Source organism: Anas platyrhynchos, chromosome 2, assembly GCF_047663525.1.
Source record: "Anas platyrhynchos isolate ZD024472 breed Pekin duck chromosome 2, IASCAAS_PekinDuck_T2T, whole genome shotgun sequence".
Taxonomy (NCBI): Eukaryota; Metazoa; Chordata; class Aves; order Anseriformes; family Anatidae; genus Anas; species Anas platyrhynchos.
In genome coordinates, this window is record NC_092588.1 from 87674450 (window position 1) to 87818628 (window position 144179).

The window sequence follows — 144179 nt, forward strand, 5'->3', positions numbered from 1 at the left end:
TTACTGGCCATCGTAATATTCTTTTTTTTTTTAGTACTTGAAATAAAAGAGAAAAGAAGCAAAACTGTTCTTTCATTTTCTACTAAGTCAGTGACACAATCAGCTTACTAAAATATGGTAAGGGCATAAATCATATTTTGGTTTTGTCTAGCTCCTTTTCATAGATTTGTGGAAAGCTGGGGGTGGGTTGAATTTTTGTGAAGATTTCTTTACTTATCAAATGGCAAACTCTTCCATAAATAATCTCCAGTGATCTTTTGCTGATAAAAATGACACTCAGATCAGGACAAATAAATGAGAATCAGATTGTTTAATTCCCTGTTCAAAAGAAGAGACTGGATTAATGCAGTGATGACATTGAAAACAATTGTGAGTGGATAAAAATTTCTGTTTAACTACATGGACAGTATTCAAGCCTAAAAGTTCTGTATTTGTAAGGTGCATTCATTCCTTCAGAGTGCTTTATAAATGTTAGAAATCAGATCCTAAAAGGCTCTGAAATCCTTAATTTCCTACTAGGAGTGATTCAAATCAGAAAGACTTTTTGTAAACAGACTATACATTCTCAGACTTCTAAGAATTAGGTTGTGTATGAAGAGGAAGTGAACAGAAAAGCTAGCACTGGATCTCCAAAGCTCTAGCCTCCTGCCTGCTCAGGTTCATCAGGGGGATTGGAAAAAGATGATCTTTAAGGCCCCTTCCAACCCAAACTGTTCTATGATTCAGATCAAACTAAACCATCTTTTCTCATCTGGCCTTTTTTTTTTTTTTTTTTTTTCCAGTGATAACAGTTCTTAATATGGAGTTTCTTAATAAAACAGTTCTTAATAACTGTGAGTTTCCACCATTCACTCAGTCTAGTTGTTAAGACATCCTATATTCAGCATTCAAAGGCAACAGCCTTTATCACGACCACTGCCATCATAATTTATTACAAAGTGCTCTAACAGTACCTAGATACCCATGGTCCACATTAGTACCCAATGTGCTAAGGATCAGCCAATTGCTTAGCAGTGCAATTTACTCCTAATGAATAGATCTGCTGGAGATAGGCAAAGTCATAATGAATAAGTCCTCCCCATTTATAGAATCATTAGAGTTGGAAAAGACCATCAAGATCACCTGGTCCAACCATCCCCCTACCACCAATGTCACCCACTAAACCATGTCCCTAGTACCAGGTCCAACCTTTCCTTAAATACCCCCAAGGCCAGTGACTCCACCACCTCCCTGAGCAACACATTTCAATGCCCGACTGCTCTTTCTGGGAAGGAATGTCTCCTCATTTCCAACCTAAACCTTCCCGGCACATCTTGAGGCCATTCTCTCCAGTCCTATCACTAGTTACCTGCAAGAAGAGGCTGACCCCCTGCTCCCCACAACTTCCTTTCAGATAGTTGTTTCAGTAAGACCTTGCAATCTGCCCACATTTAAAGAAGCCAAGAGATAAACCATTGGTGGTTGAATCACTTGCAGTTGAGCCTGGAGGCAGTTCTGAGCAACTGAGACTGTGAGTTTTGATTGAAAAATGTTTACACACCAGACACTGTTATCCAGAAAACATTTCAGAAACAGATTCAAAGTACTTAGGTCACAGGCTGCAGGCCATACCATAAACCTCAAAGATTACTAAGTAGCTGAAAAATCTACTCAAATTCATTGTGAGATTCACAACCTTTGTTAAGCATCATGTATACACTTAGAGCAGCCCTCAAGCTAGATAGCTCTAAAGTTATCTTGAAAAGGCCTTTATTAACCACAATGATTAACTACAATATTGGTACATCCTTAAATTGCAAAATTTTTCAGGAAAGATAATACACATTTGTCAACACACTGAGTAACTCTGAGTAACTCTCTGCACTGTCAAGTACAATGGCACTCCAACCTCCAGCTCAAATTTTAATAACAAATATGAAGTAGGAAGTAAAAATTACTAAAAATAGGTGTTAAACATATAAAAATACTGTGTCAAACAGATGATTTTTTGACTATGCTCAGTAAAATAAACAGGGTTACTTGGCTTAGGTTAAGTTTTGTTTTCAGTCATTTCAGCATTAAAGCAAACAGTTCTCAAGAGATGTGAGAGTACACATTACAGATAAAACTCTCACAAAACAAAAGTGCAAGGTCTCACAGAAATCTACATATATGCTATATATGCTATACCTAATTTGTCACTTCTGTTCTTATTGTTTCTTCCTTTTTTTTTTTTTTGACTTTTACTCTTGAAGTAGGTTTTCCTTCCCACACATTCTCTGTCCATCATTCACCACCTACCATCCTATAACAATAATAATAAAGGGATTTAGTCTGATTTGATGAAATCACTGTATTCATTTAAAAATAAAATAAATAAATAAATAAATAAACAAACAGAAAGGTGATTTTTACTTATTTTTTACTAATATTTTTTGTTTTCTTCCTCAATTCACGTATAATGTATTTGTTGTCACAGCTTCTGGACCTGTGATGGCCCCTTTAAGAAATATATTTTCTAAATAAGTTAAAATTAAGCTATACAGGAATTGATATGAGGCAATGAAGTATTGCATTTAGTTCTGGGGCCCCCAGAACAAGAAGGACATGGACCTGTTGGACCAAGTCCAAAGAAGGGCCACAAGGATGATGAGAGGACTGGAAAACCTATGAAGACAGGCTGAGGGAGTTAGGGTTGTTCAGCCTTGGAGAAGACAAGTTCTCTGGGGAGACCTTACAGCGGCCTTCCTGTACATGGGGCCTACATGAAAGCTGGGGAGCGACTCTTTGTCAGGGAGTGGAGTGACAAGACATGAAGTAACAGCTTTAAACTAAGAGAGGGTATATTTAGATTAGACACAAGGAAGAAATTATTTACTCAGAGGGTGGTGAGGCCCTGGCACAGGTTGCACAGAGAAGCTGTGGATGCTCCATCCCTGGAAGTGTTCAAGGCTGGGTTGGATGGGGCTTTGAGAAACCTGGTCTGTTGGGAGGTGTCCCTGCCCAGGGCAGGGGGGTGGAATTATATTATTTTTGAGGTCCCTTCTAGCCCAAACCATTCTATGATTCTATGATAATTCTGTGAATGAATCACATCTTCCATAGGTATAAATCTGAAAATGTTCTTTCATAGCAATTGATTTAATTGATTTGCACTGATTTACTTCTGCTGGGGGGGGGGGGGGGGAGCTTTTTCCAACTCTTTCCCACTCCCATTACTACCCTATCCTCTTATCACTTCTTATCATCAGAAATATTTTCAGTAAGTTTTCATAATGATGATGCTGATGAGACTTCAAATGCAGTAGAAGGGGCAGAGAGAGGGAAATTAACTAAGTAGAAGAATTATCTCACAAAGCAATTATCTACAGTAACACAAAACTTAGCAGATTGGTGCCTAGTAAGAATATACGACTAATGCTGTGGGACTGTATCAAGAAGACCAGTTTCCCACTAGAGATCCTAACACATTGCTGTATAAGAAGTAATTCCATTTCAAGCTTGCAGCTGCCCTCAACATTTTTTTTTGAATTTTCTTCTTCCTTTTTTCCATAATTATTTTTGACAACTCTGTTCCTCCTACTCAGCCTAGTGCAATGCAATGCAGTGGAAAAAGCATTGCACTTACACCAAGAAAATGTGCACTTGCATTATTTACTTGTCCTTCTAAGCCTCTCCCTCCTCCTTAGGAAGCCCCAGACCTGAGATACAACAGAGAACAAAAGTGGAGCATGCACTCTTATAGAAATGAGAAAGAAAACCTTTATGCACTCCAATGTGAAAAGTATCTGTCCTGGTATTAAAGAATTGCTTGCCTCCTACCCGCACCCACAGTTTCTCCCCAGTACAACTTGACCACCTCAGACTGATCTATTTAGTAGCTCCTCCTTATCGGTTTCTTAGGACTGTAAGATGGGCTAAAAGCAATGTTACTTAGCAAGTGATCCAACACAAGCCGTATCCATGCCTGGTTTCCAATGGTACTAATCTCTACATGATGGCTTCTAGGCTTCAGTGCTATTTGACATTGTAGTAACACTGAAAAATTGCTACAGACCTTAAGAATTTGCCCTTGCAGGTTTCCTGAAGGCTGCAACACTGTTCCTTGGGTAGGAAGATGGATGGCAAGTGAACCTCTGCCAGGCTTCAACTCAGAGGCAACCCAAACACGACAGTAAGTTAAATATCAGCCTCCTCCTCAAAGAACCACCTTACCTGTGTCTGAAGTCACACATTTTCTATCAGCTTCATATTACCTTCCTGGAAGACAGTCTTGGAAGACAGATCCATGCCTTTGTATCTGTCTAAGGCTGGAAGAAGTAATACAACCTATCTTCTTCCTCTTCTCTTTCAGTAATACTATCAAGCATATTCAATACTCCAGTTCTAGTAGATGAAAGCCTGGAGGTGTTCAAGTTCAGGTTGCATACAGCCTTGGGCTACCTGATCTAGTGGGTAGCATCCCTATCCAGAGCAGGGGCATTGGAACTGAATGAGCTTTAAGGTCCCTTCCAACTCGAGCCAATATGTGGTTCTATAATGCCACTTAAGGCAAACGTTTAGCTACTGTTTATTCAGTTTCTCTCTCACACAGCTGGTAGGTTTCCCACATACTTAATTGCATGAAATTAAAAATTGCATGGAAAAAAAAAAGTAGTACAGGAAAACTGCTGCGGAAATCTGACACATATTAAGGGAGTAAAGGAATTGATAAACAATACAAAAAATAAAGATCAATTGCTTTAAGAACAATTGATGAGATCATTCACTTACAAAATAGCAGGCTTGACAGCAAGGATCAGGTGTCCTGAACTAGCTCCTGAGGTGTAACCATACCATGCAATTAGTATCAGTCATCAGAGAGGCCAACATCAAGTCTCTTTTCCTTCTGCTATCAGTGAGTTTTCCTGCAGGCTTGAGGCACAGTGGAGCAGACCAGGGAGTGCAGTGCTGTTACCATACAGGCTGCATTGTCTGCAGAAGCACACTGCTAGTTGGTAGTGGAAAAGGCAACAAAGAAATTGCTGGAGGGTCACTTGGAAATTAAAAAATAAGAAAATAAAAATGCCAGAGCTGTAGCAGTGCATATATGCTAGCTATTATAACTTGGCTTGGGAAACAGAAAACTTTCCAGGGTCATTTCCAGCCTTTGCAGGAGACCATGCACCCTGGAACACAGAGCAGCCCAGGCTGAGAATGTTTGTCAGGCCTGGTCACACTGTTCATGTCAGTCTTTCCTGGTTTATTCTCTTCTGTTCTGAAGGGCAGGGCAAAAAGAACTGTCCCAAACAACTCTTCCAAAATAGAGAAAATGCCAACCAAAACCAGCAAAAGTAATTAAAACCTAAGGCCAGTTTAAAAAAAAAAAAACAACGTTGGAAGTCATACAGCTGCAGTCTTCAAAGGCTTGTTTTTTTCTGGAGCGGGGTGGAGAAAAGAGCTTTGATTTAAACACCACCACCACAATAGATCATTTGATCTTTTGGTTCCTCCTGTTTTATTTTAATTAATGTTTCTAAGTACTGATTGAAAGTCAATCCAGCTTTATTAAAGGTTCATTGCAGGATTAACAGAGATTTGAAACCAAGCCCAACACAGTCAGCAGAGGCAAGTTCAAGATGGCCACTCAGCTAATAAAAAGCGTATCATGCTGGTAGTGTTTTGAGCAATCATGCAGTAAAATCAGGCAGCATTTCTAAACACCGTTTTTTTTTTTTTTCCATTCCAATGAAAATCTTTTAAATTCCTAGTTAACAGGCTTTTATGCCACTTGTGAAACATTCCTTTTTCCTTTTTTTAAGAGATCTTCTATTCTCTTAAGATTGGTGCTAAACAGGATCTTATGCGTATATCAAGTACACAGTCATTACGCTACCTAAATGCAATAACATATTAGCAAAATCATATCATTTGATTTCACTCTTCTGCCAGTTCTGCAGGTTCTAAACCAGTAAGATTTCCTAGTTGAAATGTGTGCTAAAGCTCTAACGTAATACAGACATTTGTTTCTACAAGTAGTATGCATAGGACACAGAAGGACTAAGGCTTATGAAGACATGGATATTTTAAATCTCTCATAAGCAGTAGCCTTTCTAGATTTTCCAGATAAGTTGCATCCAGTTGAAAGCCCTTCTGGGTGGTATCAGAGTTGTGTCTAGGAATATGTTAGTGTCTAATATGGATTAGGCACCAACATATTTATTTCATGCTTGATTAGAAGAACTGAAAATCTGAGATCCATTATGAAAAATGTTGTTTTTCTTGCCTAATTCCCACATCAAATGAGAGTGTATGTCCCAGGTATCAAAAACATCCCTTCCAGAGGGAATTTTCTCCTAGCCATATACACTGTACTCTTCAGTCCATATCTATATTACTACCTTCTGTTGCAGGGGAGAGGCACAGTAAAATTTCACATGACATATGACATTTTGGAAAGCCCCATTTTCTCTTACATAAAACTTTCCATAGCTTCTACAGGGGGCTCACCTGTGAAAGATCTAGATCTGGCCATGAAGGAGACAGGGTATTAGCAGGAAAAAATGGGTAGCAGGACCATGTGGGCATTGGGCCAGGATCAAGCAGAATGGCTCATCTTTCCTCTGCTTCATTTGGCACAGCCGGTCCCCTCTTGTTCAAATGGAGAACAGTTCACAGCTGTGGATATATTACCTCAATTCACTCTCTCCCCTGTGACTGTGTCTACAGAGGGTATCAGGAGCTTCCACTGCATTAGTGCTGCTACTAAAGCAAAGCAGTACTTACAGAAATGCATTTCAATTCTGAGGCCTGCAGACATGCTTTGGTTACTTCATCCACTTAATGAGGAAATAATGTCAGGCTCAGCTGGTGTAAGTCAGCACAGGAGGAATAAGCCTAAGGAAACTATGCCAATTTACCTCAGTGAGGATCTGGCCCAAGGGATTCATAATGGATGGAGATGTCGAGTCAAGGAGAGGTTAGAACAGCTCAAAATGTCTGCATTTATCCCCCACTTGCACAATTTAGACAGCTTCTGCCAAATGGTATGAGCAGCTGGACATCTCTTTCAAATCCATATTTAATTCCCTAAAGGGGCATTGAAATTAAGAATTCTGCCCACAGAAAAGATCAATATATTGTACTGCTTCAACTTAAAATTGAAAAGAACAAGGAAGATGCTGCTCTAGGTTAAGAAGAAGACAAACAACCACATATAGAATTTCCAGACTAAGGATGCCTAGAAAATAAGCGTTTTAAAACATTTTGTTACAGTTTATTGTTGGTGATGTGAAAAAAAATCATCCCTAATTATGATACCTTTTTCATTCAATACAGGGGTGTGTAGTGGGAAAAAAAAAATCACACTCAAAGAATTTAAAGAATTTGTAAACTAAATGAGAAATGTATGAGTTGTCATTTAGGATACTGCTATCAATATGCAGAGGTACTTTGAGTATGTCAAAATACTTGAAACTAGATCGTATTAGTATTAGTCTTTCTACCAGAGTTTTCTCTTTCAACACAGAAATACACAAATTTCAAATCAGTGAAGTACCATTACTATGGATGGAAGACAGAGCTCTTTTAAATTCTGATTTAACTTTGTTTCTTCACTTAATCAACACAGTTTGATGCTAAAAAATCAAACAAATATACCTAACATACATCTAAGAATAGGGAATGGAATACAGGAAGGGATAACACTGTCAGGTAGTTTTAATGATTTTGTTAGAACTTTTTAAATTGTGTGAGAGTACATTAGGTTATTAAATTGGACAGAATTTACATAAATGTAGTATCTGGGATTACACTCATAATCCTGTTTTAAGAATCTGTTTTGAGGTTTCTCAAATTGAAATTTCACTCTTGTTAAAGATAGCACTGTAAGGCATGCCCCACTGGATTTTGTCTACTGCCTTGATCAAAAGCAACACAAAGTCCTCAGGTTTCACAAGACTAGATAAAAGAAGTCTGGTTTAGAATGTAGATATTTCTAAACATTTCTAATTTTTTTTTTTGCTGATCTTTCCTAATGTGCCACACTTTAAAATGTGCATCTCCCTTACTTTTTAATTCCCCTTAACAGATTAAAGCAGAATAAGGAACTTGGTACCTTAACCACGGAGATGCAAGCTTCCATATAGTCACCTGAGACTATAAAACACATTCTGGATTATTTTATGGATAGATCTTACCCTAAAAATCCAGAGAACACAGCAGCTCCAAAATAAGATTATGGGAATCTCACTTTCTCTCTTTGTCCCTTTTAAATCTTTAAAAGAATATCTCTTCTCTTAAAATTAAGCAGAAAAAATTTCTAGAAATAAACATGGGAAAATGCATTTTCAGAGAAAGAGGCTGAGTTTGTCAATCAGATGTGACTACACTGATATTTTCAGTAAGGCAATAACTGTCATTTTGAAACTATATCAGTAAATAAACTGCAGATGTTTTCTACTAAGAAAGACCTCTTACTAAAAATTAAATTATATTATATATTAAATATATATGGTACATATGCCTTATATAGGGTATGCATAAGATCAAAATATGTTTATGTCTTACAGAACTTAGTAGTACATATACTACATCATTTGTAATATAGGGGATTCCCAGGCCTGCCTGAATTGGATAACCACCAAGGAATGAGAAGCCAGATTACCTGTTTGACAAAGCTTCAAGGACGACACGCATGATCTGTTCCAAATTAAACTTCAAAAGAATCCCATAATTAAACAAACTGAATTTAAGAGCAAAAGGACAAGGAGAGAAAAACAAAATGTTGCTTTGCAGGGACTGATAGGAATAAATAAATAAATAAATAAATAAATAAATAAATAAAATAAAGGAATGGGAAATAATACTGACAACCCTCATGGGAAAAATAATGTAAATTGATAAATGGAAAAAAAAAAAAGAGAGAGAGAGAGAGAATGGATCCAAGTGTATTAGAACAAGGTAAAGTACAGTGGGTTTCATTTTTTTTTGAATTAATTGCATAAACAAAAATGTTAGACTGACCAACCAGCTGTCCCTCTGAAGTCTTCCTGCACAGTTTAGAAAATTATTGCATGATAAATTACTGATCCTACTTACCAAAGTCAGAACAATATATATCTACCATTACAAGTTTCTTGTTGCTAGAAAGGCCTTTTTGCAACAGTTCTTATTTTATTTATTCAGCCTAGATATTCAACTAACAAGAGTCCAGATCCTAGTCCTACTCTGTACAGTAGTACTAATTCCACAGGATACAAGCTCCAGTGATATATTAATACTGAATCAATAGATTGTATTGCATAGTCAACATAAACGTGATGTTGAGAGTTCTAGTTTAGCAGATAGGCAGAGATCTGACAATGTAAGACAGGAACTACAATGCATGCTATAAAAGGGAGAAGAGGACAAGTAGTGTGGCACAACAGAGAAGGAAGGGCAACTGGAGGGGAAGGAAATAATACTTTTGCCTGCCTCTGGCCTGGTACTGTTGACCAAATGCACACTGGCACAGAAGGCTCTTAGAGCACATCTTCCAGTTTAAATTCCTTCCAAAAGGAATTTAGTCGGTACAGGCCAAACAGATCTGCACAGCAATATCTGTAGTAAGAGGAGATGCATGGGACAGTCACTTGAAAAGTGCATTCCTGATCCAAACTAAACCATCAGCATGGATGCATCTTTCTGAATGAAAACAACAGAGCAAGCAGGGAAGGAGCAAAAGGGTTTGGAAGCTGGGAGAAATCAGGCAGAGCTATGCACCACCAGAGTGGTGCACAGTCCTCTTCTGAGCTGAGAGTGAAGAGTACTGCAACCCAGAAACTGCAAGTCATGCAGATCTACCCTCTCTGGTGACTGTTCAAAGAAAGGAAACATACTGCTTCTCTAGTCATGAAAGATTGGTGTTCTCACTGGAGAGGATCCAGCCTTGTTTGGTAAGGATGGTTCCATGTAGGAGAACTCTCACAAAATAAAAAAAGGGCTAGAAAAACACCTTCAGAGCAACTACATGCAAAAACTATTTTGTATGCCACTTGATGAGATCAAACTGTATTTGGAGGAGTGATGAGTGTTCCCTGTGTATATCAGAGGTCAGTAGGAGCATTGCTAAACCCATTAGTCTTTCAAACCTAAGCATCTGTCTAACCAGAGAAAACACTAAGTGTGTAAAGACTACACCTTCAAAAGGAGGATGTGTGGGTGGGAGGTCAAGTGTCTTTGATTCTGGCCAAATAAAGTACACGAACGTACAATATCCTGTTTCCTTCATCACCAGAAAAATCCAAACCTTCCAGCCAATAAGCACTCCACCAAGGTTTTCCTCTTTTATGGAACTGCTCAAGTTGCTGTTCATGCCTAGCCATCTCTGTGCCTGCCTCTCCCCACCCCACCCCACCCCCACCCGTTTTTTTTTCCCCTTGCTTTTGTTGTTGTTTTCTCTCTCTCCAACCCCATATTCCACCCAAACAGAAATAACAGTGGAGCCTGTCCCTTACCACACAGATCAAAGTCCTAAAGACATCTTTAGCTTGGAGACCAGTGCCATGCCAGAAGGCAATTTAAGTATTTGCACTAAGGGTGGTATTTGTGTTCACACAGCTTTGTGTACCTAAGCCTTGATGCTGATGAGGGTATAGAGGGTGTTGAACAAACACTTGCACAGGCTTTTCCCATGTCACGGTCCATACTGCCCAGGTTGCATGGCACTAAGGAAGCATCAGTCTTTCTTCATAGGAGAGGTGCTCCAGCCCTCTGATCATCCTCGTGGCCAACCTCTGGACCTTCTCTAACAGATCCAAATCCCTCTTGTGCTGGGGCCCCAGACCTGGATGCAGCACTCTAGGTGGGGCCTCACAAGGACAGATCAGAGGGGGACAATCCCCTTCCTCCACCTGCTAGTCACCCTTCTGTTGATGCGGCCCAGGATGCAGCTGGCCTTCTGGGCTGCAAGTGATCATTGACAGCTCATGTTGAGCTTTTTGTCCACCAGCAACTGCAAGTCCTTCTCTGTAGGGTTGCTCTCAATGAGTTCTTCTATCAGTCTGCCCTCATGTCTGGGATTGCCCTGACCCAGTTGCATCACGTTGCACTTGGACTTGTTGAACCTCATTAGGTTAACATAGACCCAATGTTCTAGCTTGTCCAGGTCCCTTTGGATGGTAACCCTTCCTTCTGTTGTATCAATTGCACCATTAAGCTTGGTGTCATCTGCAAACTTGCTGAGGGCGCACTCAATATCCCTATCTATGTCATTGATAAAGATACTAAACAGCACCAATCCCACCAGTTCCCTCAGACCACCAGAGAACTGCCTCTGCATCCAGTAGAGGTCTTTCGGACAAATTCCAACTGCAATCAAACCAGCCACGCAGATTGCCTGGATACACTCAGATGCTCATATACAACCTTAAGCATTCTGTGTCTTAATACTCCGCCTGTAAAATGGCAGTAATATACCTCAACCTCCCAAAGGCCATGGGACAGTAACTTAAATAATATTTGTCAAGTACACAGAAATGTTATTATCAGCAGTGGAGCCCACACAGAAATTAATAATTATTTACTCAGAACAGGCTTGGCTCTGAATGTACAGCAAACAGAGTGCATGGAACACTGAAGGCTAATGATAAGGGTGGGGAAAAAAATGACCATTTCTTCACCACCTTGTGCACTGAGGCAGAAATCAGAGTAGGGAAAATATAAAGTTGTTATTAATGCAAGCTCACTTCATAATGCTTATATGCAGGAATTGAGTTTCGATTAAGTAAAAGCTTAGTTCTTAAATTTTCAAACTTCCTGGTTAGTTTTATTTTGCATACATGCAATAAAAATACACTTATATTGTATCCATGCAATAAAAATAATACTTTCAAACTACATTTTGTGAATTCAAGGAACTACTAATGTAATATGATGTACCTCATATCCAAGTTGTCAATTAATAGTTCAAAACCTGAGGACACTTTTTTTCAGAAAAGTCCTGCAAGTGCCAGATAGCCATATTCCATTTTCATGCAATCATGTATTTGCATAATTAATACTGATTGCAACCAACCATTTGGTAATCTCAGGGACAAAACAAGAGCTCAACAAAGATTAGAAACAGTAGGAAAATGTCAATGTTTGAAGGAGAAAGTAGGGAAAAACATTTGAGTGTAGAGGGAATACAAAGCAAGTAAGCAAACCAGAAATTCAATTATTTTCAATTATTTTCCATTTTTCTTTGCCAGTTGCATGGTAGCTCTAAAGAAAAGAGCAGCTAAGTAGCCCTGCTAGCCCTCCAGGTTGGAGATGGATATGTTAACAAGGAATGTGAGGAACTACTGCCGCTCCTACATCTGTTTTAAGAAGTACATCAGTCTCCCTTCAGGGCTAACTAATCAAGCAACTTTTGCAACTGTTAACAGGATACATTTGCCATTTAATGAACTCAAGGTGCTGGGAAGAATCAGAACCAAATCCATTAAGTCTAACAGCCTGATTGCTATTATTTTATCCCTTAAGGTTTTGTTGTCCATACTTCTCAGTAATGCTTGCTTTTTTTGTAAATTAAGTCCAGGCCATTAAGGAGAATAGAAAACAACAACTTTGAGCACAATCTCATAGCCATTTTATTCCAAAATGCTAAAATAAAAATTAAATACCTATTGCTTTTATTAAAAAAAAAAATAAAAAAGAGAGAGAGAGAAAGAGAGAGAGGGAGGGAGGGAGGGAGAGGGTATAAAAGCTGGGAAATTAATGCCTGCAATTGTGGGTCCCCAGCTCAGGATGTCTGTCAGTAGTGCATATGCCACTACAAAGAAATCAGCAAACATTGTCCAAACTGGAAATTCCTCCTGTCGTGCTCCAATGAAGCCAGAAATGACTGTTAATGCTGCTTGTACAGACAGACAGCATCAGCTTCTTTGTCATGCTTCACAAGTTGGCTACATTTGGTAACTGTGGCCTACAGAGCCTGAGCAGCAGTATTTGACAGCTCAGCATAGGCCAGTTTCATTTCGTTTCTGAGGTGGAAATATTAAAGGATTTATGTCACTGCTTGAGGATTTGAGGCAGCCAGGGGGTGGGGGAAGAAATAATTTCTTTGAAGTTCAAAAGACTGAATGCAAAGGACAGTAAGGAAATGACCATTTTTACTATCATTTTTCCCCACCAGTTGTTCATGTTTTACCCAGTGCTTTGTAGAGGTAGAATGCTGCCTCTCTGCACAACAATTCTACAGAATCCAAATCTGTACATTTGTGTGAACAAACATAATTGATAAAACTAAAATATTGGACTTTCTCCTTATAATGTAATTAGGCATCAGGCGCAATAAGTGTGTTGTTAACCAAAATTTATTGCCTTTCAGCATGGTTTCTGCAAGTAAAAGCATTCAATTCTTATTTTATGTGACTGTATAAAGTACAAATTCAAGCTTTGTGTTTTGTACAGAATGCACAGAAGTTTAAATAAAATTTAAACTGATGAGAAGAAACTCACATTGCAACACTTTATCCACTGTATGGTTCAGTGTCAGGCCATAATCTGGACAAGAAATTTCAAAGATTTTTCCTTGACCTAATTAGAAAGAAGATTTTTTTTTTTCCAGACAACAAAGTTTCAACCAAAATGTATCTCAAACAGAATCAAGGGAAAAGCTGATTGCAAATAAATAAATAAATAAATAAATAAATAAATAAAAACTGAAGAGACTACCGAAGAGACTACCACACTGGAGTCTACTCTGTAAGAAGCTCAGAAGACACGTCATAAATAAAGAACCACAGAAGAAGTTGCAATGGAACAGAACAAAATAAGCAGCAAAAACAATTACCAGGATTAAAATGATATTCACTCTAAAATGAAAAAGGAACTCAAATAGCAGAAGGAAAAAAAAAAAATGTGGCTTGTAATCACTTTTTTATTAGCCCTTGCATCTGAGGACAAGAAGGTAGCAAACAGGACTTCAGGTTTTTTAAAGAGGTTTCACAAGGGAATGACAGGCCATATCTGTGCTAAGCAAGTAAAAAGGTAAAGTAATTGTAAAAACTAAAAAAAAAAAAAAGTAAAGTAACTGTAATAAAGAACAGAGTTAGTGTATATGTGGATAAAGATGACATATTTGGGGAAAAAATGACAGGACTTTTTACACGATCCTGCCTGGCAAGCTTGTGGAAGTTTTCCACAGAGTCAACAAGTATATCCAGCTGATAAAAGTTACTCATCTTTCCAAAGATTTTTGTTGGTTTGTTGTTGTATTTTTTTTATTTTGTTTTGCTTTGTTTTGTTTTTTTTTTGTGGTTGTTGTTTGCTTGTTTGTTTAAAGCCTTTTTACAGTACTTTTTCAAGAAACTAACTAATCGTGACATTGCATGACACCTTCTTGGTTAGAAGTCATGAAACAAAGTAGCATGAAAACAGAACAGATCAATATCATCAGGATCTAGAAAAACCTGTGTTGGGACCATGTGCTTCTCAATACAGTGATCAACCTGGACAGGACATACACAGTGAACTGAGAATACCTCCTGACAGTACACACTGATACTGAGTATGAAGAGTGAAGAACGCTGATGAAAAACTGTAGACATGCTTTGCAGAGTGCATAATGAAAATGCATGTGGAATTCAGTATAGATTAATGTAAAGCAATACACAAGAGGAAGAACAATTTTAACTTAATATACAACAAAAAAGGCTCTGAGCTGACCGTTAACACTCAGGAGAAAGACCATGGGGCTGCAATGTATGAAGTGTTAATGATCATTGGGAGTGAAACTGAGAACAAAACTGAGAATATCCTCATGCCACCATAATCAGGGTTACCCTACACAACAAGGTGGTAATTCTGGCTCCCCATTTGGAAGAACTGGAATAAGATTGTGAAAAGGATAATTAGTAGTATGGACAAGCTTCAGTAGAGGTAATCACTAAGCGGAGTAGCACTCTTATCCAGCTCAGGGGGAATCTCAGAGAATTAAAAGAAGGGTCTATAAAATTATAGGTAGCACAAATAAGGCACAGAGATCAACCATTCACCTCTTTTACTGTAAGAATAAAATGCCATTGAAAAGTCTTGAAGGAGCAGACTTCAAAACAGAGGTAATCTATCACCTAAGTGTCGTTAACTGGCGGAATTCCTTACCAGATAGATTTGTACATTCAAAGTCTCCCTGGTTTGAAGAGAGCAGCAGTCAAATTCATGCAAGAGAAATCCCTCAAGTGTTACAGCCTAACTAGAAACCACATCTAGCTCATGTCTTTTTCAGGATATTCAAGGATTGAGAGTCACATCCCCCTACTTCCGTCAGCCAACCTGGAATTGATAACATATCAATTTTTGGGAGAAGCCTCTCCAGAGAGAAGCACCAGTCAAAAGAGTATCTTTGGTGCACAGCAGAAAAGTTAGAAAATTTTGGCATACACAGCTTTAGGACTAAAATTAAACATCTGGATTTGAGATAAAGTAAGTTGAAAAAATGAATGAACTCTAGGGATACTAAAGTCTTCTAGGAGCTTGAGAGGATACCAGACAAGTCCCTGGAGAAGCACCACTATATGCAGGTACTGTCCCTATATTCTTCGCAGTAAGTATCTACTACTGGGAGCTAGTGGGAACTTTGTTCTGACTTACTACCAGTACTTTGTTTGATCTGACCTCTGTTTTTATGGCATCATGCAAACAGTGTCCTGGCCAAACATGCATCCCCCTGTTCCTGGGGATTTGGCTGCCTGGGCTCAGGGCCAGCTTAGGGAAAATACAGCTGCTGCTTTGAAAGCTGTTGTGAAGAAAACTAGAAGCCTAAGCAGGGGCAGGTCCTCCTACCTTTGGGAGGTGCTCTTAACTATGGCTGTCACCCTTGGCCTCTGCCTGAGCTATGCTGCAGCTGTGTTATAACCATGCCTTTGTCTGGCCATTGACTGGGACCCCTGATCCACAGCCCAATTGCTCAGAACACCCCAGGAATGGTCTTGTCACCGCAGCCTCACCTGGTGATCACCAGCCCACAGCTGTCCCTGGTCCTAAGCCACTGCCCTGCTCCGCTCCTGATGTTGGGGTGCGGTGGGACTGCACCCAGCCAGGGAGGACACAGCCCTGCCAGCCTGTGGACACCCACTGCTCCACAATCTGTCAGCATCCTATGCCCCCTGACACAAGATAGCAATGCAAAAGTTTGATCGGTACCTTCTTCTAATATCCACCCTGGATCTGAAGAATGCACCAGTAAAACATGAGGAATCTGAGCAATCAGGATGCCTGCAACGGCATCTCCTGTCTTTAAATATATCCTAATGCATCATCATAATTTAGAAGAGCTTCATTTGTATAGAGATTTCCACTGTGAAATTCTTTTGATTGCATAATACACTTCCTTTTAGCATTGGCAGCTAAAACATTTAAAGTCCTTTACTACAGGAGACTTCTGTCCAAAGTTAGTATACCGGAAAAGTGGAAAAGAAGGCTAGATGCAAGCTGTTCTCTTCTTCTCTGTGTTTTTAGCACAATGTTCCTCATTCCTGTCTCTGCAAGAAATACTGTAAGAAATAACTGAAATTGTCTGCTCCAGCAGAATAATGAAATTGCAAAGCTGTCTCTCAGCACAAGTATAAAATTACACTGAAAGCCAAAGGAAAAGGAACCAAAGAAAAATAAATTATATGTTCTTTACTGTTTGGTTCATTGCAGTAGATATTCCCCTAAATAATATATAGCAATAAATTTTAAAGTACTACAGATTTTGAAACGTTTGATCTTGTGTTCTGGTCTGTATACCTCTGGAATTCATTTATTTGATTCTTTTCACAGTTGTGAAGATTAGAATTTTCCTTTCTGGTGTTAACTTGAGAATCTTAACTCATTTCATTAGCTGATTCCAGGAACTCATGCATTAACAGTAGAACAATAAACACTGAAAAATTAGCAACGAAAATGAAAATTGGCAACAGTAACCATTGAAGGACTTTTCTTTTTAACTCTTAAGTTTTAGAGTTCTAAATCAATATAGTTTGATGATAGAAACAGTAAAAGTTTTCTAATATCACCTCACAAATCCTCTTGTTTAAAACCAGAACTGCCCTGGAATAAGACAAAACAGCAAAAAAAGGATACGGCTTTTATACAGGACACTAGTTCCATATGCACTTCACTCCTGATCACACACTTCACCTGTCTTACTTTCATCTTCCATTTTGATCATTTCCTTGATTGTCTGCTACCACACATAATGAATATAGCTCTGTCCAGAATGTAATGATATTTTTAATGGTCTAGAGTAACAGGCTCACTGATGTACTGATGTTAATTCAGGTTTTGCTGATGACTTATTGATTTCAGCATCTGAAAAAAAACTAAGCCCCTTTTCTCCTTCAGTTAACTATTTTGTTAACATTGAGTCGATGAGTCTAGAGTTCAAGCAGGTGTTTCCCTTACAGATAATTTAAAATATTAATTCTATGAAGTCAGATCTACATATATTATAAAAACAAAAAGTTAAAAATAGTACATGAATGTTTTCTACTTCACTCAAATATGTTTTTTCCATTCTAGGAAAGGAAGAGTGACTATTCAGAAGTAAACTGGAGAAAAAGACAAAATCTGGGACAGGCTGAGTTTACACTAGAATGAACTTCATCTGAATTCTATCAAAACCAGAATGAAATTTCGGGAAAAACTTTGTGAATCAAGCATGTGTCTCTAATTATAATAGATTCCACAAAAAGAAAACCAGAGTTTGTACCAGTAGCCTTTATTCTCCTTCATGCATTATTGCAGACCAGAACTGAGACATGTCTGGACTCGGGAAAAGCTGCAGATGATAACCCAGATCAGGTAAACATCTTTCTTTCCGGCTACGTTTAGATGCTGGTTTACATGCATTTTCAAATTCTGGAGCAGGTAAGCTTTCTGTCTCATGTTACCGTGTGAAATTTGGCTCTTCCCATTATCCTGCTGCTCTAGTTGAAATGAGAAAGATGGGCTCAACCTCTCATGAGCATACCTGTGAAAGGTATTTAGCAACTAAGCTTACCTTGTCATCTGCCTGCAAAAAGAAATTCAGATACTTGACTTCCTATTTACAATGCCAAAACCTAAAGATTATGCCCTGCAATATTCTCTCTCTGTCTGCTAAACCATGTAGACTGAACAAGACTACCAACAAGACTGAAGACTTTGTAAAGAAACCCTGGAGCACGTTGGCTGATTTCCATGGGGGCTGATTTCTTCACATGTAACAGAAATACCACAGTAATCAATCCACTAAGTGAGAAAAATTAAACATTCCCCCAACTACTCAACTTCTAAAGAATTCCAGCAGTTTCTGGATTTAATTACCTACAAGTTTAGATATGCTGGGAGATTCCAGGACTGTTTTTATACACTTTCCCTTGAACCTCTCTTGCCAGACTTTCTCACAGTTCTTCATAAATGAAGGCTCTGATTGTTTAGATTATGTTGGAACGCTGTGTTTATGACCATAGAGTGTAATAATGAACATAAACAACGTCATAATACTCTTGGTATGAGAAGACAGATCCTTAATTTAACTCTGGTGTATCACAGAGCAAGTGATTTCTCTTAAAATCCAGAAGAAGTTTTATTTAAATCCAAACAAATTATTGCAATGTAAAAGAAATTGAGTGCAGAACATAGAGGTTTATGCTCAGTAAGGCCAGCAAGCACTGATTCTTTTCACAGAGTATTCAGATGACTAATTGTGGTACAAATAAGATCAGTACTAGCCCAGAAGTCAAGCTCCCTACTCAGGCTTGACTGAACATGGGAAAGAATGGTGAACAAACTTGCACTAAGTTAGCTATATCAGTTCATAATTTTTCCACTCTTTCAGTTGGGAAATGTTTGTGTGTACACAGGACCTTTGAATCTGAAATCAGAGTTTCCAGCTGCAAAGAGCTGGTGGAGGGGCTGTTTCCATTTTATTGCAACCTTTCTCAGCAGCTTCTGGCTTTTGAGCTCTGTAGCCTGAAGTCAAAACTAAACATTCAAAGAAAAAGTAGCTGCACATTCATGTTCATCTACAAAGGTCACATGCTTGGGATGCAGAGATCCAAGACAAAGGCTGAACAAGAGGTTGGTGGTTAGAAGCAAAGTTATTGAAAATATAAAATATTTTCCTTCAACTTCATGTCAGAATATCGTTAATAATAATAATAATAATAATAATAATAACAACAACAACTTACCTGTTCTTGTGATTAAAAACACTTCTTACTGAAAAACTTGAAGTTTCTAAAAATTGGTAAGATTATTAAAAACTTCTCTTTCACACACTGTTGGAACATTTTCCCCACTGTCTTTACAGATAAGTCACCTTTTTTTCTTTCCTTTTGATTTAAGTAAAAAATGTTGACCAGAAGAAGATTACAATTAGACAGTCAATTTAAAAAAAAATAAAAATTAAGAATGACTTCCTGATCCCTCCTCCTGCAACTGTGATCCAGGCACCACGAGTAATGGCATTTGTGATCACACTTTGGTCTTATATTTTAGAATTTGATAGTCCAAGAAGTTGCAATGGCACTTAGGAAAGCCACGTGTTTATCTTAGATACTTACTAATTTATCCTGACAGGTTAATAAATTGTCAGCAATTGCATTATCGCCTGGGAGATATTGAAAATACCAGGAATAAGTGTAAACATTCACGCAACTTAAATGTAGGAGGACTTAAGGATGTTACCGTTTGCTGATGCCTGTAATGACTTTTTCATTGTAATGGACAAAAGCTCTAAATGGATGTCTTTCAGCATCACATAATGTGGGTTGAACCAAGCTTTAATTAAACAGGCCGTTTAACTTTCAAGAATCACTGAAGCATGCAGACACACATCTCAAAAGAAACCAAAACTTGTGAAAGTGTTTTGGGGCATTTTTACAACATGTATTACGTAGCTGCTATGTGGTTAAAGGAAAACAAACAGCAGCTAGATCAAAGAGGATCATTTGCTGCAAGAGTAGTGCTAGCATCATTTGCACTATCTCAATTCTGATGAAGTCACAAGCACTTGATTCACTGCTGCACCTCTACAGACCTACATTTTCAGTCTATGACACTGATGTTTAACCTTGATCCACAAATGAGACCTATGAATCTCTCTGGAAGCATTCTCGTGCATGTGTAAGCATGCTTTGGATTTAATGAGCAATGAAACTTTGTCAAAAAGACAAAGTTTCCGCACAGTTTATAAATTTGTATTTGGGGAATGTACATGCACTGTGGAGGTAGTTTGATACTATTATTTGAAACAGAAGTAAACAGATACCAGTATGTACTTCCCCACATAAAAATACCTCATTTGACAGACTTAATGTTGTGCAAAACCCCCATATTTAGGAAATAACATGCAGCAGAGAACTACTCTTGCAAAGGCGGCTATTCTCAGAACCTAAATTAAGATGCAGAAGGCAAGTCTTCCAGCTACAGTCCACCTTGTCCCAGAACTCATTCTCCATTTTGACTAGAAATTGAAATTGTTTAGTTTCCAGTTATTTTGTTAAGCTGAACTGCCTTCATCAATAAAGACGTAAGAAGAAGACTAAAATTGAATTATGTATGAAACCTCAGTTTCACCAGTCACTGCTTTCCATCTGGATCCTCAGTTAGAACCTCAGGTGATATGCTTAAGTTTTGAACACCTTTAAAATTCAATGTAAGATGCAAACTCTCTTCACTGTTTTGTATTGATGAAGAAAAAATAAAATAAATAAAATAAAATAAAATAAAATAAAATAAAATAAAATAAAATAAAATAAAATAAAATAAAATAAAATAAAATAAAATAAAATAAAATAAAATAAAATAAAATAAATAAAACCTTCTCTCTCTCTCAGCTATAAGTTCCTTAGCTACGTTTGGGATTACCTATTAAAAAGGGCCCCATCATGTTGAGGATAGGACCAGACCAGAAGATAAAGTATCATAGCTTGAAGTTAATTCTGTATAGACTAGATTTAAGTTTAGGGGAAATGAAGTTGATACAACTGACAGAGGTGGAAGGAGACAGAGTAAAGGAGGAAAAGGCCATCTGTTTGGGTTAAGAATTGGGGAACAGGAGGGAAGAGAACTACCCAGATGAAAAAATGTACAATTAAATGAAGAGGTTAACAAAAGGATTGGAAACGTGGAACTGGGAAATAATTTCCTACTGGGGATAGCAATAATAAGGGAGGATTTTAGGGAGGATTTTATTTTATTTCAGAGAAATGCAGTCATTTCTTTTTTTCCTTTTTTTTTTTTTTTTTAATCCCAGCAATAAAAAGAAGCACTAGACATTTACATATGTTTTTTCAGTAAATACATATGTATTTACTCATATGTAAACATAGAAAAAAACAAATGAAAATATGGGAACCAACAAGTATGTGCTACAGAGGTAATCCAAATTACCACAGCTACATTGCTCATTATTCACAGGAAAGAACAACTAAGGTAGAATTGTTTGCTTTAAACAGAAGAGTTTGGAACACAGCAGAACCCCGGTTTCAAATCATTACTAGGAGAACTGATCCTAATGTTATAACACTAACTGCAGTATCTACTGAAGGACTGCTATAGAAGAAGAAATAGACAAAAACTGGGCAGAATCCAGCCTAAAAAATAGCACAATGGGGCTTTATTCTAAAAACTCTACATTCAAGGGAACAGCAATATAAAGTAATACAAGTGTTGGTTGAAAGTGAGGTGGGACTCAGTACTAGGCACGTACTACAGGAGATCTCAGCTAAAGAAATGGGAATGGGTATTTCTAAAGAATACAGAAAGAGAGATGTTTGTACACACATAATCAGAAGGCTTCCTTGTACACAACAAAAACATGGAACAGAGACAGGAAGGAACTCACAGGGAACAGTTTGAGTAAGAGCCAAAATACAGTTTTAGATCTGTGTAAATGTCAAGGTAGGGGACAGAATGGGAGAAGAGCTCAAATGTAGTGTTAAAAATCAATTTTCCAAATAAAATAATGTGAGGAAAATGAAAAGGGAAAGTGGCAACCACTTTGAATGAGAATGTTACTCCTAAGAGATATACTTTCCACCTGTAAAAATAAGACAGAGCACTAGCAATGCCAGTAGGTATGACTAACAAACTGCAAACATTAGCTGAAAGAGGGTAAGTATGACAAAGAAAGCACGAGCTACAGGAATAAGAGTATGTAGAGGAAGAAGTAGTCAGGTTGAGAACAGACTCCCAGACAAAAATTTAGTAATCTTTTCATCTTTCAGTTCCCAGATGAAAGTGGATGACCAAAAGTTAAAACAGAAAAGGAGGAAGAAACGCTAGCAAATAATAATTCTGGCATTTTCACCTAAGGTATTGAAGACTAAAGGAAAGTAAATGATTGCCAAAGGCAGAAATTAATGCAAGCAAGAAAATTATTTATAAAGGAACATAAATAATATTAGAAGCAAGCAGACTGTGTGAAGCTTCACAGGTGTCAGAGAGTGCAGCAGAGTCATGAATTTCTTGGCTTCTTTCTTATCCATGGTTATTTTAAAGCTTTGCTGACTAACTATTCCCATGCTGTAACTCCTCTGTATACAGAATTTGTTAGATACCAGAAAAAAAGATTACTCTCAAAAATTATAAAACCATCCCTCACAGGAAACTTGTGTTGTTTCTATGGTCATAACAATGATGCCTTATTGCAAGCTGAGAGAAGGATAACCCAGTAAATGTAAAGCAAACATTTATCACCTGACCTGACTCACATCTATGGTTCTGCCTTCAGGAATAATGAACAAGATGCATAGAAACAGCTGTTTCTACAAGATCATCCTATACATGTTGCACAAGAAACATCACCCAGTGTTTGTGAGGATGTGCTATGCTCAAGGTATCTTTCTCATCCAGTATCTTTGCCCAATATATAGCTGCTGTCATGTGGGAATATAATCTAAACACAAGAAAAGAAGAGATAGAGGGGAAGTACTAGAAATGAAACAAAATTTTAAATGGAAGCAGAAGACCTCTTGTAACAGATCTGCCATTTAGATTGTCTTTCAGTGTTCAGTTTTCTGCCCTAGTGAGAAAGTAAAGGACACTGAAAAACCCTCAGACTAATTCATGTCATAATCAGCAAATATCTGCATGAAAAATAGTATGCCAATACTGGTCATCAGTAACCATAGTTCAGCTATACAACTCTTTGAAGTCTAGCTAATTCATTTGAGGTAAGGATTTTTTGTCAATGAATGTAATGGGGAACATCAGACCACTGACTCAGTATGATTAAGGTTTCTTCCTTGTATAGGAGTATGTATGTTATAGTATTTTTTTCCTAGTTCTCATTTCACTAGGTGATCCAAATGGCTTCCTCTTAGTGATCCATTAGGTGATCCACTAGGTTTCCAAATGGCTAAAATCAAACCAAAAACAGAACAAAAATAAAAATAATAATAAATAAACAAATACATGAATAACAGGATGTCGTGAATGTTTTCACACTTTCTTCAGAACTAATGAAGAAGCAGATTACCAACCTGCTTTTTAAGCATACAATTTTACCAGGAACTAAGAACCTAGAAGATGACTAAATCAAGTTTTGAGCCTTTCAAGAAAAAGGAAAAAAAAAAAAAAAAGAAGAATTTTGAAAATAATCTTAAGTGGAATGTCCCCCTCCCACCCCACACCCCCCAAATGACCAGAGAAGTTTCTAAAGATAAAAATCCCTTTAGTTTTTAAAAGACATTTTGCTTGTATGCTCATTTTTGAAATCTCATACTGAGAGCTCAAGAACTCTGAAAACACTGTAAAGACTGTTACCTTCACTTCTGAAAGAATAAGAGGAAGTTTAAAAAAAATTGCTCTGAAAAGCTAACTGTGAAGCTCAGATGGTATGTGGGCATGTTCAGAAGCTTGGTTGCTTACACTGATTTCCTTAGTGAAGAAATCAGGCTGAGCCTCACCATAGGTTTCCTAGCATGATGCATTTCCATGTTTTGAAAAGGTTGACACCACTGGAAAGCCTGTATTGCAGACATGAGCCATACCCCAATAACAGTTCAGTTCTGTGCCTGTTTAAAGCAAAAGATAAAAGGATACAATCCTTTCCTAGAAATAGGAGTACAAGCTCTATTGTCAATTATTGTGAAAGAATAATCGACTCAAAAGGCTGCAAGTGAGTTATAGAACCACTCACTGCTAAGTTTAATTACAGGCAAAATGAACTGTATGTGATGGAAAAGAGAAGTTTAATTTTCTGCTGTTTTTCTCTTCATACAGGCACCAAAGGATGATATCAGAATATGATGTGGTGGCTTTCTACACTTGCTTTTTTGCCAGTAAGAAGTAACATATAATTATACAAATTGGGAAATAAACACTGGATAGAAATGGGAGGGAAAGGAGGGGAGGGAAAAAGGGGGAGGGGGAAATCAAGATTTTCTACTCTAAACAAACAAAAAAATGCCTCTCAAATCCTTTTCTGCAAGCACATGTTGCTGCTAGTACTGTTCAGGCTGAGTTGTGACTCCTCATAAAACTGCTGTTTGCACACGCCTTACCTCCCACCACTCTTCCTCAGCAAGAGGAATAATGTACCAGACTTTCTCTAGAACCTCTAAGGTAGCACACTGAAATTTAGCTGCAGAAGACTCATGCTGGTTTGTTCTACATGACCCTATTGTCCCAATAAGGGCTTTTCCAGTGCCTAATAACTGTAGTACCTGGGGAATTGTGTTGATGGTTGAAAAAGGGATAAATAATCTTTCCTAAGCCTTATAATAAAATAAATAAATAAATAAATAACACATTATCAATGACTCATCTTTCTCTGAGCATAATTTGATATTATACAAAAACAAAAATGAACTTTGAGGGGACAATTTTTTATTTAATAGCAATTGAGCATCCCCAAGAAAATGCAACCTACTATGGGAAAATAAGGGAAAATAAGGATCACAGGACTTCAGTCTCTTTTTCATCTCTGGCTGACACGTTCCAAGTCATATGGCTTTATAAATTCTTACTGATCTCCATCAACATGTCTCTTTGATGTTTAAAGTCTCAGCTGGAGTCACATTTGTAAGCCAACAACTCCTTTCAAAATATTTATGTCCTTCAACTCAAGGTTCAAAACAGGGTGAGACTCTTTTTTGTCTAATTGCTTAGAGCAAGTACAGTATTTCTCTTACTGCTGTCTGAGGAACAGGGATGAGGTATTTTAAGACACTATAACTTAAGTAACTATTGGTACTGGCATTAAATAACTATAACCTTTTAATATAGGAAAACAATGTGATCAATGCTTCTCTCACATTAAGCCAGTTTTGACTACTGAAATCAGCTTCAGTGATCTGCAAATTCTCCATGAGTAGAATTGTATAAAACAATGTTACAGAAATGGAAATTATGCACTGTCTACTGAAAAAAAAAATAATGTATGGAATGTAATGTGGGATAACATCATTAGGGTTCATCAGACCTTTATTGTATGGAATTTAATAAATAATGGCATCCTTTCTCCAGAAGTTTTGAAGTATTAGGTGCTTTCTCTAGCAGGTGAGGAAATTGAGAATTTCAGTTTATAGAGCTCTGTGTAGAGCTTGGATTTTTATGTATATCACCACAGATTTTGTTTAGCAAGACTTTTAGATTTATGGTTCCAGTGCCCTTCTGCTTCCTGGCAAACTGCTTAAGCCCTTTGCATAATGTCAGTTCTTTGACTAGCTGATCCAGAGAGAGGGTGCGAGACGGATAAGGAGGATGAGTGGTTCCATCACTTCTCACCCATCTGCGTAGCTCATTCTGGAGGGCTCGAGCCAGCTGCTGCAGAAGAGATGTCAATTGCCACATAGAAAGATACACCCCAAACCATTCCATAACCCATATTCCAGATATCCCTGTTCTCAAAGCAAGAGTCAAACAGAGGATTATGTTAAGCATAGATGGTGGTTTCAACTTGTCTGCGGCTGAGCCTGACTGCTGCTGCCTTCTCTCTCTCATTTGCATCCTCCCATCTGTTCTTGCTTCATTTCCTGTCACCCCACACAAATTATTACACTTCTTTCTCAGTCCTCCTCCATCTCTTTCCTCCTCCCATTACAGCTACTGTCACTGTCTTCTCACTTGCCCCTGCCTTTCCCAGGCTGTCACATTGCTTTCTCCTTACCCAGCATCAGGCATCACAAGTCTTACCTCTCCTTGCTCTGCCTTGCATCTGCCCACCAGCAGCTGTGGCAGTGCCAGGATAGTGAGCACGACTGCTAAACTTTCTGAACCTTCTGACTTTATTGCAAATCTGTCTCCTGCACAACTACAGGGTGCGTGTGGCAGTCTATAAGCCTTATGTGACCCTGCATTGCAATTTCACCTCTCATAAACCACATGTGACCTTGAAAATGGTGGCATAAAGGAAAGAACTCTGTTAAACAGGATTTTTTTTTCCTTTGTACTTGATCTAATTATTCTTCTAGGGACAGCACAATGAAAGAAATCTCTGTGCATTCCCTCAGCCCCAGGATTTTTGCAGAAAATTCTGGTGACTTTCTGACTATGCTATTTGAGGAACATGGGAAATAGCCAAGGGAACTCCCATGGAAATTGACTTTCAACCTTTTCAACTTTGTGCCTCTGAGAACAGTGTGCCACACACAACAAAACTCATGGATTATGGTTGCTTCAGAAAATACATATGTCTCCTTGTTATGGACTGATCCATTAAATGGCAGGCAAAACAATGCACATGCACGTTATGATGAACCAGCAGAGAACATCATGACCATTGAGATACCACAGCAGCTCAAAATATACTACAAAGACAACTTTACGTTGAAACCATTTTTTACACTTTTACAAAGGGTTGCTTTAAAAGACTGCCCTGGTGGTTAAGGGATTACATTGCCAAACAAGACAGAGCTTTTCACCACAGAGAAAACTAAGCTACAATGCTGTAGTTTACTTTAGAGCCTAATAAATTTTCTGCATTTTTTGACAAATGATTTGACAAATGTAAATTCCTTAATGCAAAGCACAGGAAACCATATTCCTATCATCAGGTTTTCTCTCTGACTATGCTTGACCAAACAGGGACCACATCTTTTTCAAATAACACCTTCTCCCTTAATGACTACATACTTTGATCCAAATGTAACAATCCACACCAAAAAAATAAAAAAATAAAAATCAGGCCCTTCTTGTACTTTACTTCTGTTGCACTTATGTTCTTAATGTTTCAAAAGGAATGACTTGACACCATCACAAACCCACTGTGAAGCCAATGGGAAATTTCGTTTGTACACTGTCAATAATATATTGTAACGGAAATGAATTTCATGGGGATGTACAAGTATCAATTTACTTATGTATCTGTGTCCTTCTCTAGTGAAGACAAGTCAATTTGGTGATAAAAATAATCTTTAAAAAAGCATTTTTTGTGATGCAGCTTGACCCTGCTTTATTTCAAATGTGCTTCATTACTGTCTTGTAAGGAATGAGAGGAGAGGATCTGGTGGACTGATTGATGCTCTGTGGAAAAGGTTACAAAAATCCAGAGAAGCAGTGGCCCTACTGAAGTTATTTTCCCCTGTTGACTTGTGGTACTATCCCTGGTCTACAGGGGCCTAACAATGATTAAGGAAAGCTAATCAGCTTATGATCCGGAGATCCGCTCCTTACCAGGATTTTTTCCTGCTCACTGATTAAGGTTGAAAATCAGTACCCTAGACCCTTGCCAGTCAGAGATTTTCCTTTCTATGACTGCATTGTGCTAGAACCCCTACATAAGGGGGTTTAACTATGTTTTCAGTAAAGGAAAAAGCAGTAACTTCAAGTGACAGGGAAAGCTTGCATCTCTGTACTGCCCTACATCTATGCATTGCTATTCTTACTAGCATTTAGCATCATCAAACCCTGGCTTCATACAGAACCTAGTAAGAGTGAGCTGGACCCACTTACTGATCTCCAGTGAGTTTGGAGGAATTTCCCACACTGAATCAGGAACTGAAAATACACGTCATGTGTACAGCTGGTTGTATTTATAGGTTATGACTGCTCTGACTGACCCACCAGAGATTTGGGGATTTTTCTGTTATGGAAGCTACTCAACTTTCTGCTTGATGCTAGGTGTCAAGGAGGAAAGTTGCACTCGTAGAAATGTAATAGCATAAGCATCTAGAGTGAAAGCGGAAAACCAGGTCTATTCTCACCCAGTAGAGTTGAATCAGGCCCACAAAAACTAGTTCTCATACTCCAGTGTCTGCAAGTTTTGCTTTGATTTCAAGTGGGGAAGAGGGGACTCACGTGCATGATGTAATTTGACTATGTATGCCCTAAAAACAATGTATTCTGGCTATTTACTTTGTATGCCATCTTGCATAAGATTATTTTTATGTCTGTGATATCTTTATTTGCTGCTGCCTCTTTCTAAAAACAATAAGCCCTTCCTGTGCTTCTGCAGACTATTATAAATACACAACTCTCCTTATGGTTTTAAAATTACTTTTTGGACAAGGAACATTTGTCCTACATAACAGCAAGTAAACTAGAGAGGAGATTAACCAGAAGATACATCTGTGTGTAATATACAAGGTTGTTAATTTCCTACTTGGTGATTTTTCTGCTATTTTATAAGTGTGGGCCAAGAGTCATTCTAGGGCGATCAAGGAGTCAGAACAAGTGCCAGATTTTCCATGAAAATTACAACAGGCCATTAAAGTTTTATGTAGATCTAGAGCCTTCCTACTTCCAGCCCTCTTTTTCCACATTGGTTTACAGCCAGATTTCAAAAAAGCTCTACCACAGCAACAGACTGAAGATCTGATTCAAAACCTTTAAAAATTTTGGAAGTTAATAAATAAATAAATAAATAAATAAATAAATAAATAAAACTTGGTAACTTGGAAATATAATTTATACTTAGTACTTTACCTATTGTTCTGGACTATCTCTTTAAAAAAAGTTTTCAAAATCTATTGTAAAATCTTAAGAAACCTCTTCAAACTGCACAAGTCCTGTCACCTTCAAACATACATTATTGTTAGAATACTCAGAGCAAATCCTAGAAGGATTTTTACCCCAGTAGCTGTTTCTGAAAGATTATTCTTCAGAATATTTTTTTCCTTCCTTCTCTTTTTCGATGCCCCCTTTCTTCCACTTGCATTAATCCTTAAATAAACTACAAGCTGCTCTTCTTTTCCTGCTCGCCTTCCACTTCCTTTACATTCTGTATTCTCTCAGGTGTTGACAGTTCACATTACAGCCTTTAATTACCACCTATCTTTGGAAAGGATTGAAAGGGACAATTCTTCTTAGCTGAATATGATGAGAAATAAAAGTTTGTTCTGCACCTTCCTTTCTCCTGCCTGCCTAAGTGGAAGTGGATGGGCATCCCTGATCCATGCTTTGTGTTTGTTACAAATGTAGTGCCAGTTTTTCTACTCTTAAAACTTTCCCACCCTGTGCTCAATGAGCAGGAAAAGAAGAGACATGAAGGCAGAACGTGATTTAGATGAGAGCCGGAGGGTTATGAGACCTGCAGATAGCAGTTTTGTTGCTGGACAAGGAAAGTCTGTAAGAGGTACAGCCTAGGAGCAAACACAAGGCAGGTGGGAAGCAAGCTCAGAGAGCAGAGAAAGTTGTTGTTTTCCAGAAGCAATTATCAGATTGACTTTGTAAAGCACACAGAGCAAACATAACATGCAAGACTGGTGTCACAGGTAATAGAGAAATCACGCAGTGAGCCTGGATGAGAAGACAAGGTGCTCTCTGGCAAATTCCACAGGCTTGTGCTCAGTGGCTGTCAGCACAGCAGAAGTGACAGTGTAGATACTAGCCTTGGAAACCTGGCCGACCAGCACTGCTGTCAAATCCATGTTTTTCTGCTGACCACTAGGAAGCCGCTTGTGAAAGGTCTGTGCCCTCTCGTTCCTGCCAGCCCAGGCAGGTGGAGAGCACTGGCAACATACCAGCAACTTGTACTGTCTGTGACCTCTCAGCACAAAAACTCAGCTTAAAATATCTGGCACAGCTTTGTTACTATGTACCATATGATGTCTTACCAAGGATTTTTAACAACAATCAGTCACCAGTCGTATTTTCTCAAGAACCTTTTTTGAACCTAATTACTTTGGGGGTGGGGAGGGTGTGCAAGAGAATAATATATTTACATTTTTAAATTTTAGCTGTCTTTACAAATTCATCAACTTTTTGCTTTTTCAAGATTTGTTAGTTCTGTCCCAAAGTGCATCTTCCCTGGTTCAGGTTATCAGACCCTGTGCTGTGATGTCTTGAAGTGTTTGAAAAGAAAAAAAGCCACAAATGCATCCAAGCCCAGAACATTCCATTGAACACTGGAGGAGTAAATGGAATAAATAAATAAATAAATAAATAAAAGTTGAAGTAAGTAGGACATGCACTGTTTAAAAAGCTCCTGGCCTCTTTCCTTTGATAGTTTCAGAAGATCCATCAAAATGCACACAGTTTAACAGCAGAAAAGTAGAAAACCCACATTCATGTCACTACTGAAACACAACAAAATAGCGTCATTTCTAGTATAACTCCATGGAAGCCAGTGTGGCACCAAGAATGCTCCCCTGCCTGGCTTAGTGAGCTGATCTGTTTAGATTGCACCTCTATAGGCAACCAACATGGCTAAGAGCTAAGCCTCTGCCACTGAGATGGCAAGTGGTGCGATGTAACCCACCGTCATATGGCTAAGGTTTTCACTCCCACACGCACATCTGTGTGTCCTCATCCATACTGAGTAGGGTCCTCGGCTCACAGTCCTCCCCTAGAAGCATGCTAGAAGCCATCAGTCAAACAAGAATGTGATCACAATTATGTATTATTGAGAGCGAGTGTCAGAGCTTCATCAGTGTTTACGGGACTAGCACAGACCTGGCCTTGTATTCCTGTTCTAGAAGAGCACCAGGAACCCATCTGAACTGTGACACAAAGGGGAAAAACCAAGAATCAGTAGAAATTGATTCTGCTCAATTTAAAAACTCAGGGGAGATGAGCTGTGAAATGCAGCAATGTTATTTCCATTATTTGCTCCTGTGAAAGTGTTGCTGTCATCATGCTACCATACACGCCTAGTTTGGAAAATCAAAACAAGCCAGGGCCAAATGCACAAATGAGTTTTGGCAATCTGTCACATACTTTACTCTGAGTGCATTTTTCCCACAAAAAAAAAAAAAAAAAAAAAAAAAAAACAAAACAAAATACAAAAAAAAAAAAACACCTCTGCCTGATGCAATAAACCTCTTCCCTCAAAAAGCTTCTGTAGCATTGTCCCTGTCAAATACATTGAAAGTAAGATGGGACAAAAGGGGAAAAACAAACAAATAAAAATAACCCCCCAAAATTTTAAAAACAACCAGAAGTCCACCTTCAGACCATTTATCCTTAAGCCTTCTACAAGGTCCAAATTTAAAGTCTTTATTTGTCATTGAATATCTGCAAGTAGCTTAGGCTATTTGCCTCAAAAAGTATGTTGTGTTTTTTGTTGTTGTTTTGTTATGTTGACAGCATCAAATCCCTAAACAGTTGCTGTTAATATCATCTCATATAAGGGAGTTTGTTTATATCAAAGATCTCAAAGACAGTAAACTATCCTGCAATTCTGGAATTAACTTCTAAAGCCTGAACACTATTTTAAACCTGGATACTCACTATCACAGTAGATTAATTATCTAAGAGGTAAACTGTTCTGTTTTGAAGAACAGTTCAAGGGGAACAGAACAGAGGGAATAGTGCAGAGGACAAGGTTTCAAGATTGTATTTGTTTTAGATAGCACCTTTTATCTGAGATTTCTCAGTCATAGTCAATGCTCAGAAAAAGTTCTCACTATTTCATATAGAGTGCACCTAGTCTCAATTTGTACTCTTTTTAAGGTTTGTGCTGTACTGTCACCAAACAAAATGGTCATCTTAGGACCGAACAGCTTATTGCATTTGGGAAACAGCCTCTGGACCTGGTCTGTAATTATAATGAAGCTACACAAATAAGCACAGAGAACTTAGGAATGGTGGAGGCAGGCTCCGAAACGGAAATCGTCTGACAAGGTACATAGAAATGGTGGTAGGAAGGCATTGAAGACATCATTACACTAAAGGTTAAACACTGAGGTGTTCAAGTTTAATGGTTATCCCTTTAGTGCACAGATTGGAAATAAAAATGGTCAGAATAACATTATATTTAGTAGTAAGTTTTGTTGTTGGTTTTACCCAAAGGTGTCCTGACAGATATCACAAAAGTGCTGTAGTTTTTGTAGCCTTTTGGCCTTTTGCAAATAAGACATAAACTGCTGTAATCTACATCTACACCCAAATACATTTTGAGTTGTTAAGATTTGCAGCTATTAATTACATTGATCTTATCTGGAACAAATTTATGTATCCTAAATAAAGAGATTCAAAACAAAATTATCTTGAAGCTTTTATTCATTCCTTTGATTTGTTTTGGTGATATTACTTTTTTTTTTTTCCTTGCATACTGATTCAGTGGATTTAAGTGAAGCTATTCACCCATGCAACTTCCTTTTCCTCATTTAAACCCCAGCTAAAGAAACAGAGCCTATACATTTCGTATACCCAATAAGCTCATATTTTTATTTAATATGTTTAGTAAAATCAATTGTTATTACAATTATCTTATTAATTGTTCTGCAAGATTTTGCTCTGTTTTATTTTAAAGCTTGATCACTACGTTTTGGCTTTTGATACTGGGTCAACCTGTTTTTTGTTTGTTTGTTTGTTTGCTTGTTGTTGCTTTTTTTTTTTCTGGTGGTCTTCTAAATCTACCTGATTTACTATCAGTCAGGTATTTTTGAAAGACTAGGGGAAATATAAGTTTTTGGTGGATCTTTCTGTTTGTTTTCCTGGTATTGAAACTGGTGATCCAGATGAAAGCTCCATGTTTTGGAGTAGAAACTGCAAATGGGAAAAGTAATGCCCTTAGTATCTGGAAAACACACTTTGCAAATATACATTCAAAACAGTGTGCTGTAAGCCTTGTACTGTTGGGGGAATTGTCCAATTATGCATTAACTAGGGCTCAATGATTAAAACTGTTGTTTTAATATAGCCAGATTTTTGAGGGAGAAAGCAACACCTTCCTTGTCACATTATGGTTGGACTTAAAGATCTTAAGGGTCTTTTCCAAGCAAAACAGTTGTATAATTGTATGATTTTCTGATGAGCTTCCCATCAGGTGTGCTAGATACTAAGTAAGGAACAAGAATCTACCCAACTCCCACACAAAGAAAGAATAAAAGATAGGACCAGCAAATAGATGTAGCAAGAAGTGGTGTCAAAACGAGTACCAAAGAGGACGCTAAAAGCAGTAAACCTGCAAACCACTGAAAAGATGCCCTAAGGGATAGGTGAGACAGATTTGATGAAGCATGTGGACATGGAGCTGACTGTGCAAAGACACCAGGACACAAAAGTGTGAGAGACCAAGAACAGAGCCGGGGGATAAGGAACAAGTGACTAAAGGTCAGACACAGAGTGAAGAGATGAAGGGGACAGAAAGGTGATGCTAACGTTGTCAGAAAAATGTTGTAGAGCTCTTCCCAAACACAAGATGCTCAAAACCTTACTTGGGAAGGATGGAATTAAACATGGATGTGGTCCTGTTCTGAGTATCTTTGCTTGTGTTCATATGCACAATAACAGGATAAAAATTCAATGTGATCTTAGAGCCAACAAAACTCATAAACTAAGGGAAAATATAGCCCAGTGTTTGAGCAGGTGAGCATTTAAAAGGAAAACACAGAGAATTACACAGCCACAGAAAGAAAACAACAGAATGCAATGCGGCTCTAGAAAACAAGAAACAATTGGAGCAGACTTTTGTTACGGGCAAAGGGTGTCTTACACTTCAGTGACATCCTACTATGTCAGCTGCAGACAGAGAGAATTCTTAATGCCCCTGAGTATTTTAATTCATTAAAAAATCCTGTTACATGAAAGGCTGCTTTTTCCACCAGTCAAGAACCTGCAGAACAATGGGTCAGAGCTTTGGCAAATGATACAAAGATGACTGATTCATGCAGTTACCAAACTATACAGGCTGAACTAATTTGTGATAGAATAATGACAGGACAAAAATCCAGGCACTCAAATGAAAATGCTTAGAGAGCCCATTAACTCTACAGAGAGCTAAAGATGTGCATGGCCAGTGAACAAGCTCACATCCAAACACAGTATAAGCAAAAATTAAGTCACAAAAATATTTCAGAAGGCAGGACAAGGAAACCATGAAAATTTACTGAAAATCAGACAAAGGAAGGTATAACAACACAAAGCAGAAGAAGTGAACAAGTCCCAAAGATCTGTGGCTACTGTGAAAATGTATATATATATTAAATAATGAAATGGCTTTTATGTGGGGTTGCATGCAAAAATTCTGACAAGTCATTATGCAAAAGTCTGCAGACAATTAAAAACAAACAAACAAACAAAAAAAACTCCCATATTAAGAAAGTAAGCAGTGACTCAGAGATTTTGCCTGTATGTGACACCAGTGCAGTGCAAAACAGCAAAAAATAAATAGGTTGTGAAGTTGAAACTAGCAGCAGATGCAAAGACAAGGCAGCAGAACACAATAAGAAATGGAATGCAAATGAATAGCAGGCATCAATGTGTGTGAAAGGCTACAAAGACCTCTTCAGAAGTATACGTGAAGAGAAAGGAAAACAGTAGAGCCAAATTTTAAACTCATTGATAACATAAACACAGCACAATAAGGCCAGGTAAATCAAGAATATCAAGTAAAACGTAGATAGCATGAAAATTCATATAGCACAAGCATTAGAGAAACTTTTAGCAAAAAGAAGAAAGGTATTTACCCCAGCACATTAAACCTGAATTACGGATGATTCCTATATGATACACATAAATATAAAACAGGCCCTCTGTGGTTCATGCACTATTGCCTCCATGCAATGAAGGCACATCTAAGGCAAGCCATTAACTAAGATGCTCAGAGACAAAAAAAATGATGAAGCGGACATGCTTAAGTCAATATAATATTGTTAGTATCTTATTTATTTGTTTTCAGTATTGCACATTTACATACATACATCTAAATGCTTCCAATTACAGAACCGTTATCTGATAAACTAGGCAAAGCTGTTCTTAACATGTGATGCTAAAAATCAATAGTTGTTCTCACTCCATAACATGTATCTCAATAATTATGTGCAACAAAACAGGCCATTTTGCAGTTATGAAATGATTAGTGCATATTATGCAGTAAATAGGTTTGTGTTCTTTGATTTAGAAGCTCAAAAAACATCCGGGAATGAGCAAGAAACAGTGAAACAACATAAAGCAAAGAGATTGTACTGCAGCAGGCAACTAAGAGTCCCAGACTCTGCAAGTAAAGGGGTTGAACAATATAAGAAGAGGTCTGGAACATGTACGTGAAAGGGAACCATTGCCTCTAAACCTGGTGGCAGTGGGGAACACATGAAGAAAAACAGTGCAGGAAATACATGTAGGCAGGGGAGCAGATCAAAAAATTATTTTTACTTATAATGATAAAGAGTAAATCATTATTTTTACCATTCTCTCTTACATAATCATCAGCTATGATTACAAACTAACACTTTGAACTCACATTTTCAGTAGAGGGATGTGGAAAAGTTGGTGGTTAGCCAACACCAGGAGACCTCTCTAGAAGCAACGTCACTGTGAGGGTGGCTCTGGCAAACAGCAGCAGGGCTGGTGGAGAGCATGGCTCTGCTCACCTCTCTTCCAGAAGGAGCCCAGGAATAAATCTGAAATGAAATTTAATGAAAGTGAAAAACAAACAACTACAACTCCCCTGCAACAAAGAGATGTAACTCTGATTAGGCTAGTACTAGCACAGAGGCTGTACAGCTGTGTCCATCTTCACAGAAGAGCAGCTCTTCTCAGAAATTAGGGAGACCAGGTACCCTCTTTAAATCCTGTGCCTTAGTGCCACTGAGGCTGCAGCTAGGCTGAGCTCCAGCTCCCCACAGCCTCCACCCAGCTGGGCCCACAGCCCAGCCTGTCCTCAGCCTGGCCCCAGGTACCTGCTAATGCAGAGGCTTTGCACACTAGAAAAATTATAAACAGAGCAAGGACACAGGCTTCAGCCCTGGCACACAATAGCCCAACTGTTTAGCTGCCAGTGCGCCTTCATGACAGCATGCAGTTTCCCTGACAATGCCCAGCAACAGTTTCAGGAACAGCAGAAGCCGGAGGATCAATGGTCCCCACTGACAGCACAGGCAACACCACTTTTGAGGATTGGGAATGGCAGGAAGACAGTTTAGCCATATGAGGTTAAGTTTCTAAGGCCTATTTTATTTACCACTACAGATGTAGCCAGACTAGAGACAAGTGGAAAAGGAATACCTTTCAGTGCCACTCACCTGGGAAAGCTTCAAGCTGTATGGTCAAGGAGAAGGAACATGCTGAAATTAAACACACATCATTACAGATCATTTTTAAGGGCTCCTGCCTGTTACTGAGTCTGCAGTGTAACGTATTTGATGGATGGTGCACAAGACAGGTATGTGTTTACTAAGTTATGCAGAGCAACCTCACTCTATGAAATAAACAGCAGTTAAATCAGAGCATGAGATCTTCAGCCAGCTGGAAGGATGTCTGCCCTTTCTATACAAAGGAAATATAAGACTGGGGCACAGCTGTCCTTTAGCCTCCTGTTTCAGGGCAGGGGTTTGGAAAGAATCCAGAAACGAATCTGTCAAAGCTAAGATGAATTGGTGTTCACATATGTTATTCTGTTGGCTTCAGAGAAACTTCATCTACCTCTCAAAACAGCAGGACTTCACGCAAGCCAAATGTGTAATACGTTGCCTCCTATATTATTATATTACCTTGTAATATTCACACTAATGAAAACAGAAATCTTTGAAGAGATCAGAGCCACTCTGGGGAGAAAAAAAAAAAAAAAAAAAGAAAAAAAAGGAGGCAAGATGGACCATACAGAAGCCTAAAGGTGAATTCATCTCTCCTAACTACAGGCAGACCGGCATGTCATCTAACCTATGTGCTTACTCTGCCCTGAAAGTTAACGGACTGAGATCTCTGGATGAGTTAGCTGTGTTAGAGGTACCTATTTCTCCCTACTGGCTTCAGAGAAAACCTTGGTTTATAGCTAGTTCAGAACAGAACACAGATGGACACACACATGAACTTCACTCCTTGCCGGAAAAAAAAAATAAGGTCACTGCAAACTACTTTGTTATTACAGGCCACTAGAAATTAAATGAACTACCCCAGCAGTCCGCTCAGACAAGACAGCAAGACATTTTAACAGCAATGATATCCCAAAACTACCACTTTAGCTAGTAGCCACCTGCTTACACAACTCACAGGAAAGAAAGAACAAAAGAACAAAATCAAATTTTTCCAATGTCAGTTAAATAATCAAGTTAAATTATTAAAAAGGTGATGTGCTACCAAAAGAAAGGTGAAAGAGTAAAAAAAAAAAAAAAAAAAAAAAAGGGGGGCACAGAATCACAGAATGGCAGAATGGTTGGGTTTGAGAGAGACCTCTGGAGGTCATCTGGTCCAGTCTCCCTGCCCAAGAGCTGGTTGCTCAAGACTGTGTCCAGACATCTTTTAAATATCCCGAAGTGTGAAAGCGGTTTGGGCCACCTGCTCCACTGTTCCATCACCCTCATAGTAAAACAGTGTTTATTTATATTCAGATGAAAAAGTCACATGGTACCATTCCTGAATTCCAAGAGATCATCATTGAAAAAAAAAAAACAAAAAAAAAAAGCCAACTCTTCTTTTGTGAAAAAGCATCTTAAATTCATAATGTGCTTGAGAAAAAGGGGTAATATTTGACCAAGCATCTTTTTTTTTTTCTTCTTTTTTTTACTGCCTACTGCATCAATGTATCATAACTGATCTGTAAGAAATGCTGGAGGCAAGCTGTGGGGTTCACAGGGAGTTCATGCCATAATCATTTTTAAGACTGATTATAAAAGAAATTTTCCACCAAGCAAGAAGAGATTCTGTAAACTAGGAAAAATGTCCTAGTTAAAGACAATTTAAACCTGAAGTCAGACTCTTAAGGTGAGGAGAGGGACTAACATTTACTACACACACTTCATCAGAGAATGAATCTGATAGCAAGTGAGGCTAGACGAACACAACAGGAAAAACTGTATTTATATTTACAAGTTCTCCTAATATGAGACAACCTAGTATTAAATTTGTATTGTCAGGGACAAACAAGACTGCAATATCACTGAGCTGAATAGCAAGAGAAGAGGATACTGGAAGGTAAGTTTTTTGGTGTTGTTGTTTTATTTTATTTTATTTTGTTTCATTTTATTCACTTGCATTCAGAGTTTCACCAATAAGAGAGAACATCTCCAGAAGGTTTTGATTAAGAAAGGGATCCAAATCTGTGAACTATAAAAGGGCCAAAATACCAGCCCCTCAGTAGGACTACTGGTCAATATCCGAACTCACTTTTCAGGAAATATATATCTAAGCAGTCTACCAAGTTCCTAAGAATACTCTTTGCTAACGGAAGATTGATGGAATTCTTTCCTTTAATCTTGTGTAGTAATAAGATGTTCCTTAGTAAGGGCTCACAATACCTGTGTGTTTTTACACACAGGTATTCTTAGCAAATAACTGCTTTGAGTGACACACATACACTCCTGAAGTACATCCCACTAAAGGTCTATTTTGAGGATCTACGACGTAGGATTACATGCTTATATGCTTACTATGAAGTTGCAATGGTCAATTTCAGCAATATTCATGCTATATATCAGATCAGCAGAGTAACTCTTTACCAAACCCTTTGACAAAAAGCACAAAACTGACAGTTGTTTGCTTATAACTCCATTTGTGGAGGAAAAAAAAAAAAAAAAAGTAAAAAAAAAAAAAAAAAGAAAAAAACACACACGGAAACTGAATGTCAAAGAGCTCTAATAACAGTAACATGGGCACCTTTCAGAGAATCCACCACTCTGATATAAATAGAACACAAGCCAAAAAGCAACAGATGCTAAAAATAGATTCAATATATCCCAGGAAGTACAAAGCAGTAGCCAAAGCGTCAAAAGAAACATTGGAAACTTTTCCAACATCTTGATAAATAAGCAAAATAATTAGTACAAAGACAGAAGACATTCCCCAAATAGACTAATAGACTCCTAGTAGAGTTGGTGTTAATTTTTCTGAAACTGATTTTCAAGGAATAAGAGTTCAGTATACACACAAGTTATGATATTCATGTTTCACTTCATTATCTCCCATGAAACTGACAGATGGGAAGCTACATTATGAACCTGCTAGCACTGGTCTGTTTGACATATGTTTACAAGTTAATGCTTAGGAATTTAAAAGCACTTAAAGAAAGTACTAGGTGGTTGTCATAACACAAAGAGCAGAATAAAGCCTGGGTACTGCTTTTTCTTGGTTGCCATTTTACATCAATTGAATGTGAACTGCAAGTAATGGAGACAGGCCTGAGAAAGGAGCTAAGAGACAAAAAGTGTCTGCAACAGGGACAGATTAGATGGAACAGAGCAAAAAGAGTCAAGATAAGAAAGAAGCAGGCAGGAGAGCCTGTCCCCCTAGAGTGCACACTCACAGAAGCTGAGGGAGTCTGAAGGCTGTGGATCTCATCTCTCGTCCTTGGTTATGGAGCCACTAAGAAACCCACTGGATGAGAGACCCTTCTTTTTGCAGCACAGGTGACAACAGAGGGCGACACCCGTTACTGATACCATCACACGCTATAGCAGTCTGAGTGGCAGAGGGTAGCACTCCTAACAGGCTTCAGTTCTGCTGTTGACCTACGTAAAGGTGAATATGGAAGGATACAGTGGAAGGTGGGATATGAATTTTAATCCTCTGTCTTCAGCACACACCTAATATGGTTCAACTAACAGTTGCTTCTACTGCTACAGTGCTCTACTCTTTTTTTGTCTAACTGGGGGTAAAATCCAGAGAACTGAGATGTTTCTGATGACCAAGAGCTAGAAATAGACTGATTGCTCCCAGGGTGAGGAAGAACTGACACCACATATTCTGTGGAGATGCACTGGCTTAAACAAGACTGAACCTGGAAGAGATACATTTTTAACAGAATTCTAATGCAAGAAAGAAGTACATTTTATTCCAATGCTTCCTGAAATCTTCCTAAAGTATTCCAAATGGTGAAGCAAAACCAAAATTAAGTAACAGGTGAATTCAGAAGATATCCATGGACAAGTCTAGCTTTCAGCTGAATGACTAAAGGGGAAGTGATTAATGGATATACTGAGGATTTAGAGGAGAAAAGGAGAAAAAGGAGAAAAAAAAGTACTGGAGACACAAATGTCAACTAAACTGTTTACAGTTACAGCATTTTGCTTCTCTTTGCAGCATGATGGCCCGATATTTGTTCAAACAGCAGGGATAAGCCAATTCCACAGCTTCAGAGAAGCACAAGTGAGCACATTCAAATAACAATACCATAGCAACAACCCTATTATCAACTCGGTGAAAGAAAATTAGATCCCTCTGGATCATCTGTGTGGACACTGAAAATATTGACACTAAAATCCTGAAACCTCATAGAACTATTTTTAACATATTTCTTTCACTTTTTCCTATTATCATTATCTAATTAGAGAAGGGTTAAATGAATTTTCACACACCTATACGCTGTACATTTCCTTCACGCCACCCATCAAAGTAATTCATTCTAACTTACTTTGGTTCTGAGCTATTATTAGTTACATCCTGGTGCAATTCTGTTTTAACTGTGCAACAACTTCATTTACTTTTGCAATTCCAATCAATATTAGCTGTGATGAGAAAAATGAAAAAGTCAAGGTTATTATTTCTGGCAAAAAGTAAAATAAAAAGGAAGCTATATACTCCCAGGATTAGACTAGTTTATGTCTGCTGGAGAGGAAATGAGCAGCATCAGAAATCCAGTGGTCCAAAACTGGATGGAGGTACTCTGTAGGGATAAGTGAAGAGTGAATGGCAAACAGTCACGCATAAATACGTAAAGAGGCCATCCATTTTCTTGGTCATGTACAGAATTTACTAGAATACCTCAAGTAGTATCACAACATCTTCTGTTTCCACCTGCAGAAACCATGATTAGTTTCATCTTAATTGAAGAGTCTGACCAAAAAAAAAAAGTAATAATAATAAAATAATAAAAAAAAGTGGTTGCGGTAGAAGGAGGTGAGGGGAGGTCTAAACAGAAAAGTCAAATGTAGCCAACATGCCATCTCAGATCAGCTGATCGTTTGTGAACACATTCTCATGATGGATCAGGTGCCTCACATACTGAACTAAACAAAACACAAGATCAATGTCAAAACAAAAGAAAACCTGAGATTCACCAAAAGCTGCATTTCATAATCTCTTTCCAAACCCCTTAAGCCATGTGTCTGTCTTCACCAAAGATGATGAAAGTTTCTTTCATTCTCTGCTCAAAACCGAACTGAAATTTTCTTCCCTGCTAAGTGGAATGACTTGATATGCTGAAAGTCTTTAACCTGTGCATCCTATCTGGAAAGGAAACTATTTGCTCATTCTGCACAACCACTTAATTTTAAACAAGACTTATTCTGTTCGTAGGTATGCATATCCTAGTCAGCAAATTTCCTGGCTTGACAAAGGCTTCTCTCTTTATCATTAGAAAAATAAGAAATGTTGCCTCTGCAGTGCAAATCCAAACTTCATATTCACAGCAAGACAAGAATGTTAAAACTTTTGATGCCTAAAGTCCATGTATTTCATGACAATTAGTAAAATTCACCCTTCTCTCTCCAATAGACTAAGGAAAAAAAAAAAATCTTGTTCACACAGAAAATTCAACCAACTGAAGAGGGAGGCAGGGGTTCTCTAAAGCAAACAACATTGTTTTTACTTCCTATCATGACTGCAGTGATATAAAATACTCTTAGAAGCAGGATTTTAAAATTAATCTCTTTTAAATAAATTTGTCTGTGTATAGTGCATAGCTGAGGTTGCCACTAGATAAATGTTCTTTAACCACTAAACATTTTAACTTACAAGCTAGTCAGGAATTAAAAACCTAAGGGTTTTGATAAAAGGCCAAACATTGAACATACTAAAACCATTTTTCTCCTCAGAAATTGGATATACTTTGACTGCTAGTTTTATTTTCTATCATTGGCATTTCTTAAATTGATTTAGGATCAACCTACCAACCTCTATAAACTTACCAACCTCTGTGAAGAAACAGATACAACTGAAAATGGGAAAAAATGGATAAATGTGCTATTTGGATAGTTAGCCACAGTTAACATACCCATCTCTCCACAGAAACTTTAATGTTCTATTGATATTGCAGAGATTTTTTTCACCTTAAAAGTATGAGCAATCCTATGGCTGCTATGCTATGTTAAACAGATATTAATCAATGTAAATTCTGGTAAGGCCAGGAAGATTTCACCTGAGATCTCAGCTCTTTGGAGGAGTGTTCATGTATAATGAAAGCTTAATTTGCTACTGAACTTCCCTCTTTTTTTCCCTTTGTCTTTTCCAAGGCACCCCCAAAGATTCTTATATTTCTTCTACTTCCTTCTTCCAAACACAGAGTCTGATGGAAAGCAGAAAATGAAATTTGAAGAATATGGATCAGTACTGCCTATCAATGACCAGCTGCTCTTTGTATTTTGATCATGTAAACTCATTCCCCCAAAGTATGAAATTCAGACTCTTTTATTTGTTCTCACCATTGTTCTCTACCAGTAAGTTAAGGATATTGTTTCAACTGTTCTTCAGGTCCTGTAGCAAATGTATGTGACTTAAATAAATAGAGCAAAGAATCTTCTACTTGGAGAACTTCTTCCACCTTTTCAGACCTCTGTGTTACCAGGAAACAAAGGCAGTAACAAAATCCAAAATACTAGTAACCCAAATTTGTGTTTAATAAAGGTGAACAAACAAAATTATAAAATTATAATGTTTAGGAATATAAAGGGTTATTAAAATGCAAAAGTATGTCTTTTACCCCCAAAGTTTTCTATTACATAGCGCAAAGCTAGGACCAAACCAAGTGCCAGTTGCTATTTACTCACATTTTTATACCCACAAAGATCACAGAATCACAGAATCACAGAATTGTCTAGGTTGGAAGAGACTTCAAAATCATTGAGTCCAACCTCTGACCTAACACTAACAAGTCCTCCATTAAACCATATCGCTAAGTATCGCTAAGATATTAAGGTTGAGAATAAACCAAGTACAAGCTTACTGGTTATTTATTTATATATATATATGTATATTATTTATATTTATTTCATATTTATATTTTAAAATCGAAGAAATATTGATTTAGAGAAGGACAAAAAGTAATTGAAGTTCAACTAACAGAGCACAGGTAAAATGATTTGGCACTCTGCTTGTGTAACTGAAGACAAATAGAAATATAACTATTCAATTTTGAAAAACAATATTCCACTGGGGAAAGAATGAATAACAATCAATTACCTTCAAGATCTTTGCAAAACAAAATCTGCATCAAGGTTCCACTTACTAGAACTTAATACAGAAATATTAATCCACCTGATTGATCTAATTTTACAATCAAGATAAATAACTTGGAAAACAAAACAAAAATTCTCCAGTAAATTTTTGGAATGAAATCATGGTTTTACTTCAACTACTCGTTTCAAGTATTGTGTTCAGTTTGGTGGTAGATAAAGAATGTTTTTTAGTCAAGAATGTCGCTAATACAGCTTCATTCTGAATGAAAGCTTTCCCTTGAATAAACTAAATTACATGCTTTAGCTATGACCATGCTGTTTATGCTGCTAGATAAATGAAAAACATTAACTTTCCCCTGCTCCCCTACCTATAGGAAAAAAAAAAAAAAAAAAAAAAAGATAATCTGAGGAGCAATAATTTACATTTCATATTGAGTCAAGAATATTACTGCTTTTCTCCTTTTTTCCAGAGCCTCATTCAAAAACTTTGAATACCTCAATAGATTGCTCTATCAGTTCTTACTCTGATGCTCCTTCAAAAGGTTTGTGTTGTTTTCCTTTCTTTTTTCTCTTCCTCATGAACACAAGTAGCGGAGCCAGGGGCTGTGGGCAATCAGAAAGCACTACTCAGATCCTGGGCCATCAATACTCTTCAATAGGTGATTGGCAGTGAGCACTTTCTTCCAGGCCTCATGATGGGAAGGGAGATGAGCGTGCTGCCACCCTGCATGTCCCTGGGAGGTTGCTGAGGGCTCATTGGAGAAGGCAGGAATACCTGCCAGAAGTTCTGATGGGATTCCTGCTGACCTGGCAGAAGCAAAGAGCTGCTGACCCATATAAACTTGGAACAGCTATGTTTCGGTCAGCATTAAAGGAGAGAAGTGTGTGAATAATTTAAACCAATACTGGCACAGAAGACTGTGTTTTTCATCCTAGAACATCATACATAGCAGCAGGTGAAGTTTTCTGGTTCAGCCTGATTAAGAGATCAGAGCACAGTCTTAAGAACCCCTTGAATGTTTTGAAAAGCTTTTAAGATGAGCATCAACCCAAAGACAGATCTTAAAAAAATGAGGTAACTATGAAACTGAGACCTACTTTGAATTCACCTGCAAATACTGGCAAATAAAACAAGACTAGAAAATGTGATTATAGAACAGCATCCCAAAACATAGAGAGTGAAACTTGTTCTGTTTGTTAATATGCTGTAAGAAAACAACAGCAAGAACTGGTGAATAAAGCTGGGGAAAAGAAAGAAAGAAACAAACAAAAACCTTAATGATCTAAAAGATCATTAAAAACCTTAATGATCTAAAGATACTTTGACTATTTCTTCCTTCTCTTTTTCCAAAGCAAAGATGTAAACATTTTTAAGGCTGATAAGGTATTTTAATTTTCCTAGCATTGTTTTCCTGTCAGATAGAGAACATATTGATGAGAACATTTAAAACACAAAATATTCCTAATGCTCTAATGTCCAATTAGAGCTAAAACATTAGCTGACTTCAAAGAAGAAGCCTACTGCAGATGCCAATGTTTTAGAAATTGCTTCATGTTGGAATGCTTAACTGTTAGAAGAGAATGACACTCTTGAGTATCATATTTGACTGTAATCTGTTCTGAGAGATACATTTACTTCATTTAAAAAGATTCTGTTGTTTGTAGACACAGCTAATACAAACGAGTTTCTTTTTGGCAAGACTATTTAATGCAGAACACTACCCCAAACAATCATACCTTGCTAAAGCAATTACTTTAAATATCTATATATGTATGTATCCGCACACATCTCCTTATTTTTTTTCCAAATGCATGTGTTCACATACAAATCTGTGAACTGGTGAGACAGGTAGTTCTCACATCCTGATTTCTTAATGTGCAAGAAAAAAAAGGAGAGAAAGGAGTGAAAGGAGAGAAAGGAGAGACACAGAAGAACTGGTGGAAACCTGTAAATATACTCTGTAGGTTTTACTCTGTAAAGCAAGGACTGGAACATTCTTACTACCCTTTCTGCTGTAAGACTTTTCTGCAATTCCTTGTACATCTTCCAAACATTACCTGTTTACAATGAAGCATTCCTAAACTGCTGCCTACCACAAAATCGTTTTTTCAAAAGTAAATGACCAGTTTCCTCAGAATAAAAGCAATATGCAGGAATGACCATGTTAGAGCACTCCAAGGGTATTCCCTAGGGCTCCTCTGTATTTTTGAGCAGAAGCTTCAGATTTGACAGATGCATAGACCCAGGACTGGATTTTCTCCTGACAAAATGTCCATTCAACTCAAACCAGTTTATAGGCCTCTGAATATTTCAGTCTGTACCTGCCTAGTGGTTTGATAGCGTAATGTTTAGAAAACTCCATCTACCCTGCTATGATCTCCTCAGAGCCTGAGGGATGAACTGGACTTTCCCTGGAACTGCATCTGCCATGCTACAGTGCCTAGTACCCCCCCGTAACAGCAAGCAGCAGAGTGACTCAGTGGCTGCTCTAATGAGGCTCAGGCAGCAGAGAGATGGATAAAGAAGCACAGTGTTCAGGAACACATAACAAGAGCAGAAATTCAGAGGCAAAACCAGTACAGATGCTGGAGGTGTGGAGCACTGTGATAAGAAAGTGAATGAGCGGCCTGAAGTTGTAGAGCTGAAAGATAAAAACAAAGTTCTCCCTCAGCCCTGCATATTTTCTGTGATGCTGAATATATCAGTGAGCCAAACTCTTTCCCACAACAGGTGATCAAAGCCCAGGGAGAGACTTTAAACCATTATTTCCAAAATTGATTTGATTCCCCCCTGCACAGGCTCTGATCTGCAGAGATCTTCAGCACCTTTTTCTAACTGAAGACCATGAGAGCCATGCTCTGAGCAGAGGAGCTGCTCTCAGAAAGAATGTAAAAGTCTAAAGAAAGCCATGGATATCCCAGGCTCCATTCTTTCAAACAAAAAGCACAGTCCCTCTGACCTACGGTTTTACAGGAACTTGGATACATAACTACCACAGGACTGATTTTGCTGGGAACTGAGTCTAAAAATCCTTTTTTTTTTTTTTTTTTTGGTGGGTTTTCTTTTCCTAAAAATAAGAAGTGGGCTTATAAAACACAGTAATAACTTCTCTTAAATGCATAATGTTGTCATGAACAACCAAAAGAACGAGACATAAGTCCCCAGATTACTAATTTCTTTACTGGGAGCAGACTATCAGGAGGCAATAGCACCAGATTTAGAAATTCACATTGAACGGTGAGGACAAAACTAAACATTGCTCCTTCAGGGCAGTGAACCACCCTATGCTCTGACTGAGGAATCAACCTGAAGAAAAAGGGCTGCACTAGGTGATATAATTAATGATGGATGTCCTGTCACATTACAGACAGGACTGATTTAGGATTTTCCTAATTACTTGCCATATTTCATTGAAATATTTTATTTTTTTGTTAGAATTCTTTTGGATTAATGACAGCAATCAGCAGCAGTGGGGCTCAGTTTGGCCCAGACTTTACTCAGAACTGTTCTCCAGGCCTGCCTTCTCCATCTTTTCTAGAAATCTTATTGCCATGTAACTTGCAACCAGCTTTTAGAAAATGTCAAATTACAGCCAGAACAGAGAGGAAGATATTGATCACACAGGATTTTCCTGAACTGACAACAGGATCCTTTGAATACATTGTATATGCTGCCACCCTGAAAGTCCTTAGCTTCACCTTACTGTTGGAATGTGTTGTTTTGCTATTTCACAGCATGGGGGGAACTCCATCTAAATACATCAGCTGTTTTTCTTTGAGAAATGTATGCTGTAATCATGTTATCAGTTTACTCATTTCTATAACAATTTTCTTTTTCATATCCTTTGCAATCTGATGTGACTGGATATGCTGCAAGAAAATCTTCCTCCTCAACTTGTCAGATTTGTTACAACACTTCAGGAAAGAAAAAAAAAATGGGAACCTTGCTCTGACTTGGTACTTCTGTAGACCTTTTTGCGATATGTATTTAGAAAAATAAATAAATAATAATAATAATAATAATAATAAATCACGTAAGGCTTTATCCTGCACCAATAAATTCACTGGAAATTTTCCCTTTGACTTGATCAGTTATAGAAATAGGCCATAGAAGAAAGGGAATGTGATTTGAAGATCTAGTTATGTACATAACTATCACTTCACCAGCTAAAAGTGTAATTCTGGGAGTAAAGAGGAAAAGAATAAATTACTGGATATACATAAACAGTTGGTAGCCTTGAGCTACAGAAATTAGACAGACAACTCTGAATTCCACTATAGGACCTTTGCCCAGAAGCTAAGCCATCCAGGTAGCCCATCTTTGTCCCACACCAGTCTTGTTCTCTGGGCACTTTGGAGCCAGTTGCAAATAGCCATTTGGAGAAGCAGACCTGCAGGCAAGTAGCTAATAAAGAGATGATGAGCCAGGCACTGACTATTTTAGTTCATTCGTACTTGGGTTTTGCTTGTCTTTCAACATATATAAAAAGATCTTTCTAATTACATCACCACAATCAAAAGAATAAAGTAAATTTAATCTCAGGAAACACTATAGCAAAAACCTTTCAAGGCTTTCCCAACCCCTTTCTGAAATGGCACCATTCAATCAATCAAAGCATGACTGTTACCAGCTAAAATAAAAGCCCTCCATTTTTTGCTCTCTGTAACAACAAAATACAGAAGCTTCATTATAAGAAAACTAACAAGCATGTGAGTCAAAAAAGGAAGTTGCTAGCTGAGACCAATACAGTGATTGCAGTGGGCTTCACTGAATAAGATACCACCCTCAGAGTGATCATGTGAGATAATTGGAAATTCTGAACCTGATATCGTAATTGATGGTTTTACACTTCACTCGAGCTATTCCTAATTTAAACCTGGGCAGACGCATACTCCTTAACTTTTCCCTTATCCTGAAACATCTGCTTCTAGCAAGATATTTATTGTCATTAGAATGGAAGTAGCTATATTCTAGCTTCTCATGCAAGCCTAGATATTCCTTTTCCTAGATGTCTACTCTCAGACATCTAAACGGTCTTCTGACATACATTAATCATTCAGGAAAAAGGAGTCAAAAAGGTCTGATTAATCCAGAATCTCAAAGCTGTCACATCAGAGAGACACATCATAATTTAGTAGATCTTTTTCTCGTGATGCTCCCTTGAGCTACATGATTTTCTTTAGAAGAATATGGTCTTATACAGAAATTCCTCTCTATTCCCAAAGTAATAATAATATAAATAATAGTAGCTTCAGATCCACTTCCATATTTCTTTCATGATTATTATAATGTTAATACATGTTTCCATGTGCTTGCCAAGCTGAGAGGCTAGAGTGTGTTATTAGAAGGTTTCACTTAATTGATTTTCCAATACGTAGCTAAATTCTCTGATGGCTCAAAGTAGCACAGCAGCACTGCATTTAACCAGTAAATATACAGGCATTTAGAGGATCAGCAAAGAGTATAGTGGTGAAATTCAGCTTTCAATTGCTATAAATTGAAAGAGATTTAATTGATTTCAGCTAATGTATTCTAGAGTTGCACATGTATGTTTGGGAGCCAAATTTGGGCCAAGGACAGTAAGGACTGCAGTCACAAAACACTTGTGTTAGAGAACTAGCATTTAAACTTGGAGGACTAGAGACAGGTAATAAGCAGACCATGTCAGACCATGGCAACATCAGTCTACGTAACTTACCTGCCAAAAAAAAATAAAAAATATAAATAAAATAAAATAAAATAAAATAAAATAAAATAAAATAAAATAAAATAAAATAAAATAAAATAAAATAAAATAAAATAAAATAAAATAAAGACTACTGTGGGGTAAAAGATTGTTCCCATATGTAACTTGTTGAGCATTAGCTAGCATATATAACTGTTTACAGCACTTTGTGTTGTGACTAAAACATAGGTAAATTATACAACTCTGTAAAAACTGTTGCTTAACCAATTGCCTATTGCTGATAATATTTTTTCAACCTAATTACAAATATTTTTTACCAAAGCTCCATTTCTAGAAGATAGCTAAGTACTTTCCCATGGTGTCATTTACAAGACAGCATGAAAACAACAGCCTCCAGGTGCTATGAATTGCAAGCTGTTCCTTGTGAAAAGTACCATCAAGATTTCTTAATTTAGTTTTGGCAATCCCATATTTACCCATATTGTAAAGTGTGCTGAAAGAAAAATCTAAAAGGGCTTTTCTCAGTTTTCATGTAAGTGTTGCTATAAAGCTTGTGGGGTAATTTTTTTTCATTTATTTTCTTTGAAGTACTACCATTCTTTTACTACCATCTCTTTTCTTGAACATTGATGGTTCCTTGGTTGTGTTAAAACATCACCTGAAAGCAGAGAAGCGCCTTATAACTTTTAAAGGTACACACCAAATCTGTAAAACTTCTAAGACTGAGATATCCTGGCTTGAGGTTTTGAAAAGGTAGTGTAGAATAACTGTAGTGACGAGAGATAATCTTGTACTTGCAAAACATTTAAATGTCATTGTATAGATACAGATTTAGTGTTTAATGTGAAATGAAACCTTCTAAACAGATGTTCAGCTTTTGAGATCATGTCCTGCTCTGGTTTCTGTGTTTTTATGGTTTTTGGTTGGTTGGTTGGTTGTTGTTGTTTTGTTTGTTGGTTGGTTGTTTTTTTCCTTGGGCTACAATGGTGCAAGCAACAGTGAGCCATGCAGAATTACCATAAGCAAAACCATAAAAGTCCCTGTCCCAAGATCCCAATTTTAGGCCCACTCACTTTTGAGGAGACTGAAAGAGGATATTGGCAATCCCAGAAAACCCTGTGAAACCATCTGTCTTTGGGTCAGTACAAAGTGAGACTTTCTGGGAGCAGGGAGCGGAGGACAAGCTTGGAGCTACTGGTGACCCTAACACTGGCCATGCCCTCACCCAGGAGGCACCAGTCTGCAGTGGTGACAGAGAAAAGGTCCCATCAACAGTCCAGTGATCATCTAACAAGGGCAGGGGGATGAGTCAAGTCAGCCAAGGGATCAACCAGGGAAATCCAAACTGTTCAAGGACAGCAGAAAATGGCCACCTGCAACATAAGTTGGAAAAGGTTTGAGCACCCTGAGCTGGACTGAAATGGGGTCCTGAGCCATGGGCAGGGCAGGGGGAGACCCAGGGGAGGCTGGGTGTGAGCTGGAATAACGGTGTCCTCAGAGCCCATACATCAGCAAGAGTTGTGGATGTCTTGGACATGTTAACTATTTGCAACTGTGATTTTGTGAGTATTTTTGTGTTACTTGTGATAAATCCAGACTTTAGTCTTTCATTTCAGGTACAAGTATTATTTTTGCATATATAGCCTAAGCCCTACAAAAGTACCTCTCACAGGTATATATAACATATATTTTAACCTATGGATGGAACAAGGTAGAACAGACCCAGATTTAGTCCCTAAATTAAAAACACATCTCAAGTACACCTTGTAAATGCTCAGCCATCTGTAATGGTGACATCTTTTACATCTTAAATTTAGCATGTGAAATGAAAATGTCTCGATCACAAAAAGTTTGCTTCTAATAAATATAAAACTTTCCAGCGCCTCATGTCTCATAGGGCCATGACACCAGTAAAACCCAGTAAAAGCTTCCTCAAAAAGAGCTGTCAATGAGAGCCTTTTCATTCTTTTTTTCAATAATGTGCCCAGTTGAAACATCATTTCTGAAAAGTGCACTATTAGGAGGTTTGGTAAAGTTTCCAAGTCGCATTTCTGTGGGATGAGGAGGTCCAACATAATGACTATCTGAAGGAGAAAGCATGTCAAATGAGCTATGAATGCTGCTTCCTCTTCTGCTTTTCTTTGACCATTATTCATTTTTTCATTATAGAAAGTACTAGTAACTGCTTTGCTTTCAAAATTTGCTGCTCCATGGACCCAGAGATGAAAATCGCCTTTTTCTTTTCATACAGGGGAGGAAATCTCTTGGTGTCCCTGTTCTGGTGCTTTGTAGTTGTTCTGGAAAGCCCAGCTTCAGCTGAGAGGCTAGTTCAGTGTCCTCAGCCACCATGACCTGAGATGGCAGCTGCCATGCTCTCTCGTGTGCGAAGCACAGAGAAGCGGCTGCTCTAATTATGCCCTAACCACCCCGTGTCACCAATGGACATCTACAAATTAATTTATTTCCAGCACAAAAGTTCTCATACCTCTTGTCCTTAATCTGGTGCTGAACTTCTAATGACAGTATGTGGATTTTTGTGTATGACCTAAGGAGAGAAAAAGGTCTTGGTTATTTATTATTGCTTATACTTTTCTCCCAGGGGGAGCTATTGATATCCTTAGCTTTATTCAGCCTCTTTAAATAAGTATGACAAAAGGGTTCTGAGAGTCAAGCTGTGTTGATTCATCTGTAGCACTGTGGTTTCCCAGAAAAGGAACAGCAGGGGGATTATACATCCCAAGCTTCCCCAGCCTAGTACTGTATGCAAAACTTCCTCAGCAATTTTAACAAATACACAGTACTGTGGTCGAAACTGGTAAAGTCACCATCTAACACACCACCAGTTATGTTACTCTAGCTACCACAAGCAGGAGAAGAGGACAAAATAGAGAGAGCAGAGAGAAAGCATAGGCAGATAAAACTGTTACAGTTCAATTCAGGAGTAAGAAGTAAGATCCTGTACCCTTCCTAAATGAAATCTGAGATAATCAAGTGATTAACAGTCCTTTTTAGGAATCCTTGAGGTAAATAGCTTGGCTTTTTGTTAATAAACTAAACCTTTCCACAAGAACATTCAACTTTGGAAAATGGTTTGAGGTAAGAGCAAACAAGGCAGAAACTGAGCCATGGAGAATGTCTTGATCCCCACAGCATTTTGGCACATTGTTTCCTGAGGGTTAAAGACTCATACCAGGAGTGCACGATGGGCTTGTGAACTGGAAAGTGAAAGAAAGAAAGAAACTAGCAACTTTCATAGAAAGTTTTAATCTTAAAATAGAGTTGGTTTAAGTGAGCAGTATCCTGCAAAGAGTCTGTATGCTCATTTCTGCTCCTGAGACTTCTCTGCTGCCTGCCACTGGGAGATCTGTATGAACACGATTACTACAGGCTGTAATTTAAAACTCAGAACAATGCATTCACAAATCTGATGAATAACACAATGAGCATAAGCCATACTTGAGAGCGGCAGCAAATGCTGGAAAGCTGATGTGGCTACAAAAACTTTGTCTCATGACTGACCCAGATTGCTTTTACATGAGTCAACTGACCCCAGAGCGAGGGCCCGTGGAGGCTGGCCTTTTTGATTACCATTATTAGGGGCTTATTGCTTCTCAGGTTTCTCACTGCTAGGCTGCCATTCCAGAAAATGACCATGCCTCTTACAGAAGCATCCCCCAGGGATGGCCGGTGGTTCATTTTGAGTGCTGTGATAAAATTGTGCAGATGTCTTGCTTAGTAAATAAGCAGGTGCCTACACTTACAAGGCTGTCTAACATGATATTAAGAGAACCTTATATATATTTGTGATAAGGTTTTCACTGCCTATTGAGCATGTCTGCATCAGAACAGCAAGTCAGGTCCACATAACTGAATTGATGCAAAATGGCTGACATCAAAATAGAAGTACATTATACCAACCATAGGGCCTCAATTTATTCAGCGACATAGAAGCAACCCTTGCTACAAGCTAATGAAAAATATCATTTTAGAATACCTCTTCTAGTGCTAAATGCAAGTCCAAATGTACTCAAATACTACAGATCTTCAGACATCGAATTTCAGCCTGTACAATGAGGTTTGAGTTCTGAAACCAGTCTAGATCTGGGTTTGGGATTTAGATTTTAATCTGTCTTGATTTTGCCAACTTCATATCTAATTTTCTTTCCCTCCTCCATCAAGAATATCGTTCCTGTAATGTAAGGAGGAAAGTTTTCTTTGAAATTTTTGATGTTATTTCAGTAGCTCTTGGCTGCTGTGATGTGTAAGGCTGCATTTTAAACTGTTTCAATTTCTATAAGTACCTAAGCAGTTCTCCTACTCTTCTTTTTAAAATAAGTTAAACACAAGCTATTTCTCACTTGCAAAGTAGTATACTGCAGGTGAAGAGTGAGCTGGAAGGAGGGACTGGAATCCAGAAATGAAATGCTTTTTCAGATTTCTTTTCCTCTCCAGAACAGGGACACTATGAAATAAACCTTTAATCTGAGTAATTTGTATGTCAATTTATACCACCTTTGGCTTTGATCTTTCAGTGCTACCACAGTGCAAATTTTCCCTTATATTAAAAATTTGGAAAATCCCCTGGTTATAACATCTGCTCTTTCTCACTTCCCATTGTGCTAGAACCATTTTTTTTTTTTTCTGAAATAGTTGCCTTTTTTGTGGTTCCTTTGAGAAGTGTAGCCCAACATTTCCTATTGAACTTTCATTTCATTGTGTATTTAGACAACTAAATACCACTGTCTCAAGTGTTTTCTTCTTGTTATATTGCAACAAGTCACACTGCAGAGATCTTATGAAGTTCAAAAAATTTGAGTATTCATTCAAAAAATGCAAGGGTGCATGACTTTTAAGTGCCTGCTAAAGTCTCATTAAGTTCATGCCTGAAGTAAAATCCACCTAAATATTTTGCTGAATAGAGTCCCTTTGGGTCTAATCCAACACACATTGAAAGCAGTTACAAAATTCCCATTGACTTCAGTGGGCTCCCAGCCTATTCCTGGGAGGTATTGAGTGTGTAAAGTTCAGTGCTTCTCCTGCCAACCTTCTGTTCTTGCTCTGACATGTGTTCTTTCATTCTTTACACTGTCTCCTCCCACCAAAAAAATATAAAACTTTTAAGGCATCCCCAAAAGTCCAGAAGAGTTTTTCACCGCTGTATTAAATGCACTCTTGTCAAAACTGAGGCATTTCAAAAACATTCATTTCCTCCTACAAGTAACATCAAAACAAATAGTTTGAGGTCTAATATCTAACTGTAGGGATGATATATGTCATTGCAGCTTTATCATTTTGAGGTTTGTGTTTCTATTTTTACACAAATATTTAGAACATTCATTACGAATCTTATATATATATATATAAACACAAAATACACACACACAATTGTACATATTTACAGTCTAAATCTAGTGATTTAAATAGCAAACTTTTTTTGTTTTTCAGAATTACAACTTTCAGAAGTTTTGGTTAAGTGGGAAATTTTAAAATAGAAACACTTTCAATTCAGAGTAAAACTAAGCTTCTAAGTATTCTGTTTTCCATTGAAGAAAGTTCCATTTCTTTCTGTTGACATCTTCTAAAATATTCCAGATTACATAGAGTTTTATACTTATTTCTCCCTTAAGTCTTTTACTAGCAAGTGGGGCAATCCATGCTAGATCAGTCAATACAAACACGCATAGCACTTTCACTCCAGCTTGCCTGTTTGAAGCAACTTAGAAACGTTAATAAATTCCTCCTCAAATAATCTTGCAGTTAAATGAGTGGTATTTCTGGGACTTAATATACAATGTGACAAGTTAAGCTAAATTCTGCAGAGAAGAGCTCTGGTTTCTGTGTTAATTTAGTGACAGCTTCATTACATTCAAAAATTGAGAGTCAAATCTTCAGAAGGTTTAAGACTGCCAAAGCTCTGAAGTCTAATGAGCTATACTGGTTCTATGCAGCTGGGGATGTGTTTGGTTGAATATAAAATTGGATAATAGGAATTGAGTAAGAAGGAACCTGTTTTACCAAGATATAATATTCAATTTATTTTGTGCAGTCCCTGAACTTTCAAAAAGCCTCTTTACTTTTTTTCCTGTCTTCTCACTGAAGCTGTTAGGAGGATGCTTGAGAGTTAGATGATGGAGATGGGGAGTTGGCACCCAGGAAGGCATAGTAGGATAGTCCAATAGTTTGAGTCATAGGATATACCTGTTAGAGAGATCAGGACAAATTTTAATCACAGTTTAAATTTATCACTTAGAGATTTCACAGTTGGCAGACCGTCAAGAGTGCTCACAGCATGCCATATCTTTCATATCCAGGCACAGACTTACCAGAGGGAATAAGGGGCCTGTTGACCCCATCTGCAGAAACTATTGAGGGCAAGCATGAAGCAAGCATGAAGACAGTACTAAAGCTACTGCCCATGGCTGCCATAGCCCTACTGTTCCCAAGCTTATACCAAAAAGCCACATACCTTGAGGGCAGGGTGTTGCTCCTGCTGGATCCATGCCTATAGAAGCCAGTATTAGCCACTAGGGCAGTCCTGGTTTGTCAAAGAGCTTGACATCCAAACACCATTTCTCCTGAAATACCTTGGCTCTCCAGTACACCCTGTTCTTACCCTGCCACTCATACAAGGGAGGGATTCAGATATTTCTTACCAGTTGTTTCTATGAGAAGCCTTCCCCACATATTTACAAGTGCAGCTGTGAATGACTGTTTATTTCAAGTGATCACTGAGTTATGAAATGTTCTCCACACCTGAAATATTGCATGAAGCCCAGTAGCAACAGGGGAAGAGGAAGGGGAAAGGGAAGGGGAAGGGGAAGGGGAAGGGGAAGAAGGGGAAGGGGAAGGGGAAGAAGGGGAAGGGGAAGGGGAAAAAGGGGAAGGGGAAGGGGAAAAAGGGGAAGGGGAAAAAGGGGAAGGGGAAGGGGAAGGGGAAGGGGAAGGGGAAGGGGAAGGGGAAGGGGAAGGGGAAGGGGAAGGGGAAGGGGAAGGGGAAGGGGAAGGGGAAGGGGAAGGGGAAGGGGAAGGGGAAGGGGAAGGGGAAGGGGAAGGGGAAGGGGGGGAAGGGGAAGGGGAAAAAGGGGGAGGGGGAGGGGGAGGGGGAGGGGGAGGGAGAGGGGAAGGGAAGGGAAGGGAAGGGAAGGGAAGGGAAGGGAAGGGAAGGGAAGGGAAGGGAAGGGAAGGGAAGGGAAGGGAAGGGAAGGGAAGGGAAGGGAAGGGAAGGGAAGGGAAGGGAAGGGAAGGGAAGGGAAGGGAAGGGAAGGGAAGGGAAGGGAAGGGAAGGGAAGGGAAGGGAAGGGAAGGGAAGGGAAGGGAAGGGAAGGGAAGGGAAGGGAAGGGAAGGGAAGGGAAGGGAAGGGAAGGGAAGGGAAGGGAAGGGAAGCTGCAGAGGAAAAAAGGAGATGGTAGACTTAGAGCACATCGTCAGCATCCACCAGCAGACGACTATAGAAATCTTACATAACAAGAAGTGCCAAAAATTTCTCAGTCTACAAGTGGGAAGACAATATGGATACGAGAAAGCCAAGAAAGCCTCCAGCCTTCACAATTCTCTGGTCTCTTGGGTTTAGCTAGTGCTTTTATTCCTCTCACTTACTGTTTCCCCAGTGCTTCTCTGTCAACCAAGCCCCCCATAAACTAATTAAACCAATAGGTAGTAATTTATAATACTGCAATTCATACAATCCCTCTTCATCATTTCAGGATAATCCCAAAGATTTTCTCTCTTTGTGGAGCATTAGCTTAAGTTGTACAGCTATCTACATAAAGGCAGCTTACCAAAATACCCAGTTGGAACAGCATTGTACACAGAGGTATAATAAATCCCTATATTTCTGAATAACTTAATAGAGTTAGTACTGTTACACATACATGGAAACATAAGCTTTGAAGCTTTGCATCTCACCGGCATTATTTTTCTCCCTGCTTTATCAGCAGTTCTTCTAATGGTTATGCCAGAGCAACGTCATTGCATTTTTTCTCCCTCAGATGACACTGCCTGGCCAGACTGTGATGCTTGGCTGTAAACCAAGAACTCCCTTGGACTCTTAAAGAGGGGGAAGGAGGGGGAAGAGTAAGGAGCATGTGCCTGGTTTCAGAACAGCAGTTAGTAATGAATAGCACAGATATCTTATCCAGGACAAGACTGTGTTGGTTTCTATTCAGCTTTCCAAAAACAAAGTGAATTAGACTGCCACTCTGTAATAGACTCTGCTTCTTTGTTTGCTGTGGTACTGCTCATGCACTTGAAGCCTGAACTAGGTGCAACTCTTACAAATGAATGTGAAACTTCATTTTAGATTGACAGCTTTTTTAAAACTTCTAGGCCATTTTTCTCTTCATTAAAAGTAGATCATGCATTTAAGACCACCTACAGAAAGAATCAGACTCTAAAAAGTTAAAAACAAAAATGATTTCCTAAAAATAAAATATATTAGTAAAGAAATTACCAAATGTTGAATAATAAGAAATGAATCAAAAATGAAAATACATTTTCTTCCATCCTTTCTACTCCCTTTCCCTTAAGCCCCCAACATCTGTTGGGAGCTGTTCTGATTTTCTGCTTAGGCAATTGCTTTAAATCTAAGCAGACCTAGCATAGTATTTTTAAATAAATAAATAAATAAATAAATAATAATAATAATAATAATAATAATAATAATAATAATAATAATAAGTATTTTGTCTTTGTCCCAGGGGGGTGGGACGATATCTCATTAAACATAAACTGATAAACAGAGTAGTGATATCTGTCATTGTCTGGGTTATCAACCCTAGCAGGAGTGGTTTGACTTATATGGCACCACTGGAATCCAGTTGCCACACGTTATACAAAATGACAGGGCCCATTGTAACAGCTGTATGTAATGGGAGTATGCATACAGCCATTTATCTTTCATAGTGAAATCAACTAATCAAATACAGCCATGTATAGTCCGTGAGTGAAACTTGCCAATGTAGATATTAAATAGTTCCATTCATTTAATTATTTAAAATGATATTGTTTCTGCACAATGAAGGATAATGAATGAGTCCTATGAGCAGTTGCAATCATTGTTATGCCAAATACTTTACGCACAGGAGAAATTTGGAATATTCCCCTACAAACAAATTATAAGAACTGAAGGAAAAAAAAAAATCAAATGAAAAAAAACAAACAAACAACAACAACAACAAACACACGGACTGCCATTTCCACCCTCTAAGATATTTATTAACTGCATTAAGAAGATAAAATGAGTTCTCTTTTTATTACCATGTTTAGGTTTGATACAATGACTCAAGGAACACAGCTGTCCCCTTAGTTATTCAGTAACTTCCGCTGACAGGCCCAATTGTATATTCTGCAAGAAATGTATGTTTCTTATTTGAAAAAGATACTGCTGTTCAATAAAGATTAAGGACTTTGGGGGGGTATTATAGACACTGGCAGGTACTAAAATACTACACACCCTCCTGTATCTGCACAGTGATAAAACATTGGAGAAAATCTACCCATTAGCAGGGTAAGACGTCACTGGTTTCAGATACCAGGTGAGCTGACTCTTGGGTACCACCTCTGCATAAACACTCCAGGTTCTGTGGAAGGGCACGACAGACTCCTGCCATGGGTCTGCTCAAGTGGGCAGCTGAGCTCCACCACAGCTGCTCTCTCACTCCCCCTCCTCAAAGAGGAACGGGGAGAAAATATGATGAAAAGGGATCAAAGGTTGAGATAAGGACAAGAAGATCACACAGTTATTATTGTAACGGGCAAAACAGACTCTGCATAGGGAGATAGTAAGATTTATTGCTTATTACTAACAAGCTAGAGAAGTCAGAAACAAAGGAAAGAAATCAAAAGCACCTTCCCCCACATCCACCCTCTTCCACCTCCTCCCCCCGAGCGGTGCAGGGGAACGGGGGAATGGGGGTTATGGTCAGTCTACAGCGCTTCTTCTCTGCCACTCCTTCTCGGTCACTCTTGTCCCCTGTGCTGTGGGGTCTCACCCATGGGATACAGTCCTTGATGATCTGATCTGGCGTGGGCTTCCCACAGGCAGCAGCTCTTCCAGAACTGCTCCAGATATGGGTCCGTACCACAGGGTTCATCCCTCAGGAGCAAACTGCTCCAACCTGGCTCCCCCACGGGCAGCAGCTCCTGCCAGGTCACCTGTTCCTGCGTGGTCTCCTCTCCACGGGCTACAGGTCCGGCCCAGAATCTGCTCCGGCAGGGGTCTTCCACAGGCGGCAGCCTCCATCGGTGCAGGGCCACCTGCTCCACCGTGGTCTCCTCCACGGGCTGCAGCGTGGAACCCTGCTCCACCGTGGTACTCCATGGGCTGCAGGGGGACAGCCTGCTTCACCATGGTCTTCACCAAAAGCCGCAGAGGATTTCTGCTCTGATGTCTGGAGCACCTCTCCCCCTCCTTCTTCACTGACCTTGGCACCTACAAGGCTGTTCCTCACTCCTCTCACTCTCCCAACTGCTGTATGGCGCAGCGTTTTTTTCCCTGTCTTAAATATGCTCTCACAGAGGCGCAAAACAACATCGCTTATTGGCTCGGCTCGGGTCAACAGTGGGGCCCTTATCAAACATGGGGCAGCTTCTGGATCCTTCTCACAGAAACCACCCCTATGGCCCCCTGCTACCAAAACCTTGTCACATAAACCCACTACAACTTATCAGCAGTTACAGTTTTTATGGAACTGGAAGCTCAAGTATTTTCCCTAGACACAGTTGTTCCAGTTGAATAAATTTTTCATTTTCTTTTTTTCCTTTGTTTTAATAGCTTTAATGATTATTTTAACAGCATAATTAGTCTGGCAAGCTGTACACATAGTCCTGTCCTCCGAGCTTTGGATGAACTTGGCCCAACTAAGACTGGAGGGGTGTGAGAAGCATGGAAACTGTGACAGTTTCCAAGATTTCTGACATAAAACCCAGCAGTTTTTGGAGGTATTTTGCTCTGAGGTTTAGGTGTTAATAGATGCTAGGAGCCAAGACAGAGAACAGAGGAAGATGAACCCATGGAGTTTTCAACTGGAAAGACTTTGAAAGAATCCTCAAAACTGCCAGTTCCTGAGTTTCAAATGGATCTAATTACACTTATGTATAAGACTGAGTCACTTCAGAGCAGTCCCTACTGCTCAGACGTGGCTGGGTGGAAATACACAAGGACTCAAGAAAGTCTGACTGAGCATCAGCCTCTAACCTCATTGCTCCCTCCATTAAAATAAATAAATAAATAAATAAATAAATAAATAAATAAATAAATAAATAAAAAATAAAAATAAATAAAAATAAAAAATAATAATAGAAATAAAAATAAAAATAAATCTCTCTGGGAGAAAAAAGGGAATTTAAAATTTTGTGGTTTTTCCTACACCTATGCCAACTCTGAATTAACCTAGTACTAGTAGAGATGTGCACAGGCCAGCACAAAGGAAAAAGAACAAAACAGCAGTGATTGCTCAGCAGTCAGCACTGTACATGGGGCAGGGATTTTCCTGGTCATTTTTATCCAGTTGATTACCACAATTTGCTGGCCAAATTCTGCCACATCAGCAGATGCACTTCTTAAAAGAAAGCCTCTCCCAGTTTTGCACAGGCAGCACTCTCAGAGTTTGCAGGGTTACTAGCACTTTTCATCAGAGATCCACTGTGAATTGCACTTTTAACCAAAGCCTTCAAAGATTAGAAAATTCTCACCACTGCTGGACATCTGCATATCCCCAAGTCGATTTATAAAAAGGGATGATCTTGTCCAGTTAAAATAGTAATATAATCCTTGCCTATAGCAATCTGAGACACGAACTTAAGTGCTGTGCATAGATATCCTAGGGAAGACAGTGACCAAAACACATGCTATTGTTTCTCATTTGTGGTTTGACTGATGTATGCAGGGAAAAGTAAGCAGCTTGGCCTTTTGATGGTCTGAAAGACAAAAGAATGGCTGTAATGAAATCATGAAACAGAGAGGGGAGGAAAATAAGAAATTAAAGAAAAAATTAGAAAATTTTCATTCTGAGCACTCAGGCAACACTTCAAAACTCTATTTAAAAAGGGAATGCTCAGTATCCCAGAGTAACAGTCTGCAGTGATTGAAATATAGCACCACGGGATTTGTTTAAGACTGAACCATGCTTTGTACTGCACTTAGATCTGCTGAAGGCAATCTAGAATGAATTATTATTCCATGGAAGCAGATATAGTCTAACTCTTACTTATTCAGCTGAAAGAAAACAATTCTCTCTGGGGCAATCTGTGGTCATCACGGAACCATAGAAGATGTGGAAGACTTTCACAGGGTTTCCCATTCTCCCACCTTAAGGGAGCAATACCCCTATCCACATGATTCCTGTGCAGTGTTTCTGCTCCCCTTCCTTCAGATTCTCAGAGCCCTGCTGATGTAGTTGGTCCTGGCATATTAAACCAGGGATGCTAAGTCAGGCATGGCGATGATAAACAGACAGGGGCAGTGCAGTGAAGAGCAGTGCAGAACTGCTTTTCAAATCTCACCCCAAAAGCTGGTCCAACATGTGTGTGAAACAGCTGAACTAGAACATCAAAACTTGTTGTAGGGCAAAATTCAAGCCCAGTATATTTAAGTATAGCCTGATGCACTAGCATTAATTGAACACTTATTAAAAAGTGTATACCACTCCTGAAACCATTTTTTTTCTCAATTCCTTCTTTCTGTGCATATATAGAAATGTGCTGATCCTTATGTTGTCTCACATGTCTCACAGAAGCCCAGTGATATATTCATAAGAACTGACTACCTAGTCTTTGATTAATACTTTAAATATACTGGTTCAGAACTTACATTACATTTCTGATTAGTATTCACACACTGCTTCCATTCAAATCCAAATCTGTCTGTTATCAGGTTAACACTAAGGCTAACAGCTTAATTGTCTCACATCCAACCACGCAACGTTACCTGTTATTACATGACATTATATTGCTAATAGTTTTTCAAATTTGTGTTAAATAACTGCAAATAAAAGATGTTTCATGATGTTCAAAGGACCTTTATTGATTTTGCCAGCTGGTGGGCTGGCATCCCATGTTCCAGATTTTCTCTCCTTATCCTGAGGTGAGTGGCCAAGCTCAACTAGACCAACCATGTAGCTTATCTTCAAAAGTTAAACTATAAAGATTTGCTTTTATGAATGTGTCCTTAAAAAAACTGTTTATCGGGAAACTTTTCTTTAAAAAAGAAAAATGTTGGAAAAAATGTTGGAAAAGATTCCTAAGTAATGTCAGAACCTCTTCTACTGGGAAAGGTTATTCAAGGTTTAATGATTGAAATTTTCCTTTGTAATGTAGTCATTAAGAACTACTGTTGTTTGCCTTTTGAAACAAAAATGCTAGCTTGGAAATACTCCTTTTTATTAAAAATAAAAAATAAAAATGATGTACAGCTGACAAAGTTCAAATAATTGGACAGAGCAGCAGAGCTTAAACCAACAATGCATTTGGCGCACAGACATGATATCTTTTTAAATCTTCATAGGGTCTTTTAGCTTACAGTGAGATATTTCAGAATCCCAGACCACTGCAGAATAAAGGGTTTGCTCTTTCAGGCTTGCACCAATTTCCAGTGATATATATATATCACTGGATATATATATTTTTTTTTTTCCAAATGTTCATTTCTACCAGGTCAGTTCATAGTCTACTTGGTAAAGACATAGTTTCTTTTACAGACCCGGTCTGGAATTCTGCCAAACTGTACCAAAATAAATAAATAAATAAAATTAAAATGAATAAAATAAAAAAGCCAGAAATATACTATTGATGAAGCATCAGTATGGTCTGTCATTAACAGTATTCTGTATTATTAACACATGATAAACCCCAAACTGGTAGAAAGCCAATAAAACGGATAAGGTAAAAGGAGTGCTAAAAATGAAAGCCTCTGGAATAGGTAGACACAAGCCCAGCAGTTGGCTTCCTGCCATACAGGATGTCTCTGGTAGCCTACCTTCTCAGGGGAGCCATGTAGCTTGTGATTAAAACATCACTCAGCTTTAAGTTTTAAAGTACTAACTGCTAAGTTTTAAAGACCTCTAGTTTATGGCTCATACGACTTAATCTAGATGCTATGAGCTTTGCCATGTCTGCCCCATTCCAAAAGTCAAAATACTATCTAGAGAGATAATACTGTGTCACATTGGTTTTGTGAACTGGCTGCAACTGAGTGGAGGGAAAAAAAAATAAAAAAAAAAAATTCTATTACTTCTCCACGTCCTAATGTGAACAGCTCTAATCTGTCCTTGTAGTGAGCCCAGTATGATTTGTTTACATCCCACTTGAGACTGAATGTTGAATTTTCCCAAGTGTTAACTTAATGTTACTGGCCAGCTACACTGGCAATGATGTTTAGCAAGTCACTCATTTTGCAGCAACGTGATGATGTTCCAAATAACAGACTGGTATGCCTTGTGGGAAGGTCTCACATTGTCCTCAACCGAATCATCATGTAAAGCCTTTGAAATTTTTCTTAGTAAGTGGAACAAAGTTGTAGGTCAATCATATTTGCACTTCACTTGACTGAACAATCTCAAAATAAAGTCATCTTGATCAAGCCAAGTCCACAATGAACTTAAGTCATCAAGAAACTCAGTAAGCTTCCTGGTGCACTGAGAGACTCTCAGAAATGTAGGACTTACACTGTGGAGGGAAGACCAGCTAAGGATGGAGGGAATCCATTTAGACATCCACGAGAGAAAGTAGTGGAATTAATATTTATTGTCAACACAAGTAAATATGCTGTAAGAGGGACAAGTGTGCTGACAACAAGAAGTTGAGAGAGAGACTCAGTAACCTTGTAGCAGCCAGTTAAGATATAACAATGGAAACAAAAAGGTTGTGTCACAAACCCTGTGTCCCAATTCCTGTGGCTGTATTTTGACATACCCCCTTCCCCCAAAACAACAACAAATTATTTTTTAAAAAATGCTCTCCTGCTTACCTGACTCTGTGACCAGGAACTAAGCCCACCATGATAAATGCAGCAAGTAAAGCTCTGCCAAGTCCTGAAGTAAAAATCTTTGTGACAGCAGTGAAGGAAAACGCCTGTATGCTGCTGTTCCTCATGCTGTCCTTTTCCCATGACTGGAGAGCCATGATTTCCAAATCTGGCTGCTCAACAGCTGATATGCATTCTTATTGCATGAAATATGGTGTGGAGGTTAAATATACAACAGGATGTTAAAAAAAAAAAAAAAAAAGGCAGAAAGTCAACCAAACCAGACTCAGGATAAATGTGGTGACAGAAGAAGAGCTTGATACAGAAAAAAAAAGTGACCTCCCCCTCAAAAAAAAACACAAGAGAAAACCAAGCCACTAGCATAAAAAATATATATTTTTTTTAAATCCTTGAAGGCTATAAATTCAGTGCAAGGAGACAGCAACAAAAATATAACAGTAAGTGTACTGAAAAATCATGCTGTGAGAAAATGCTTTCTGCAGCACTGGCAACAAATCTGAGGTATTTCTTTGACACACTCCCCAGTTTTGCTAAATAAGTATGGAAAATTTATGGAAATTAAATTTAGTGATAAGCTGTTCCTGAAGCAAGACTGAAGGCTCGATTCCCTCCATCCACTTCAAACTCAGTTCAGTACACTGGAATCAAGCTGGAGTTCAAGCTGACCTGGAGACGGCAACCTCCAGGCGGGATAGAGCCCTGACCCCCTGCAGGTAAGTGCTGGAACATGGGGAGCCCCCGCTGGGAAGCCCATGACTCCCTAGGTACCAGCAGTCCTGTACTTGCACACCCAGACATGCTGTCACACAGGACACTGATGCATCCTGCAATGTTGTATTTACTCTTGCTTCACAGAGGTGTCTGTCCCATATGGATGCATAAATCAATGCACAGAAACCTGCCTAAGGCATATGGTAAGCATTGCTCTGAGGTGGCTATTTTATTATTCAGTATCTTAACATAATTTCAGTTGTTTTTCCATCTCTAAATGTCATTATCAAAATGCCAGTAGGTATATTTCAAATACAGTAAGAAACAAACTAACTAGCATGCCAAAAAGTAAAGGTTAAGTTGCTCTCCGTTTAACATCAACTGCTGTGAAATTGTGAGCGAGGCCAATGGACTGACCTTCCTGTTGTGGAAGGGACAGCAACAAATTCTCGACGGTCTCCAAGGGAAAACAAGGGAGACCTTGCAAACATCTCTCTGCAGGGGCTTTAAACAATTGCAAAGGTTCTTTCCCAGGGCTGAGCTGTATATTCCTTTGGCATACTTTCATGAAAGGGCTGGGTCTTTGAGGTTATCTGCAATGTGCTTAAACTCAAAGCATTAACATGCCTGTTAGCTCAGTACCCTTCACATAGTTTTTCTGTTATTAAGGAGTAATTATAGCTCAGAAAAGGAGGATCTCAGAGATGAGCTACTAGACTGAGGTGAAGAAAAGCAGGTCTCCAGCCTCTTTTCACGCCACTTTAGGCAAGAAACATGCTTCACATTTCTATTAACTCATCATGCTGCTTAATTCATAAGCTCTTTGAACAAAGGTGTTTTCTTTCCTTGTGTATGTAGGTACAGATCAGCAGCACTGTGTAACAATGGTCTAAGCCTCTTCACTAACAGTTACACACAAAGTGTTTTAAATATTGTGACAAGACCTGTGTTGCAATCCCCTATGTGAATAAAAGAATTTAAAACATTATATGGCAACTTTATTTCTACGCTTTTGAGAAGACTGAGCATTTAATTGCATCAGGTTTTGGTCACATTTCCTCTCAGCTTCCCAAACACATGTGCCTACTTCTTTACCTGCTTGCTAGTGATTTCCAGTCACTTGGGATGACATCCCTTTGCACTATTGACAGCATCAGGAAGAAAATTCCACCGATAAGCAGGTTCTGAGAACTGCAGCATGTATGTTAAGATTTTGTTGTCAACCACTGCAAAAAAAATAAAAAAAAGTCTGGGTTTGGAGGCAGCTGTGGAGCTCAGGGATATTTTAAATTGCCTCAGAGAATTAAAGTAAGACTACATTCAAGATCTTTTCACCGAGTCTAAGCATGCCAACTGAAGACATTTCAATAGATGACAAAGTTAATGTTGAATGTCATCTATTTTACTAAAAGAGATTGAGTGCTGCTTTGCAAATTGTATTTAAAGTGGATGGGCGTGGTATCAGCCAAGGTGTGATACTGTTAGTAGGCACATTTGCATACCATCCCCGCAAACAACTTACATACCTCTTCTCCACGGGCAACCCCTTCCAGCCCCAAGGCGGAGTGTTGATACATTGGCGTCAGGTTGGTCCATTATCACACCACCACAAAGTGCCACAGGATCTCTGCACGCCTCCTCTCCATCCTGGACCTCTCTTGTGAAATTCATGGAGGAGTCCTGGACAGAAGTTCTCCCTCTCCAGGACACGTGTACACCGGGGAGTGATGGCAGAGGGCTCTCAAAGGTTTGAAAGTAAGCCACAGACTTGGCCTCACAAGGATGCTGAAGACTGTGACAGCTACATAAGCAAGCACAATGCTTGGTAATCTACAGTGCATGCGCTATCTGGCTAGCCCCAAAGAGCGCTTCAGCTCTTTCACTGGAGAAACCTCCTTTTTTTTTTTTTTTTTAAGTCAGAGTACTGATCTTTGTGCAAAAGAATCCACTACATTTTGACACATTATGCAGGAAATTGGCTCCTTTTCATTAAGGATGCAAAAGCTTGATGGTCATGCCAGATTCGTGCAAGTATTTGGCCTGCTCTGAAACCACCAGAGCTGCCTGTTCCAATAAGCTTTCCACAGATGCACATCAGTATCCCCAGCACAAAATAAGAACCCCAAATTTCTGATCGAAATAAAGGATAAAAACTATGGGAGTCTGTAGAGCGAATCATCCTCACCGCATAGAAGGAGAATATGGGAAATATTTTATATCATTTTTAAACACCACTTCCCGTATTTATTAAATACAAGGCCACTCATCCCTTTGTTTTGTGTACAAGCTGTGTTTCTGTTTTCCGTTGCTCACTTCTCTCAGAACCTCTGCTCAGCTCAAGAGCTTGTTGATGGACAGACTAAATATGCTGCTTTAACCAGTTTTGTGATTCTGGGCTCCACACTGAAATCTTTGTGCATATCCAGCAAGGACACCACTCAGCAGAAACTGCAGTTATCTGTTCTGCAGAATAAAAATGGGACAAACAAGCAAAACTATTGAAGAATGTTGTTTATACTAGGCTAAACTCTGCTCAGCTACAGAAGGGTAACCGTATTTGAAATAAACAGAAATGGCCACTTGTGACAGCTGCATTTCATCTCCTCCACAATGGCAATGGGAAAAAGAACAAAGTGTATCAGTGCTAAGAATATTTTAATAGGACTAGGATTAAACTTAATTGCCTTGTCTTAAGAGATCATTTTATCAAATCCACTGCCTTACTCCCTGCTAAAGCCCAGTCAGCATGCCTCTGGCTCTTTAAAATAGTGAGAGAGCAAGAGAGCATTTTTTCCACATGTTAAGGCAGGCATGAGGCATTTCTACTTTGTCTGGAATAAAACATGTATGAGAGGTGCTGTTTATTTGTTACTTCCAACCTCACCTGTGAATGCTTGTGGCTGCTGAAGCAGGAGTTTATGGCAGCATGTTTCTAGGATCATGAGGCTGATGGCATTTTGTTTACCTCTGCTTTGCTATAAATAGGTGAGTGAGCAACCCCAGATGTAACACTTCTGCTCTGGGTGTAAGGATTTCCTTCGCCGAGTTCCTAAGTGGTGAAAGTGAAGATTTAATCAGTCTTTACACTTTTATATTTTTTAAATTATTTAACTTTTATTACTGTTGCACCATTTATACAATTACATATAATTTCAATGCATCCATTGTACATTTTGTTTTTTCATTTGTTTTCCAATGAGTGTGTGTTGGTGTCTGTGACACAGAATGGAAGAGAAACTGGAACTGCAATGAACGCAGACTTTTTCATTTCCACTGACCAATAAACAGAACTACAGGTGCACCCAACCACAGACATGCATTAACTCGTCATGAGAAATCTAGGTAGGCTAAGTAGGATGAGAATGCTTTTTACTCCCAAAAAATATTTGGAGAGGAAGAATTGGAGGATTGGCATTGAGAAATATGTGGACAGCTAAGTGGGTTTTGTCTGAAAGTTGGCATTCATCCACTGCATAAAAAAAATATCAAAATAAGAAAGGCTGTAAATAAAATTTAAAAAAAAAATAAAATAATAACACAGAAAATACTGCTTTCATAAAGATCTGATTGCCTTGGCACAAACCCAGTGGGCAGAATCAAACACATCACTCCCAAACCCCATTACAGAACAAAAAGAAGATTTTGATACATTGGTGGAATGCATTTACAGCAGTTCAGATACAAAAGATGTGCTGTACTTTCAGACATCCATCTATTTTACTTTTTTTTTTTTTAAATCCAGGACTTGTGTCAAGTTGGCAGAAAGTATATTAGATATTTCCCCACAAAAATACTATTTGGATTCTCCCCCCTCCCTCCCTCCCAGCTTGATGGGACATCCTTTTCATTTTTTTTATCCTTTTCTTTCTGGGCAATACTTATTGTTATTTCAGATCTGAAATGAGTTAGTATAGCTGAAAAAATAAAAAAAAAGACACAGGTTGTTTTAAGTGGTTGTTTCAACAGGCTGTCCAATTTAATCTTGCACTGCTATGGTTTGATCCGAATTAGTTGCTGGGGCTTCAGAAGGTTTCACTTCCTCTGGTGGGGCTGCGGGGTCCGAGGCCTTGGCAGTGGAACTAGGTGCTGCTGTGGCTGCTGCGCTCTCCTTGGAAGAAGATGCAGCCTCGCTGCTGCTAGGTTTTGAGTCTGAAGCTGGGGCCACTTCGCTTTTAGTTTCTTGGGCTGCAGGCGTTGCGGGAGCCTCAGTCTTTTTGGCTTCCCCTTCTTCTTTGCTCTTGTCATCTGCTTTGCTGGGAGCTGTGGCTTCTGAAGGCTGGGAAACTTTTGCATCACTGCTAGGCTCAGAGGTTTTGGGTGCTTCGCTACTGGCAGCAGGAGCAGAGGCTGCAGTTGGCTCCTCTTGCTTGGGTGCCTGTTCATTGTTCTTCTGTGGCTCTACTTTCGCATCGACAACAGCCTCTGACTTCTCTGGTTCTGCTTTCTGGGTTTCTTCCTGGGTCACTGTTTTCTCTTTCTCCCCTTCTTTTTCTTCTGTCTTGTTGGCAGCAACCTGAGAATCCTTCTCGCCCTTCTCCTCCTTGTTGTTCTCCTTCACTTCTGTGGTCTCTGTGGTTTGCTGGGCATCCTCAGCCTCCTTTGGAGTCTCCTCTTCCTCAGCTGCTGCTCCTTCAGCCTTCTTGTCTTTGTCTTTAGCTTTTTCATCATTGACACTGTACCCCTTCTTCTTCTTGCTCAGTTTGCCTCCCATTTTGGAGCTCTGAAATGGCAAAGAGAAAGAGGTGGTTACCCAAAACACAGTGTTTACCACTGAGAGAAACAAAAGCAGATCAGATGAAGTGCAAGAGGGAAATTTCAGTCTCCAGAAAAGGGGGACAATATCCATTTGGTCACACTGAGCCCGCTGAGCACTGCTGCCGCCAAGCCTCCAGCCCTACAAGCCTACAGCACCGCGGTCCCCAGGCCTGGCTCTGCCCCATGCCTTATGGACGGTCGAGAACCCCTCCAACTCTAACTACGCCTAATGGCAGGAGAAGGGAGGCATAAGATGTTGGAGGAATAGCATATACTGCAACCCCTTCCACCCTGACAAAGGGATGCAGGATGAGGAAGCCAGCCCCACATGGCAGAACAGGTATGGATGAGAAACATGGAGCCTGAACTACAGCAAGCCCCCTGCCCCTTGGTAAGGCAGCTAAAGCAACAGGGGCACCCCTAAGCTGTGCACATGATGTGGTATCGCGCAATAAGAAAGACGGGGAGAGACAGGCATGTGCTTTGTGGCCTCTGCCCAAGGTTTTCAAGCACCAGAAGTGACCGGGTATGCATTTCTGCTGCTTAAAAGAAATGATATGGCTGCACACATTGAGCACACTTGTAACCATACCGGCATTTACATATCCTGTGTGTGCAAGTCTCAGCTAAGTATATACAACATCTTTCACAGTACTTCAAAGCAAACTCTGCCAATTAAATCAGGAGACACTTTCAGATACATTGTTTCACTCATGAACTTGAAAATCCCTACAATTGCCTAAAAAATACGTTCCTGATATTAAAACAAGTATATCATTCAGACTCAATAAACAGTTAATAAAAACATAATCTCATGGTTTCACGCCATTTGAAAACAGTGGAGAAGGTAATTTTTTTAAGTACTGCCAAACAAATGTTTATGAGCTTCTCCAAGTGGAGCTCAATCATTCTAATTTTCTGTTTTTCCAATGTACATAGTCTTGTAGGCCCTATATTTTTTCACACACTTGCAAAATTCATGAGTACAGACCAGTAAAAATTCATATGAGTGCTCATAGAAGACTGTATAGTAAATTTCTTTAAATACCACTGAGAACTGGCTACCTCTCAACAGCTACCACTGGTACAAGGCACAGGCACAGCCCAAGAGCAGACCTTCCACATGTCTTGGGCAAAAATAAGAAATTATGATCCGCAGAGAACTGTCTGATTTCAGGTCTCAATGAGAATAATAATTTGCAAATATTGTTGAAGGGTCAGCACATAGCCCTGCAAAATGGTAACCTAATGTTGCTTAAACCCTACTTTGTTGTTGGGGATTTTATGAGTAACACCACTAAAAGGATAAACTTCCACAGAGCTGCACTTGAGCAATCTAATCTCTACCTTCATGGCAGAGATAGCACTTTTTTATGTATTTAGGGGCAGGCTATGGACATTAGTTTGTTTTCTAGACTTCCTGATACTCCACAAAAATTGCTTCAGCTTACTGTTTATGTACAGTTAAAACCAAAAAAAAAAAAAAAATTTTTTTTTGAAAGGGCTTTTGCAAGTCAGCAGGATCAGAGATTTATACTGAAGTCATGTGTGCATCCCAATCTGCAATCCCTAATTGAGCCTGTATTTGTTTCCCAGCAAAACCCAGATACTGCAAGCTTAATTTCATTTGCTGTGTCTTCTGTATTTTTCCAGATTTTGCTATTTTGTGTGTAGTAACTCACCATGATTTATTTCTTTTTCCACAGAAAGCTTTTAATTGCAGATAGAGCTGGCTACAGAATGCATATGCCAAAGGACCTTTAATAAGCAGAGAAGCATGCATATGAGACAAGTGCTCCCAAACTAAGAAAAGAAACGCGCACTGTCTTTGCTCAGAGGTATGCTGTGAAATCGCTGTGTCTCAATTTGCATCGCAGCCAGCTGGCTCCAGACAGCGGAGCAGAAGATAGGGAAGAGGTTCAGAGACTATCATTACGGTCTATTAGTAAATATTTACAGTTGCAAATGGACTGCCACCTTCCAGAGCAGTTTCAGCTACTTTATAACAGAACAGATTTGCTCCTTGTGACACTGAATCCTAAATCTCCCTTTTTAAAAGCCTTCATCACAGCTATGCCAGGCTATCATGTAAAATCGCAGCAATCACCAGGGTTATTAGCCAGCCCTGCAGGTAGCAATGGTTCCTTTCCCCTCTATCTGAACACCAAATCCTTCTCCTCTCCCAGTCCCCAGTAGAATATCCAGGCCCCCTTGTTACATTTTCCAGAAAAAAAAAAAAGAAAAGAAGTGCTCCATTGTGACAAACAGATGCTGGTCTGGTCCCTTTCCCACCTTAATCCTGCCTGAAGGAGAGCTCTGCACTGTCCAGCGCAAGGAGTCATAGGGTGCAGCAGACAGAAAGCAGACCTTAAAAAGCATTTTGAAATTAAAGCCATCTGCACCTGGGAGAAACCTATCACACAGACCAAGCCACGTAACCCTCTCTGTGTCTGTGCTGAGTATTTTTGCAGGGCTAATCCTGCCTTGTGCCATATGAAGGCAGAATGCCAAGTCTTTCCTGAATTTATTCACAAGGAATTATTGTCCTATCTTAAGTGTACTACACCAGTTTTAATCTCTTCATCCAAGTCACTTAGCTTTGCTGGCAATCGGGTCACTTGGTTGTCTGAACAGTGTTGGGTTTCTGAAACCAGGCATTCAGAGTAAAAAAAGGAGAAAGTGAGAGAGATTGAAAAAAAAAATGTAAAAAGAAAGATCAAAGGAGAGAGAAAAAAACAACTGCCACAGTGACATTTTATTTAAAGAAAACACTCCCTGAGAAATGTCTCAGTGAAAAGTCTCACAAGTGAAATAGCAAACTGCTTTAAACCACTAAGGCCTGTATGTATACGGTGTTAAATCCACTCTGCATTACTGCTTACATACTAACATTTGCAAGAGTGAGGACTTTTTTCTTCTTTCTTGACAAAGGGCTACAATCTAACAAAACAGAGAATGACAACATCTTAAAAAAAAAAAAAAAAAAAAAAAAAAAAAGTTGAATCAAAGACCATGAAAAAAATATATAAATAAATTGTCTCCAACTATTCAAAGCCCAGTATACCTTCTACTTATACCTTTTACTACTTACTGCAGTCATGTAGTGGTTCCCAGCTCTAGCAGCTACCAGCTGAGTGCAAAACACTTTGCAATAAGCACATCCAAAAGGGGGATCCTCAAAATTTCTGGTGCTGAGCACCTTTCCTGCAAAATGGCACAGGATTTGATGGCTCTGCCTCTTTACTACTTGACAGGAAATGGTCTGGAGACAGACTAGAAGCAGTCCTGATATAAGTAGTTGCAATATATTGGTTATTTTCAGGCAACTTTGAGAAACCCGCTGGCAGACCAGTACTTCTGAAGAGCACAGTTAAATGCAAAACATCAAAGTTACAAGAGACTTCATCTGCTTTGCAGCATGTTTAATATTCTTCACCTCTTGTGCTCTTCCCAGGGAACAAGAAACAGATCCAGTGAGCACTAAAGAGGACTTCTACAACAGGAACAAGGATTTCTTGAGTTCCTAAGAGCTGCTCAAGTTTCTATTCTACTCCAGAAAGCAGGAAAATAATGGAGAGCTTGCACAGGTTATCTTCGTTATTGTACAGAAGAAATAATCTGACAGTATTTGCATTACAAAATATCACATCTACAGCTCAGCTCAAACATGTTAAGCCCTTTAAAAATTGAACATTTGCGATAATCAGGATTTCCTGGAATAATAGTGTCCAATAAATAAATAAATAAATAAATAAGGACAATGTCCATAAGACCATAAGAATTAGAAGAATTCCATAAGAAGACCAAGAAGAATTCACAGATCATTTCCAATTTTATGGGTGAAGACTAAACTGATAGGATGGCAATGAGTCCCTGGAACACAGGACACATGCATTCGTACAGTTCAGGACAGAAAATATTATTTCCAACTTTTATATTTCAAATTGTGCTTCTATAATGAGTAAGTTCCTAGAATGATCCTCTTTCTTTCTCTCTTCTGTCAGTAATGGTTTGTCTGCTCAGGTAGATTTCTTTAGTGCATGTAATATTCCAAAAATGTCATTTAGCAAACACTTCCATATCCCATGAAAGGGTCTGGCTCTCCCAAGAACAGACAGAGGAGGAGGACAAGCTGTCACCCTCAGTGCAGAAAACAGCACATCAGGAAGGGACCACTGCATGCCTGCCAAAGCTAACCTTCCAAAGCTCATGCTCAACTTCATGTAAAGTGTGGGGAACTCAGTCAACCTCCAAAAAAATACAGTTCATGAAGGCAACGGGTATCTTCTGAAGTTCTGCTGCCTTAGGTGCAATGCAGGTGTGTGAGGCAGGTCTGTCCAAAGTAGCCCTGGTGCAAGCCAGTTCCTGAGCATGAATTGTCTCACATCACCTGCAGACAGGAGCTGTAAAATGCACATCCCTTCCAAGGCAAGATTTCAACAACCTAAACCAAAAGAAATAACAATCCCAGAAAGTGCTCCAGAACCAACTATTCAAAATAAATAAAAATATCTTGAAGAAAGCTTTGCATCTCTGTTACTTCATTGATTTGTTTTACACCTCTGTTTTGAAAAAGCAATGGAAGATTTTATAAAGGGATATTTATATAGGGACTTAGGTAAATAAGGGATTTTCAAGCATAAGTTTCAAAATATTTTTGAAAACTTACTACTTCTTAAGATATGCAGTACAATTTCATGATTCTCCTTATATATACACACACTATCCTAACTCAGCAGCCCCAGACAACCAGTTTACTGGGTTAATTTTAGAAGATGTCTGTAGTAAACCCCCATACAGAATTTGATTCACTAGCCCTGCCTTCAGCCACAAAGCCCTGCTTCTCTGTTCTTTCTCAGTTATCCTCACAAATCTCTTTCCTCTGCTATTACTTGGAATTAACAGAGCAGAAATGTCAGGTCTTATTCAGGTTCAAGCCTCTTCACAGCTCAGTAATAGTGACTTTTCTTTTTCTCCTCTTCTCTCCTGGAGAGTGGGCAGCTGAAGCAATGCCATACCTGCAGGTCTGTGATAGCAGCTTCACGTATCATAACATAACAAGATATCAGCTCATTAGATGCATGCATGACCTGTGGTTTCCACATGTTAATGGTCGTTCCAGGTGAGTCTTTAAAACTTAGTGATTCAGCATGTTTATTGCTGCAAGATGCATGACAGTACACTGGGAACATCTCAGCTTGGTGCTTGGGGAGCGTGTGACCAGTCTGTGCTGTTTTCTTTGCTGACCACTTATAATCTTTTCTCATTTCCTCAGTTTGTGCACAGGCCTGTAACTCCTGTACCTCCTTTTCTTCCTCCAAAGCCTTATTAACCTCAAGATCTTGTAAAGGAGCATGGAGTAAATGAACAGTAAATGCTTAAAACCCAGAAATTGTGCTCACATGATTTTCTAACTTTGATATTTAAAAAAATCCAATGCCAGTTTTGTTACTGTCTTGTTTTCTTCTAATAGACAGCCAGTAGAAGAATCCTAAGAAGTTGTATTGCCAAGTCTAAGGGTGTAATTTTCAGCCAGATTTTAGGCCTGTTTTTCTTTGGTTAGAAGTAGAATATCTCTGTTATATTTTCTTTTTTTTTTTTTTTTTTTATGAAGAACTTTGATTTTTAAGTTCTTTTAAAATTATTTGGGACAGGTATACCACAGAAAAATGGGAAAGACGGTGTACTTTTTAGATATTAGCCACTTATCATTAACATATGTGAATTATGAGCATTTATAAAAGATTGCCATTATGAGGCTTATAATAATTTAAGTACACTGCAGGCTGATATGAAATTGTGTCTGGATATTTAACAACTCATACATGAGTAACTTGTTCACTTGAAAACTATAACAATTTATCAGAGAATTTAATAAACATATGATGATTATTTTGTGAGCAAATTAAAAATTTGTACCCGAGAATTACTAAGATTCATGTGAAATACTTGGGCTCTGGGGTATGTATTAATTCATCAGTTAGGAACCCACTTTTCCAGGAACAGAATAGTAATGAAGATCAGCAGATTCATCACAGGCAAAGGCTTTGCCAAAATTATCAACTCATATTAGCATCAATCTGAAACCTCAAGTACTTCACATGCATAATTCATCTTTGCTAGCTAGCTAGGCAGAATTCCTAAATAAGACAAAATCTATCAATTATTTGATCAAAAAGTGATGAAGATTTCATGGGTTACATTGAAAGCAGCTACCAAAGTCTTTGGACATAGCCCTCCTCACTTGGAGGACTCTACAGCTGAAGACCATAGAGGAGCATAGCCACTGAAGGTCCACTGCCCAGTCTGATTCTGGTCAGACACCAACACTACTTTAGATTTAGGAGCTTCTACAGAAACAAACACATCAAAGTTCTGTATTAGGTAGTCTCTGCATGTGTCACCCTTTATTAAAGCCACTTGTGCAATACTGAGCTGTGCACTGTATGAAGACATGATGCAGAGCTGCTCTGTTGCAGCTGGCTCCCGAATGCAGTATATGTCATTGCTTTAAGCTGTTACACCCTTAGCTTCCCTGGCTACAAAGCCATCTAGAAAACATGAGCAGAACATGGACTTATGTGCCATGCCTTCCCAAGTCCATAAGCAGCATGGAAGAGATGCTCTGCTATGTACAAACACCTACTCACCCCAGGCAAGGCTGTGCTTTGTAGGCTGAGACCCCCATTTTCTATTTTCTATACCCTTTAATGTCTTTATCAGTGATCTGGATGAGGGGATCCAGTGTACCCTCAGTAAGTTTGCCAATGACACCAAGTTGGGAGTGAATCTGTTCACACATAGAAGGGTTCTGCAGAAGGATCTGGATAGACTGGAGCAATGGGCCAACGCCAACTGTATGAAGTTCAACAAGGCTAAGTGCTGGGTCCTGAACTTGGAGCACAGCAACCCCATGCAGTGATACAGGCTTGGGGAAGAGTGGCTGGAAAGTTGCCCATTGGAAAGGGACCTAGGGGTATTGGTCAATAGCCAACTCAATATTAACCAGCAGTGTGCTCAGGTGTCCAAGAAGGCCAACAGCATCCTGGCTTGTATCAGAAACAGTGTGGCCAGCAGGACAATGGAAGTGATTGTCCCTCTGTATTCAGCCCCTCACTACAGGGCATTGAGATGCTGGAACCTGGACAAAGAAGGGCAATTAAGTTGGTGAAGGGTCTAGAGAACACATCTAATGAGGAGTGGCTGAAGGACCTGGGGTTGTTTAGTCTGGAGAAAAGGAGGCTCAGGGGAGACCTTATTGCTCTCTACAACTACCTCAAATGAGGCTGTATTGGTGTGGGGGGGTCAGTCTCTTCTCCCAAGCAACAAGTAATAGGACAAAAGGAAATGGCCTCAAGTTGTGCCAGGGGAGGTTTAGGTTGGATATTAGGAAACATTTCTTCACTGAAAGGGTTGTGAGGCTTTGGAACAGGCTTCCCAGGGAAGTGGTGGAGTCACCACCCCGGAGGTATTTAAAAGACATGTAGATGTGGTGCTTAGAGACACAGTGTAGTAGAATTGGCAGTGCGAGGTTAAAGGTTGGATGTGATGATCTTAGAGGTCTTTTCTAACCTAAATGATCCTGTGATTCTATCTGACCAGCTAATATAGATAGAAATAGCATTAATCCAGTTCTCCTTAGACACTTGTCCCTAGCTGATCTGTTTTAGTATTAACATTATTTGATACTTTCTAATTGCAGGTTTCAAATCAGAACCTCACTGCTTTTGACACATCTGGTTTTTCAGTGATCCAACACAATGATGCACTGCCCAGCAGCATAGATACAATTGCCAGTGCCTCCAGTTTCATCCCTGGCAGTTCCTCCAAGCCTGTTTTGCATTGTTTATACAGAAACATGAGTCATATTAAAAATCAAGCAACACAGAAGAAGCATGAAGTAGATTATTTTAACAGTGTAGTGTATGCATTGCTTAGTTGTGCTTTTGGTTTGTTCAATGCTCCAATTGCTGAAATGAAAAATGCTTCCATCCATTTTTATTTGCCTCATCTGCCCTATTCAATATACCAGCCTTCCTACAGGCTTGAGACCTAGCTCATGTTCAAAGCATTTCTCCCATATTCAGATCACCTGTATACATTCTCTCTGTCAAAAAAAAAAAAAAAAAAAAAAAAAAAAAGACAGTGTACAGACATGCTCGTACAGATATACACATGCAGTCAAAAGTCAGCCTGCCCCAGACCAAGATCATAATCACACTATTGTTAGGCACATAGTTGGAAGAGGGAACTCTGCTGTAAACACCTGTTTTACAGAGACTGAGATTAATTTTACAACACCTCCTGTAGAAAGAGTTTGCAGTCTTCAAAACTAACCTGAAAGAATAAGCCAAAAATAAAAGTCCATGCCTCCTCCTTATCCATTTCAAGTTGCAACGTCACTTTGGTTTTTATGTGTGACTCTCCAAGAAACAGTTTAATACATATGTTACAATAGCAAAAGTTTTCTAATCTGTATCCTAGATTTAAGTTCCTCAATAGGAAATTATGCAAATTTCAGAGGTGCTGATTACCCACACCTGTTTAGGGCCCAAGAGTGCTCACGGCAGAGGGAGAGGTAAGATTCCACACATATTATTCCAATTATGGTGAACCACTTTTTGTTTCCCTCAAATACTTTAGGCACCACCACCACATCTAACTACAAAAACACGCAAAATGATGAAAGCCTAGATAACAGGACAATTTCCTTCCAATTTGCATTTTACTCAAAACGTGTCCCTTTGGCATTATCTCCATCACAGATGTCAGTACAAAAATATATTGCCATGCTTGGCTTATAGACCCCTGAGCCATTTTGGGTGCCTACAAAAGAGACGCTCTAAAACTGTAACAGTCAGATGCTAGTAAGCAATGAAAATATTTGCTTCCTCCACACTACAATCTTGGTGAAAAGCAGGTGTGCTAAAACCTCCATCCTGGAGGGACTGTATGCTGGGAAATCTTTTCTTTTTTTTCAAGTGATAAGCCAATCACTTATATATCTCTAGCCTCATCCTGAACAAAGAACATTCAGCCTTATACTAAACATGCAGTATGAGGCATGTGGCTTTTCAAATTCATGGTTTCTATACCAGAGGTACAGCTACAAGGAAAAAAAAAAAAAAAAAGTTATATATTCCTCATCTGCATGTTTCTTTCAATAACAAAGGATCTCAGCTACTGTTTGCATAAATAGAAAAGTTACCTGCCATTTCCTTAGCAAGGACATGTACAACCACATTCACTTTTTAAAAAAACACCTTAAAGTATTAAACTAGGGAACTGTCAGTGGAGATGATTATTTATGGGGATCTACATTTACATTATATCTGCTAAAGAATCTGCTAAAGATTCCATACTTTAAAAAACTTTATTACTTTAATGCCCATTTAACTGGTCAAACTAGTTTCAATCAAATTTGAGACAGTCCTTAGAATATAAATTACAGTATACAACAATAAATGTATACATTCAGTTTGAAATCCTGGAACTACCAGTTTGATTTTGAAAATGGATTCTCCTATGTGATTGTCAAAGTTTTCTTTCTTTCCCATCTCTAGGCTGCTCACTGGAAACAGTGCTAGGTATATGCCCCAGCTATAAGGAAACATACTACAGCTGGGAATAGGACTCTTAACAGACAATTCAGACCTATAATGGGACACAGCAATCTTCAGGCCATACATTTTCCTTTTTATGTTTGCATGACACCCTCATTACAGGCAGTGAAACCACATTTGTAATTGTGAACCAAATCCAATTGATCATAAATCAACAGCATGACGTGGCAGCCAAAAGGGCCAGCTGTGTCCTGGGGTGTATCAGGCACAACACTGCTAGCTGGTCGAGGGAAGGGATTGTCCACTCTGCTCTGCCTGGTGCGGCCTCACCTCAAGTACTATGTGCAGCTTTGGGCACCACAATATAAGAACAAAATTATTAGAGAGTGTCCAAAGGAGGGCTACAGAGATTGTGAAGGGTCTAGAGGGCAAGACATATGAGGAGTGGCTGAGGTCCCTCAGTTTGTTCAGCCCAGAGCAGAGGAGGCTGAGGGGAGGCCTCATGGCAGCCTGTAGCTCTCTCACGAGGGGAGCAGAGGGGCAGGCGCTGAGCTCTGCTCTCTGGGGACAGTGACAGGACCTGAGGGAACGGCATGGAGCTGGGACAGGGGAGGGTGAGACTGGGTGTTAGGAAAAGGTTCTTCACCCAGAGGGTGGTCAGGCACTTGGACAGGCTCCCCAGGGAAGAGATCACGTCATCAAGCCTTACAGAGTTCAAGAAGCCTCTGGACAATGTTCTCAGACAGAAGGTCTGATTTTTGGGCGGTCCTGTGCAAATCCAGGAGTTGGACTGCATGATTCTTTTGGGTCTCTTCCAACCCAGCATATTCTGTGATTCTATGATTCCCAGTTTTGTTTTCCTTTTTCAAACACAAGCTGCCATTTCTGACTGCAGCAGATAACCCCACAGTCACACTGCGGTGAGGAAGGTAACAGGGAGTCAAGGCCAGCAGCCACCCACCTGGTGCAGCGTTCGCTGCTGCAGGGCGCGTGGCGGTGTTCATGAGGGCACTGCAAGTCCTTCTTTCCAAAACACACAGTGTGTGCTTTACTCAGCAAAATAGAACACTAGCAATTTAAGTGAAGCATTTATTGTTGACTCTTTTATTCCATTACCTAACTATTAAAGAATTATAACATCTACAATCTAGTTGACACATTCCTTATCCTCTTATATCAGTATCAGTGCAGCTCCATGTTATGCTGCACTGCTAGCTTTTCTCCATTTTCTTCAAAAAGAATCAATTGCAGATCCATCTGATAATCCAGCAGATTGGTATTGGGAGAGGTGACTTGATATTAAAAAAGCACTCCCCATTCTGTTCCCTCAAACGTGCATCAGAGAACAGAGAGCTGCTTCAGGTAATGGCGATGCACCCACCTTCCTGCTAACCTTGGCCTTGAACACCTCTGTGGCATTCCTCAGAAATAAAGGTTTGTACAAGAATCGAAGAATCAAGCCAATTTCATCCTCCAGTTAATGTGCAACAGCTAATGACTGTTAAATTTGTCATTGAACCGTTGTTCTGAACATACTTGCAAGTTTAACAGTGCATTAGAAAGCTGAGCACAGTTGCAGCTGTAGGACAGAGCTACACATCAGGCCTCCCTGGTAGAAACTAACCTGCAAGTGGTCAGCACAAAACCTACTTTCCACCTCAGCAGTACTTACAGGGGATTTTTACACTGACTTCCTGAAGTGCTGCTGCATTTCCCCTTGCAATAACCACTTTTGCCTTTACATCTTTCTGTACAGAGTTTCCTTTTAAATGAAAAATTCTGTACTGAAGTCAACGTACACAAGTTCAGTCATGTTTCACATAGCATCAAAACTACCTGTAATTAAGCCCTGCAAGACTTCGGGCTGAAATACAAGTATTCCTCACGCTGTGAAGAAATCCCCCCAACTTGTGAGCACAGTATCAGTGTCAGCACCTTATCAGCTCTCAGCTTCTCACGGCTCTGTCGTAATAATGTCTTGTAGTGAAGACATGTTCAAAAGAAATGGGAGAAATGTGAGTTGGAATGCTCAACATCTTGTAAAACCTTTTGCATTCACGTTCCCAGACACTTTCTTGTGCCTTTTAACATTTGCTACCTCACTGCAGCTTGCCCTATTACATCAGGGTAGTCACTTAGGTCATTCTCACTTCCTGGTTCTCACACTAGTACAATATGCATTTTTGTCAACAACATACATATAACACAAAAGAAAAATCTCATGTTCCAGACTTTCTTTTTTGATCTCATTTAGAATGTATGTTTATACTGGATTTTTTTATTTTTTTTTAAACAAAGCATTGCATTCAAACTACCTGGCTTACCGGTTTCACTCTAGTCACAGGGGGAGGATTATCTAGATAAGTGGCATACAACAGTCACTGGCAAGCAAAGAGCATCAAGCATTTGATTTCTGTTTGTGTCTTGCAAATGTCTTTCTCCACCATTTTTACCACTACTCATTTACATTCCTCTAATGGCTGTTCAAAATACTAGGCTGCCTCAGGCACTCTTTTAATTAAGACTAGCAGTAGCTGCATTTCTTCACTCAGATGAAGAACCATAGGTATGCATCAGCAGACTTTATCATGTGGAGCCTATTACACTCCTTAGGTGTCGCATTTTGAAAGTAAGCTATAGAGTGCCATAGATGACTATGAGGAAAAAGGCAGAGTTTGCTTTTAAGTTTCAGTGGTGCAAGCTGACACAGGGCACGGCAGCATCAAAACAAGCTTTATTAGAGAGCTTTGTCTTCTCTCCCAATATGACAATGGTTTGCTTTCAGAAACCCACTTTGAAAATGTAAAATGTTTCTAAGAAATCCAAAGTAAAAGCTATGCCAGGAAACAAGCTGTACCACGTCATGTGTTGGGCTGTCAGACATGTCAGCCAGGATTCAAGACTCCCAGATCTAGGTTGATTGCCTGGGTTTCCTTCTGACCTCTGTATTTTATTTTATTTTATTTTATTTTTGACTTGGTTTCATTCAGTTTGTATTGGGATAGATGATCAGTTCTATTGGAAGAAAGGCTGCATAAGAATGGAGACTAACAAGTCCATTTGGCAAGATTTAAAGTCAGTAGCTAGTAGTGTATTCCCTGAATTGCATTAAGGGACTTACATTCAAACCAAGTAAGGCAGAAATGCAAGTTAATAATTACTCAGCCAGAACCATTCCAAGTTAGCATCTATAGAAAAAGGGGAAGAACAAACAATACAGAATGTATCAAAATAAAACCAGAAATTAGGAAAAGTGATTGGGTGCATATTTCCTTTAAATAAAATAGCTTGTTTTTCATTTTGCATTTAAGCATCAGCAGGAAATCTGACCATCTTAGAGATATCAGATTTAAACTCATAAAATGAAAGCAAAACAAAAATAACTTTGTAAGCATACTTGTGGAGTTGGATGTAGTCCATTTCTCTCCCTCTCACCTGAGCACTGACTTGCATTTTGTGAAAACATATGTAATTAATAGCTTAATGTGGCCACAATTCAATACCTGCAGTCCAGAATGCATATCATTTGCTTTAGATTATATTACTCTTGATGTAGACCAGCTCTCCAGCAAAGTTGTGTATATGCCAATTTGCAGTTTTAGACAACTCAGAGCACATAACAGAAAAGAGCTTATTTTCAAAAGCTCACATGCTTTGGAAGTATGGGAATCTATTTATAGAGAACTCTTAGAGTTATTCCTTCACTCTAAGGAGCTTTCTGTCTGTGGCTATTTGAAAATTACTTATTCTAACCAAAGAAGGCAGGCAGACATCAGTATAAAGTGTAACAAAGCTATTTCAGGATTCAGATGAGAAAAGTGTTTCAAAGCAATGGAGACATGAGAAGGATGGAAGATTGGTTTGCATTTTTCAAGATAGAACCATAAATACCAACAGAAAGTTTCTGTTAGCTCTTTCATCATTAATACATTTCAGTAGTAGCCCATGATTTAAACCAGTACCAGAACTCATTTTGCTGCCCCCAATACTACTACATACATGGAACCCATCTATGCCCCAGGATGTCTAGGTTTTAAAAGGAGTGAGAGTATATCAATCTGTTTTAATGTTGTGAACAGATCACAGTTGCCAAGACTCCTGACTGTAACTGTTTTTTCCAAAGTTTTTTTGTCATCAGTTCCCCCCGGCTGGTGAGGTAGCAGCAGTCAGACTGAGCAGCCCTTCAATGTGTTTTTGTTTGTTTGTTTTTTCTTTCCCAGACTAGCAGGTTAGGTGGAGGCACAAAGCCCCTGCATTCCCCTATGAAATCTCATCAAGGAATGGGAACCCAGTGAGCCCCTTGGCCCTGCTGCCTGAGCTCTGGCTCCCAGGCTTTTACAATTCATTTGCTTGGGGCAGGATGGCAAAAGCGAGCTGCGCTTCAAGAACTTTCATAATGTTGGCTGTCACAAACTAAGAGGCTTTCAGTTCTGCAGAAACAGGATACACACCACAGTTTTCTGGATAATCCCCTCACATGCACAAGTGAAGCACTAAATTCACACATGCCATGCAAAGGGGATGATTCAAGTGCATAAAAGTCTCATGTCCATATTTAGAAATATTAGTTTCAAAAGTCTCATACTATTTCAGAAAATGGTGAGTGAGATAGTATCAAGAAACACTTATCAAGAAACATGTGACTAGTTTTAACAGTACTTGTAACCCAAAAGTTTTCATTTAAGTCTCTTAACTACCACAATCTCTGACTGGTATTCCTTCTATTTTTAATCATGGGTAACTACTAAGCAACACCATAACTAAGCTTATTCTATGTTTTATACTTAAAACAGAATTTAAACATTTTTGTTGTTGTTGTTGTTGCTTTTTTCTAATTGGCCATTTCACTGCTTACTTTCAGTTCAGCAACACTTCATTACCAAGGGGCAATAGTTCTATTTGATTATTTATTAGCTTTAGCAAAGGAATGATTTAAACTGTCTTGTTTTCATAGTCTAGACTAGCGTTCTCTCAAATTTCTGTGTGAATATATGGGGTTAAAAATAGGGGTCCTTGTACACTGGTTGCTTGTAATTACAAATCTCTCTCATGTTACACACTTTTCCTGAAAAAAAATCTGACGTGAGCCACTTTATTCAAATACAGAAATCAAATACAGACAGAATTATTACCTTTATTCAGGACAATTTAGATAAATTATGCGAAACCACCATCACACCATTACATTTCCTCATAGCTTGCGTTCCTCAGTTGTGATGCCCATCCCAGCTCTGTCTCCTTCTGCGGGACCAAAGAACTAACCTCACCTTCCAGCTGTGATTCCAAAATCACTCATTTGTGGCAGAAGTCATCTTTTCAAGATGAAATGAGCCATCCTAGAGCAGTGAGACAATGTCCCTTCCTGTAAATTCCTGGCATCTGTCATAGTACAAAGCCTACTATGGTAAAAATGAAAGATAGGATTTTACCTTCCAAAGCACAAATACAGACAAGTATTACTGCAATAAAACTGTATTGTAGTCCAAAATCATGAGAATACCTCCCTCTCTGTGTTTTCAGGGATTCATAGCAACCTGGAGGAGGCAAGAGCTCAGAATCCACTTAGCCTCTTCCAGTTGCATTTCAAAGTCCTGCTCATCTGCAATCCAACTTCCTCATTTGCAAAATGGACAATATCATTTTTCTTCCCCAGAAAAGGTCTGGCTGCTGCCAACAGGTTCTATAAAGAACTAAAGAGATTTATCCTTGTTTTAAAACAAAAGCTCCTATCATAGAATTGCTGCACCCCAAATCTCTTTATAAGGGAAGGCTGTCCTTTTACATATCGGCACTGTACTAAATTACTGTCTCTAAAGCTTACAATTATAAAAAAACATGTTAGAATATCATAATGAACAAGTTACTCTTCTAGATTTTATGGTACTGTGCTAATATCGTATGGAGATGTAAAGCATCTCTGAGCATTTTCAGGTATTACTGAAAGCCCCACTTGGAACCAAGCTCCTTTGTAATTGTGCCTTTAGGCTGAGAACATCTGTGCATGGGCATTTTGATTTAGAGTTCCAAATGCACACATTTCAGTCATTTTTTGTTCACTTGATGAGAAGGATTTTTTGCTCAAGCTAAGAAAGCTCAGGTGTATCCAGCTGGATAAAGATGAAGCTGCTGCTTGGCAGCCGTTTTAGAGCGTTATTAAAGACAGATGTAAGAAAACAAAATATTTTTTGCTTAAATAGAACACTGTGAATGCCTGAAAAGCTCCAGCAAACCCCTTTTAATGTGCTTTCATTAGGTTTTCAGGAGCTGAGCTCAGACATCATAGTTAGTGCTATCTTTATGCTATGTTTATTAGTTAAATGCATGTCTTTGTTAAAAGGACCTCCCTTTTAAGAACAATCATTCAAATATGAACAGATGCAAGAGGAAGCTCTAAACTGGTTCACTAACTTTCCAAGACCTTTTTAAAGACTATGAAAGTTAGAAAATTCTGAGTTATATTTGTCACACATTGCAGAAGTTGCCTTTCCTATCTATAGAACTGAGTTGTAGCAGCAATATCATTACAATAATGGAGAGCTGTGACAATTAAAAACATCTTCCTATAACTTGTGATTAAATGTCAGCCAGACACTGCAACACAGTGCTGCTGGAGGTGGTGCTCAACAGAGCAGGAAAGAGAAGGATCTTCTGCAAGGACTAGCAGGAATTAGAATTTGAGGGTGGCAATTTTTGGTAAATTCACCTTAACATCTGTAAGCAGCATTTTCATTCTGGCTTCTCCAACTAGTATGTATTCCGGAGCTTCAGAAGCCTTGGTAAGTAAGGTAATACCAGCAGCACAAACTCAAACTTGGCCAGGTAAATAGTATTAGCGGGAATGAAAAATGCTCCTAGAAGTCTCAGTTCTCAGTACTTGCATTGAGGCAAGCAGCTGCAAAGAGCCACCCACACTCAGCCCGTTGCAGGTTCAAAGATACAAGGTCAGTTTGGGAACCTATAACCTTGTATTCACTAACTTTTATATAAAGCACACTAGTCTCATTTCAATATATTTTCATATTTTTAATATGCAGAGTTTAAGGACACACATTTTATTGTAGAGACTTACATATGAGGCTAGCCATTGTCATGCAGGTTACATGGTGACAATTCTGTAAACACACTTTTGAAAAATCTCAAATTAGTGCCTGTTGAGCAGGATCAGAATCTATTTTATTGTCACTGGCTGACAAATAAATTTCTCTTAAAAATTTCTTGTTAGAAATTAACCTGACAAAGGGCTCCACAGCAAGACCACAGAGAAGAGAGAAGAGTTGTGGAGGGGAGAGAGAAATGCTCCTAATATTTTTTTCCATTTCAAACCTGTATAGAGAATCCAAAATGTTCATAATAATAATAATAATAATAATAATAATAATAATTTTAAAATGAAAAGGTCAAGAATACTTTTGTTTAAATAAGAAAGATCTTCAAAAAGTCTGTTTGGATTTTTCTTAACGTTGAGAAGGTTGTCCACAAACTAGCCACAATGCATCACTGCAAGATGATCAATTCTATCAGCTCTCCATCTACTGAGCTTCTACAATGTTTTCCCACATATCCCTTTGCTCATTTGCACTTAACTGATATTTTGGGTGCTCTGAGTGGTTTTCCAGCTGGAGCACTATAACAATAATTTGATTTTATTTATGTTACTTATAGCATAGAACAAATCCACAAATGAAAACATCAGAATTCAAAATTGGCTGCCTGTTAGGCCATTTCTACTGTTTCGCCTGGGCATTTTTTTCTAACTCATTCCTATTTTTAGTGATTTGCAAATAGCTATCTGCCATGATGCTAGAATAGAACAACAGTAGTTCTAAAATTTGTTCAGAATAATGTGTTGATATTATGTGTTACACCAAGTAATGCAATAATACACCAAGTAAATCACTATGAAACTGCAGTGTTACTGAAGAGACAGGAGTTTCTTCACCCCTTTCTAAGTTCTAAATTTTATTTTCATTAGTTGCATTTTCAAAATTCAGCTATGTGCCCTTGAGAGCTTTTCCTTATGATCTTTCCCTCATAGATAGCTACAGAAAATGGTCTTTACAGAATGCCACCAGCTTTAAGAATAATTTTGCAGTTTCACTCAAAGAACTACATGACAATGCTTAGCAATGCTAAACAAAAGATAATCTGCAATATCTGCCTGCAATTATGTATTTTCAAATGAGTACTAAATTACTAAATTTTATATTTAGAAGAGTGAAATTTATCTGGGATCCTTGACGACATTTACAGCATTTGCCAGTACTATTCCCTTTCAGTAAAACAAGAAAAAGAGTGAGGTTTTGCTCACTAGCCCTACTTACAAGGTTAGCAGTTGGATCAAAGAATAGTGAATCAGAAGCTCTGAAGCCTGTTGGTTATGCTGAAGCCCACATTTAACATGTTTTTTTCCTTCAAAAATCAAGTGTTTTGTATACAGCCCAACTGTATGACATCTACAATTATTCTATTATGATCTTCAGTTACCAGAATAAATTCATACTACCAAGCAGCAGCTGGAAAACATTAGTATCAGTGATATACCTGGATGGATATCAACATTCAATAGCCAAAGAACAGAGGTTGTACAGTTGTACATGGCCACCAGCCCATACAGACTGAGAGCCATTAACTCTCTTCTCAGCTGAACATCACCCTCCTCAGACTGCTTCAACAAACTTTGAACATCATTTAGGTTACTGAAAGCATATTCTTTACATTCACAAGGCCCAACACCATTCCTCCACTGTAAATCACCACAATTTACAGCCTCACCATGACTAGCACCTCAGCACGATGCTATGGAGCAGAATGCACCACTGGGTTTACAAAGATTCAGCACATGTGATTAAGCATGTGGAATAAAAGGCTTAGTACTCAGCCACAAAAACGTGCAATAATTAATTAAATATTTGACTACAGCAGGATAAAATTAAAAGCCTGACTTTCCATCAGCACTTTGTAAATCAACATCAGACCAATGTCTAAGAAAATATAAAGCCCTGCCTTTCTTCATGTGACATTATCAAGCAGTTGATGTTTGTTAATAAATAGACAGGACAAGGAAGCAAGAAGAGAGTAACTTTGGGTGCATCCACTTTCCTGTATTAAAAAGAGAGACTTTAAAACATGACTGCAATTAAATGTACCGGGAAACAAAGTCTGGAGTCTGTAAAGAGGTAATGAGATCTGAGAAAAAGGTGTTCTTTCTATTTCTTATTTGGTACTGGGAAGACACACACACACACTCACATACACATGAAAATGTCATCCTGCATGCTCTGTACAACCCGACATTGCCAGTCAGCCATGGGGATTCAATGGATGGTTATCCACATAGAGTGGGAATGCATCACAGAGAGGATATTTTCCATCCTAACTCGCCAGATCAGCAATCTTGCAGCTCTGAAAGGCTCCATGCTCCATTGCTGATCTTGCAAAGATTTGACAGACCAGTAGCATTCAAGAGCTCTGTGCAGATTTCTTTGCATTGTGGGCTGAACAATCAGACTTAGCCTAAAACACCAATATCTAGATGAAGACATTTCCACACGGTTAGTGTAACAACATCTCCAAGCTTTACTTTTGTTCTAGGAATATTGCTGAGAGGTTTCTATAGCACTAATAGGACTCACTCTCTGATGAGATACTAGCTTAAATTGGTACAATAGGTTCTTGGGGGTTATTATTCCTATCCACCTAAATTCTTACAAGTTTCAACTCTACTTTCCTTGCAAAAATGAAGAAAAAAATGTAAGCAATCTCAACATTTTTTTTTGCCTGAGAAGCTACAGGATTTTGCATCTCAGTTGTAAATAGCTATTCCGTATCATTGGGTCAATCTGCATACTTAACCTAGGAATCTGAACAATTTCTGTTTGCCACTACATTTAGAGGAAAAGAGACATAAAGATGTTTAAATGGTTCTTTCATTCTAGGGTACAGTTTATTTTATTTTACAGCAATGTTTTAGATCTCAAAAAGATTAAAAAAGTTAAAATACAGATCTAAACTATCCTGAACATCAGCCAAGGAAGTGGGAGGCATTACAGTAATTCAGAAAATGAAGTTACTCACTGCCTTTGTACATACTGAGCACAATCTAACAGCAAAAGTATAACAAGCAATACCAGGAACAGGTTACTAAATTGGTCCTTACACTGTTCTGAATATTCAAATACTGTTTAAGCATCTGATAAATGGTCAGTATCTTTGCAGCCCCCAGGGGTAGCAGTCATTTTAGGATGCTACTGATTATTTCTGAGGTCAATCTGTGTTTAAATGCTAAGAAGTGAAACTGTTTATATGTCCAAGAATTTGCAAGAGAAAAGAAAAGATTGAAAGTGTGACCATTTCCTTTAAGAACATTTCTGAAAGAAGGATGTCACTTATCCACTCCTGCTGCAGACACTGGAACATGGCAGATGGCCTCCCTCCTGCTTTCTTTCCTCTTTGTTTTACCTCGCTCCCCACTGGAGGGATATCCTCACTAAAATTATTCTAGCAAGGAGGGTACTGTGGACAACACAGAAGGCAAGATGTCCTCTGTTCTGACCAAGAAACTTAAAAATGGGGTTAGTATGGTCCATATTGCTGCTTCTCTCTCCATTACCATGACAGAGCAGCTCCAAGCTGTCCTATGCAAGATCAGCATCTGAAGTGCTCTGTTCTCCTTTTTCTGTCACCAGTCAGCAACATTTTCCTATTTTCCTTGAAACAGTATCAAACAAAAGACCCTACAAAAAAAAAAAAAAAAAAAGCTTCCAGAAGAAGTTTCTATTTTCTATTACACTTAGATTTTCTATTACACTTTGATGGAGGGGAGGAGAGGGGCAGAGGAGGACAGAAATATTGATAAAATGACATATAGGAAAACTATTCTTCTCTATATTCAAAACAAGTAAGGAGATGCTGACAGGAGACCTCCTTCACCTCCTTTTTCATTGGGACCCTTGCAAAGAAGCCCTACCACCTGCAGCTGTACACCAGGTAATGTCCCACGACACTGGGTGCTGCACACAGGGATAAGTACTCTCCTGGCCTCGATAAGAAATGTGCAGCATCAGCAAATCTCCAAAGTGATACTTCTCTCTCAAGTCAGTACTGGTTTGCTCCAAGTGCTAAGCATCACTGAGGCTGGGGCACAGTCCAAACGTGCAAGATGAGGCCTAGAAAAGCATAAGATTAAATTTAACAGCAAATTGTACAGAAAAGGCAGTATACTTAAGATATTCTTGTTAAATATTTGTTTAGGAACATCAGGTCAAGATGCATAGCTGACCTCGGAATCTGAACATTATGTGTACCACTACAGTTGGTGGAAAAGGGGCATAAAAATTTTTAAAGGGTTCTAAAAAAAAATATCACCTAGAGTTTAATCTGGAACAGTTAGAAATATGAATAGTTCAGTTGCTTAGCAACAGCACGTGTGATTTTTATTTTATTTTTTTTACTTTAACAGACATCTGAAATTAGAGTAATAGTTGAAGCCTCTGCAACTAGTTTTCCAATTGCTATTATTGCTATAACTGCATAACTATAGGCTGGAACCAATTTCTGGGCATGTTTCCTGTGAGATATGATACTGGACAAGAAAGTTTCATAAAGCACACGATCTCCTGTTCTTCAGTGTCACGTTTTGCTGTATGTCCTATTTTGGCTCATACATTATCTTTTATGAATTACCCTCCTCCTGCACTTACGGTGCCCTTTCACTCTTATGAAACACAGCTGTCAAAAACTCCAGTAACAAAGAAATTCCAAAATACTCTCAGTATTAGGCATTTTCCTGTCTAATAAACTGCTTACATCATTAGAGTGATATTGTATGAAACAAGGTTGCCTTAAGAGTATAGCTGCCACCATCCATTGACACAGAACACTTTAAAGCGAGAATGTAGTATGAGCCAGTGCTCAAGCACTGTGCGCCCAGTCCAGCTGGATAACATACAAACATCTTACAACTCAGTCTCATTAAAAGAGTTCAGGGAAAGGGCATTGCTAAAAATGAAGAACAAATGTCTTGATTTACAGATCTACGCCGCATTTGCTGCAGTATGTTAAACAGTAACAGAAGTCATTTTTAATCTAGTGGAGAAGCTCATAATGGTACCCCATCTGTGCTGCTAAGGAGAAACCCAGAAAGGATGCATGCAACATAAATTACTTGTGCTACCTTCTACTGGACGCTCATACCAGCAAAAAGTGATGGCAGCGGTACATGTCAGTACAAAATGCTGTTCCAAGACCCTCTGTCCTTTCCCTTCCTTACTGACCACTGCATGTCCGCAAGCAGATGGGACAGCCCAGGAGATGCTCTCAACAGCAACTAGGTTACCCAATGCTCTGAATGTTACCAAGTTTCAGAGTCTCAAATCCAAATATATAAAAAACAGGGTTGAAAACCAGTGACTACACATTCTTGTTGTCACTGCAAGGACATGCTGATACAAATCAGAATACTGATTTTATCAGTTTACCAGTAACAATAGCCAGCTGGTCCACAGCAATCACACAGGTTACTGAATACATGTTTCTGTTGAGTTATGCAGATTGCTTCTGAACTGCTCCTCCACCCTTTCCAAAGATGCCTAAGGATCTTCCCACACTATGTTTTTTCCCTCTGCCATTGCAAAGGGCCCCTCTCAAGCTCCACAGATTTTGCTGGGATGAAAGCAAAACAATGCTGATGTATCTGCCATAGACACAGAACAACTGTGCTTGATTTAAATGTGAGCTTCTTTGCTGTGGGACTCGGGGAGGGGAGCAGTGGTCATTGCCCTGCTCACTGCTGCGGGGTCTGGGAAGGCAGTATGTTTGTTGCAAGATGAGGTTGGGTTTCGAGTTCCTGCTCTGCCCAGCTCAGGGGGAAGAAGAATCAAGAGCTAACAAACACTTTGAACTTTGGATCTCCTGCAGCCTAATCTGTCCTTCAGTGAGCATGCACAGCGAGCAAGGCAGCCTGCCCTCTTCCCACAGCCATGCAGTCCCCTGGACAACGCATGGATCCAGATGGAAAACTCTGTAAAAGCAGATATGTTTCCACAGAGAAACACTGCAATTAACTTTAATTTGAAGCAGAACAGCTATCTCTGCTCAACACACTACTCTTAGAGAAGGGAAAATAGGAGGAAAAGGGCAAAACTGTGCGGCAATTTCATACCTCTTAGGCAAGGACCCCCTCAGCCTTGCAAGTATAAAAAACAATGGCACCTGTCCAAATATCTTATTCCACCTTGCTGCCAGCTTGTTTACCCTGTCTTTGGCAAAGCATTTGAGATCTCATAAGCATGCTTTTTCCCTTCCTCTCCTGAAGCTTTGAAGATATCAATCTCATTTTTACCTCCACAACAATTTCTCCAAGTTTAGGCACTGTATTAGTTAACTTCCTGCAGCTAAGCAGACAATCAGAATAAGACACCCAGGATTATAAGGATCATGTATCCATGGTGATTTTTAATAAGAAATCTTACTTGCAGGAGAATAGATAGAAGCAAGAAACAGAATAAGGCTTCACGGGTGATTAATTTTAATTCATCTCCTGGAAACTAGGATGTTACTGGCTTGACTTGTAGACAAAAATGGTAAGCCTGGATCAAATTCTTGAGATTCAAACTCAACTATATTCCACTCTCAGAAACCAGGAGACTATGGCTGTCTGCACTGTGAATATACCCGTTCTCTTTGGTAAATTGCTTACAATGTATTATGCCAAGGTTTGACAGATTCATGCTCTGAGCAATAATTTCATCAACATAAGTACCTTACTTAACTGCCCAGTTTCTTTTCCTGCAGCTTACTGAAGCATCAGTATTTGTAGCCCTTCTGTCCCTCCTCAGGGCCACCAATGTGCAAAAGTGCTTAGATAAAGTAGCTGAATACACGTGTACCAAATTTTGCCAATCCTTCAGCCAGAAAAGAGCAGCAATTTCAAAGTACATGCCAGGATGCCACATAGAAAAGGAAAACTAAACAGTTAAAACTTTCATTTGTATCTATATTTAATTTACATTATCTCTAAGTATTTGTACACATTTATAAATATAAATGTATGTACATAAACATATAGGGGTTCTGCCCAGTAGGAGCATCCTTTGTTTACAAAACTTCTTGGATCAACTGCTCAATGCCCCTCATTCCTGGCAGCTGACTGCCATGTTTCATGAATGTAGCAACACAAGTTTATAGTTACTATTCCTTTTAATAAGTCTTCTACCAAGCTTTTTTTAAACTGCTCTTCAGCACCATATCTCCTGAGATCTGGGTTACAAAGCACTTGTGCTAGCGTCACCCATGGGATTCTGCAACAAAGCTACCCAACCACGGGTGTTTCCCAAGCAGTAAAGCTATTTCTGATGTTAGAGAAGCTACTCCATGTCCATTTGATTTCCTTTATTTTCTACACAGGTGTTTTATTCAGTGTTCTTACTCAGTCAAAGAGAAACCCCAAGAAAACTGCCATGCACGAAGCTATGACAACAAAGTAGAATTTAATAGAAAGACTTGAAGAATATGGAGAAAAGAGTCCTGCTTGCCTCAAGACCAACTCTGTAGGAGGGAAATGCCGTGGTTAGAGCCTTAGGCTTGAAAGATCTAAGACCAAATTATATTAAGGCTTCTGAGAAAAGGACTCTGACAAATGGCAAATCAGGGGTGAAATGTTTGCATTCCTTCTGCAGTGTCGAATAGCTCTGTTCCCATAGCTACTGTATGTTGAGGTGGATGATGTAACTACAGCAACAGAGAGCCAACATCCATGTTCACTGTCAAATTCCAAAGTTATTACTTACTCCTGTTACCTCCTTCCAAACTTCTAAAGCAGGAAAAACTTCAGTCTAGCTTGTTCATTGAATGAATTAAAATTATCCTAAAAATATTAAAATGAACAGATACATGGAACAGACAACTGGACCTAAACTGGCCATAAACAAATTGCCTCATCCTATGATTTCCCTGTCCATGCTGCCTGGGAGCCATTACTGTTTTGCCAGAAAGAGACCTGCTACTGCACTGCTCCATGGGTGATGGCTGGCAGGCTGCAGATCCTCCAGGTGATGATGGATTCCAGTGCAGCACCCGTTCATGTGTAAGCCCATCAGCTACACTTGGCTGTTTCTTATCTCCCACCTCCCAGCATGTCTACCCCACTGCTGCTTTGAAGTAATACTTCTACTCAGAAAGTCTGCAAATTTTCATGATAATTATTTGCCCCCACTTAACAATGTTAGTTCCCTACATAATTAAGAAGGAAATACTGCATCAAGCACAAAAAGTGTTGTTTAAAGCACAGAGTCTTTTAATCTTCAGTATGTTGTTTGCCATGTGATTGCCAACTGGATAATGTTTGGCAACCCAAGGGCATGTTTTGTTATATGTATATACAGCTAAACAGAAAAGAGTTTAAAGTTTAACCCACTATAATGATTTCTGCTTTAATGCCCCAATTCACGTCTCACCAAAAACAATAGGAGTCTCACTTAGGGGGATTTATACTGGGCCCTTAGGAGGAACAGTCAGCACAAGCCTTGAATTCCTAAGGGCAGAATCCAAACTTGGAGATAACAGTGGAAGTCAGCATGCTGAGCTCTACATTCTTTTTTATTTTTATTTCTCAATGTCTGATTTGAAATTGCTCATTTTCAAAGCTACATAGATTACTCAAATAGTCACTCTTTGCTTGAACTATAACAGTGTTAAGCAATGCATTAGCCCTGACACAGTGTAAATTATTCTGTAGCCATTCATTAGAAAAGCAATGAAGCACAGCTCTATGTTAAAAAGTCAACCCTAGAATATTCTCCATAAAAACAAAACAAAAACAACAACAAAAAACAACCCTTAGTATTCAGAAATATTCTCACAAGAGTCCAGAAGGCAGCAGAATCTCAGTGTAAATATTTAAAGTTTTAATAACAAGATATTTATGCAAGCTCATAAATCCATGTATGGCATAACTACCCAACATTTACACTGACATTGCTAATTTTGGCTTGTGTGGACAGAAGGAAGGCTCAAGTAAATACTGCAGGGAATTGTTTTTCCAGACCTTTCTTTCTGTCAGTTCAGAATTTCGAAAGCTTGCAGAGACATTCAGTTAATGTCGGCATAATTTTTTTTCCTGTCAGGAGAGGTACAGCATAGGTAGCACATATGCAAAGTTACTACTTCAGCAAGTGTCATTAGTCCAGAGTTTTCCATTAAAAATAAGTAAAAAATAAAAATAAGTTAAAATATAAAAATAATATTTATATTTATTTTATTATTTTATTATTTTATATTTATTTTTCTATAAAATTTTATATTTTTATATTTATATATTCATATATAATATATATTATATTTATATTTTATATTTTTATATAAAAGTAAAAATACAAGCACAGCCCAGGTTCCACCTTCTTTGGAGGAGAAGGTAGCTACTCAAATCATGAAAAATTAATACTTCAGAGACCAGTTTGTTGTTGTTGCTATTTTCCCCTTCCCCTCCTGCAAGGGCAAACATTAAAACATGTCTTTCCCACCCCCCGGGACACAGCTTCCGCAAGAGGAAAGTTTCACAACACGGCGCCAGGCAGAGAGTGTGTGCACACTACATACCAGCCAGGGACAACAGAAATTGTGCAGGAAGTGAAACTACCATAACTTCACAAGTTTTCACATACATAGCTGAATATAGATACAAGCTAGCTGAAAAGTGGAAGCAAAGTAGAGTTGATACGGTTTGTGCAATGCAGGCAAAGAGAGAAAAATACACACCAATGAACTGATTACTTTTTAATCTGCACATTTCTCCCTTTCTAATTTCAGTCCCTTCAGAGGTTACCCAACAGGTTGATATTTCATATGTATTAAAAAAAAAAATAAAGCAAATTTACAAATAACCCACTTTTTGTCAAAAACAACAACAACAACAACAACAAAAAATATACCAGATCTGGGCATCTGGGCAATATAACAAAGTAAGACTGGTAGGTCACGAAGTCATCGTTAGCCCCAGAGCTGTAATGCCTCTGAAGTTCTGTGGCAGAATTCATTTAAACATCTGAAGTGATTTGTCAGGCTGCACTGCTAAAGTCCTCCTTATCTACTTATTTGGGGTGACTGTAGGCTCTGAATGAATGAAGAGCAAAAAAGCAGACAGGATGCTCTCTCTATATAAGCTTTGCACACAAATGTATGCGCTGGCACCGCTGGGATTTCAAACAGAACTAGGAAGGAATTCCTAAAGACTGCCTAGAAATGTTTGCCATAACCGTACCAGTAACAGTTCTGAGGGCAGAAGTAAAAAGAATAGGAGATCATCAAAATTTTACCATCAAGCATATGAGATTCCACCTGCATACCAGGATAGCATTAAACAGGCTTGGTACAAGCCTGTGCAAGGAAAAATGTGAATTCAGAGGGCATGAATGCATTCTGTTGCTTCCAGAATCAAGCACAAATCAGATCACACATCGATTTTTACAGCAGCTCCAGTCGGAATGGATGAAATGGGGGACTAGAAGTAACTTTTCTTCAAGCTGTGCCTATTCTGTAAGACTGGTAGCAAAATGTTACAAGGAACTGCCCCTACCCATGTGGATTGAGCTTCCCCTGTTGAACTAGAAAAACCGTGAAATGACGAGTCCTCATATGGCAGAAAACAAGCCACAGCTCCAGAGAAGCACAAGGTTCCTCCCTGCATGTTGGCCATTGCCACGAGATAAAGACACGGACTCCAAATGAATATGACTATTTCAATTGTACTGAGGAACTCTGTGAAACTCAAGTACAAAGCTGGAAAATAATTTGATGTGGGATTGCCCTAGGCATGCTAAGAGCAAGGAGTGCCATTGTTATTTCTTCCTGAAACAGAGATGGAAATCAGCTTGGCAAATTGGATTCCAGTGCCAGTAATGCAGGATGAAAACTAACAAAGGGGAATAAATCATAAGCTATCAGGATCCTCAAAACTCAGCATTTTAAACATGCAAATTTTGTGAAATATGAACCATATTTAAAATAAAAAAATAAATCTTCTATATTCCAGGAACTTAAAATAAACTGCCACTCTATTGCATGGGCACCAGTTCTATTATTAATAGTTCTAGCTTATACTGCACTGTACTTAATAAAAATTCCAGATCCGGGATTGCATTTTCTCCATTCTTCATTAAATTAACACCTTAAATTTTATTCTCTGATCCCTGGCATAACTTGACAAAGGCCTCCAAAGGCCCATCCGAATGATGCCTTCTGTTGAATTCAGCATAAGTAGTGCTTCCTCCCAGGTTCTAATTTCAGTAAGACTGACTCAGCACAGCAATCTGAGAGAAAGCAATGCCCCACAGACACAGTCAACCTTATGACTTTCATCCCACATTTATTATAAGAAATGCAGCAACTTGTTCTAACCCCCCTGAGCCAGGAAAAATAGAGCATTTTACTTGCATGGACATCAGAGTCACAGCATTATATGATGAACATTTCCAGAGCTCCTCAAGCAAGCGACTGTTATCCTCTGATTACTGCATAAAAAACATAGCTTACATACATGATAGCAAAGACTCAAGTATAAAAAGCAGGTAGTCTGCACCCATCCAATAAAGCTAGCACTCAGCAAGAGAGTTGGTCCTAGCCAGTATTTTGGTAAGGAAAATGCAAATGAAAGGTGCAGCATGGAAGATTATGCCAGCAATACTTATCTCAGTAGGTGCTTCACCGTTTAGAAGAAATTTGCAATTTTAAGTGATTTAGCTTTACTGTGTGTTCAATAAAGAAAAATCACAAGTACAACTGTGATGTGGACAACATTTAATCAGTAATGTTGTGGAGCCATGACCTCATGACCAGAAAGAACTTTATGTAGTTCAATTTTTTTTTAATTATTTTTTTGTTAGTGTGCACCAACAAAATAGAATAGAAAGTCCTTAAAGACCTAAATAGATGCAACTGGAAGCTGCTTATAATGAGTGGTCTTAAGCAACCACAGGAAAACTCATTCAACACTGAGAATGGTGAGGTGATCAGGAACGGGAAGGAAAGGCATTAGGAGTTCCTGATGTGGGTGAAGACTTTGCTAAGGATGTATCCCAAAAGACAAGATGCAAATACACTGATTTAAAAAGTCTATTTGGAGTGAAAAATGTCCTAAGAAATGACAGTGGGAAAAGATTGTAACAGATCCGGACATGGTCGGGAGATGACTAATCTGATTCACTTTCAGTGTTTCCTTCTGTGTTTGCAAGGTAAAAGGTTAGAAGCCACTCAGAAGAGCAAGATCGAGGAAATTCAAGTCTCCCCACAGGCCTGTGAAACTCTATGTAAGTTCCTTCCATTTTACATAACTCAGTCATTCACTGCTTCCAACATACAAAGTGCGTAGGAAATTTTCTAAGTATTTGAATGCAAGTATTTCCCCTTTAAAATTGATGTTTCTCTCCAGCACAGGAGGTAATGCAGAGAACTGAGATTTCTGCTTTGAGGTATTAATTGGCAAAGCACCTAACTGTCTGGTTGGGGGCAGGAGTGAATTATCTCAAAGAATTTCTTAACCCATAAGAGGATTTGATCTGAACGCAACAAGTGGCTAATGGTCAATGAACAAAAGGAGCTGCTCTCTCAAGGATGTTTCAGTGTGTGCCTACTGGCTTCCATCCATTCCTGCACCCCTCGATGGAAAAAGTGATGCAATAAAATTCAGGCTATGAAAGCAAGCAATTTAAAATAAACCCAAAGCGAGGAAGGACCAGTATTTTTGGAGATACTACAAGTGCATTAAAGAGTCATTGCCAGCTGGCAGGCTGTGGGGCAGAGAGCTTGCCAGAACAACTATCCTGTGCCCTGGCACAAGGTTTTGGCATGCTTTGCCGTGTCTGCTGGAGCTGTATTTCTGTGAGGGCTGGCAGCACCGGCAGGGTCTCACCTGAACTGCGCCCAGACAGAAGCAAACTCAGGGAGAGGGGAGGAGGGAAAAGAAGAGCAGAGGTGAACGGGGTTAGCCTGCAGCCAAACAGGGGACTAGGACCTGCAGCACAGGGGAGCACAAGAAGTAGAGCTGGGATGTGAAAGAGTTATGAGAAAACCCCAAGATCCAAAGACAAATACTTCAAGGATTTGGGGGAAGGGTGAGGAAGCTGCACAAGGGAGATGCCTAATGGCAGAGATGTTTGTACCAATAATTAACTAGAGAGGCCTGTTGCTGCGATAAGGGGTAGGACAGTCAGTGCCAAACTACAAGGGCAATGTCCCCAGAGCAGCAACACAGACGTGCAGTGCCAGACAGAGAGATACAGCCCTGGTGGGGACTGGAAGAGACCATGTGCTGGGTTGAGAGCCCCGGCTCAGAATGACCTCTGCTACATGGTTGTGGTTTGGGATTCAGGGAACAGAGAGGGTGGGGGGAGAAAGATAAAAGACGGGGATTGTTCAGAGCATCACGGCAATCCTTAATTCATATAGCCGGATTTTGGTTTTCATTCCAGTCTCTGTAATGAACTAGAGTAAGTGTCTGCCTGCATGCTGCCTCCCATGCTGGCTCCTCGCGACTGGCAAAGGTTGTGCCAGGATTCAGGAGGGGCTCAGGGGCAGATAGATTAGGTCTGGCACTGAAGGAGTTAAGGAGTTCTGTAATTTAAAAACAAAACAAAGCCCACGATATTCTCTGTCAAACCTTCCTCATCAATGTTTTTCCTTTCCCATTACTTGAGCATTCGTTTATCAGAGCTAATAAAGGATTGCCCATTACTTTGGTCCAGCCCCAAAGCAGTTTCCCAAGAGGAGCAGGGGTGAAACAGTCCTCAATACCACAAAACATAGCACACGTTGGCAGAGAGGAATGGATTAAATACAAGCACAGGGTTCATCTGTTTTTCCATTTACTCTAGTATTTAACTCTATTAAGGTTATTTTAAAGATGGAGATCTCAGTCACTACTGTAGTGGGATATTTTTTGAAGTTATTCCAGAGTATTTTTACTGTGTTTTTTTTATTTTTTCTCCATTCTAATGGGAAAGCCTCACACACATACACACACACACAAAAAAAAAAAAAAAAAAAAAAAAAGGCCTAAATTTTAAGAAAACATGTCAATTCTTTTATGTTCTCAAGGACTTGGCAAGCAGACAGATTTGGCAAGCAGAGTCAGGCAGCAGCTTTTAAGTTTATGAACATGAAGGCCAGTGACATAAGGCACATACACTCTGTATCACAGCTGCATGCTACTGAATTTCCACAGTGGGTCAGTGACTCGATTACATAAACAGTGGAAGTAAGAGATCAAATCATCCCCAACACAGGGAATCTATTAATAAAATAAAGTCATGCTGGGTATGAAAAATCAAGAATTGGCAGAAGATGAGCTAAGAATGTTCCCTGGCTAAAAGACGGCTCAGATCAGAGATTGAAGTTACTGGCTCCAGTAAACGTGGCTTAAATCAATCTCAAATGATCTACAGCTTTTTGAAATATTGTGCACTGCTTCATTGCACACATGATATATTTGCATTCCAGTTATACAAAGAGGAAAGGCAGTACCTTACAGAATCTGTTTCTAACTCACACGTCTCATTTTACTTTGCTTCAAAGAAATCCTCAGATTGTTTTAATCTCTATGGCATCTAAGGTATGATAACCATGTCCAAGTATGGTCAGCTAATTATCCTCAGTGGATAATTAAGAACACTGAGTAGCTTGGCTTCCTCCATCACGAGTATATGTCAAGGCTTTTAATTTAGGCATTTTACTTGTTTTCTTAAGCTACTCAGTGAGAACAGTAACACTATACGCTTATTTTTATAAAACCTACAGAACAGAGCAAAATCTTCTTTTACATTATAATGACTTGCTTTACAGCACTGCTAGCTCTTCATTGTAAAGACTTTCATGCCTGATGAATTAGGCTTCAAAATACCATGTAGCCCAGGCATATAATTGTAGTCGAATGCAAATAGCTGCTAACCACAGTTAAGTTACTATTCCCTATTAAGACTTACATCACACTGAAGGGATAAGAAGCAGTAAGAGGGGAGGAGTTAGAGCATCCTCTATAACTCTTATTTGAATATCTTAACCAGCAGTTTTGTAATGATTTATTGCTTGGCCTAGGCAATTTTTTAAAAAGTCAGGGTTTCCACTTGTTGTCTACAAAAGAAAATTTCACTTGCCAGTATCTAACTATCTTAACATATAATAACATGATACAGTTTTCCTGGAAGCATGGTCAAGGAATAGTACCTGCAAGATACCGTCTGAAGTCTTGAAGCTCTCCACAACTGTTGAGACAGCAGCTGGTTGAAAAACAAAACAAACTCTGATCTTTGCTTTATTGTTGATCTGCATGATGTCCTTCATTTGGCTCCTTTGTGTTGTTCTATGCAAACAATTGGACTATTTGTCTGGGAATAGAAATATTCTGGATAGTCAGAAAATGGTCTAATTTTTAATTTTCTTTTAAAATGGCATAAGGAAATTATTTCTGAATCAGTACAAGTCCCGTGTACAGTTAAAATGGAAAATAGAAATATTGTTCCAAGAAAGAAAGAGAAACAGTCTCAAAATACTTAATGAATTTTCCGTGCATTGCTCCATCTGACAAATTGCATTAATCTCACTATACAAGAAGCATTACACCTTCTCACCTCCCAAGATTGCACATATTTTAGGCATGAAGAAGTTAAACCCAACTAGAATCAGTGAAGAAAGAAACAGTCAGCCCCTGAAAACAGGTGTTTCAAGAGTTTTCTCAGTTAGGCTTATAAAAATGCTAAGTTTGGAGAAGACTTCATTCTTAGCCTAGACAGAATAATGACTGATTTAACTTTTGTTTTGTTTTGTTTTGATTTGTTTTTTTTTGTTTTACTCTTTGTGTACTTCACAGGAGAAATGTTTGTACAAAATTTGTACTTGTTAGCTAGGACAACACACCCATGACAGTTGTTGAGAACAACAATACCCCTGAAGCAATGCTTCAGTGTTAGACTGTGGAAATTGAAGAGCAACCCAAATGAACCCAGAATTTCAAGGCAATGCTCTTTATATCTCTCTAATTGGGTGGACACATCAATCCTTGTTAGAGCACCTCAGTGATTCATTTGTTGTTTACTGAGGCATGTGTTGGAAGAGTCCACTGGCATGCCTTCAAGGGTGACAGAGAAGCCTCTTCCATTGAAATTAAAAATTTAGTTTTCTTTAGCAGCTTTTTAATAAACAAGATTTCCATTTGACCCACATTAGAATCTTGCTTTGTTGAGATTTAGAAAGAAGTTTGTCCTTGCAAAAGAGCACTAAGGACTGTTAATATTCAGACTGGATTGCTGTAGTGATTAGATATCATTCTCATTTGAGTTTCAGCTCAAGATGAACATAGTTTCTTCCTCATCTCAAGACGTTCTTCTCAAAGAGACACCTTTCTTCCTCTCAGAGGCAGCAGCCTCCATAGACTCTAATGCCCTTTAAATGAAGGGATTTTTAATCAAACCTGCATTGGGCAGAGTGCTCCAAGGACTCATCAGGCATGGGTTTGTACCAGACCACCTAAAATGCAGACGCGTGCAGCCTGGCTTTAACGCCTGCTACGCCAGGTGCTGGTAGTGGTGTGAGCTATAGCAGCCTGAAGAACCGTGTGAGTGAACTATTCACACTGCTCCTTGCACATTTTCTGCAGATTTATGACCCCTGAACTGCCATACAACTGCCATGCCCTGAGCTAGCTTACAACCAGCCCCTATCATGCCAGTCATTTACAGAAGTGTGCAAATGTAAGGTGGTGGGATCTCCATCATTAGCATCATCTCTCATGTTGCCATGCTGCAATTGTACATATTCAATTACTGAGGGCTGAAGTTAAGAAGGGCTCTTAGATTTTACAAGCATTTCTGCAGAGCCACGTGCATAAAATCTAAGCTTTATAGTGAAAGATAAAACTCACACATTCAACGCTTTTTTTTTTTTTTTAAATTGCTGTTATATTTATTCAATTTAATTCAGTTTAAAAGAGTGGAGCAAGGCAAATCCAGGCATTGCAACACTGAAGTTAGTTCTGAGACAGCTAGTTAGGAGGCAGAACTATGGGGCACAAAGCAGCATAACGTGTTGGTGCCCACATTAGAGGAAGCAGCAAGGTAAAATACATGTGAAATTCTACAAGAGGCTGCTAAACATTCTCAGAAGGATAAAATTAGCTCCCACAGAGCTTCCACATGAACACAGCAACGTGCTGCTGGGAATGGAGCTAACTCCAGCACTTGTGAAGCTACCAATCACATTACAGACATATCCCTGGTTTTAAGGCCACAACATAACCCAGCAGAAATTTGTAGATCCAGAGCTGTAGATCTGATGGATTAGGACAAGTCCAACTGTTCTCCACTTCAGGATAAAATCAGGTAAGAAATTCACTTGCAGTTGGTTTCTCAGAAATCCCAGCAATAATCCTGTCTTACTATATTGCCTCAGGACATGGTGGAAAACAGTTCTTAAGGAGTTTCAGTAAGCAGACATTACCTGATGCTTTATTATATGAAAAGCTCGTATAGCAGCTGGGCTCGCCGCACAAAACACAGCTTTACACAGGAACAGCACCACTTCCCTCTCCCTCCTGACAAACCATCTTGTGCTTGGCTAACAGCGCTGACTCCCCTCCTTCCAGCAAGCGTTGCAGCTCTCCTGCAGCCAAATGGCTGACACAGCAGACATAACTACAAAAAAGCTGTGCAGACTGAAGCTCAGTTTTACGGACTTTGTGTAAATAAGCTACGTGAGAAAACTACACACATTCATAAATTATTCTGAGTAGCTATCTTCAGGATAAGACATTTCATAAGCAGTGCTAAGTTCCCCTTTACAGTGTAAAGGATTTCCTACACCAGCACCAGTGTAGCAATTTGTTATGTGCAACACATTTCTATTGCTGCCTTACTGCTCTAATTCTATTGAGAAGTATCTGTACTCTCAACGACCTGGTTTGTAATGGGAGTCAGGAATTACAGATTAAAACAGTTGAGCTAAAATATCCTTTATCTTTTCAACCAAACTATGAGTGGCTCTTGTATTGGAAAAAAAAAAATAATATATATATATATATAAAAACAAATAAATAAATAAATAAATGGTCCTTTGAAGAGATTATAAATATGTATTAGGAATTAAAATTTTAGTCCTCTTGATTAAAACTGATGGAAATCCCCCTGATTCCCCACAGTCAGCATTAAATGAACATTAAGAAACACTTGAAAGCATGAACCCAAGTTGTCAGTCCAATGTGATGGTTTTATCATTACAACCTACTCATTACTTTTAATATTTGAATAAAAAGACAACATTAAAGCAAGAATTTAGTTCTTGCTTCTGTAGCTCTCTTGCAGAGCCAGGATCACAATATCTATGTCTGGCTCCTGCCCAAGGCCAGAAGTGTCAGATGCTCCTAGGCATTTCTTTAGTCACTGCACCACTTTACTCACATCTGAGTTTTATACATCATTCTCAACTCAGATGAACACCTTATAAGCCATAACAGTTATCGCTTGCCTTACATGAATTGAAACAACTTAAAAAGGAAGCTTAAGATTTGAGTTGATCTTAATTTAGACAAAATAGAAACTGATGTAAGAGATGTAAATGGTCTTTACAGACCAATGGAGTTAATTCATTTCTGAACTCCATTGTCAGTTTAGAAATTCAGTGATCTTTGGGTAGATTTAGACCTTTGGCACTGCAAAAATTCACTCAATAGATTTTAAACCAAAAAGCATTTTACTGGAAAATTTCACAATTGCTTTTAATTTGCAGAAGCTTATGCAATTTTTTTTAAGACCCATTATGTGATGTTTCCATGTTCATATGGTGGATACTCTTTAAAAATATGTTTTTAGATGAAAAACATGCTTAGAGGAACAACATTAAAAACCATTAAGACCATGAGATGGATGTGCAGCTCAGTGATGCACTAAGCCAAATTAAATAGCTTGCTGTTTCCAGCAGGACGGGCCCACTGCCCATTCCCCTTTCTTCGCAGCTGGTCTGGCTCTTAGCAGAGCCCTGGGGCAAGGCGATTCAGCTCACCCAGCTGGGAGCAAAAGAAGCCCAGCCAGAAACAGCAAACAAGCAAACAGGGGGGAGCAAGCAGCGAGTCACCCCAAGGGGCTGCTAGAAGTATCTAACACTGCAGACAGAATTAGATCTCAAATAAGAACTCCCACATCTTGCAATGAACATTTCAAATTTCCATAGTACATCATCTAACTCTAACTTAAAGTAGTGGGACCAGCTCCGTGGTTAAGATTCATGATGGGCACTTAATTGGCACTTGGGACTTGAACATCTTCCCGGAAACACCTACAAATCAAACACTGCAAAACGACAGAAGGACTGCATATTTCGTTTATGAATTCAAACAAAGACACTGGTTTTATACTACAGCTACATAGAAAAATGCTCTCTAATCCCCTGAAAGATTGGTATTTGGGGCATTTTTATATGAACTTTTGCAGTCGGACAAGTAAAGAATTAGCCACAGGTTCAAGCCCTCTGCTGAAACTGTCACTTCATCTGAAAGTGAGCACGGTTCAGCTCTTTTCTCTGTCCAGTTCAGACCTGAACCTCGACATTCATCACCTCTGAGCACAGGTGATCTCCAGACAGGTGGTAGTTTATACAGCATGGAGTAACCAGCTCTGTCAGCAGCTGCTCAGACTCACCCAACCGAAACTGGACACCAGTCTGCTGAGTAGATTGTTCACTTGCTTTATGGAAGACAAGACTAAACCCCCCAGCTGGGATCAGCAACAACAAAAATTTGAACCTTTGCTTCCCGCATGGGTTGCTTATACATTAAATGATTAACTAGCCCAAGGTGGGTAAGACTGACCTTTATTTCAGCTAGAAATCAAAACCTGTATTATTCCTACAGATGCTGAGCTGCAAGAACTCAAACATTTTCCAGCATAAAACATTTCACTGAGAGGTTTCCAGCTGGCTCCAGTGTCATGTTCAAAGTTCAGACTTTTTAATCACAATGTCTTTAAAATAATAAATAAAATAAAAATAATATTAATAATAATAAATAAATAAATAAATACATTCTTTATTTGACTAGGAAATGTTGATAGGATTTTATTTAAACTTTCCTCCTATCACTGTTACACTTCCTATTAGGTCGAAAAATGCACAGGATGCGGTACTATACAGGAATCTACAAAATCTACCAAAATACATTCAAATGTCAAATAGGTCACGCTACACTTCGTGCAATGAGTTTTCTTACTGCTGCACATCTTCACGGTGTTTTACCAACAGGCATGTGATATATGCCTTTCTTAAAATAACACTTACTAGTCCATAGGACTTGTATGCTATTGCATGCTTTAGTTGTAAACTTGAAAATGGTATGAACTGTGGTTAGTTACTTTTTCTCAAAAAATGCAAATGTTTTTACTATCCTACTGTGGCAGATAGTAGTCTCAGAAGCATACTCTAACCTTGGAATACAAACTTGAGGGTTGTTTTTAAAGTTCATGTTTATTTTCATTGGCCTGTCTCTTAAGTAGACAAGTGTTTTTTTTTGCAGAAGCACACCAATTACGTCAGCCATTCCTGGTTTATACATGTCACAAATTTCTCTATGAAAAACCAGACCGGCTCTGGAGTCTAAACACTGGCATTCACATAATACTTGAAGATAAAAAATATTTTCTAGGGCATATCCCCTGAATTAGGTGCCAGTGTGGTCATTTTTAGCACTTCGTCTTGCTTACTTACTGCTTGTACTGAAGAGCTCCATAAAGCAGCTGGTGAGAGAGGCTTGGTTGGACCACTTGTGAACAGTTTTACCTAAACCAGATTCATCCATTAACTACAGCTTGGGCTCAAAGTGCTGCCTCTAACCCAGTATAATCAGGAGGAGCCCTGTGACCACCCCAGCTCACCTCTTCATTCAATAGTGTCTGCAGAGAAGCAAGAGAGCTCTGCCTGCACGCACACCAGCATGTGCTCTCCACCGTCCCTGGCCTATATCATGGCATAGCAGGATAGCTTAATACCTCTATTACAAGCTCCTTTCCCTCATGCTGTCATTGCGAGGCCTGTTTCTGATGCAGAGGTCCATGCACAGGAAAAAAAAAAAAAAAAAAAAGGCTGCTCAGACCATTCTTCTGCAGCCCTTTGTACCAGTTTATATAAGCTTATTAATATTAGTAAGACCTAATGCCAGGGATTTTGTCTCTGACCAAAGGAATCCTAACCTAAGGCATATATTTTTTTTCTGACCTATCTACTCAACATGAATATTGCACTGCTGCACACACTTAAATTCTACAGATTAAAAAGATAATCCTTCTTCCTCTTCAGGCAGTATGAAACTTGCTTTCAACACCAAAATTATCCAAGTTCACCTACCATTAGTGTGTTAAAGGAACTGAGGAAGAAAAGCAAACAGATGACAAAACACTTGGATTTAATGTTTTCGGAAATGCTTGCGTATTATGATTGCAAACACAGGCATTGCTGTATCACATCAGAACACCAGACCCAATCAGTGCTGCACATCCAACCACTCAAATTACCCTGGTGTTCCAGCAGCTCACTGCTCTGACTGTACTGGTACAACTCAATTACATTCAGAGCAAATACTTTCTGATCAAGCAGGTAAATAGAGCCAGAATCAAGCCCACAGCTCTAGCTCTGCCCCCAAAACACATCTCCCTCTGTGAGAGATTCACTTCAGAGAATGCCAAAGCACTGTTGTGCACAGCTCGAAATCCATACTGAGCTGAACAGTCTGACAATTAGCAGCTGAACAAAGGTGAACATTTCCTCATCTCTAATAACACCAAGATGCGGGCAACTAGCCAAGAATCTGATTCATCCAACAGAAGCATACACACAACTCCTGCAATTGCTTCTGAAGAGCACACCACTATTTTCAGTAAGCACATATGGAAACTAAATAAGTCTCAGGTTGCATTCAGGTGCAAAAGGTTGACAGAGTTCAAACACACAATCCCAAGTAGCTGCAGCTTGGGCAGCCCTTGGTATTGACCCAGGAACTTCAACTGCAGCTGCCCACCTGCACACAAAACAGATTGCACAGAGGTGTTTGTTCAGCTAAACATTAAGTCTATTCAAAACCATTTATGAATACACACCAAGGATTTCTTTAGAAATGAGTCTAATTTATATCAGGCTTAACCTTCAAAGCTATTGTTATTATGCCATTAAGTTTGAGCAACCATGTGTTGAAAATGTGTGTATAGCCTTTGTTATGCAGTTAGATTCTCTACTCATCTGTGGAACAACCCCATAAACGTTTCTGCAGCCTATAGATTAAGTAACAAAGGATGTACTTGTGTCCTACCAACCAGCATCACACAGCCATTCTCAGCTGCAGTTACAAAATTTCTTTCTGGGATTACAGAGAATAATTTTCACACATACCCACGCGACTACATATTACCATCCTGAAATAAAATTTAGTAACTGAAAAGCCTCAATCATTTTTGTAAGCTTTATTCCGCTTCTTTTACATCAGCCCTAATTTGAAGAATAGACTCAAATGTACAGCACATTTCAAGAATTCTGTCAGCAGTACCCAACAGAAATCTCTGTTTAACGGCCTCTGCTGTCCAGCATCAATAAATTAAATCTCTTTGTACCAGCTTTAGAAAAGCTTTATTTGTGTATTTCATATTAGTGGAAGTTTATCTTTGATCTCTACTTTAGCAGAGCTCATACATATTGCTAATAAATTGGCACATTTGGGAACAGTTGTTTTTCAACAGAACTAATTCCCTTGCATTCCAGAACAAGCTCACCCCAAACGTCTCTCCTGTGCCTGATCCCACAAACTGTAGGCAGGGAAGGACCTCAAAAGCAGTCTGGATAATCCCCCTTTCTGCTTCAAGGCAGAAGAGTGACTTCCATTGAAGTGATGCCTCGCTGGCAGTTCTTACCTGCTCTTAAAATAATCATTCTCTTCTTTACACTGCTCAAAACCAACCTATTCATTTTTTTCCTTTCACAGATTCTGCTTGATTGTTCTCAATGTGTACGTGTTCATCCATTTGAATGATGTCTCTCTTGTAGAATCATAGAATCATTAAGGTTGGAAAAGACCTCCAAGATCATCTGGTCCAACTATCCCTCTACTACCAATGTCACCCACTAAACCATGTCCCTAAGCACCAAGTCCAACCTTGTATGGGGCGTATGACCCACAAAAGTAATATGTTTATAAGTTCTACACATAGTATATGAAAGGAAATTCTTAGATGTTCATTTTAGGATAGTTATAGGCAGTTTATTCTATTATGGTTGTTAACATTTAGTGGAACACTTTTATTCTTATCCATCACTGGTCAACAAAGTCTTCTTTATTGTAATTCTGATCACATGGCTACAATGACTTTATTAGAAATGTTCCCACAGACATGGAATTTTTACTATGATTTATTATTTTCAAATTATTCGGATTATTTTAACTCAGTGCTGACCATCTCCCATCTGTTACAGAGGAAAGGGCAAATGTTTACCACATATGTTCTAAAATTATGTTTATTTGCTCAAACAGTGGAAATCCCATTTTTTGTGTACAGCACAACTACTTGGTAGTCCTCTGTGTCAGAACAGGAAAAGATGTCTGCTTGTTTTCACGAGAGACTTGAAGGTGATTGTAAATTATGAGGTGTACTATTAACACAAAAACTTATTCCACCACGTTAATTAAGATGAACTCTCTCTATTTTTCATTTCAGATGAAGGGCGGCTATTATTCTCAACTGTGATTCTGTAACTTTGAAATATAGTCTCTTAGGAACCGTGAGCAGATTTAACCATGAATAGCTAAATGCGCCTAGATACATGAAGTTATATTTAACTATCTCCCCAGATAATTAGATTGGGGAACCTGAATCATATGGCTAGATTAATTAAGATAAAGCAGGACATTTGTAATAATTAAGTTAGCTATTTGGTCTCCTTTCCAGTGCAAGGAATCAAAGATGTCTGGCACTTTAGACTGCGTATGCCCCACAAATAAGGTCCTACCAAAGCCAGACAGCACAGAAAACTCCAGCGGACAGTCTCATTTTATTTGTTTGCTTTAAGAAGAAGACTCAAGTGACCAGAAGAGCTCCTTCCCTGGGGGAGTCCCTGACACTGGTCAGAGGAGAGAAGGTTTCTGGAGCTGGCAGGGTGGGACAGACAGGAGATGCAAGCTGGGAACCTGCAGCTCAGAAACAGAACCATGAAAATGCTGGGGGCAGCTTGTAGCGGACCCATGGTCAGGCCCCAGAGGTGCTGGAAAGGAGCTTCAAAAGCAGGGAGGATTGAGAATTTGCTGCAACTCGAAAAACCACCAGGTACTTGAAACCAAACCTGTGCTTTAGAAAAAAGGCATAAATATTTGCCATCATGAACTCATTTGGCCTGAACATGGCCAAATGACCCATCTTGCTGGCATTCATAATGAATTTGCACAGCAGTTGTGTTGTTGTCTCCATCACTTATGGATGTGATGCTTTATCTGGGCACAATGAAAATCTCAAGCAATTAGAAGTAGATCCGAAGAAAGGTTTCTCCATGAAAGAAGCTCAGGCCTTTGTGGCTGTGACAGCTACCGGCCTTCATGTGATATGCAGCCCAGAAAAGCCCCAGCTTAACAAACAAGCTTTCTCTATTATAATAGCAAGTATGCCCTGTCCCTCCCCCCCCGCCCAAAAAAAAAAAAAAAAAAAAAAGTGGTTTGCACCTCACTAATGTAGTTTAATTCTGATCTTGTGGCAATTTGTTTAATGTCCTACAGGAATCAAACAAATCTAGTTCTTCTTGAAAATAAGACTGGCAAGGTGAGCTACCACAGATTTATTTATTTTTTTCACTTAGTCATGAGCCCTTTTTTGCTTAAAAATAAAACACCATTATTAAAAAAAATTAAAAAAAAAAAAAAAAAAGAAACCACCAATTCTCTTGCACTCGGCAGAAGGAGAAACCACGTGAATATTTTTTTTAAGCAATAAAAAGTTAGAAGTGTTGAATGCTTTTGGCTGGAAGAACTCCAAGATGTCTATATTGTCATAGGATTTGCATAAAATACTTTTTATGATCAAGTTCTCGTGTTGATATGATCTCACTTTAGTGCACATCTAGATTTGGGAACCCTCCATGCAAACAGTGGGGGTCCTGTAACATTATTAATTTTAGAGCTTAAAATTAAAGTTTTTAAAGGCATTCTGTACTCATATTCCTGCTTATTACAAAGGAATGAGACTACACTTAAAGCTTATGCCATAGACCTTACTGCATTCTGTGTATCTGCTAATGCACATATTGCATGTTAATGTGCAATTAATGAGATGTTCTGTGAAATGCGTTGTGTTAGTTCCCAGCTGCAAATATGGACTTCTAGAGAGGATAGCCAAAAGAAATGGCAACATAACCAGTGTAATAATTTAACAGAAAAACTATCTGCAATGTTATTACAAGGAAGGGTACAGAGCCAAAGTTAGCTGAAAAAAATAATAATAAAAAATGAATGAAAAGTACTAACTTGAAGACCTTTGAACTCTTTTTACTGTGACACATTTACAAATACATGGTATGCACAGAGATATATAAGATGTATCCCAACATGTTAAAATACAAAGTTCCTATAAGAAAGTATATCAAGTGGCTTCTTTAACCAGGAGCAACCATGCCAAAGAGCTTTCTGTTTGAAGTAGAAAGGAAATAAAAGCTGCTGAGATAAATATTTCTATTCTCAGACCATAAATTTACTGTCATTGTTTCAAAGCAAACTCATGGACAGGGTTTTTTTCCAAACCACAAATCTGTTAGTGCAGAACTGGTGAGCTATTTCACTACTCCTCCTTCACTACTTGTTGCTTCTCTGTTTTAGATGTTGAGAGGCTCAGATGCTCAGTCAATGACTGTGGGAGGGCACGCAAAGCCACTTTGTGCCCCTCAACACCATCCTCCATGTACCACTCCATGGCAGAACAGAGGAGGCAAGTATTTTAAGTTGTGATGTTTAGCCTGCTTCAAGCAGGAGAAATCCATTATATTTATAATTTGTTGACTGGATATGGTTTCTCCACAATGCTTTGTTGGCAGCATCGTTTCAAGAGATGTTTACAAAACAAATATCTGAAGGTGATTTGCAGTGTAGTTTGAATCCTTGGTAACAGAAGCTACGTCTGTACTGAAGGCCACTTTCAAGACATCATGGTTTTGTGGATTGCCATTGTCACTCTATTGCTTGGTCAGGCATGAGAGACCATGAGGAGCACCACGCTCCTCTTATCATTGCCATCAATAATTTGTTCATAAAGCCATCATCAAACAGCTTGTCCAGAGGAGAGAATGACAACTGAACTTTCACTGACCTAATAATTGTTCTAGTGCTTACAAAAACGTTGTTGTAATGTTAGTTCTCTTGAGCACTGTTGTAGATTTTAATATTACATGCACTGGAAAAGAGTACATGCGGGTGACCTATTATATTTGAGTGCACAATAGGGCTGCACATACTTTGCTTGGTTCTAAAAGCACTATTCATTAAGACAATGTCATCAGTCCAAGGCAACTGCATGTAAAGCTTGGGCCACTATGCTGAAAGCTAAATGCTACTCTAAATATCACCTATGGAGCCTAGCACTGAGAAAAACACCAAAATGGTTATTTTAGCAATCCAAGACTGGTTGGAACATCAGATGATCACAAGCAGCTTAAAACAGGTTCTGCTGATCCTTCTGAACTGTACGATGGTCTTCTTCAAGATGAAGATCCATGAGGTGGGAAAGGAGAAATGCAGAGTGCAGGAACAGAGAATGGATAAGTTCTTCTTATCCCATGAACTGCAGGCATCAGATCCATCAGAAAAAAAAAAAATTGTCTGCATGGACAACTCCTTGTCACACTCCTTGAGCTCCCACATCCTACATGCAGCTTTCTAGAGGCATCAGGATGCCCTTGGCTGTGAATCCTGGAGTTATGCAGAGCATACACAAGCTGCAGCAGGCAAGGTAAGAGGTTCCACATTTGCTTCAGTCTGCTAATTTAGGGACTTGAATTAGAGGCTCAGATCCCAAGCACTCAAGTACACTGTGGAGGCTTCACTGACAACACATGCTCCTAGTGAAAATTCCTTGTAAAACAAAGCTACGAACCACCACTGTGTTCTACTGCCTCTCAATGAAAAGATGGAATGGAAGAAGCTGGGAAATCTGGCCAGGTTCTCGTTATTACTCCCTGGGGACCTGTAGTCTCCTTCCCTTCACACGGCTTGCAGATCTCCAAATGAAAGTAAAACTCAGCAGGCAGCTCTTCTCACAGACACCTCAGTGAGACCAGCTGTCCCCAGCACAGGCTGTTCATTCACTGGTGCCGAGCACACACCCAGGGCTGAGCGATGCTGCTGGAGGAGCACCAGCCCCACTCTCTCAGCCCATCTGCTTCAGAAACCTGTTTAGAGTACCTAGCACAACCTCCCTATTTGCCTCAGCTTTTGTGGTGAAAGCAAGAAACCCAGAAGAGCTGCTTTCGCCATCTCAGAGCTCACTGAATTTGCTTCCTCCCACCAGCTCAGCCCAACCAGCAGCAGAAGTCAGTCATGCACTTACCAGTGCTGGCCAAAGCACAAGCAGCAGGAAACTTTGCTTACTAATGGGGAATGCCATAATCATCTGACCATCACGTCTAATGGTGACAGCATTCATCCTCTCTGTTTCCAGATTCCTAGTTTTGTACCACCTTTAGCCTGTTTTGTTGTTTTGTTTTTCTCCCAGAATGACGTGCTTAACTGCTCTGAGGAACTGTGATTACAGGAAGCTGATGTAGCATTTCTCAGGCTCCAGCCTATCTTGGATAAACAGATGTACATGATGTACATGACATGTTTGTCATGATTTTACCCTCCCATGCTGACTGCATGTTTGTAACTGGGGGTTTTCACTACATCTTGATTTGGTCTTGTTTTGTGTGCGCTTTTCTAAAGTAGATAGTGAAAGAGACATGTATCAGTTCTGTTATTGTTGATCTGTTCTGTTTTGTCTAATGCTGCTTCATTTGTTCTCCATAGTTCAGCAATCATCTTAAATTTGTCTAGCAAATACAAATCTACAGCAAACTACTATGTGACCGTCCACTTTATCTTAAAACAGTTAATAACATCAAGCTGTAATTTTGAATAGAAGCCTCTCCTTCAGCAACCAGTCCCTCAAGGAAAACAGTAATAGCAGAAAATAAACTGATAAAACAGGCTCTAGCCTTTGAAGGGCTTATACTCTACATCCCACTGTGTATTTAAGGTCTGTTGAAACAGAAGATGGCCAACAGCCCCCTGATTTCACTACTTGTGTAGGAGCAGCTTCCATTTGTCATGTAAAGACATGATGGCATACATTTCTGCCATTAAAAGTAATCCTATGGCAAGCTTTCCCCCTACAGTCATTTGGCTTTTGCTTGGAGTAAAAAGCTTTGCTTCAGTGTTGCATTGACATCCTCCTCACACCAACGCGTAGGTACTGCTACCAGCACCATGACCTCATTAGCAAGCATCTATCAACACACCTCTGTAAGTAGCAGAAGGTAGGTGTTTGAGGCCCAATCTTACTACACATTCAGTCGTTAATCAAAATGAAGCTCCCACCATCAGACATACAGTTTGCATTAAGCACCAAGGGCATGCTGCTCTAAACAACTGCTAGGGAATCGTACAAAAAATTACATCTTTTGAAAATACATTCAAATCCCTATAGGATATTAAATAATAATAATAATAATAGTAATAATAATAATAATAATAATAATAGTAATAATAATAATAAAAAAACAAGAATTAACAAAAAAAATAATAAAATCCCTGGATCAGCAGATCATATTCATACGTGTCACTACGTACAAGGCTAAAATCTAAACTAGGCAACATGTACCCAAAAAACACGTGTCTAGCCCAGCACTACAGTACCGGTGAGGTACTTGGCAGTCGACACCCCACAAGTCCGGTCAACGGTGCAGCCTGCTGCACTTTGACTCTGCAGAATCCAACACCAAACACATCAAAAGAGATCTGCCCCTGATTTATATCCTAAGACAGAAGGGTTTTATTAATAAAACTGTTTCCTCAGACTTAAATTCCATTAACCGTACTTAACAGGGAGTTACTACACATCTTGCCCCCAGGCAGAACCTGACGGCTCCACATGTGTTAAAAATTAGTATCTCTTTACATTTATTGGTGTGCTGAAAAAAAGTCAAAGGATTTTATTTTCAGATTCTGGCAAGTCAGTAATCTTTCATGTTTGAGGAATCACATTGCTATCAATCAGTTTCTATTTTGAACTTACACATTTTCATATCACAAATATCAACCAATAGCTACGTTTTTATACAAACCACATTTCTCCATCTTGAAGCAAGAAGCTTAGCTGGCATCACGCTTTTAAGAAAGGCAGCTGCATGATACAAGATGCCGTAGAGAAGACTTTAATGTTCATTCCATCCTGCACGAGGTGCTTTTCCCCTTCTTCCCTCTGCGTTTTTTTAAATCTTGAAAGCATTTCCTACTAATGCATGAAACCTCTATTATGCTGCATATGGTTTCTATTTTCAAGTCTCTAATGCTTTCAGGAATTTCTTTGATTTCTCTAGTTGTTACTTCATTCTTGTCATTACTGATTGACACAAAAGAAATAACCCAAGCCCCTCCTAAGATTTCCTTCTTTAGTTATGAAGCTGTCTTGATGCAGACAGTACTTCAAAATGGCCTGCCTTTACTGCCCCTGCAGGAAAGAAGGTAGGGCCTTGAATATTGGTTGGTAAGTCTCTGTTGCATTTGAATAGCATCCCCTTTTTCTTACTTGAAGCACTCAGGCTTAAACCATTAAATTTGCAGAGCACCCAGGGACACTACATTCACACTTAAAGACCTAAATCAAGACCCAAGTCAAGTCCAAGGATTTTCACACAAATCTGTATATACAAATTCCTGGAAAGAAAAACTCTGAAATTCTTGTATTCAAAACTATGTGACATCAACACGAAACATAAAGTTTCCAAGTAGTTAGCAGCTCCATGGTAGTCAAAGCCTTGCAAAGAAGCTCTCCCACGATTTCATGGCAAAGCCTGCTTCTGCCCTGCAGCCTGTTCTTTGTGCCAGCTTCTGTCCCTCTGTGTGCCCCATTGGGACATGTGTGGATGCCAGCACAAGAGAAGAATTTTGCATTGTTTGGTCTGAAGCTGTCTTGTACACAGGAGGCTCTGCTGAAGGACTTCACGGTTCACTGCATGGGGCAAATCTACCACTGGAACACAGCACGAATACAAGGAGCTTCACTCAGAAAATACGATTTATTCCAGAGGCTTAATGTTGAAAGACCAAAACTGACAAATACTTAAGGACAGACAGTTCTAATCAGTTGTGAAATTATGGGGTGTGCACGCTGTAACCTCAGGAAAAGGGTATGCTCCAAAGGTGTGCCACTCTCTTGAGATAAATCTGCCTGTTAGTACCAGGTTGCTTTAGTGGGTGTTGCATTTCAGATGCTAAGAGGCACGGAAAGAGAAGAAGGGAAAAAAAAAAATACACAAAAACCACACCTGGTCACTGCTTCACGCAATAACTGGGCCAGTAGTTTTACCAGTTTTAATGCCGATTCCTTTTCAACTGGATGTGAGGATATGATACTCTCAGAGATTCATATCAACAGAAGAAACTGCTGCGTGATTGCTTTTTGGCAGCTATGCATAAACAAATTCCCCAAATTACACAATCGGCTATCTCACACATGAAGCATACAAGAATAGACAGAGCCACCAAGAATTTCCCCTCTCTTTGGGCTTATTCCATCCACAGCACAGCCAGTGCTCTCCAGCAAAACTACAACAGCCACGCCAAAAGGAGGTGTTTGCTGCGTACAATCCCATCGGCTGGTCGATCACAAAGCAAAGCTCCTCGCTCGTCCGACGCTCCATGCCATGAGGAGCAGGCAGAGCAAAGCGTAAAAAAAAAAAACCTCTGGTCATATCCTGGCTGCATTCCTCTCCCCCTCCTACCCCCAGCTAGAGCTTGGGGGCTGTGAGCAACATCCTCGAAGGCACAAAGGGATCCGCAGGTATGGAGAGCAGCAGCAGCAGAGCAGCAGATGCCGCATCTCCCTGCGTATGGCACTCCCAGCCCACGGTCCTGCGTGCTCAAGGGACAAACCCACCGTGCCTGAAGCCTGCCCGTGGCTCTGGGCAGCACCTGGCAGGCAGAGAAGCCGCTCTGCCACAGGTTTGAGGGCTCTGATGGCTGTGCTTCTCCAGAAGTGGCCTTCACTGGAAACACCAAGTGGTCGCAGCCGGAGGCCCCAGGGTGTGCGCTCTGCAGCTCACGTCCGCAGCCCCAGAGGGGAAGCAGCAAAACCCCACGGCCGCCCTCCATGTGGGAGCCCGCTTGCGAGATTCTTTTGTCATCTTTGAGCCTGGCGAGTGTATCGTTTCTCTGCGGGCAGAGCCTCGCAGGTTGCCAGCTGGCAAAATTTCCCACTTCACAACAGGCTGCAGGAGGGCTGCAGGACCTGGTGCCCCAGTCCTGAGCACGGGCCCCACTGGGGAATAAGGGGGGCGGAGGAGGAACGGGCAGCGGTGCCAACCCCGAGGTGCAGCCATCGGAACAAAAGAGCTTTCAAGATGTCGCACTGGCAGGATCCTCCCGGGGAGGGCGAGCAGAGGGGGATGCTCCAGAGGCCGCCCGGCAGCCGGGAGCGCCGCTGGCTCCCCCTAGGTGGAAGCGGGGCTTCTCCGCGACATCCCTCGCGTGGCAGTGAACCGCAGCGCATAAATCACAGCCCCCCCCCCCCCACGCCCCTCCGCCGAAAAGCCCCCCCCCCGTGCACGGCCCTGCCGAGCGGGTGCCGCAGCCGAGCACCCCCCTGCCCGCAGGAGGGGCAGCGCCGCCCGCCCGCCCTCGCCCCATTTTCCGCGCTCGCTCCCTCAGGGCGCAGCGAGAGGGGCCGAGGGGGTTCGGGAGCCCCCCGGGGAAAAAGGAGGGGCTGCGGGGGGGGGCGCCTTTGTTCCTCCCCATCCCCATCCTCGGCGGGGCGGGCCCCGCGCATGCGCCGGGCAGAGACAAAGGAAGGGGCGGCTGCGCCCCCCCGGCGGCGGGGAGCCCCCCCGCGACCCCCACCGCACCCCGGCTCCCCCCCAGGACCGTGCCGGGGGCGTTTGGGACACGCGAGTGCGTGGGGAAAGGCGGCACGTCGTGGGGAAGAGGGGCACGGCTCCAGGGGGGCGCAGCTTCCTCGCTAGGGGGGGGGGGGGGGAATGTGATAAATTGGGGGGAGGGAAGGGGGGGTAAATATGTCGGGAGAAGGCACTCGATGAATATTCATGGCCGAGCGCATCCGGGCGCTGCTCCCGCAGCACCAGCACGGCACCGGCACGACACCCGTGGGCTGCCGCGCCCACGCGTGGTGGTGGCGGCGTGGGCAGCCCCCGCCCGAAAACCATCGCCTGGGTGCCGGACACAATGGGGAGATAATGGGGGAATATGGGGGGGAATGGGGACCGGCACGGCACGGAGCGGAGCCCCCCGCAGCACCGCCGCCCCTATGGGGGGCCGGGCTCGGCCGCCCCCGGGCTTCGTTTTTCGGCCCCCTCCCCTCGGGAGTGGACCCCAGGCGGCGAGAGGGAACGGGGTGCAAAAGCCTCTTACACCCCCCCCCCCTTTTTTATTTTATTTTATTATTTTATTCCATTTTTCTTCCCACCACACCCATGGCTTCCCGCCACCCCCCAGGGAACGCGCGATCGGGGCGTTTAAATTCCTCGGAAATCCCGTTTTGTGCCTCGAAGGAATTCGGTGCCCGGCGCCTTCCCTCTCGAGGAACCCCGCTCCTCGCAGCACCGCACCCCAAACGCGCCGGGGGAGGCAGCCCCCCACCCCCCCACCCACATCACCACCACCACCACCACCCCAGCTTCAGGAGCCCCTCTCCCCACACCTGAGACACCGGGGGGGGGGGGGGGAATAATAATAATAAAAAAATAAAAATAAAGGCAAGACTCTCCGGTTCTGCCCCGCAAACGGCACGAGCGGGGCTCCCCGCGTGTTACCTTGCGTGCCTCTCCTCCGTGCCCCTCTCGTGTCCGCGTGTGGCCGTGTCACCGAGCGCCCCGGGTGGCCCTGTGCCCGCTCGCCCCGCTCCGAGCGCTGCGGCTCCCCCGCTCGCCGCCCGGCACTGGAGTGCCTGGTGCCTGCTGGAGCAATGCCGCCGCTACCGCGGCTGCTGCCTCTGCATTTCTCGCTCTCTCTCCCCCTCCCTCTTTCCCTCCCTTCCCCCTCCTACCCCCCCCCTTCTCTCTCTGTGACAGTCTGTGGGCAGTTCAAAAGCCACCCGCACTTATTTATTTATTTCGGGGGCTCGCTGCGCTGCGCGGAGCTCACGCTTAGGGGGCGCACGGAGACGGGGGTTTGCGGGGGTCCGCAGCCGCACCTTGCATCCTTAATCCCCCCACCCCCCAAAAAAAAACCCACACCCAAAGCCTCGGGGGAAGAAGGAGCCCGTCGGGGATGGGAAGGGGAGAGGGGTTTGCCCCGAAAAATCTGTGTGCTGTGATGCCGGAGGGATTGAGGAGGGGGCGCTGAGCCGGGGGAACAAAGGGGACGGGGGACAGCGAAGGGGTGGACGGGGGGAGAGGGAGAAGAGACCCAGCACTGGGGCGCTCCAGCAGCTGAGGGGCGACCCCGAGCATCGCGGGGCCGGGGGGCTGGGGGGGAACGGGGACATTTCCTCGCCGTGGGGCGGGAGGGGCGCGGCCGGGCGGGGACAAAATGGAGGGGGGGGGGCTCAGGCAAGGGGGAAGGGGAGGCGGTTTTGCTGCAGCGTGGTAGCGTGGGCTTGCGAGGAGGAGCCCCCCCCCCGCCCCCCGCCCCGCTCTCCCCGAGGGCGATGCGGTGCGGTGCGGGGAGGGGGCGAGCAGCCGCGGCAACAGGGACGAGCCCCCAAATGTCGCACATCCTCGTGTGCCCGCCCTCATTTCAGTCTCCCCACCATCACCACCCCCTCACACACACCCTTTCTTTTTCTTTTTTTTTTCTCCTTTAAAAAGCCCCATCTCCGCATCCCGGCTCCCCCCGGCGGCCTAAGCTCTGCTCCGCAGCCGTGCCACGCCTGCCCAAACGCAGCGGAGGGGCCGGCCCGGCGTTTTCCGTCAAATTGGGGTAATCGAGGAAAAAAAAAAAGAGAAGGGAGACCAAAATAAAAAATAAAATTAAGCGGGTGCCAGCGGGAGCGGAGCAGAGCCGAGGGCGAAATCCTGCTCCGCAGCCCAGCCGGAGCCTCGCCGACCCGGTATCTGCCGGGCGGGCGGGCGGGGTGACACTCGACATTTGGGCATTTAGCCGAGAAATAAGCCACAAAATGGCCCGGTCAGGGCTGCTGCGGGCTCAGGGGAAGTCACCCGGTGCCCTCCGGGCCACCACTGTCAAGGCTGTCCTAAAAGGCGTCCCAGTCGCTGCAAGGCCAGCGCAATATAATGTGAGGGGGGAGAAGAAAAAGAAATAGTTGTTGCTGGTACCAGCTTGGGAGGGGGGGGATGTGTTTGCTGTTTACACCAGTTGAGCTGGGAGCTGACTTATCAGCCAGCATCATTTTAAATACACCTACACATCAGGTCATGTGCCTCTGAGTGCACGCAACCCCCCAATCAGAATTTCCACCAAAGGCTCCCGTCAGTTACTTTGCTGCATCAAAATGTCACAAGTGTCTGATAAATGTGATAAATGTCTCCATATGGGGATTCAAAGCAGCCTTTGGACATTTCTTTGTCGTAACTAAAGGTGTGTAAAGTATCTCCAGCTTTTCCTCCTGTCTGCAAGGAATTGGAGGAAAATGCTGGTATCAGGAAGAAGAAAGCACCGAGCAAGGCACCTGCAGGAGGATGGAGAGCTGTCTCTTCTGGAAATGTAGGTGTGTCTCGGCCCTTTTGTGTACCTTAATTGTTCTCTGCTTTTCTGAAATCCTGCTTCACTGCCTTTATGTCACTGTGCGATGAGGAGCCTCCCTCCTCTGAGCCAGCTCCTCCTCTCGCCCCTTGCCTGTTACTCCAGCTCCCTGCCTTCCCCTCCTGCTCCAGCCTTTCAGGCCCAGCTATGTTCAGCGCTCTCTGCCTTCCAGGTCATACCAGCTATCCCGTTTCCACCTTGGCCATTAGGGACCAACTCCAACCCTACATTCCTGATTCGCCCTTTCATTTGGATCCAGCTTCTCCTTCTGCTTTACAAGCAGCTCTGTGCTTTGTGAGGTCTGACAGCAGAGTCACAAGGCCCGACAGTAGATGTCCAACACGTTCACACGGCCGCCTCTTCCTGCCATCCCACCACCATCCCTCCATCTCCTATGGCCCAGCACCTCCGTGGCTCTCCCTGGGCCTTTTCCTCAGGAGATGCTGGTGTCTGTGAGGAGCTCCTGCTCTGGGCAAGCAGGCTCCTGGTCAGTCTGCCCAGTGGGGAGAGAGAAGCGACTGGCGAGCAAGGGAAAAAAAATCTCCAAGTTAAACATCCCGCCAGAGCTCCTCTCCCAGAATCAGCCTAGCAGGAGGAATCCTGCTGTATATAAATACACATTAAACCCCGAGTCCGACAGCCCGGGGCTTTGCGACTTGAGCAGCCCCAAGCCTCCTCCTGCCATCGCTTCCCAGCGGAGGCCACAAGAGGGAGCGTTTTGCCCAGTGTATCGGCAGGCCGACTTAGCCCTGCATCAGGGGAAGAGGAGAAGCTCGGTTTTCCATATGTAGTTTTCCCAAGCCCGTTTGTTCAATAAGCATATGCGTAATAACATTTTTCTTTTACCGTGCAGTGCAACTTTTTACTTTCATAGAGTATGTTTCACTTATAATAACTCTTATAATGAGTATTTAAAAAACAATTAGAGTCTAATTCCCTGTTGATCCACCTGGTTATAATATCATTTATTCTGGGGAAAATAAAAGGTGTAAGGCATATGCAAAATTTGCTATTAGTGGTGGATGTCATTCTCCTTATAAACGTAACTACCAACCACTTCTACTTTAAAAAATTGATTACAATAATATAGGTAGACACACGTTTGTTTTTGTTTTTCATAGATTTATAGGCAACACATGTAAAAGAAACAGCTTTCATAAAATCATGAAATAGCAACTCTGATAAAATGCTACTGGAGCATCTCAATCCAAATTTAAATGCTGACATAAAGGCAGATGAAAGCCTCTGATAACAGTTTTAATGATAACAAGCCAAAGTTTTATGGTGGCAGGCATAGTTAAATCAAGCTTTACTAGACCGGGTGTTACCATACATAACATAAAAAGTGGCCAGGTAGGGATACGTGCGTCATGAACCCTGCATTACCCCAGTGTTCCTGGCTTTAGATCAGTCTATAATGCAAAGCATATGTGCCTTCCAGGAGGTCTTGCTCTAGCCATTGAGCTTAAAAGGCTTCCCTGCTCCACAGAAGTCTGTGTGCAAGCTTTCCCAAAGATGGATATAGTTGCTCTTCTGACAGTACAATTTATTTCTGATTATCTGGGTTATTTCTGACTCCTACCCCAATTACCCTAAAGAGTTCGAGTTGCTTATGTACAAAAGAAGCAAATGTGCTCAAATACTGTGAGCTTCTATTATGGCTTACGTATGCCAGGCTTCTCCATGACCATCTGTAAGTTGAATCTTGGAGTCATTTCTCCTTTTTCACTTGCAAGTTCCACTGAAGCAACAGCTGAATAATGTATTTGCTGTTTGGCTTCTATGGCCAAAAAATGCCTTTCATTTAACAGCTAGAGTGAGTACATCAGTATCTCAATAGTGATCAGAATTGGCTCCTCAGGTATCTCATTCAGTGACAGGAATGTCAGTAATATGGGATCAAATGCATGACTGACTGGATGCTCTAACTAACCTTACAGCTGCAATGTAGCACTGAATACTCACAAGGTGGGAGAATGGAGGTGCACAGAAAAGAAAGTCAAATGCAGAGGGAAGAAAAACACTGCTTTAGAGTTTGATGTCTGACCTCTGCACTGAAGGCTGCTTATGTACTTTACTTACTGGACCACAACATTGCTCCATTTGAAACACAAGCTGGGTTCCCACATTGCGAGAGAGCTGCTGGCTGTGAACTCTGGAGTAACGGCCCTGAGGACACATTTAGCCTAGACTGTTCCCCTTCACCTCCTCTGGGCCTGTCCCCAGTCTGCCCAGGGCCCAGGACACCATTCAGCTCACCCCAGACCATCAGTCACTGTCATCAGTCACTTGCTGCTCCCTGATATCCAGTTTGCCACAGGTGCTTCCCAGCAGCCCAGCTGTGGTCACAGAAAAGAGTTTGTAAACCAGAGCAGCTTTGGTCTTATGCAGCCACAGCTCTTAGTCCCATTTATTCCTCCAAGGCGGTGGCACTAAATTTAAAGCTGTCTGCCTCCCATACCTCACTGAGCTATTTGTGCCAAGCACAAGCTGCAAATGGCTTGTTGAGAGTCAAATTAGATAACTGTATTTGAGGTGGTTAAAACTGAAAATATTTGTAAACATTTAGACAGAAGTGGCTCTCCCACAGAATAAGAGCCAGATAATGCGCATGCCTCAAAACCATTATTCCTCAACCAACCACCAGACATGCCAATAGCGTGAGTTGTTGAGATCACTCCCATGTACAAAAACATCTGCTTCCAATCAAGAGTCAATTATGGAGATTTCTCTGAAATGGAAATGTTAGCAGCAGATCACTGACAGAAAGGACCCGATGCTTCAGACGCGGTGGTGCACGTATGAGCTGCCCCACGGTATGCTCTGCAACCACAGCTCAGTGACCAGTCCTTTCCACACCAGAGCTGGGCACGCTCTCAAAGCACGCTCCAACCATTTAGGCACAGGATTCTCCGTGTTGGAGCAAGACACACTGTCTACTTCCTGAATGCTTCTTTGAAATGCTACACTACTTTGATATTTTTATTTTTGTGTTTTTACATGCCAAGCTGAGTTATCAGAGAGGGTGGGTGAGAGTACTTGAGCTTTAAATAAGCCTTGTAATGTGCAGTACCAGCTGTTTGTAGCTGAATGACAGAGGATCTGTAGCCAAGCTATACCTTTTGCCTTTATTGGGTGAATTTTGTGGATACTGCAAATGAAAGAACATATGGGGAGTCCTGACATATGGTCAGATCAAGGCCATTGCAGTGCATAAATCAAATGCTTGCACACTCAAAATAATTCAAGCCTGACTGAAAAAAAAAAAAAAAAAAAAAAAAAAAAAAAAAAAAAACCTTTAGAAAGAAAAAGATAAAGGCCAGTGGAATCTGTGAAGATCCAGAAGCTGATAACTGATTATGCTCCAGCACAGAGGTATCAGACATCTCCTGCCTTATCAGCTACAGTTCATTGACCGGTGTAACTGAATGATCTCATACAATGGAGGCAGACACTGCTTCTGCTTGCCAGGCAGCTCATATTTGTTTAGAGGCAGGTAACAGCCTTGGAGACAAGCACAGGCTGCTACTGTTACTACACCACCAGTCTGTCCTTCAGTCAGTATCAGTTAATTGCAGTAACAACATCTGATCATGAAAATAGCACCTCCAGTTTCTAGTAAGTGAGTTTAAAATGTAAGAAATTTCCAGTGGGATAAGCAGGACATAATCCTTCCACATCAAAATCACTGAGAGAGGCCCCACTGCTGGTAGGTCTGACACGCAAAGCTCATAGGACAATCAGCCGATTTGACTGGAAAATTACAGCTTTCTGTAAGGAGAAGTTTACAAGTCCATCTGCAACATCACATATCCCAAGGGAGTCGAAGTCACTTGCACCTTACAGAAGAGCAGTGACCAGCAGTCCACAGTGTGACCTTAGGGCCAAGTCTTCCAGTCTTCCTTAACTTTTTGTCCCATGGGACTCCTGTGAAGAGGCATATGGGTTTAATGACAATTAATGAAGTTCATAGCTACTAGCTTGTAGTGACCACATCTGTTGCATAGTCTCAAGCAAACCTATGTGTTTTAATTCACCTCTCGGGAAAACAAGGCAAATGTCACACTTGTAGGGAAGCCAGGTTTTATTAAATGTATCCTGAATTCCATGAGTTCCATAAGCCCAAGGCTGCAAAGATTACAAGAGAAACCATTAAACAGCTCCAAAGTTGGTAGCCGCAACATTACCAGAAGGACTTTCAGACAGCCTTGTTCTGAGAAAGAAAACTGGGCAATGGCATAGTACAAAACAGTTGCCAGTTAGCTGAATGATGAATTGTTTACAGTTTGATGCTTCAGCTCTTCTTTGTGCTCTTCCAGTCCATCCTTTCCCTTTCCTTCTCTTACATCCCATCCCTTTGGCTTCTTAGCCAGAAAGGCTGAAGTACTCAGAAGAGCTACAGTAGGACCTCATACAGTCTTTCACCAATGCAAAGGGACTGTAAGGGATCTGCAGAAATTCATAATGTAAGTAAAATCAAGTCAAAATCAAAACATGAAATCAACACTGTCTCCTTGCTTTCTAGTCTTTCATGTGATTTCTGTCTATGTGTCTTGTCTTGTTGCAATGTTAGGTCTTTTAAAGCTCGTAGACACCTCTGTGTTGTAGGTCTGAACCAAGTCAAATATATTGATCAGTAGATCATAGTGCTGGCTAGACTCCTGTTCTAGTATAAGAATCACAAAAAGTGTAAGGATGAACCAGGTCCACATAGTGGGATTAAAAGAGCGCAGGAGACAAGAAATCTATATTTCCTGAGTGCTGTTGCCCTCTGTTGCTTGATGATACAAATGGCAGGGCACTCAGGCTCCATCCCAACATAGCCAGCATGCCCAAACTTACGCATCCGGTAGGATTACTGACACCAGAACTACACCTAGAGCATAAGCTTCCTCCTTACAGAAAGAGAAGATTAAAGTTCAGGAAGAAGCTATGAGAAGAAGAAATGAGTTCAGGAAGAAGCTTACTTTTGTCCAGGTTTTGGCATGGAAACCATCGATACCAAAAATAAACATTCTTACTGGTGCATCTAGAAAGAAAAGCTGAAGAGAGTATATTGTGGCAGTCATTTTCTGCGTATTTGTGCTTTTCCACAGCAGATGCAATAGGCTTAGCTTTGAGAATTTTGTGGTGAATTTGCAGTGATATGTATGAATAAGATGCATAGCCATGTACATGGTCTGAAGCTGCAGTCTTGTTCAGTCTACGATTGACATCTGTTTTTCTTGTTCTGCCACTTCTACTCAATGTCTGTTTCTTTTGTTAGTAGATGTTAGAAACATAGCTTTAAGCAAATCCTGTTGCCTTCTTTCTTTACATGTACTTAAAAAAAAATAATTAAACACAATTACCTGTGTATTCTGACTGGAATAATCAAGCCTCTGAGCACAGATCTTATGTAATATTGGAGGGCAAAAGGATAATTGTCCCATGTTGCTTTCTCAGACACTTCCTTCTATCTGTAGAGGCAAGCACATGCTCACCTTTACTATAGTATAATTTTGAAAACCTTTGCCACAATTATCAGTTACAGCCCAGGCCTTTTCTATGGAGGAACTAACCTGTAGCCAGAAATTTATTTCAGAGCCATGCAGAAATTTAATCACAAGAGCTACTAGATGCCCCAACCAGATAAAGAAATGGGAAGGTTGAAGGACAGCTGTCTTCTGCTCCTGTATCCTGTAACCATCCACATTTGTAAAGCTGCTTTCATACTGCAAAGACACTTTAAACTGATACTGCCCATTCCTGATACTATGAGATAAATGAAAGATACTGAAAGTTTACCTCCATTTCTTTCAGCCTTATCATACCAAAAAGAGCCAGAACAAGATTTACTTCTGCTAACCAGTAAATAACTGGAGTGTTGAGTTCACCACAAGGCAGTTCTGCTGAAAGCAACCTTGGGAAGAATACACTGCAAGCTTCTTCCCCATTATAAGAAAGAGGCTGAACTGGAACATTTTAATGTGAGCCAGAGTACATTAGAGTTGGTACTGTAAACACAAAATAAATGTTAGCAGTTTGAGGCTGCTTCCCATGCAATTGCTTAATTATCAGTTTCTGGATTTACATGCAAATGAATGTTATTGGTTACCCAGACCTTTCAAAACATAGTATATGAATGTATTTTTTTTTCCTCTCCAAACAAACAACTATAAAAAATACCTGCTTTGAGATAGAGGGAGGAAATAGACCATAAACTGAAATGACTTCGTTAGCCAGAAGTTATCCTTGACAATCCAAGTTGTATACTCTTAACTGATATACACAACACGTGCAAAATAAACACTTTGACATGCAAGTTTTCAGTGTAGACCAGAGACAATTTCACAGCATACTACAAATGCTGTTTTGAGGTAACTTTGAGAGGTCTATAGCCCAATCTTCTGCTTAAAAACAGACTATCATTAACACTCAGTTAAGCTCATCATGGCTTCATCTGGTTGAGTCTTGAAAACCTCTGAGGATGGAAACTTTATAGCATCTCTCGTACCTTCTTAAAGTGCTGTACAACTAGCTTGGTGAAAAGGTTTTCCTAATGTCTAATTAGGAAATAAGTTGTGACTGTGTCCAAGGCACAACTTATGTCCATTACCCTTGTCTGCTTTTTATTTGGTACTCTGAAGAGAAGTCTGGCTTTGTCATCTCTGTAACTTTCCTTTGTGTAGTCATAGTCTGCTATTCAATCTCCCCTTAGCCTCTTCTTTGCCAGACTAAATAAACTGTGCTCCCTCAGGTTCTCCTCATGCTTGTGTGCTCTGTGTCTCTGACCATCTTAACAGCTTTCCACAGGACTCTGTCCAAGTTTTAACATCCTTTTTGAAGGGTAGGTGTGTGGGTGTGGGAGTTCCAAGAAGCAGACACAGCAGTCCTCTATGGCCACCTCAGCAGCAGGTTAAAATAACCTACCTTGATCTGCTGGTCACGTTACCCCTATAAAGGTAAAGCTTTACAGGTTTACTCTGTTCAGGATGGGAGCTTGCAGTTGACACCCACTGCAGTGCCTGGATCATTTCCAGCAGGGCTGCTGTTCTGCCAGCTGCTTCCCAGCCAGTTCTGGTGCATGGGGCTGTTCTGCCCCAGCTGTGTGGCTTTTCTGTTGCCCCAGGCCCCAAGTTTCTCAGGTCACTGGGAACTAAACTTCTGCTGTTTGTCATTGCAGTCACTCCCCCTGATTTAGCATCATCCACACATTTGTGAAGGGTATGTGCTGTCTCATCATCAAAGCTGCGGATGAAACACTGGACTGTAGTGTTGATCCTTGAGGGACTCCACTCAAGCCATTGATTCATACTCTTTGAGCCCCATTTTCTGCCCTACTCAACAGTCCACTTTCTGACCCCAAACTTACTCAGCTTCTGAATGAGCTTTGGGATATGATAAATGGTGTCAAATGCTTTACTAAAATCAAGGTAAGCTAGACCCACTACTCTCCCCTTGCCTACATAGCCAGTCATTTTGCCAGAGAAGGTAAGCTGTTTAGCCAAGGATGGTTTGCTCTTTGGAAGTCTGTGTTGAATAGTTCTCATTACCTTCTTGTCCTTTGTGGGATTGCAAACATCCAGAGGTCATGCCTCAGCAGCTTCTTCTGATTGTCATTATTTTCCATTGATAGAGGCAGCACTATCACACCAGCAAGCTCTGTAAGCACCCATCTCTTCCCACAGACTGAATACTTCCAGCTTTGCCGGGTAGTCCCTAAGCTGTGGCTACATCCGCTTCCTCCCTGATAGGTGCTGGTTCACACAGAGATCTAGGAGTAGGTTTTGTGTGAGAAGGATGAAGCAAAAAAAACTAACTTGAGTGTTTCAACCATTTTCATGTTTGTCACTAGACTGTCCCTTCATTCATGCACTGACCCAACTTTTTTCTGAACTTCTTTTTCCAGCTAACATACCCATAAAATCTCTTATTACCCTCTGTCTCCCTAGGCACTTCTAGCTCCAGCCCCACCTTATGTTTTGACCACCCTGGTTTCACCCATACAGCATTAGGCTTTATGCATTGCAATATTGTTACACTGCTCTTTTATTGCCTCTTTTTGTTCCCACTTCTTGTACAATCCTTTTTTTTTTTTTTTTTTGGTGTTTTTTAGTTCATTGACAAGCTCCTGGCTTAGTCAGGCAGATCTTCTGCCAAAATTCCCAGTCTTCCTGCACAACAGGATGGTTTGTTCCTGAGCTCTCAAAAAGTTTTTCTTTAAAAATTAGCCAGTTTTCCTGGGCACCCTTCCCCTTCATGGCTGTTTCCCAGGGCACTCTGCCTAGTAGTTCCCTAAAAATAAGCCAAAGTCTACTTTCCTGAAATTCAGAGTCCTAACCCTGCTGCTTTCCTTCCCAGCCATTCTTCAAATCCTGTGCTCATTCATGCTGTGGTTACTGCAAACCAAGCTGCCAGCTGTGACTACATTTTCCAATAGCACTTCACTGTGAGCAGAGAGTATGTTATGGGCAACCCCGTAACATTGCTGTGTTAGGAAATTATCACCAACGCAACCTAGAGTTTTCCCAGATTTCTTGCAAAATGCCATAGTATCAATAGCTAGAGGGTTGAAAACAACATGAGGATGAGAGCCTCAAAACTGAAGAGCTTTACTAGTTGTTTGTAGAAGGGCTCATCACTGTGTCCTCATAGTTAGGAGGCCCTTACAGACCCATCCTCAGTGTACCTCCACACTCTGTTCTTGACCCAAAAACATGCTCAAAGAGCATGACACTCAACTTTATACTGGAGCACTGGGAAGTCAAATTCTCCCTGAGTCCTCCTCCTATTTCTTTCCCATTCTCAACTAATCAGCCTTTATTCATTCTTGACCACAGACTTCAGTCCCTGTTCACCAGGGATTCATGTTATACAAGAGGAGAATCCAAGACGCTCACTCAAGGTGCCCAGTCTTCACACCTGTTTATAGCTAGCTTATACTTCACTTTCACATGTCATCAAAACCTGCTGTGTTAAATGTTGTTTCATATTTTGGACCTCTCCTCTTACTCTTCTGTAAAGAGGGGAAGATGAAGTTGTGATTTTAAAGGGGGAAACAGAGCTCTTCCCTGTGACATGGCTCACAAGCACAGTCGAGGGTGTGAAGTGAGCCACCAGACAAGCACCAGCACCCAGATTTAGTTTTCTATCTACACATGCATTTGCACCCATGGAAAATACATGAACAGTTTAGAACAGCTATGACTTCACCTGCACTGTGATAATACAGCTATAGTGCACACAGGACTGTTCAGGCTGACAGAGAGCAGAAAGAGAACTTGCTCTCAACTTCAAAGTAGTAAGCACATTCCTTTAACTCAGAAAACTCTAATAAAAATGTAAATATATCCCATTTCCTATTGTATTCAGTAGTGCCTATATACATGCAGCAATACAATTCACAGCAATCCTATACAGAGTTTCAGCCAAGTTAAATGCTTTTGAAATGCTAATGAATGAAATGCATCAGTTCTTCATAACCCAAGACACCACTATGCACATAATAAGGGGAAGGGGAAAACATGCTTTGGAAGCACTGACTATCCCCCTTCATTGGGAAGCTTAGTAGTTTTGGACTGTAGAGCTTCTCAGTGGGAATCCAGATCCACTTCAGCCACTTTCAGGTTAGTACTCATGTGGATTTTGTTATATTCCAAAAGCAGCTACTTTAAAATACATTTCAGTTACAACCAGGGAAAATTATACTTTTATTTTATGCAATAAACTGTAAGTCAAACTGTATGTGGCTTGTGGATTCCTCTTGAATTTGCAATTACATACCTTGAAGACTGTCCAATTTCCTCACCATCACAAAGAAGATTGCAGTATCCTTATGGAAAAGGTGTAAATGTATGTGTGAATAAGCACATTTTCCCCAAAAAAGATAAGAATCACTAATGCCAATTAAAAACGCATTTTAGATGACTTTGGAATTATTGTCTCACTATTAGGGTGAATGACAGCTATGGAGAATGCATGGTTTTTATACTTGCTATTCACTGGAAAGCCCAAGAATTCATACTGGTATTATAAAAAGAGCTTTCAAGACTCAAGGATACAGGACAACGCTGACAGTGCCACTGTTGATGCTCTACACACATTAGGGTTAGTATGCAAAATGCAACATTTTCAAGTGGAAAAGCAAGAACTGAAATTATTTTCCCCACCTACTCCACAACTTTGAACATATTGGGCGGTTTCATCCAACAGTGAGAGATCTTACATGAAAAAATTGCATGTGTACATTAAAGAGATTACCTGGTTTTCTAGAGGGATTCCATTGTACCTCCATTCTAGGGAATGGTTGCAATGTGAGTTTGTACCACAGGAATATTAGAAAGTGCTTGCTTGAGTATTATGAATTCCTTGGTTTTTGGAAAAACTGGACACTGTCCTCATCTTTAGATAGAGAGAGGAATCACAAGGCAAAAAGCTATAAAGAGCAAATTAAGAATGTCTTTCTTGTGGCACATGTACATAGCAAATCAACATTTCACATAAATAAGGCCAGATGTGCTGCACAGATGTTGGATGGTCTGATTTTGCTACACATGTGCTTTGCAGTTGCTGTGTGCGCATGTACTGTAACGTGTGTGGTAGGCAGTGAGCATCAGCTACAGGGATCTGGAAAACAAGCTTCCACTTGTTACAGCAACTTCAGTTGCTCACAGAGCTCCTTGCTTTCTTGCACAAAGCTGTTTCCCCTGCTTAATCTAGCAGGGCCAGAAGAAGGATCATCTCCTTCAACAACTGTGAAGCTCTGTAGTGTGTAATTCTCAGGGCTTCCCAACTGGCTCTTGCTTTTTGGGTGGGATCACTAAGCAGCACAAACTTCTGTGCTACAAATATCAACCAATGCTGTCAAAGGAGGGCAATGTAGTTCCAAGTGCTGGATGGCGGGTGGTCTTCTTGCTCTCTTGGCTTTCCGTAGCATGTGAATGCTCTCCAGTAGTGTCCTAAGCAAAATGACTCGTCATGTGTTTTGTCCCCCTTCTGAGAAAGTAGACATAGCTTTAAGATTACCTCCCTGGGAATAAGCAGAGAAGCACTGTTTGCTGCACTCGTGTATCCCACTCCAGTGGAAATTGGTGATCTGCACAGATAACCTGATCTTGGTGACAAGTACACTTGGAGAGAGCAGATCAGTGTAGTTCTATGCAGCAGGCACTGATAGAAATGGCATTACCACAAGGCAGCATGCTTCTGCTCATTTACCAAACCAGAAATCAAGCAGAATCTCATCAGAACCATTTTTGACTGGGAGGGGAATGATTCATTACAACTATCTGCGATCTAAGTGAACCTTTGAAGAAGTAGCATGTTTATCCTTAGGTCCTAAAAAAATATCAGCCACTGATTCCAAATTTCCCTCTATTAGAACCTGATACTCCTCCCCCCCCCCCCCCCCCCCCCACCTTCCATTTCAGACTTAAGCAAGTAGGGCCAAAATCAGCTCTCCAGTAATTCAAACATCCCAGACTGCCTGCAGTGGACCTATGCTCCTAATTCCAATTCCCAGTTTGGTGATGATTACAGAAGCTGCACAAATGAATATTGTCTGTCTGTCCTGGGCTCTTGCTACACACAGTCTCACCCTACTTTATCTTCCAGTGGAACTCCTGGAAAACCATTGTCCTGCCCATCTTCCACACACAGGAACTAAATAACAGATAATGTCTTTTATTTTTTGGCCAAATGAAAGCTGTATAGTTTGTAGGACTGGAATTACTGGGCACTGAACATTTGCTACATTTTCTTCCAAGAATGGTTAATCCACAGATACTCCACTGATACTACAGCTGGAATTATCTGCGGAAGATATGGCAGGGCAGCTTTCCACAGAGGAGAGAGAAGGTAAGACCTCACTTTGTCAACCAAAATCACTGATAATTAGCTAACCTACAGTGAGTCAGAACAACAGATTTGGTTAGAATTTGACTGTTGTAGCAAGAAGAGAGATTTTTTTTTTACCATAAAATGTACTTAATCTTTTCTAAAATGATTGCTAGTACTGCTGTCAGAAGTGCATTGTACGTTACAAGAACATGGTGTTTATAATCAGGCCCTCAACATCCTCAACATCTTTGTAATCACACTTCAACAAATAGTCATCAGAATTAAATGAGATCTGAACAAGGCCACAATAGTACATTCATTAATAGAACCGGGGCCTACTTGGGAAGCGTAAAACATCTGAGATTTCTCAACTGTCTTTAAAAACTGGAACGTAGTGTGTGTGTTATTTTTGTTGACATTTGTTGTGCTTCTGGTGACCAGACAGGCTAGAAGGATACTAACAGGAAATAGTGTTCACAAGATAAGCAGCTGTTAAACCCCAAAGCTTCAGAAGTTCATAGGGCCAAAAAATTTCTTTCTGTGTCTGATTTAATGAATAGTCAGCATTCCATATCAGCCAAAGGAAATGCTTTGGGGGCAGTTTTTACAGATGCAATGAAATCTTGTGTTTGTGTGAAAAGGGACAGGGCTTGCCATTTGTTTGTGAAATAACGGTTTCAAAGGTTATGCTTTCACCACAAAAATCTTGAACTGTTGTCATTCCAAAATGCTTGAGAACCAGCCTATTTTGTAACTTACTGTTTAATTTCTGGAAGGAGACTTGGTCCAGAACATGCTATTGTTTTCAGATTGGAAACTCTCATGATTTTAATGCACGTTTCTTGAAAAGTCTTTACGTCTGGCTGATGGTCATCTACTAAGTAGCTAGCAGAGAGATGCTTCGGTCTTTTGCTCTTCTGTTTGTGGCCCACAGATGCTACACCTTCAGGTAAACTCACAAAGGAAACAGTAACAAAGTATGTAAGTAGTATCCCATATGATCCATTACTAAGAACATAAAATGTGTACTATTTAATCAAATTTCACATTGCTGTGCAGTGTGCTACATCCTCTGCTGACGTGGATGGCATAACCTCATTCATTACTGCTGCACTAATTTAAATCAGCCAAAGTTGCAGACCTGGTGAATCACTGGTAATTCTGGGAAAATTTCATGCTTCTTTGGAAATATTTGTTCTTAGAAATGTGGTGTTGGATTCTCGTATACAATGCATGTTCAGCAGCAGTCCTTCAAATAAAGCAAGTAGTAAACTGAATTTAAACATTATGATTTCATATGAAATCATGAAAACAAAAATGAAAATTGAACAAGTTACTGGGGGTTGTGATCTATTTGTAGGAGGGCAGTGAAACTTTAGAGCCCTGAATTCCTTCCAATGGAAAAAAAAAAAAAAAAAAAAAAAAAAAAAAACAAGCTCTAAGGAGCCTGGCATTCATGAAATCTTAATCCAAAAGGGCCAGAGAAGTAGTAAGCCATGCTCCTTGCAGGAGAGCTGACATAATTACTTACAATTTTTCACAAGCTCAAAGAGAGAGAACATGATGAGCATTCAACCAAGCTCATCTTAAATTTTCTTCATCATATAAGAAACCAAATTATAGTATTTTCTTCTTAACTTTGGTAGTCTAACAACGGAGTTTGACTTCTTTTCTGTACTTTCCCTTCCCTGTCTAGGATAGAAGCAAGTTTTACTTGCCATATACAAGAAGTATGTATACACACATACTTCTCTATCATCAAAACAACATAACTGTGCATATGGAATTCTCATCAAGGACAGGGTGGATTTATTTTCTCAAGAAAATATAATGGTCTTAACTGCAGTAATATACAAGCATTAGGCTATTCATTTTCCAGGGAATTAAGTATAATAGGAAGCAAGCTAGACAAGACAGGGTATGGTGAAAATGCAGCAGTAATTGCTTGCACAAACACTGCCCTTGTTAAACTGAGAATCTCTTCAAGCATCCTGGAATGGTGGAGCAGAGGACAGCACAGCTGCTCTCTCTATGTTACGTACATGCACCAGGCCAGTTTCTGCATTCAAGCCGCTTCTGGGACATGGCAATTCCAACCCGAAAGAGCCTTTTACCAGAACACATCCAGTAGCTCTAACCACTTCCTCTGACTTCTCTGCCACTGATGTATCCTCAGAAGGCACAATAAATGAAGTTGCATCCCACGCTGTGAAAGGGAATAAATAATTTTTCAGGAACACCCTGGTTTCGGACTGACAGGTGATACTTTTTTTCCTCTAGGCTTATTTTCCTAGTAATGCCTGCAGTGCACAGAAGTAGAAAAAAAAAATTGCCATTTGCATATATGGATTCCTGTCCTCACATTTGAAAATATATTTTATCTGGAAAGGGTTGAATAGTTTTTTCTTCTTCTTCTGTTTTTGTTTATTTATTTGTTTGTTTTGTTTTTTAAAAAAAAGCTCTTTTCAAAATGGAAATAGATTTAATTTTCATTGAGCTTGAAAGTATTTTGTTGCAAAAGAAGACATTCTCTGAATTTTGTTATGTTTATGTGCATATGTATTTCATTAATGTATATTTGTGTAGTAAAGCTTATATAAAATTTCACTAATTAAAAGTCACTGCAATGTTTCAGAAATATATTTGTTTAGTCTACAGAAAACTAGAACTTCCCCTGGATCACATGCTAAATTAACCACCCTTATTTTTCAATGAGAAGCCTCCAAGACCAAGAGGCTACACTAAAGAATACCTCACTGAGTTTCGTTAGAAATTGCTTCTTTTTTGATCACTTTTTTCCTGACCTGGGTATTTGAGCTGTTTTCTCTAAGCCAGTAGTTGAATAAACTGAAGTTCCTGCCCCTCCATTGTTAAAAGCAAGCCTCTGGACTTAGCTGAACACTAGCACACATTCCATTTTTACAGCAATCTCACTGGATTAAGTCAGTAGGCTCTTGTGTTTTTATTTAGAACAACATTTTCATTTGTGACTATACATAAAAAGTGCTGAGGATTTTTGTATGTCTTGGCTGATATGATTAAATCCACAAAGGCTCCTCTGGAAGTGGTATGACTCCCATTGAGTTCAATTGGAAAATCCACCCTGAACTGTCTCTGAGACCTGAACAGAAAACGGAGCATGTCACATTTAGCCAAGCTATTGTCTCAGGCTGCCTGCCAGTACGACTTCAGAAAATGCTCAAGTTCAGCTTTCCAGGCTGTCCTTCAAATTCATATAGACAGCTGACAAGGAGCTTTTTTAAGCAACAGTGAATCTGAGGCTTACTGACACAGAAGGGGAAGACAGCTGGTTTTAGTTATCAGCGATAATTTACATATCACCAGGTATTCCCTGCTAGGCATGGATAAAGTGACCACCCCAGAAACGGAGGGCAGCAGTTTCTGTGGAGGTACATTACTGCTTGCTTTGCTGTCGTGATACCTGCTTAGTTGTGTTCACACTGTCTTCTTTCTTCACACAGGAAATTCAGAATATTTGTAAGAAAGCATGCCTCAGGCTCCACTGAAACTCTCTCAGAAAAGGTGGCTTTCCCTCCCCCTTAGTTATTTTTTCTCAGAAATAAATCTGGTATGTTGTAGGGTAAATTTTTGCTTCCATGCGGCATCAGCTGTGTCACCATCTCATGGACTTGTCACTGAGCTAACCCGTACTACACAGAGCACCCTCAACCTCCCATTTTCTGCAGACCTTGCCACATGCTGAGTTAGCTAGGTGACACCATTTACTCCAATTCATGAATCATGTGAGCTTTCTGCATCTATCTGTTTAGTCAACCTGCTCAAAAGACTTCACTTTGCCCTTCCCTTCCCCTTAGTGGCTGGTTGCACATAAGCGAGGCATGATCTGATGTTTTGATGTTTGCAGCTACTTCCCCTTGCAACTTTGAAAAGTCCTTCCCATGTTACCTATACAAATATGTGCTCTTCTTTCATCTGAAATTAGACCAGGAAAGTAGTTGATGTTGAGGCTCTTTGTGATGCAGTTAGAATTATGTAGTTAGAAATCCAGCTGCCCTCCTGCCTTCCTATCCCTTTTCCCATTGCTCATAATTCACATTCCTTTTGGCTTCAATTTTCCACACTTGACCTCAGCCCAAAAGTGATTATGTTGGAAGTCTGAGTGAAATCTGTTGAGCCGTTTTTGAATTATGCAAGTGTGAAGAAACACTGCCGTATGCTCTGACCAAAAGTGTTGTGCTCAAATATAAATAAACAGAGGGGAAAAAATAGAGCTTTTTTTTCTTTTTTTTTTTTTCTCTGTAGAGGTCACAGTTGCTTGAGTCTTTTCAGTCTGATATGGAAGTTTTGCAGAAGAATGGGAATTTGGGTGACCAGCATAACCTGGCAACACCCCAGCCCAGCATCGTAACCCTACTTTTCCTCAGTTCTACAGAAATGCTCTGAAATGTTACCCATAAGTGCAAGCCAGCCCACACACAAAGGGCATCATTCAGTCGGTGCTCTCTGTGCTGACAGCAGCAGAATTTCAGTTTCCTCTCTGCCTGATAGAAGTTTACTATTGTGTTAAAAAGGGAAACCTAAAGCAATTCACTCTTTTCTGTTCCAAACGAACTTTGTTCATCCAAACAAAGTGTCTGAAGGGAAGACAGAGCAAGGACACTACCTGGCAAGACCTCCCTCTCAAGGTCTATCCAGAGCTATACGCCCAGAGACCCAGAGGAGTTAGCTGATGACTAAAGAAAAGCAAAAGTCAAAGTCATTTTCAAAAGAAGGCCAGAAGGTCTAGATGAAGAACTGCAGGCTGATTGGTCTCTGGGGAAATCATGGAATATGGATTTGCCAAGGATAAATTATGCCTGATCCACCTGATTGCTTCCTGTGTTCAGGATCTCAGTTTCTGGGTGAAGGGAAAGCACATGTCATTTACCTTGACTTCAGCAAGGCTTTCATCAAAGTCACACACAATATTCTTTTACTCATGTTAGGAAGTTACAGTTTGGATGGATGGACAACCAGATGGGTTAAAAATTTTTTCACTAGGCTCTAAGGATAGGGGCTAAAAGGGGTTATACTTTGCCTCTAAACCAGTAATAAGTGGAGTAGCAAGGGGCTTATCCTACAACCTGTCCAGTTTAATAACTTTATCAATGATCTCACTGCATTCTCATCAAGTTTGCAAATGACACCAAATGACAGGAAAATTGCTGATCCACTTATGGGCAGTGCTGCCATTCAAAGGGACATAGCTGGGCTGGAGGAGCTGGGGGCAGGAACCAAGAGACAGAACTTGGGCAGACACAAACAAGCACAAGCCAGCAACATGCCCTGGGAAGTTTTTCACCCACATGCAGCCAGAATATCCAGGAAAGGGCTTAATTTTCTCTACTCAAAATGTCTTAGACCATGTCTCAAATACTGCATCCAGTGCCTGGAGCACTTGCCTTGTGAGGGAAGGCTAAGGGACCGAGGCTTGTTCAGTCTGGAGAAGAGATGGCTTCAGGGGAACGGAGCAGCAGCCTGCATGTATCTGCAAGGAGGTCATCAAGCAAAAGGAGCCAGGTTCTTCACAGTGCAACATGGGAGGACAAAGACACGATAGACATAAGCTAAAACAAGAGAGGTTCAGACTAGAAAAGGAAAATTCTGGAAAAGGGAAAAAGGTTTGCGTCCTGAGAAAAGTCAAATTCTGAAACATGTTGCCCAGAGAGGCTGCACTGGAGAGTTTCAAGACCAGGGTGTATAAAGCCCTGAACAGTCTTGTCTGATCTCACAGCTGACCCTGTTTTAGCAAGAGCTTGAACTAGAGACCTCCTGAAGTCCCTCCAGCTCAAGTTATCCTTTGATCTTATACTGCACTCAAGTATAAACACATCCTATCCTCCCAGCTCTGCTTCTGTTGCACCTACATGAAGTCAGGGTACAAATCACAGAGCCTAAGCGTACTGATACTGTGGCCAATGTGGTAGCAGGAGGCAGAGAGAACTCACCAGAGTATGCTGACTGCAGCATAGCATGTGTTCCCCACCCCTGAGATCACCTTTCACTTTGGTGCCTGCCACAGTCCCACATGCATGACTTAGAATGTTTTTCTGCCTTATGTACCAAAAGCATTAAGGGAAATGATTTCACAATCCAGTCACAAGCCCTTCTAATCCCGTAAGTGTAAGAGTAGAATCCAGCTGCTTTGAACCTGAGGGAAGGACTATTGGTACTTGTTTCAAGACGAGGAATCTAAGGCAAAACTGCTATTAGTTCTAAGATTTCTACTCCCTATGATCAGAAAGTGACAGCTTGATAAGGTCCAAAGCAGATTTGATCAAATTCAGTGATAAAAATCTTTAAAAATCTTTTTTTTTTTTTTTTTTTTTTTTTTTTTTTTTTTTTTGAGAGAGAGAGAGAGTGAAAGAGAAAGAGAGTCAGCAGTAACCAAACTAGTCTAAGAATTTCAGGACTTCGAAGGTACAAAACACTAAGTATCATAGAACATGAGGGCCACTGTTATTCTTACTTGAATACAAGGATTTTTAATATGTGAGCAAATCACCATTTTCCAGGCTCACTCAGAAGCTCAGTGAAGTAATTGGGCTTTCCCATCCACTGCCAGCTGGCACTGAGTCAGACTTAATGTGCAGTAGTGGAAATAAGACTGGTAGGTTTGAGTCATATTTCAGTTATGACAATAGATCAGCTTGTATTAGAGAAACAGCGGTTATGGTTGTAAAGAAGATTAGTTCCCAGGCAGATGAAGCGGAATGGATAATGAAAGCCTATAATAATGAAGGTTCATGAGGGAGCAAAAGGAAACCAAAGTTGATGGACAAGTGAGTGAACGTCACATCAGAACAAGTCGGACAGTGTATGTTGGGCAATAATGTGGACAAAAGGCTGAAAATAGCAATGGAAGATGGAAAAACTATGATCTCAAGATGACAGGAAAAAATCTTTTTCAATAACTTGAGTACTCAACTGAAGACTAACCAAGGATTTAGATGGCTAACAAGGAAAAGCAAGCACTTAAGTGCTTAGGAATAATGTAGGATCAATGGCCTTATCTTTAAAATGAAGTTTACAAGGAAAAAAAAGAGAAAAAAAAAGTTTGTTTAAGTAAGAGGTATTCTTGCAAATAAAACTAAAAAAACTTGATGTGACACACTTAGCACAAAGTATCTGCAGAATATAGTAAGTTTTACTACTCACACACTCCAAAAGCTTATTGAATCATTATGGTGGTGTGTGACATTTTTTAGGTGCTGTTAATATTCTCTACATTTTCTGTAGAGAACATCAAGAACATCACAATGCGATTAAAAGTGTGATAAGATCTCTATAGCTAGGATAAACATGACATTTTTATGATAAAGGCAAGGAAAGTTCAAAAAAAAATCTGAATGCATTAGAAAGAGGAAAAAAAAAATATTTGATTTTCCATTTAGCAGTGTTAAAAGTGGCTTACTCTTAGATTAATTTACCTTGGAATACAGGTCCTGCTCTGTATCAATAGAGTCATGGTGTATTCACAATGAACACTGAGTATATTACAGCTGAGAGGGCAAAACTCTAACAAGTAAGATTATATTACTTTGGGTTGTGCTACTGGCAGACCTGTTTGAACACTTTTAAAAATAGAATTTTAACTTGGAAAATGAGACGTACATGCATGATTTGAAATCTGAAAGCCATGGCTTTGAATTAGAAGAATAAATTCAGTCTACTCAGTGAATTCAAGTCTACAGAACTTAATCACTGCCTCTATCACATATGAAAAACAAAACAAAACAAAACAAAACAAACAAACAAAAAAACCCAATGTAACAGTACTTGCAAACAAAATTTCAACAAGAGTAATTGGATATATTTTGTTTAGTGTCAGGATTCATACTAACCATTGTTATAAATGAGGTCTCAACTCAATCCGAATTTTGTAATATTTATAAAACAAATATTTCTAAAAGATATCAAAGGCAAGTTAACAGTGCTGGGTGTGCGGGGAGTCTACGCTCCACCAACAGGCACACACGAACATCAAACATTCTAAATATACAGAACATTGCTTTACATACTAAACCCGAGTATGCCTATACAATCAGAAAAGGTAACAAACAATCCTTTACGTTCCATGACTTAACAGTCTCCATTTTCCATTCCTTTTCTTGATTACAAACAAGTCTCCATTTTCCATTCCTTTTGAACAATATGTCTTGCTTTAAGTTGTCAAGCAACTTGATCTTCGGGCCTTACATATCCCATTCCTCCTGGATTGAAGAAAAGCATATCCATCTCCTTTTCAAGGCCAATAGGCCTGGGTCAAAAGGCTCGTCCAGGTCAACAGGGGGCGTAACAGCAAAGGCCCGCGATGGCTGTAGCAGCAGAGGGGCCCATGGCGTAGCAGTCGGATCAGTAAAGGAGCCCGCAGCTCCTCACTATCTGGCAAACCCCACGTTTCTGACTGTGGCCCCACATGGCTCTTTAAGGCCTCAGAGATTGCTCGCCAGGTGCCGAGCAATCCCACTGCAACCTTGTCATTTTTAGTTGCAGAGTCTCACACCTTGACCTCAGTTTGGTCCCATATTTCAGGATCATAAACTGTCCGATTGTTAACAAGGAGAATAAGCTGTAAGGTTACCAGGACAGTCTTTGTTCCTAAGGACGTATGATTCCCCGTAATGCGCAGCTGCTTACCAGCGAGAGGCAGTTGTGTGCACAGGTCCGCTTCTCTCAGCTCGGGCTTCTCTCCAGCTCCAGTGCCCCAGTGACCTTACAGTTGTGTCTTCTGATGATGCCTCTGGAGTGAGAATGGTGAATGTCAGGCAAAATCAGTCTTGGATGAACTAGGAAGAGCTCTACAAATTAATAATAATAATAATAATAATAATAATAATAATAATAATAATAATAATAATAATAATAATAATAATAATAATAATAATAATAATAATAATAATAATAATAATAATAATAAATTTTACCTGAAACTGGTAAAAAAAAAAAATCTGAATTTGTCAAGAACTGAGTTCAGGTACCCCAAGAGGGAACAAGGAGGGAACAAACACTCAGGAGTTCCTGTCCTTTATCACAGCTTAATTTAAAAAAGTTTTTACAAGTTTAAAAAAGCTCATGTTGAAATGTTAAAATAGTATCTCCAGGGCATAGAGACTAAAGACATTTTAGAAATGAAAAAAAAAAAAAAAAAAGTTATTTTGAAAAAGAAAGAAAGAAAGACATCACAAATCAGAAGCCACAACTCTCCATTAGATTTTCTTTGCTTTCTTATGCAACAGGTATTGACAGACCCAGTTGCTAAGTAGGTACAGTGGGTGAATGAGTCTCCTGTACGAATGTGGTAAGGGGAAGGATGACAGTTCATCTCATCTGGAAACAGGGTTCATGTGCCTTTGCCATCCACAGTTTTTTCTACTTGGAGATTTTAGTGTTGTCCTTAATACAGAAGGCGAAAACAGTTAATGTCTTGTTCACCAGGAAGGAAAAAAAGGGCACTGTTCTGACTGAGGTGTACACAGGGTGATCTTCATTGTGTGCGGGCTGATTACAGACCCAAATCTAAGCTTTCAGTTGCCCTACTTGTCTGCATACTGATTGCTCAGTTAAGCAATCTACCAGCATTTGAGACCCACTGAGTGAACTGAGTAGATTAGCAAGGTCATTAGGATTGATCTCATCTTATTCCAGTGCTTCTCACATCCTCATGTCCTCATGCCAATTTGTTCCCAGAAGCAGAGACAGGAACATGGGAATGCTCTGCCAGGTAACTGTGATCTCAGGCTAAAGCCATTTTACATATGAAGAAGTGCTTATTTAAGTCCCTAATCACATGCTGATTTGCACTGGATAGTTCCATTAGATAAACACCAAAAAATATATCCTTGACAGCTATTAGGAACATAGTTTCAAAGACCATCAACTGAAAGATGAATTTAATAGTAAAGAAATGTTTTCCTAGAAGACAGGTTCACTTGGCTAGAAGTGTCCTGGGTGCCAAAAACTCATTTGTAAAAGATGAATGACTCTGCAGGAAAACGGAAGGACTGGCAGGCCATGCACTTCCCTCAAGCCATTATAATGAATGACTCAGATGGCTTGTTAGTTTAAGAGACTTCCAACAGGAACTGGAACACTGTGTATACTGTTTATGTTTTAAGAAGACATAGGTTATTTTGATTTATAGCTCTCTAGGTTTCCCCTGTGAGCAAAAATACAGACTCCAGATGAATTCCATTAAAAAAAAATAATAATAAAAATAATAATAATAAAAAAAAAATCAGAAGAAAGCACTGAGAGAGTTAGATAACATTATAGTCAGGTAAGCATCAGCATTCAGTTTCCCAGTTTCACCATCTGCTTTTTAACTTTACTCCCTATGAGAAAAGTTAAAAATTTTAGAGGGGCAGAGGGTCACCATTACTTCAGATAATTGGTATTTTAAATATGTTAGAAATACCATGAGCACTGGCAGGAAGCCATTAACTAAAAGAGCAGACAAGGAAGCAAAATTTGTCTTCTCAGATTTGTAATGAAAATTGCATGCATTACACTAAACCCCTACAAAGAAAAAGTCTTTAGAGAGCAATTCAGTTCCTCTAAATTTCACATTTTCATCAGAAGATTCCACTGCCTTGTGTACCTTAAATAGCTGTTTGTACAAGAGGGTTCATAACCAACAGGAACAGAGTTTGTACTTCTCAGAAACATGAACTGAAATGCTTACTTTGATTGGCATTTGTATTTGGGCTTTGTGTGTATGTGTGTGTATGTGTGAACCACGTATATATTGTCATTTCTCCATTTAATAGCACATTTTGCTTTAAGTTCATGAGTACAAAGGTTCTTCTTCAATTTTGTCTAGATATTAAGGGGCAATCTTAAAACCATTAGCCTCTCTATCACAGAAGACTAAACCTCCGAAACAGAATCTGCCACACCAGGACACTCTTCCACAAACAGATGAAAAAGAAAGGAATGAAACCCAAGCCCTTCAGCATACACCACAGCCCAAAGCCTCGTGTTCTAGCCTAGGAAAGAAGGAACATACACGAGGCCCGCACACAGGACAGATTGGCAGGTCTTTTTTAACTATCAGATGTCTTCAGGTAGGGACTTCTGGATGCCATCTCTAAAAGCCTAACTCAAGAAAATAGGAATTCCCAAACCCAATTAGTCTGGAGTGGAAGTTTTTCACACATGGGACTTGCTTCCTCTCCACTAGGTCACATTTATTTATTTATTTATTTATTTATTTATTTATTTATTTATTTATTTATTTATTTATTTATTCCTCAGGGGAGATCCCACTAACTTCATCTGGATGAGGTGAGACAATTTAGCAG

General features: G+C 40.0%; 1 protein-coding gene across 1 annotated transcript; it reads right to left on the bottom strand.

The window, feature by feature from the left end:
• Positions 1-67854: 67854 nt before the first annotated feature.
• Positions 67855-119285, bottom strand: BASP1 (brain abundant membrane attached signal protein 1). The gene is made up of 2 exons (XM_027451635.3): positions 119145-119285; positions 67855-69487 (listed from the first exon to the last, which is right to left on the bottom strand). Exon 2 carries the CDS (start codon positions 69476-69478, stop codon positions 68744-68746), a length of 735 nt encoding a protein of 244 aa, XP_027307436.2. The 5' UTR covers positions 69479-69487; positions 119145-119285; the 3' UTR covers positions 67855-68743.
• Positions 119286-144179: the final 24894 nt, after the last annotated feature.

Bases quoted from the DNA above. Each gene is read 5' to 3' on its own strand.
- BASP1 (XM_027451635.3), bottom strand. From the start codon at position 69,478: ATGGGAGGCAAACTGAGCAAGAAGAAGAAGGGGTACAGTGTCAATGAT.